Raw genomic sequence first — 129,935 nt, 5'->3', positions numbered from 1 at the left:
GGGTCCAATTCTGTGAGCTCCCAAAGAAGGTGCCCCTATCCAATCCTTCGTTATTTCCAATCGAGGGAAGGCGTTTAAAAGCTGTGCAGTCCCTTTAAATGTGATGGCCAGAATTGCCTTTGGAGTGCAGTTATGCTTGTCGCAACCTTGTTCCTGACTCCACCCCAATGTCTTCTGGCTCCATCCCCAAAGTCCCCAGCTATTTCTCGAATTGGACCTGGATGGGGGGCAGAACATAACTGTGAGACGGAACAATTGCAAAGGTTGGAAGGGGAAACTAAAGAATTACTGGCTTGATCACTTAAACAGAGTTTGTGCTTTTGCGCTCCTTGTTTCAGGCCTAGCCGTCATTCCCAGCTGCAGTCAAATTACCCTTTTGTGGATCAACCACCAATTCCATGCAACTTGGGTCTTTGCAGACGGAGTTGATAGGTGACCAGGGCCGGCGTGTGGGAGAAGACGGGGTAGGTGGCTGCCTAGGGCGCTACCCCGCCTGGGGGCACCACCAGGCAGCCCCTTACTCCCCTTGCCCCTTACCAGGCTGGAAGGCTCTGCTTGGCCGCCACACTCTTTAGAGGCTTCCTTAGAAGCCTTCCAAGAGCACGGTATTTTAGCGCCGCCCGGTCGCTTTCAAGCCGAAAGTGGTCGCTGTGCTCTTTGGAGGCTTCCTTGGAAGCATCCGAATAGTGCTGTGTTTTAGCGGCACCTGGACAGGTTGAAAGCAGGCAGGCAGCACCTTCCCATGAAACCCGAAAGCAGCCAGGTGCCGCTAAAGCACCGCGCTATTCGGAGGCTTCCAAGGAAGGCCTAACCGGCTTTCAGCTTGAAAGTGGCCAGGCAGCGCAGGGGAAAAGCGACGGCACGGGAGCACTCTTGTGCGTCGCCCGTCGCTCTCTCCCCCCCACGCTGCCCTGCACGATGACATCACTAGTGACGTCATTGCACTATGTGTGCCCCCCCCCCCAAAAATGAAAGGGAACATGGGGAGGGGGCAGAACCTCTAGCGCCGGGCCTGTAGGCGACTCAGGTTTGTGCTGGCCTCTCCTCTTGCTTTCTTATCCCTTTGTGCTTTTCCTCTCATTCCCTACTAGATGGAGCAGTTTACCAGTTTCCAAGTGGGGGAAGAAAAAACATTGTGCCATTCTGCCCGTGCGACAATCTTCTCCACTCCTCCCGTTCTTAATATCTGCAAATCTAATTAATCTGCCATTTCCTCCCTCTTCCAGAACATTAATGAAGCTACTAAATAGCATCAGAAGTAATACCATTTTCCCCTGCGCCGCGTTAAGTGCTTCTTCCACCCGCCCCAAAAGCTGTTGTTCATCATCGCCCTTCATTTTGGACGGGGGGGGGGGGGGATGTTCAATTTGGTGAGAACACCTTGATTGGCGTTTTCGTAAGAGCTGGCAGCATCGCGATGCTTAAAGAAGAAGATGGTGATATCGGATTTATATCCCATCCTAAACTCTAAATCTCAGAGTGTCAGAGCGGTCACAATCTCTTTTACCTCCCTCCACAACAGACACCCTGTGTGGTAGGTGGGACTGAGAGAGCTCTGACAGCCAGGGCCGGCTCACCCACTAGGCAAACTAGAAGAAGAAGAAGAAGAAGATATTGGATTTATATCCCGCCCTCCACTCCGAAGAGTTTCAGAGCGGCTCACAATCTCCTTTCCCTTCCTCCCCCACAACAGACACCCTGTGAGGTGGATGGGGCTGGAGAGGGCTCTCACAGCAGCTGCCCTTTCAAGGACAACCTCTGCCAGAGCTATGGCTGACCCAAGGCCATTCCAGCAGCTGCAAGTGGAGGAGTGGGGAATCAAACCCGGTTCTCCCAGATAAGAGTCTGCACACTTAACCACTACAGCAAACTGGCTCTCCAGTTGCCTAGGGCGTCAGAAGGGCAGGGGCACCGAATTTGGCCTTCCCCCCTTCCCCCTAGGCAAACGCCTAATTTGCCATCTCCTCAGCTTCCTCCTCCCTCCCTTCCCCACCCGAGGTGTATTTCAAAGCCCGGAAGGGCTTTGAAATACACCTAGGGTGGGGAAGGGAGGGAAGAGGAGGCGTGCCAGGGAGGGGGCAGGCACGGGGGGGGGTGCGGTTCCACGGGGGGCGAGGTGGAGGGCACTATGGAGGGGGGCAGCGGACTGGCAGTCTGCCTAGGCCCCCTGGGTGCTCAAGCCGGTACTGCTGACAGCAGCTGCCCTTTCGAGGACAACTCCTACGAGAGCTGTGGCTGACCCAAGGCCATTCCAGCAGCCGCAAGTGGAGGAGTGGGGAATCAAACCCGGTTCTCCCAGTTAAGACTCCACTCAATTACCCACTACACCAAACTGGCTCTCACTAGGGCGCTACTGTTCTCTACCAGTCTTGATGATTTTTCTTGTATGGCAGTCCCTAGCGTTTTGTCCGCAGGCCCTGTGGCACAAGCCAAGTGTTTTTAAACAGTGGACTCCACAGGGCTTCTGTTTGGCTACTGGGGAAGCAACTGGCTGTGGTGTGCAGACTAACCTAACATTGTGTTTTGGGGCAGCTGCCACTACAATGTGGTGTTTTAGTCATTTTCTCTCTCCTCTTTAGGGTTGCCAGGTCCAATTCAAGAAACGTCTGGGGACTTTGGGGGTGGAGCCAGGAGACACTGGGGGTGGAGCCAGGTTGTGACAAGCATAATTGAACTCCAAAGGGAGTTCTGGCCATCACATTTAAAGGGACAGCACACCTGTTAAATGCCTTCCCTCCATAGGAAATAATGAAGGATAGGGGCACCTTATTTTGGGGTTGATAGAACTGGACCCCCCGGTCCAATCTTTTTGAAACTTGGGAGGGGGGTGTTTTGAGGAGAGGCACCGGATGCTAAGAAGAAGAAGAAGACCGCAGATTTATACCCTGCCCTTCTCTCTGAATCAGTGTCTCAGAGTAGATTACAATCTCCGTTATCTTCTCCCCCTACAACAGACCCCCTGTGAGGTGGGTGGGACTGAAAGGGCTCTCACAGCAGCTGCCCTTTCAAGGACAACTCTTACGAGAGCTACGGCTGACCCAAGGCCATTCCAGTAGCTGCAAGTGGAGGAGTGAGGGATCAAACCCAGTTCTCCCGGATAAGAGTCCACGACACCAAGCTGCAAATTTGGTGCCTCTACCTCAAAAAATAGCCCCCCCCCAAGAGCCCCAGATACCCATGGATCAATTCTCCGTTATACCCTATGAGAATCGGTCTCCAGAGGGAATAATGGAGTGCCCAGAAGACATCCCCCCCGTTTTCTTATGACCCTGAAGTGGGGGGAGGGCCTCCAAACCGGGGGATCCCTGCCCCCACTTGGGGCTGGCAACCCTACTCCTCTTTTCTGGAGTATTTTTAAAAATTACTCGTCCTGTCCCCTACTTGTGGGTGTGTGTGTTGCTTTACACTCCACACTGGCCATTTTGTGGGTGTGCTCACCACCCTGTGTCAGAATTCCAGAGGTGCCAACAGGCTCGAAAAGGTTGGAGACCCCTGTTCTAGTATAAGCTGGAGGTTCATTTTATAGGTAGGGACCCATTTTGGAAAATCTCAACCCCTCCCCACCCCTTGCCTCTTGGAACCTATACAGTTTTTTGTTGGCTTAGAATAGGGGTGTCAAACTCATTTGTTATGATCTGACATAAATGAGACCTTGAGGGGCCGGGACGTGTTGTAGGGTTGCCAAGTCCAATTCAAGAAATATCTGGGGACTTTGGGGGTGGAGCCGGGAGACATTGGGGGTGGAGCCAGGAACAAGGGTGTGACAAGCATCATTGAACTCCAATCATCTGGTCATCACATTTAAAGGGACAGCAAACCTTTTTAAATGTCTTCCTTCCATAGGAAATAATGAAGTATAGGGGCATCTTCTTTTGGGGCTCATAGAATGGGACTCCCTGGTCCAATTGTTTTGAAACTTGGGGGGTACTTTGGGGAGAGGCACTAGATACTATACTGAAAATTTGGTGCCTCTACCTCAAAAAACAGCTCCCCCACAGCCCCCGAAACCTCCAGATCAAGTCCCCATTATACCCTATGAGAATCGATCTCCACATAGGGAATAATGAAGTGCTCAGCAGACGTTTCCTTCCCCCACCCCCGTTTCTGGCGACTCTGAAGCGAGGGATTGGCGTCCCTACTCACGAGTTGCTGCCAGCTTCTTCAAAGTAACACAGACACACCATCCCAAGAGGAAGCCTTTCAATCAGAGACTGAAGCCTCCGGAGGTGGAAAGGCACATGGTCCTCTGGGGTGGGGCTTCCCCCCGCCGTTTAGCTGACTGGGGGCAGGAAGGAGTCTGGGAAAGCGGAGGAACCCCCACTGGGACCTGGGAATTGGCAAGCCTACCATGTCGGGTTGGGCTAAACCATGTCAGGTTTGGCCATGTGTGTACCTACTTCAGATTAGGTAGCAGAGATATAAATTTTATAAAGAACACAGACAAACACAAATATATATTTTAAAAATCGTATGCTTAAAATGTTAGCACACATTGGTCTTAAGGATGCTTTCTTTGTATTTCTCCCATGGGATCCAGGGAACTGGGCATAGGAAGCTCTGGCTCTTTCCTTCCTTCCCCAGGGAACCAGGAGGGGGAGGAGCTTCAGCCAATAGAAGGAAGAGAGGCTTGGCTCAGTAGCTCTACTGTGGGATTGAGAGGCCTGGCAAAGCAAACTCTGCCTCCCCTCCCTTCCTCCCCAAGGGAGGAGCCTCAGCCAATGGAGGTTTTGCTCTGTAGCTCCTGAGCGATTGAGCAAGCCTTGCAAAACAAGCTGTTATGCAGAAGGAAGCAAGAGAGAGGGAGAAGGAAGCAGATGACAGCCAGTTGCTCGGGGGCCTGATAGGAATCCTCTGGGGGCCTGATTTGGCCCCCGAACTTCATGTTTGACACCCCTGGCTTAGAACATAAGAGAAGCCATGTGAGATCAGGCCAGTGACCCATCCAGTCCAACACTCTGTGTCACACAGTGACCAAACAAACCCAGGTGCCATCAGGGGGTCTGCCAGTGGGCCAGAACTCCAGAAGCCCACGGTGTTCCTCCCAAGCACCAAGAATCCAGAGCATCACTGTCCCAGACAGAGCGTTCCGTCTATCCCCTGTAGCTAGCAGTCACTGATGGACGTCTGTTCCATATGTTTATCCAGTGCCTTCTTAAGCTGTCTGTGCTTTTAGCCACCAGCACTTTCTGCGGCGGCAGTGAATTCCATGTGTTAATTGCTCTTTGGCTTGCGGACAGCCCTTCCTTCCCCTCTCTTTAAAACTCTCAAATCCCGTGCCTCTCAGAATGCAGTGATTTGTCATCAGATCATCCCCCGGCCTGGAGACTTCTCCAAGCATGTAGGAAACTGTTGTGTTTCTTTAATTATTCCAACAAGTTTCCAACTATTGTATTCCTAGAACAGGGGTGGCCAAACTTGCTTCACATAAGAGCCACATAGGAAAAATGTCAGATGTTTGAGAGCTGCGAGACATGAACATCAGATGTTTGATTGCCATAAGATATGAATGTCAGATGCTGGAGGGAGGGAGGGAGGGAGGGGTGGAAAGAAAGCAACTTTAACTCTAAATGCATTCGCCAAGCTACCAGCTGGCTTGGCTTGGAAAACAGATTTAAAGAGAGGAACGCCTTCTCCAAGTTGGCCAGACAGGGTGGCAGGGGCTTCGAGAGCCGCACAAGATGCGTGAAAGAGCCTCATGAGGCTTCCGAGCCACAGTTCGTCCACCCCGGTCCTAGAAGAAGTAATCCAGAAGCTAATCTTATGCTCAAGCCAGTTATGAAAACAGAGAGGCATGTCAGGATGAGCAAGAATCTTCTTCCTTTTTTCCCCCACTGGTGGAAAAAAAAAAGCCAACGAGGAAACAAGAGAACTTATTTCTTTTTTTCTAAAACTAAACTCTGATTTTGCCAGCTGAACTAAGCCTCCACAGACCGCTGTCGTCCTGGGTTGGCCAGTGTGGTTGGAGTCTACAACTCTGACCAGAGGCCTGGATTCAAATTCTAGTTTGCCTATGGCATTCAAGAGGGTGACCTTGGGGGCTGTTTGCTGTCTTCAAGTGTAACTTTCTTGCTGTTTTTGGGGGGGGGGGGGCGGGGGGAGAGCATATATATCACTAAAGTAATAAACAACTATTCAACAATGCAGATAGTTCAGTAACTGTGTATGTGGATTCCTAAAATCCAGAAGTTACTCAAGGCTAGCCTTTTTTGAAATGGTTTAGTTAAAAAAAAAATGTAGATGTGCCCATAGGCAGTAATGCCATTTCACCCCCAGGACGGTCAGCTGGGAGAAGAGGTTAAATCTGGCCTGTGATCTGCTTCCTTCTCCCTCTCTCTTGCTTCCTTGTGTGTCACAGCTTGCTTTGCAAAGCTTGGTCAATTGCACAGGAGCTACGGAGCAAAGCCTCTATTTTCTCCGTTGGCTGAGGCTCCTCCCTTGGGGAGGAAGGGGGGGGAGGAATAGCTCGCTTTGCCAGGCTCTCTCAATCGCACAGCAGAGCTACTGAGCCAAACCTCTCTTCCTTCTATTGACTGAGGCTCCTCCCCCTCCTGGTCCCCTGGGGAAGGAAGAAAAGAGCCAGAGCTTCCTTTGCCCAGTTCCCTGCCTCCCGTGGGAGAAATACAAAGAAAGCACCTTTAAAACCAAGTGCTAGTGTTTTAAGCATGTTATAAGTGTTTTTTTTTTAAAAAGAATCTTTAATTGTGTTTGTCTGTGCCTTTATAAAGTTTGTATCTCTTCTGCCTAATCTTAAATAGGTACACACATGGCCCAGCCCGACATGGCCTGGCCTGCCAAAGTCTCATTTATATCAGATCCGGCCCTCATGTCAAATGAGTTTGACACCCCTGGGTTCAAGTGTTAGCCCAGGATCTGGGAAATCTTAGACTGGCATCTCTACTCCGCCATGGAAGCTCGCTGGGGGACCCTGGGCCAGTCACACAGTCTCAGCCTAACCTACCTCACAGGCAGGGCTTTTCTTGCAGAAAAAGCCCAGCAGGAACTCATTTGCATATTAGGCCACACCCCTGATGTGTTCCTGCTCAAAAGAAGCCCTGCATAGTGGGATTCGACTTACAGTAAGCTATGCACAGCAATGTGCCCCGTGGCGCAGAGTGGTAAAGCTGCAGTATTGCAGTCCAAGCTCTGCTCACGACCTGAATTCGATCCTGGCAGAAGCTGAGTCCAGGTAGCCGGCTCCAAGTTGACTCAGCCTTCCATCCTTCCGAGGCTGGTAAAATGAGTTCCCAGCTTGCTGGTGGGGGGGAATGCAGATGACTGGGGAAGGCAATGGGAAACCACCCCGTAAAAAAGTCTGCCGTGAAAACGTCGTGATGCGACTTCACCCCAGAGTCGGAAACGACTGGTGCTTGCACAGGGGACTACCTTAACCTTTTTAGGGGAGGGACGGTGGCTCAGTGGTAGAGCATCTGCTTGGGAAGCAGAAGGTCCCAGGTTCAATCCCTGGCATCTCCAAAAAAGGGTCCAGGCAAAATAGGTGTGAAAAACCTCAGCTTGAGACCCTGGAGAGCCGCTGCCAGTCTGAGAAGACAATACTGACTTTGATGGACCGACGGTCTGATTCAGTATAAGGCAGCTTCATATGTTCATATGTTTTTTTACCCCTAAGAATCTCGTGCCAGAGTTCTCCAAGCCAGAACTTCTGTGAGATTGAAAGCGACATGGCATAAGTCAGCAATTCAATTAACAGAACGTGGCCTTTTACGTATTTCTTTCTGGAGGTGCACCTTGCTTGTGGCTCCATAAATCCAAATAACGACCTCGGCGCAATTTCGTAGGCGTGTGTGATAATACCGTCCTGAACAATATAGTTGCATTGGCGCCATCTAGTGTGACATTGTAAAATAAATTTTTCGCCACCAGAGGCCTTTTGAGTTTCCTTGTGGACCAGGGATGTATCTCTCTGGTGTGCTGACCTGGATGGCCCAGGCTACCCTGATCTCATCAGATCTCGGAACACTCCTGGTTGGTATTTGGTTGGGAGAAACCAAGGAGGTCGATGCTTGCTTTGCAGAGCCGTGGCAGGTAATGGCAACTCACCTCCTTGAAAACCTAACAGGATAGCCATACTTTGATTGCATGGCTCAGAAGAGAGCATGGGGGGGGGGGGGGACAGTAGCTTCGTTGGTGGTCTCTCTTGATGGATGGACAGGTGTTCCTGACCTTGGGTCTGGGAATAAGAACGTAAGTCTGGGCGCAGTGATGCTAGGGGAAGGTTGCCTACTCCAGGTTAGGGAATTCCTGCAGATTTGTGGGCGGAGCCTGGGAATGGTGGACTTCGGGGAGGGGAAGGAGCTTGACAGGGATGTGACGGCATAGAGAAGGGGTGGGCAGACTTGCTGAAATGTCAGATGTTTGAGAGCCGGAAGGAAGGAAGGAAGGAAGGAAGGAAGGAAGGAAGGAAGGAAGGAAGGAAGGAAGGAAGGAAAAAAATAGATGGGGGAGGGAGACGGGAGAGATGGAAAGAAAGTAACTTTAACTTTAAATGCATTCTCCAAGCTGCCTGATGGCTTGGCTTGGAGAAGTGATTTAAAGAGAGGAATGCCTTCTCCAATCCGGCCGATGGGGTGTTGGGGGCTTCGAGAGCCACACAAGATGTGTGAAAGAGCCACATGTGGTTCCCGAGCCACAGTATGGCCACCCCTGTTATAGAGTCCATCCTCAGCAGCTATGGTTTTCTCCAGAGAAACTAAGCTCCGTGAGTCTGCAGATCGGCTGTAATACTGGGAGATCTCCAGGCTTCACCTGAAGGCCTTGAGCCTTTTGGAGGTTAGTGCCATTTTGAAATCTTACTGGAGCCTTTCCGTCCCATTTGCCCATTGGGAATTCTGTGTGCAGTCTTTGTGGGTTTTGCAGCTTTTTGCAACTTATTGATGCATCGGAAAGACTGATATTTTTTCTGAGCTGTTGCCTTTGGTTGACCGATGTGGTTGGAGCCCCCTGTGCTAGAAGAGGTTTCGAAGCAGGAATAATCAAGTCGACCTCCTGTTCATTGGGACTCCTTTGATGGCACTGCGAAACTTTTGGGGAATTGTTATTGCTATTTAGTCTTCTATTGAACATATCTGTATGACTTTGTTTCAATACATTCTTCGTTATTTGGTCACTATAACTTCGGTTGTGCTGTCTCACCTGAAGGTCGGCAACCCTAGGCTAGGCACTTGCACGGGCCCGGATTAGAGTAACGTCAGGCCTTTTGCAGTGTAAACATGGCAGCAGGAGAGGCTGATAACGCTGGGAGATCGATCTCCAAACAGCTTCCCTTCCCAGACTGAGCTGCTGCAGATGTAAAGCTCTGGTTTTTTAAAAAAATTCCAGCTCCTGCCAACTCCGGATCTCTTAGATGTGTGAAAAGGCCTTTTGTAGATCAAGTGCCACCTGTCTGCTCTGTAATTTTATTTTATTTTTAAAAAATATAGCCTTACAAAGAACCATGCATTTTTTCTTCCATCCTTCCTCCTTTCTCCCCCTCGCTTTCTCCCAGTTCCTAGTACCCCCATCGTCTTAGAAACCAACTTTACTCTCCCATCTGTCTGCTTTCATATCTCACCCCAGTACTTAGTAAAAGAAATCGATGCTCCCAAATGATAGACCCTGCCTGGACAAAAAAAAAATACAAGGGAATCCCATTTTCCTCCTCTTGTTGCCACTTCTGCGCCCCCCCTCCCTCTGTCCAGCTCCCCCTTGGAGCCGTTTGGAGATCGATCTCCCAGCGTTATCAGCCAGGTTTGATTCCCCACTCCTCCACTTGCACCTGCTGGAATGGCCTTGGGTTAGCCACAGCTCTAGCAGAGGTTGTCCTTGAAAGGGAGGCTGCTTTGAGAGCCCTATCAGCCCCACCCACCTCACAGGGTGTCTGTTGTGGGGGAAGAAGATATGAGAGATTGTAAGCCGCTCTGAGTCTCTGATTCAGAGAGAAGGGCGGGGTATAAATCTGCAGTTCTTCTTACAATAGGCCCTGTACTAAGAGCCCTGTACTAAGAAATACCTGGGGACTTTTGGGGTGGAGCCAGGAGACTTTGGGGGTGGAGCCAGGAGCAAGGTTTGTGACAAGCATGACTGAACTCCAAAGGGAGTTCTGGCCACCACATTTAAAGGGACCGCACATCTTTTAAATGCCTTCCTTCCATTGGAAATGATGAAGGATAGGGGCACCTGATTTGGGGGCTAATAGAATTGGACCCCGTGGCCCAATCTTTTTGAAACTTGGCAGGTATTTTGGGGAGAGGCACCAGATGCTAAGCTGAAAACTTGGTGCCTCTATCTCAAAAGACAGTGTTTCCAGAGCTCCAGATACCCGCAAATCAATTCTCCATTATACCCTATGGGAATCAGTCTCCATAAGGAATAATGCCCAGCAGACATTTCCCTCTCCCCTCCTCCCACCTGCTTTCCGATGACCCTGAAGCGGTGGGGGGGGGGAGGGCCCCCAAACTGGGGGATCCCCCGCCCCAACCTGGGGATTCGCAGCCCTACTTGGAGGATTGGCTACGTCAGGGGTGTGTGCAAAGGAGTCCCTGCTCCAAAAAAAAAAAAGCCCCCTGCTCCACAACTGTTTTGCTGTTCTGGCTTGCATCCTTCTCCCCTCTTCTTCCTCCCCCCCTTTCCACTGCACTGGCCTTTCTCCTTCTCCCTGGTTACTTCTCGCCCCCCACCCCCTTTCGGGGCAGTGAAGTCCAAGTAACGTCCACCTTCCCCTCCTCACCTGCTCTGGTTTTTGTATCACAAAAGTAGGCTAGGTTTTCAACAAAGATCTTTGCTGGATCTCGGCATTTAAATTAAAGGGGGGGGGGGGACTCCAATGCAAAGAAAGGGATTTTGAATCTAACCGAGAAAGATCCTTATAAGGGGCCATAGAAGGTGATTGCTAAGAATGGATTCCAATCGGCAGGCCTTTTTTTTTTGTAACAGGAACTCCTTTGCATATTAGGCCACACACCCCTGATGTTGCCAATCCTCCTGGAGCTTACAGTAGGCCCCGTACGAAGAGCCCTGTAAACTCTTGGAGGACTGGCTGCATCAGGGGTGTGTGGCCTAATATGCAAAGGAGTTCCTGATGCAAGAAAAGCCCTATCCAATGGTTAGGAGTCGATGAAAAAGACAGGGACATCATAAAACAAAGCCCTCAGTGCTGAATCTGGATAGAATGAATAGAATGAGACCGATTTTGCACTCAGCTTACCCTGCGGTCACGTTCCTCTTCTCTGCGCAGCGTCCGTCGGATTTCCCATTATCTGCGCCGGAATTACAGGAAGTATCGCGGCTTTCACGCACCAAACGGAAACTGCTAAAAACCAATTTCCGTTTGGTGCGTGATAGCTGCGATACTTCCTGTAACTCCGGCGCAGATAATGGGAAATCTGACGGGCGCTGCGCAGAGAAGAGGAACGTGACCATGGGGTAAGCTGAGTGCGAAATCGGTCTGAATGAGAGCCAGTTTGAACATATGAACATATGAAGCTGCCTTATACTGAATCAGACCTTTGGTCCATCAAAGTCAGTATTGTCTTCTCAGACTGGCAGCGGCTCTCCAGGGTCTCAAGCAGAGGTTTTTCACACCTATTTGCCTGGATCCTTTTTTGGAGATGCCAGGGATTGAACCTGGGACCTTCTGCTTACCAAGCAGATACTCTACCACTGAGCCACCGTCCCTCCCCAGTTTGGTGTAGTGTTTAAGTGCATGGACTCTTATCTGGAAGGACCGGGTTTGATTCCCCACTCCTCCACTTGCAGCTGCTGGAATGACCTTGGGTCAGCCATAGATATCACAGGAGCTGTCCTTGAAAGGGCAGCTTCTGAGAGAGCTCTCTCAGCCCCACCCACCTCACAAGGTGACTGTTGTGGGGGGAGAAGATATAGGAGATTGTAAACCCCTCTGAGTCTCTGATTCAGGGAGAAGGGATGGGTATAAATCTGCAATTCCTCTTCTTTTTCCTTGGAATACCAGCAGTTGGAAGGCAGGGGCAGGCTTCTCTGAATACTCTCCAGGCCCTCAGTAGAGGTCAGTCGCCAGTGGTCACCATGGCTTTCAGGTGTAGGCACATACACACACAAAATACACACACACACACAGACCAAATGATCCTTGTGTGTGTGTGTATGCTTGCACACCCACCCACTCCATGAAGCTGTTTTGCTCACAGGTTCCTCTGGGACTGTTTGTGTGGTGTTCCTTTTGAAAGCGGGATGTGCCCAAATGGAGAAACCTCTTGTGATTTTTGTGGAGGGCATTAAAACATGCTCTTCGAAGAGGGGATGCTGACAGAGCCTGGAAAACTGCAGATTATTTCCCCGGGGGAAAATGTGCTTACAAAGGCAGTTCGATCTCTGTTCTCCTCCGTCTTCTCTGGGAGCGGAGAAGGTTAACCGTTGCCCTCTGTACCTGGGGCACTTGGGCTGCGCACCAAACAAGATTTAGTCCTCAGGTTCGTGTTTCACAGCTTCTTTCTTCTCTGACAGACGCAGAGTTTGCTCTGGTCAAGTGGAAGGCAGTGAAAGGAAGTTCTCGCTGGCTTGAGAAGAGCGGCAGATCTTTCCGGCGCCATGGCCTCAACCCCCTCCACCACTCCTGCGACCCCTGCTTACTGCAACTGGAATCCGGAAGACGCTTCTTTTCCGGAACAATTTGCATGGGGCGCCTCAACCTCAGCCTATCAGATTGAAGGTATCTGTTTTTAACTGAGGTTAGGTTTTTCTTTTGTTTTGTTCTGTTTTTGCAGCTGGAGTCCTCTGGTCAGCTAGAATCCGTAAGGCTTATCTTCAGGGGTCATTTTGTAGAAAAAAAGGTGCCGGAGCTCATTAACACAACTTATTTGCATAGCTCATTTGCATATGCCACACACACCCTGACATCACCGGAAGGTGCACTAAATTGGATCAGCTCAGCATCTGCCTTAAAATGCTTCTCAAATTATAATTGTCATAATAAAACCTTACTCCCATCATACTTTTTAAATGACTTTTTCCTATGTGGCCACAGTGGCATGATGAAGACGTCTGCTTTACATGTTTGAGTTATTATTTTTTTGTGTGTGTGGCATGATGAAGATGTCTGCTTTATATGTTTTGGTTATTTTCCCTTTTTTGTGGGGAAAAACCTTAGAAAGCTTGTCAAATCTTAGTGTTCGAGAATTTCTCCATGGTGCGGTGCTATGCGCAAGCTGTTGGCTGTAAGGTCATAATAGTGGGGTTTTCTCGGAAACAGACGTAAAGGCGCGTTTCTGTCAGCGGCTTTTGCTGTACCCACTTCAAGTTGTGAGAAAAAGTTCTCTTTTGAAATTTGCGTTTGGGCATTTAAGAAGAATGTTGAAGTTATGAACTTTTTTGTATTGCCACATTTGGAGCACCAGCACTCCGATTCAAACAGTTGGAGCGAGTGAATTGTTGTGAATTTTAACAGTCAGAATCAGACGTCTGTGTACGAAGATTTTGGATTTATATCCTGCCATATACTCTGAATCTCAGAGCGGTCACAATCTCCTCTACCTCCCACCCCCCCACAACAAACACCCTGTGAGGTAGGTGGGGCTGAGAGTGCTTTTACAGCAGCTGCCCTTTCAAGGACAGCTTCTATGAAAGCTATGACTGACCAAAGGCCATCTCAGCAGCTGTAAGTGGAGGAGTGGGGAATCAAACCTGGTTCTCCCAGATAAGAGTCCGCACACTTAACCACTACGCCAAACTGGCTCTCTATATGGACTAAAATAATAATATGGACTTTATATGGACTAAAACAACAAAATTTGGAATACTACTGTGGACATTCAGGATTGTAACAATAGGGTTGTAGTTATGTTTGTAATATAAATATTGTAATGCTGTAAGTGTTTGTTATTGGAGAAGTAAGTTTTTTGGATAATATTTTTTTCGTTATTTTTCACAGTTTCCTGTTTTGTTTAGAGTTCAGCAGAATTCTCACAGGGACACTGGAGCCCGGGAAAAAGTCTTTTTTTGGGGGAGGGGCAAGAAAGAAAGAACACAGTAAAATTTCGAGGTTCCGGATCTCTGCTCCTGTGAGCTGCTGCCCAAAACGAAGCCTGCTTATCTTGCTCCGTGAGAGTTTCTTCCCTTACTGGGTTTTCTGGTTTCTCTGGCAGCAGCAGAGCTTAAGAACATCCCTGCAAACACTTGACAGAAGGGAGTAATAAGAAAGGGTTTCCTCCAGGAATCCCTAGTTGTTGTTCAGCCGCACAGTTGAGTCTGTCTCTTTGCGGCCCCATGGACAAAGTCATGCCAGGCCCTCCTGTCTTCCACCATCCTCCGAATTCGTGTTAGTTACATCAGGAACGATGTCCAGCCATCTCATCTTTTGCCGTCCCCCTTCTTCTTTTGCCTTCTGTCTTTCTCAGCATCTGGGTCTTCTCCAGTGAGCGCTCCCTTCTCATTGGGTGGCCAAAGTATTTGAGCTTCAGCTTCAGCATCTGACCTTCCAGGGAACAGTCTGGGTTCATTTCCCTTAGGACTGAATTGATCTTCTTGCAGTCCAAGGGACTCTCAAGGTTCTTCTCCAGCACCACAGCTCGAAAGCATCTATTCTTTTGCACTCATCTTTTGCCATCCCCTTCTACTTTTGCCCTCTGCCTTTCCCAGCATCAGGGTCTTTTCCAGTGAGTGCTCCTTTCTCATTGGGTGGCCAAAGTATTTGAGCTTCAGCATCTGACCTTCCAGGGAACAGTCTGGGTTGATTTCCCTTAGGACTGAATTGATCTTCTTGCAGTCCAAGGGACTCTCAAGGTTCTTCTCCAGCACCACAGCTCGAAAGCATCTATTCTTTTGCACTCATCTTTTGCCATCCCCTTCTACTTTTGCCCTCTGCCTTTCCCAGCATTAGGGTCTTCTCCAGCGAGTGCTCCCTTCTCATTGGGTGGCCAAAGTATTTGAGCTTCAGCATCTGACCTTCCAGGGAACAGTCTGGGTTGATTTCCCTTAGGACTAACTGATTGAATCTTCTTGCAGTCCAAGGGGCTCTCAAGATTCTTCTCCAGCACCGCAGCTCGAAAGCATCTATTGCTTCGCCGACAGCCTTAGCGCAAGAATGAGCACCAGAATCGTCATTTCTTGTTCAGATGTGCTGCAGATGCAGATTTGCCATGATTTGAATAGCTCTCTGTTCCACGGGACCCTCTGGGCTAAATCCTGAACCTCAGCTACTGTGTTACTGTGTGCTCTAAGAAAGAGGTTTCCAACCTTTTTGAGCCCATTTGGAATTCGAATACAGCATGGTTGGTGTAGCAACAAAATGGGTACCTCAGAATAGAAGAAGAAGAAGTAGAGGAGAAGGAGGAGGAGGGGGTTGGATTTATATCCTGCCTTTCATTACCCAAAGGAGTTTCAGAGTGGCTTACAGTCTCCTTTCACTTCCCCTCCCCACAACAGACGCCCTGTGAGCAATGTTCCCTCTAAGCTGTGGAGTCTTGTGAGCAAAAATTCTACTTTGCATTAAAGTTGTGAGCTACTGCATAGATTAGCGTCCTCTAGGACCATTTTTCCTGAGCTGAGACAAAAATGTGTGAGCCAGAGGCTAAAAAATTGTGGGCTAGCTCCCACTGAGGCAGCCTAGAGGGAACCCTGTCTGCGAGGTAGGCGGGGCTGAGGGAGCTCTGACAGAAACTGCTCTTGAGCAGAACAGCTCTGCGAGAGTTATGACTGAGCCAAGGTCCCCCCAGCAGCTGCAAGGGGAGGAGTGGGGAATCAAACCTGGTTCTCCCAGACAAGAGTCCATCCGCTTAACCACTGCACCTATTTCATTTGCACCTTTCCAGTGACCAAGACGGCTTACAAAATTTGTACACAAATGAAAAACATGGCTTCAGGCGCAGAAATCAAAAGACAGCTAGCTAAAATGTTGTCATTGCCAGAAGCACTGACCAGTTTTTCCAGAACAAAGTTGGATTCCAGTGGCACCTTTCAGACCAACTAAATTTTATTCTGGGTATAAGGTTTTCTGAACATGCAATTATACCTGCTGGGAAAAACTTGTGATTTGGGGTGCTAACAAAAGGTAGCTTCTGATCCGTCATGTTTATCATATACCTGTGATACAATCCCAATCTGGATGGCTGATTTACGGCGCGTTTTTGCTGACCTAGCTGGGCATGAGCTATCTTTTATCTTGAAATGGGATGAAGGGTCACGTAGCTGTAAGCTCGAAGTGTAGTTTCAAGACTCTTACAGCTTAGGTGCAGCCGCATGAACTTTCAACCGTGCTTTGGGGAGCGGTTCCTCTTACCAAAGGCCACCTCCGTTGCAGGTCATTTCAGCATTCTAGGCTGATCGAGCTGTTGGCTTGTTTCTGCTTTCTAAAGAAGTCCGTCAATGTGCTTTGATGTTTTTTTTCTGACTTTAAAATCACATTCTGCGTGGAGAAGCACAAAATAAAAATTATAAATCAGGAGTGGCCAAACTCGCTTAACGTAAGAGACCCACAGAATAAACTTTGGCCGCTTGAGAGCTGCAAAAGAGATGGAGAGAGGTGGAAAGAAAGCAACTTTAAGTGCCTTCTCCAAGCGCTGATTGGCTTGGTTGGGGGAAGTGATTCAAAGAGAAATGATGATGATATTGGGTTTATATCCTGCCCTATACTCTGAATCTCAGAGTCTCAGAGCGGTCACGATCTTCTCTAACTTCTCCCCTCACAACGAACACTCTGTGAGGTAGGTAGGGCTGAGAGAGCTCTCACAGCAGTTGCTCTTTCAAGGACAACCTCTGCCAGAGCTATGGCTGACCCAAGGTCATTCCAGCAGCTGCGAGTGGAGGAGTGGGGAATCAAACCCGGTTCTCCCAGATCAGAGTCCGCACACTTCACTACACCAAACTGGCTGACAGGGTGATGGGGGCTTTGAGAGCCATGCAGTATGTGTGAAAGAGCCACACGTGGCTCCTGAGCCACAGTTTGGCCACCTTCGTTATAAATGAATAAATACCAATGATAACCATGAACACTTGCTGGCTGATTTTACACTGGGCAAAAGATCCAGTTATGCTGCACTTTCAGAAGTGATCATCTACATTACAATGTGCCTTGACTTCTGTCTTGCGCCGATGTTTTGACTGTCATTTACATTTAAATTCCTGAATTGGCTCTGACACCGTTTTCATTATGGAGTTGCCCCTGACTTTCCAAGACTACTTTTGAACGAGGGTTTCCCAGGAAGCGCATTCCACAGGACCATAAAGATGATATCTTTTTTGGGAAACAGGGCAATAAACTCGTTTCTCAAGAAAGAACAAAGGAACTCTTAAACCTGCCCCCCCTCCAGTAAAGCAAGCAAATGTGGAGGGGAACTCCAGGAGCAAAATTTTGAGTGTAGATGAAAAAATATACTCTGGATTTCTAGAAGGCAATTTCGGTGCTCAGAAAATCAGACCCAAACAGACCCAAACATGAATCAGCCGCTGGTTGTGGGGCTGGTTTGTGCGCTTTAGCAGCAGCTGTGCTCGTGCAGACTTACTGCTTGTGTGAACTGGGGCCTCAGTGTTTGTGCTGGGTGAGTGTGTGTGTATGTGAATTCTCCTCTGTTTCCCTGGAGCAGGGGTGTCAAACGTCTGGGGCAGGGGTGTCAAATGTCAGGCCCCCAGAGGGCTTCTATCAGGCCAACAAGCAAGTCTGTTTCCTTCTCCCTCTTTCTTGCTTTCCTTCTCCCTCTTTCTTGCTTTCCTTCTCCCTCTTTCTTGCTTCCTTTAGTTATCAGAGACTGCTACATAAAATATTGCAAGAGTGCTAATCTTTTAAGCATGTTTTATGTAGGCTTTTTTAAAAAAATCTTTAATTGTGTTTGTCTGTGAGAGCCAGTTTGGTATAGTGGTTAAGTGTGTGGACTCTTATCTGGGAGAAACGGGTTTGATTCCCCACTCCTCCACTTGCAGCTGCTGGAATGGCCTTGGGTCAGCCATAGCTCTGGCAGAGGTTGTCCTTGAAAGGGCAGCTGCTGTGAGAGCTCTCTCCAGCCCCACCCACCTCACAGGGTGTCTGTTGTGGGGGGGGGGGGCGGGAAGGTAAAGGAGATTGTGACCGCTCTGAGACTCTGAGTTTCATAGTATAGGGCTGGATATAAATCCAATATCATCGTCTTCTTCTTTATAAAGTTTGTCTCCGCTACCTGGCATTACATTTTATGACACACACGGCCTGGCCCGACAAGGTCTCGTTTATGTCAGATCTGGCCCTCATAACAAATGAGTTCGACACCCCTGCCTTGGAGGATATGTGGATTTTGACTCAGACATCAAAGCTTATGAAAATTCATTTCACTGTAGCTTCATTGTTACAGTGACTTACCTTGTTTTTCTTTTTATGTCCCAAGAGCAAGCTTGTGAGGTAGATTAGGCTGAGAGACAATGATTGGCTCAAGATTACCCATGAGCCTCCATGGCACAGTGGAGATTCGAACCTGGGTCTCTCTCCCTCATCCAGGCTGACACTCTAATCACTACACCAAGCTGACACTTTGGGTTGTGTGAGCAATCCTCTTCTCAGCCCATTCTCTCTCCCTGCTTTCCTTCCTCTCTCACCCTCTCCTGACCTGCTTTCTCATTCCCAGGAACTCATGGGCCTATTAACAATGTCACCATTGTTTCCCTCAGGGATTTTTTGTGGAAAAAGCCCAGCAGGAACTCATTTGCCTATTAGGCCACACACAGAAGTGCAGAATGCTGCAGTGCGGTTGTTAATGGGGCTCCCTCGGTGGGACCACATTCAACCGGTGCTGAAAGAGCTGCACTGGCTGCCTATTGTGTACCGAATCCGCTTCAAAGTGTTGTTATTGACCTTTAAAGCCCTATATGGTCAAGGACCTGTCTGTCTAAGGAACCACCTTTCCCTATATATACCCCAGAGAGCACAGCGTTCTGGAAGCCAACATCTGTTATCCATCCCTAGACCAAGGGAGGCCAGATTATGCTCTACATGGGCGAGGGCCTTCTCTGTGGCAGCCCCTAATTTATGGAACGCACTTCTAGAGGCCACGAGAGCCCTGCGGGATCTCCCCCAATTCCGCAGGGCCTGCAAAACCGACCTTTTCCGGCAGACCTACGGTAACTAATGCCTGAGGAGCTGCCACTAGTATGTCTCTGAGTACTATCATCCATCTCTAAGACACCTGATAGACCACTACAGAGAATTAAGAACTATAATGAAGCTGGACTGCCTATGTAAGAAATTTTATAGCACCGTTTTAAATTTTTAAATTATTAATAGTTATTTGTTTTTGATTTCATAACCATGAGGCATTGTTATTATGGTATTGTGACTGTGAGCCACCCAGAGTCCGTATGGAGTGGGCGGCATACAAATGTAAGATGGTTAAAATAAATAAATGAAATAAATAAACACACCCCTGATACCACCATTGTTTCATACAGGGCTTTTTGGTGGAAAAAAAAATCTAAAAATTATATTAAATTAAATTAAAAACCCAGCAGGAACTCATTTGCCTATTAGGCCACACCCCTGATGTCACCATAGTTTCACACACGGCTTTTGTGTGGAAAAAAGCCCATCAGGAACTCATTTGCATATTAGGCCACACCCCCTGATGCCAAGCCTCCTAGAACTGTGTTCCTGTGCATTCCTGCTCAAAAAAAGCCCTGCTCACTCCTGTAGTTCTTGTGGATCGTTATTTAGTACCTTGACTGTCTCCTTTTTGGCCCGTTGTCTTCTCAGTATTTCTTCTCCTGAACCTGTTTTTGGCTGTCTTGACTTTCCCTGTCAATAGCAGACAGACTTAACTGCAAGCTCCACCCCTCTGTGATGTCACAGCAGCTCAGCCAATCGCTGCCAGAGGCATCCATCAGCAGTATAGATTCTCCCAGCCTTTGAGTGCCGTCTGTGTAATGCAAGAGATCCACGGGACATTTAGAATCCAGGCCTAGTGTTTTCAGAAGTGTCCTGGCTGCCTCGAACCACCCTATTACAGTCTTTTTTTTTTTTTTAATAAAAAAAAGATGTTCTCACAGAATAGCTAAAGCCCGAAGAGTTAAATCTTTTCCAAGGGAAGAAATTGAATCTTTAATTGATGTCAAAGTTGATGTGTTGGAAAACGTTCGGCGCTCTGAGGAGCTGACGAAAATACGATTGCCTTGAGTCACCGAACCACGGGAAAAAAACGTGAACCTGGAGAGACACTCAAAGCACTTTGATCTAATAATTGACCTACTTTGAAGGTTGTCCCACATTAAAGTTCAATTTGCCGAATAACCCTGCATAGATATATTGGTGCACTCAAGCTATGATAAAATTCTGCAAAGAGCCGGAGACGTGACAGAAAGTCTATCAGGACCCCAGCGGTGGAAGGGATATTACATATTCTGGGAATGCTTAAAGTGTCTGCAATATGCTTAACCTTGCATTAAACTTAGATTTAATAAGACAGATGTGTATTAAGGCCCTGAATATACTTCAGGGAGCAATTTGGCATTGGCAAGGGATAGGCTGGATGACCTCCTAATAGGTCTCTTCCATCTTTAATTTCTATTATACTAATTGATTATTAAAACTCTTTTTATTGAGGGCTGGTATATAACTATTACATAGACATTAATCTTGCGGACTGGCTGATATTTAATTTATAGACAGTGCTAAGCTATAATGTCCTTTTAATTTTGGAGACCGGGAACTCTGGAACAGGAAACTCTGAAAAATGTTACTTATAATAAAGGCTGGAAGATTTTGGCCCTTTGTCATTTCTGTGACCACGGTGTGGTGCTGGAGATCAGTGGAGTTTAAATGCATTTTTTTGCTCACATTCAAGTGCACACGCTCAGTTACGCCTAGGGCAGCGACTATTCCATCTGCCACCAGTTTACACTGAAGTAATCCCACTGGAGTTGGTGGGATTGCTGCAGCAGTCAGTGGTCGGAGGAACGGGGGTCGCCAACGTGAAGACCGCCAATACTGTTCCGGGCTCCCAGTGAGTGGAGAGCCAGTTTGGTGTAGTAGTTAAGTGCGCAGACTCGTATCTGGGAGAACCGGGTTTGATTCCCCACTCCTCCACTCGCAGCTGCTGGAATGACCTTGGGTCAGTCGTAGCTCTCGCAGGAGTTGTCCTTGAAAGGGCAACTGCTGTGAGAGCCCTCTCAGCCCCACCCACCTCACAGGGTGTCTGTTGTGGCGGGGAGAAGATAAAAGGAGATTGTAAGCCGCTCTGAGTCTCTGATTCAGAGAGAAGAGCGTGGTATAAATCTGCAGTCCTCTTCTTCCTCTTTTAGAAAAGGGGTGGGGTCAGGTGGAGCTTTTGTCCAGCAGGGCTTCTAATTGGCCGCTGGAGATTTGATTGGCTGTACAATGGTGTTGCCAGGTCTTGCCTGGCTGCCTGCATGGGGACTTGCATCACCATGACATCACCTGGAAGTGATGTAATCATACTGGGCATGTCGTGCAGGGACTCTCTAGCATTTGAGTAAAAAAAATCTCCATGGTACCATAGAGGTTTTTTTTTTTACCCAAATGCTAGAGCATCCCAGCGCAACATGCCTGGTGTGATTGCATCACTCCAGGGTGATGTCATTTTGCTGGGCACATCAGGTGCTGATGGAGCTCTTCGGGGGCATGGTTTCTGCTGCCAGCCAGTTCTGCGCTGGCAGTTGGAGCCCCCAAAATTGGAGGAAACCTCTCCCTCCAGTGGGAGGCTGGGAACCCTATTGTGCAAGTTTTTAAAGAGCTGCTTTTGCAGTAGCTGCCACCCCCAACGTGAGAATTTTCACTGTGCTGCTGAGGGTGAGCTGTGCTTACGTAGAAAACATATTCAAAAAACATGTTCACGTTAAATAGCGCCCTGCTAAACTCTTCTAGAGAGACTCTTCTATGCCCGTCTGCCCACGGAGGGCTAGTGGGAGCACTTTTAAAAAAAATGATGATGTGGCTGTGATCCGTGTTCCCTCTAAGCTGAGTTAGCGTGAGTCAGCTCACAGATTTTTAGCCTCCAGCACATACATTTTTGTCTCAGCTCAGGAAAAATGGCCCCAGAGCACACTGATTGATGTAGCAGCTCACAACTTTAATGCCAGGAACTCACAAAGTACAATTTTGGCTCACAAGACTCTGCAGCTTAGAGGGAATGTTGGCTGTGATACAACATCACTTCCAACAGATGCCCAGAAGTGACATCATGTCACTGCAATGCCGTTGATGTAATGCTCTAGGATTTGGGGGGAGACTCTGTGGTTATACTGTGATGCCGTTCCCCCATATCCCTTGCTAGATGCCAGTCAATAGTTGGGAACCCTAAACTCAAATGTTGAAGAGTTACTATAAAGTTATGCATGACCTCCCTTCGCAGCATTTTATGGTTGGCTCGACCTCTTGCAGGCAGCCATTTTGGGACTGGTCTCGCCAACGTTCGCTCTAAGCTGGAGAGTCTTGTGAGCAAAAATTTTGCTTTGTGAGGTCCTGGCATCAAAGTTGTGAGCTCTTGCATGAATTAGTGCACTCTGAGGCCGTTTTTCCTGAGAACAGGCTTTCTCGGGAGGTGGTGGGCTCTCCTTCCTTGGAGGTTTTTAAAGAGAGGCTAGGTGGCCATCTGACAGCAATGAAGATCCTGTGAATTTAGGGGGAGGTGTTTGTGAGTTTCCTGCATGGTGCAGGGGGTTGGACTAGATGACCCTAGAGGTCCCTTCCAACTCTATGATTCTAGGATTCTATGTTGCTTCGGACCAACATGGCTGCCCACCTGGATCTGCCAGAAACGTTAGTCTTGAAGGTGCTTCTGGACTCTTGCTTTTCTCTGCTGCTGCAGACGGACGAACACGGCAGCACATCTTAGCTAAAGAGAGTCCGTCTCCCAACCTTCACTGTACATGGATGTTTTGACTCCACATAAATCTTTTTATGGCCGTCACCTCCCCTGTCTAAGGGATCATTTAGCACACTTCCCTCCTCCTAACACTTCAATGAGTCCGCCAAGACGTACGCTGAGACCAAATCGATTTTAACCGCCATCAGCCTTAATTTTCATTTCCTCCTCCCAAAAGAAGGCCTCTGAAGCTCCGTCCCGCTTGGTGACCCCCCCTGAGCTTTTTTTGAGCAGAAACGCACAGGAACGCAGTTCTCGCTGGCTTGGCATTGGGGTGTGTGGCCTAATATGCAAATGAGTTCCTGCTGGGCTTTCCCCACAAAAAACTCCTATGTGAAACAATGGTGGCATCGGGGGGTGTAACCTAATATGCAAATGAGTTCCTGCTAGACTTTCCCCACAAAAAAGCCCTATGTGAAACAATGGTGACATCAGGGTGTGTGGCCTAATATGCAAATGAGTTCCTGCTAGACTTTTTCCACAAAAAACCTATGTGAAACAATGGTGACATCAGGGGGTGTGACCTAATATGCAAATGAGTTCCTGCTAGACTTTTCCCACAAAAAAGCCCTATGTGAAACAATGGTGACATCAGGGGATGTGGCCTAATATGCAAATGAGTTTCTGCTAGACTTTTCCCACAAAAAACCCCTATGTGAAACAATGGTGACATCAGGGTGTGTGGCCTAATATGCAAATGAGTTCTGGCTAGACTTTTTCCACAAAAAAGCCCTATGCGAAACAATGGTGATATCAGGGGGTGTGGCCTAATTTGCAAATGAGTTCCTGCTAGACTTTTTCCACAAAAAAAGCCCTATGTGAAACAATGGTGACATCAGGGTATGTGGCCTAATATGCAAATGAGTTCATGCCCTGTGTGAAACAATGGCGATGCCAGGGGGAAATAGGTGGCCCCCTTCTGACCACACTCCGCTCCTGAGGCTGGTGGCTCTCCACACTGGGCTGGATGGCCCGCCCATCTGAAGCTAACTGGGGTATTTGGAACGGAGGTAAAATTACCTCACTCCCGACTGGATAGGAGAGGATCTGTTTGAGCTCTGTGTCTGCAGGCCCAGATTAACAATTAGGCCAAGTAGGCACTGGCCTATAGGCCCCCATGCCTTTAGGGACCCTGGGCTGACTCCTCCACCCAGTTTTCCCCCTGCTTGTAGCTCTCCCAGCCTGTATGTGCAGCCAGCAACTGAGCCGCTCTTTGCCTGACTTGCCTGGTGCAGCTGCTGCTGGCGTTGTCGCCAGGTTTGCCTCCCTCTGCCGGAGGCCGCGGGCATCATATCCCAGCTATTATTTCATCAGTTGGCCTCCCTGGTGGCGACATTGTGTCCTACAGCAGTGTTATTGTGTCCTACAGCAGTGGAACTAGAATGATTACAGGCTTGGATCACTTTCCCTATGAAGAAAGGTTAAAACGCTTGGGGCTCTTTAGCTTGGAGAAACGTCGACTGCAGGGTGACATGATAGAGGTTTACAAGATTATGAATGGATGGAGAAGGTAGAGAAAGAAGTACTTTTCTCCCTTTCTCACAATACAAGAACTCGTGGGCATTCAATGAAATTGCTGAGCAGTCGGGTTAGAATGGATAAAAGGAGGTACTTGTTCATCCAAAGGGTGATTAACATGCGGAATTCACTGCCACAGGAGGTGGCAGCTACAGCTACAGGAGGTGGCAGCTACAGGCATAGCCAGCTTCAAGAGGGGGTTAGATAATAATATGGAGCAGAGGTCCATCAGTGGCTATTAGCCACAGTGTGTATATATATGCATATATATATAAATTATTGGCCACTGTGTGACACAGAGTGTTGGACTGGATGGGCCGTTGGCCTGATCCAACATGGCTTCTCTTATATTCTTATGCCTTTCCCCTGCAGTTTTGTCAAAGGGGCTTTTGAGAAGGTGCCTGCAGGCTGCAGAGGGGGCCGCAGGTGGTGGGGCAGGCGCTCCAACTCTGAGATAATTTGCAAGGTGGCCCCTGAGATTTTGACAGCCTAGGGGCCTCCACAGGGTTTAATCCGGCACTGGCTGTCCGAATGGTAATGGTTGGCTGTTTTTCCTCCCAAGTAGAGGAAGAAGAAGAAAAAGAAGACTGCAGATTTATACCCCGTCCTTCTCTCTGAATCAGAGACTCAGAGCGGTTTACAATCTTCTATATCTTCTCCCCCCACAACAGACACCCTGTGAGGTGGGTGGGGTTGAGAGGTCTCTCCCAGAAGCTGCCCTTTCAAGGACAACTCCTGCGATAGCTATGGCTGACCCAAGGTCATTCCAGCAGCCGCAAATGGAGGAGTGAGGGAATCAAACCCGGTTCTCCCAGATAAGAGTCTGCACACTTCACCACTACACAGAACAGATCAGTCTGTATCAAAGGGCGCCCTGAGGAGAAGACCCATCTGTCCAGCAAAGAAGCACTTACGATTGTCTGAGGTGTCCTTTGAAAGCACCGACAGTCTGTTAGAAAGAATGGAAATGCCGTTATAAGCCGTGGCCCTAGGCACGCGAAAGATGAATTAATGTAACAGCGCCTCTGCAAAATGTCTGCCTTTCGCTTAGACAAGCTTCTGCAGAAAGAGGAGGGGGGAAGAAAAAACCTACAAAGGTTTTTCACCAAATTAAATTTTACCCCCGGTTTTTGCAACCTTTGCATAAATTTTTGTGTCCTGATATCTTAAAGATATTTCACAGCGATTTCAAAGTCTTTGATAGAGGTCACTATTGAAAAATGTCATTATAGGGTACGTTGCGGAAACGGGCCTGCAGGCCCTGCTCCACCCTGCCCCCCAAGGTTTTCCCAACACCTGGAGAGGCTTTTCTCTCTCTCTCTCTCTTTGGCAGGGGTGGAATTCTAGCAGGCGCTCCTTTGCATTTTAGGTCATACACCCCTGATGTAGCCAATCCTCCAAGAGCTTACAAGGCTCTTTTTGGTAAGCTCTTAGAGGACTGGCTACATCAGGGGCGTGTGGCCTAATATGCAAAGGAGCTCCTGCTAGAATTCCACCCCTGCTCTCTGGTAACCCGCCACCAACACCTGACCTTTGTAGGAATTGCCTTCTGGGAGGATCCGGACTCCCAGCTTCCCTTCCAGGTTCTGGGGCCTTGCCCCTGTATTTTCTGATGCCCGGTGCCTGGTCACCATGTGTGGGGGGGCACTTACTGGCTTGTGTGCCCCTGGAGAAGTAGACACTTGCCAACTTGCCTGTCTTCCCCCGGCGCTCCTTTTAAAATAGTGTGTCCAGGACGGGGGAGGTCTATGTGGTACAGAGATCCACTAGCAGCACCAGAAGTTATAAAGTACTCATTCAAAAGAAAATGTTCCCAAGCAGGGTGTTTTTTGTAGCAGGAATGCCTTTGCATATTAGGCCACGTATCCCAATGAGGATTGAAGATATTAGGTTTATATCCCGTCCTATACTCTGAATCTCAGCGTCTCAGAGCAGTCACAATCTCCTTTACCTCCCCCCCACAACAGACACCCTGTGAGGTAGGTGGGACTGAGAGAGCTCTTACAACAGCTGCCCTTTCAAGGACAACTCTATCGAGAGCTATGGCTGACCTAAGGCCATTCCAGCAGCTGCAGATGGAGGAGTGGGGAATCAAACCGGGTTCTCCCAGATACTAGTCTGCGCACTTACCCACTACACCAAACTGGCAATCCTTCAAGAGCTTACAGCGCTCTTAGTACAGGGCCTACTGTAAGCTCCAGGAGGACTGGTTACATCAGGGGTGTGTGGTCTAATATGCAAAGGAGTTCCTGCTACAAAAAAAAGTCCTATTCACAAATATGCTTTTAGCAGAGCACCAGACTGAGCAAGGGATTAGAAATAAATGGGTAAAACACAATTCCTCTTTCCCTCTCTCTACACATGCCCTTTCAGATGTTTAATTATAGTACAGGCTCCTTAGCTTATGAAGTCGCAGTTTTCAATACCTTGAAATTCCCTTCAGCTCCTCAGGACAGCACATGGTTAAATGGCTGCCTCCTCCAGTCCTCAGTTAAGAGTTCTGCCTGCTCTGTTGGACTCCGCACCAAAGAGCAAAGATTTTCATGAAGTCGCCAGAATTTTCCTTCCTGAAGACTTGCTGGTATTTAATACCTCCAAATCTCTGTTCCCTGCTTGGAGAGGAGGGGAGCATGACCATCCCATTGTTTAGACCTAGCATTTGTATGAGGGTGAGCTGAGAAAATCTAGAAAGCACTTGAATTGACTTCCCCCATTCCTGCCTGGTCTCTGCCCAGAGAGATAGAGAGAGAAAACTCTTAAAATTCAGAGCAAAATTTTTCAGACCTCCAAAGAAAAATTGCATTTCTTCGCAGACTATGACCATGCATACCCCTCTACATTGGGGACCCCTACTGTATGCACAGTAACCCTCTGCATGCAACACAACGATGTACAGCGCCAGTGCCATCAGAAGGTCCACTAGTGGGGCCAGGACACTAGAAGCCCTCCCACTGTTGCCCCTCCCACCAAACATCAAGAATACAGAGCATCGCTTGCCCCAGACAGAGAGTTCCATCTGTACCTTGTGGCTAATAGCCACTGATGGACCTCTGCTTATAGGTTTATCCAATCCCTTCTTGAAAGCCATCTGTGCTTTTGGATAAGAATGTATTCCTAGGATGTAATCACCTCTACAAGAAAGCCATCTTAGAAATGGATTTCCAGACGGCGGATCATACCTTGAATAAATGCTCAGCAAAATTCCAACAGTTCTTCGGTTTGCGGAACCGCAGGTAAAATTGAAGATGAAAACAAACGTCTGGTTTTTTCCCCGTTGCTTATCTTTGTCCAATTTTTTTTTTTTAAAATGTATTCACTTTGGTATTTGAACCCTGTCACGATGAATAAAATCTCCAGGGCCGCAAGTCCAGATTGTTGGAGCAATTGTAAAACGAAATTTTACAATCATATCGTATCATATGTGGTGGAAATGTCCAGCTTTTGGAATAAAGGGATAGAGCAAATAAAACTTATATTCGATCTAACCATTCCAGTAGATTTTAAACTTCTTTTATTTGATACCTGGCCTGATAAATTGGTGAATAAAGATCAGAAATCTTTAATCTCGACAATGTTGGCGATAGCTGGTATGACGATTGCTAAAATTTGGAACCCCCCACGATTGAAATGTGGTATGATAAGTTATGGGGCCAGTATGTAATGGGTACATATGAACATATGAAGCTGCCTTATACTGAATCAGACCCTTGGTCCATCAAAGTCAGTATTGTCTTCTCAGACTGGCAGCGGCTCTCCAGGGTCTCAAGCTGAGGTTTTCCATGCCTCTTTGCCCGGACCCTTTTTGGAGATGCCAGGGATTGAACCTGGGACCTTCTGCTTACCAAGCAGATGCTCAACCACTGAGCCACCGTCCCTCCCCTTTCTTTGAAAATGATACTGATTTGGCTATAGAATATGATTTGCTTTGGGACCCGGTTTTGGAATTCTTTGTGAATATTTCCTTTGTGCCTAACAGAATGAACGGTAGGCTATATCTTAACTCTTAATACCTAGCATATTAGGTATTGTTTTTGTAAATTGTTTGTTATGTGCATCTAGTGATCTAAACTGGATTCTTGTAGGTTAGATTTATATTTCTGTTACTTATTTTCCCTGTGTTCCCTATGTTCTCTCTGTCCAGTTTGAAATTCAGCATGTGCCTCTCCCATGTCCTGACAAGTTACCGTTGTGTTGTGTTTCCCCAGGAGGCTGGGATGCAGATGGAAAAGGCCCCAGCGTTTGGGACACGTTCGCCCACCAGGCGGGAGAGCGGGTCTTCGAGAACCAGACCGGCGACGTCGCTTGCAGCAGCTACGCTCTGTGGGAGGAAGATTTGAAATGTATCAAACAGCTTGGCTTGACTCATTACCGCTTCTCTCTTTCCTGGTCACGTCTGTTACCTGATGGGACGACAGGTTTCGTCAACCAGAAAGGCAATTGTTCCTTTAAAATAGAAAGTTGTGTGCCTCTTTAATTCAAGGTTACTGCCGCAGTCTGGCATAATTAATCTGGTGTGCTATTCTGCAGTGCAGTTTGGAAATTGCAACTTTGTTCAGGGTAATTATGAGACGATCTCTCTCTCTCTCTCTCTCTCTCTCTCTCTCTCTCTCTCTCTCTCTCTCTCTCTCTCTCTTCAAAACCGATGCTGATTATTCTTGGTTTTTGCTCATACTATTATCTTCTGCAGCAGGACAAGTGATATTGCTGTGTGCTGCTATATTGAGAATTACATATTATTGTTTGTCTTTTTGGGGGGAGGGTATTACTCCCATCGGGGCACTTGGTGCTTTCCATTTTTTTTTTTAAAAAAGGGGTGTCCTGGTAGAGAGAAAAGGGAAGGGTGAAGGTCAAAGGGAAATGGAGGTGGATATGAGCCAATGCAGCCATGTGTTTTGGTTGAATATAAGGACAAAACGCAAATTTGTCTGTGCTGGTTAAAGCCGGTCGACGTGTCAAAACCAGGCAGTTTTACAGGCATTTTTGTGTCATGTTTCAGAGAAATTGGATGGCCATGCTGGGTTCATGAGCACATTTCATGAACACATAATGCTCTCCAGGAAAAAGAGGTGCCAGTCATTAGCACAACTCATTTGCAAATGCCGCACACCCCTGACAACTCCGGAAGGTGTACTAAATTAAATCAGCTCAGCATCTACCTTAAAATGCTTCTTGAATTGTCATAATAAAACCTTACTCCCATCATGCTTTTAAAGTGACTTTCTCTTATGTGGCCACAGTTGCCTGATGAAGATTTCCATCTGTCTTCTTTATATGTTTGGGTTATTTTCCCATTTTTTGTGGGGAAAAATATTAGAAAGTTTGTCAAATCTTAAAGTTCAGCAAAATTCTCCCTGGGGGGGGGGAGGCGGGGGCTGAACAATGGAGCCTGGAAGCAAGCTTTGTTTGAGGTGGGGAGGAAGAAAGAAAGCGCAATAAAATTTAGACATTCTGGAGTTCCGCTCCTGTGAGCTCTTACTCAAAATGAGGCCTGATGCTTTCAATTCCACTTCTTTGGAATTGTTGTATCCCAGAAGTTCCCCAGAGTATGTTAAGCAGTTGACTGTGTCCTCAGAAAGAACTGAGTTGACTAAGGTAATTTTACTGAGGTAATTTTGCCCATTGGGACACAGGCAGAAAAGTGAGCAAATGAGGCTGTCTGTGAGCTTTGGGTGTGCCCTTCCTCCTACCCCACAGGTCTCCTTCAGAGAAATAAGACTTTCATTTGACAAAGACTCTTCAGCTGAACAGTTGCCCCAACCCTTCCCCTCTAACTGGAGGCGAAGAAATCTGGCTTCATTTGGGACAACCGAGGTCTCAATACGCATTGCGAATGAACAAACTGGAATGTACTTCTTTTATGAAATCTTTTCCCCACAAGGAATGAGGGTAGGTTTTTATACTCCACTTTTCTCTGTTTTAAAGAGCCCTGTGGCGCAGAGTGGTCAAGCTGCAGTACTGCAGTCGGAGCCCTCTGCTCACGACTTGAGTTCGATCCCCGGCGGAAGCCGGCTCAAGGTTGACTCAGCCTTCCATCCTTCCGAGGTCAGTAAAATGAGTCCCCAGCTTGCTGGGGGGAAAGTGTAGATGACTGGGGAAGGCAATGGCAAACCACCCCGTAAAAAGTCTGCCATGAAAACGTCGTGAAAGCAACATCATCCCAGAGTCAGAAATGACTGATGCTTACGCAGGGGACCTTTCCTTTTTCCTTTCCTTCTTGCCTTGGAAGGAATCACAGCCCCTTCCCCGCCAGTCGCAGGAGAGGGGAGTCATGCGGGCCTTGACGGGGAGTGACTCGGGGTGGGTGCTCAGCTGCTAGGGATGCTCAGGCAGCCTGCATCTGGCCGTGGTGGACGGCTGGGAAACAGGATTCCCTCTCTTTGCAACACCCTTGCGAGACAGGTGAGGGCGGGGGGGGGGGGATGGTGGCCAAACTTGCTTAATATAAGCAGGGGTTATATTATATTATATAAGCAGAGCCCCATGGCGCAGAGTGTTAAAGCTGCAGTACTGCAGTCCTAAGCTCTGCTCACGGCCTGAGTTCGATCCCTGGTGGAAGCTGGGTTTTCAGGTAGCCGGCTTGAGGTTGACTCAGCCTTCCATCCTTCCGAGGTCGGTCAAATGAGTCCCCAGCTTGCTGGGGGGAAAGTGTAGACGACTGGGGAAGGCAATGGCAAACCACCCCGTAAAAAGTCTGCCTTGTAAACGTTGTGAAAGCAACGTCACCCCAGAGTGGGAAATGACTGGTGCTTGCACAGGGGACTACCTTTACCTTCCCCCCCTCTATCTTAAGGAGTCTCAAAGCGGCTTACAGTTGCAATCTACCTCAACTCAACAGTCCCCTTGCTAGGGGTAGAGTCCTGTGAGAACTGGGACTGTCCCAAGGTCACCTGGCAGACTTCCTGTGGAGGAGGAGGGGGGAGTCAAACCCAGCTCTCCAGATTAGAGTCCGCCGCTCTTAACCGCTAACCCACTCCGGTGGCTTTTTCATTTCCCCATGAAATGTTAGAGCCCTTCAGACCACGGGCACCTTTGCCTTTGCCTGGTTCACTGCATCAGGATGCAGAGATGGTTTCTCTCGTTTTGGAGACGTTTAACAGACAGTCTTATGATGAGACGAGAGACCATGATGTGTTTTTGAAATTCAGCAGCGATTTTTTAGAACCTGCCCCCCCCCACCCCCCACCCGCTGGGTTCTTCTTCTTGTAAACACTTTTCTGATTAATATTATGAACTTTAAATTTAGCAAAAGGGCACGGAAGGTTCCCCAAGTCGGCCGCTTTTCATTAGGCGGCCTCTCGTTTCTGCTGAGCAGTGATCTGTTGAAGAAACTGTATCGGCTCCACATGGAAAAGGCCACCGCCATTCCTTTGGATAAACATTTCTTTCCCTCAAAGAGCAAGGGGAGAATTAGAAACTTCAAAAGAAAGTCCTGTTTGAAAAAAACGGCAGGGACCGATTCTCAACCTATTTCACATCCCAACCGTAAGAACATAAAAGAAGCCATGTTGGATCAGGCCAATGGCCCATCCGGTCCAACACTCTGTGTCACACAGTGGCCAAAAAACTCCAGGGGCCATCAGAAGGTCCATCAGGGAGGCCAGGACACTAGAAGCCGTCCCACTGTTGCCTCTCTCAAGCACCAAGAATACAGAGCATCACCTGCCCTGGACAGAGAGTTCCAACAATACACTGTGGCTAATAGCCACTGATAGACCTCTGCTCCATATGCTTATCCAGTCCCCTCTTGAAGCTGACTGTGCTTGTAGCCGCCACCACCTCCTGTGGAAGTGAATCCCATGTGTTAATCACCCTTTGGGTGAAGAAGTACTTCCTTTTATCAGTTCTAACCCGACTGCTCAGCAATTTGAGTGTCTACGAGTTCTTGCGAGAAAGAGAGAAAAGAACTTCTTTCTCTGTCTTCTCCATCCCATACATAATCTTGTAAACCTCTATCCCTGTCACCCTCAATCGATGTTTCTCCAAGCTAAGGATCCCCAAGCATTTTAACCTTTCTTCATAGGGAAACCATGGAGACCAATCTTTTTAAATTTTAGTTTTAAAAACAATGTAAAAAGAAAACCCCATGACAGAGTGAGCTTCAGGTAAACCAGGTATCGGGGCTGCTCAGAAGTGGCAGACTCGTATTGTTATTTTTACAGCATGATGTAGCGGTTGAGAGCCACACACCCCTGATGTAGCCAATCCTCCAAATCTTACAGCAGTCCCTGTAAAAAAAGCCTTCTAAGCTCTTGGAGGATTGCCAGTTTGGTGTAGTGGTGAAGTGCGCGGACTCGTATCTGGGAGAACCGGGTTCGATTCCGCACTCCTCCATCTGCAGCTGCTGGAATGGCCTTAGGTCAGCCATAGCCCTTGAAGGAGTTGTCCTTGAAAGGGCAGCTGCTGTGAGAGCTCTCTCAGCCCCACCTACCTCACAGGGTGTCTGTTTGTGGTGGGGGGGGCGGGAGGTAAAGGAGATTTCAAATCCTTGCTCCTCTGGTCCAATCACTGGCCCCCTGCTTGTTCAAATGATCCAATGGTGTCCTAGCTTGGGAACCTGGGACTGTATATATTTGGCCTCGATGGCTCAGTTCAGTAGTCTTAGTTGAAGCGTTACCATGCTGTAGCTAAATAAAGAGCTTTGATCACTGCGACCATGTCTCTCTGTGCGTCAAACCCAGTATATTAAAGTCCCCTTGGGCAGTCACAGCCGTCTCCTCGGAACTCTCTCAGCCCGCCTACCTTACAAGGGGCCTGTTGTGGGGAGAAGAGGGGAAGGAGGTTGCAAGCCACCTAGAGGAAAGTGGGGTATAAAAACCCACTCCTTTTCTTTTTCACAGGGAAAGGACCTCTGCATCTCAGGTTTCAGAATACCCGAACTCATCTCTGATGATCGCGTTCCTTTTAAAATGTCCCACAAGCAAGTCTTGGATTCAGCAGAAGCTCACGGGAGCACAGCTCCAGAACCTCCAGCCACGGTCTGCACGGAGTGGGGAGTTCTCTCCCCACCGCACACAGATCCTGGGGCATACTAAGCTCCTGCACCTTTTCCCCTACAAAATGACCCTTGCCCATAAGAATGGTGTTGGCCTGGGACCTCCTCTCTCCAGCTGACTAACAGCTCTGCCTCCCGTTTCTGGTCCAGGAAGTCAGCAGACAGGGAAGTCAGCAAAGAAATGCCTTTTCCTCCACCCAGCACCGGCCTGAGGGGGCGTGGCGCCCCAGGCAGGCTGCTTGCCTGCTGCTCCCACCCCCCTGCCCACCCGCTCTTCGCGGCACTGCAGATCAGTCGCCCCCCCTCCTCCTCAGCCTGGGCTTACCGCCTTTGATGCAGCTGGCACGGCACCTACTCCTTTGAAGAGCCCGCGGAAAGAGGCTTCTCCCCCCTCTTTCCAGGAACCGGGGGAGCAAAGTCTCCTTCCGCGGGCTCTTCAAAGGAGTAGGTGCTGCGCCGGCCGCATCAAAGGCGGTAAGCCCAGGCTGAGGAGGAGGGGGGCGACGGAGCGCGGCGCCGCCTTGCAGCACCGTGAAGGGCAGGCAGCAGCGGTGGGGGGCAGGCTGGCTGGCTCTGCTGCTCTGATCGTGTGCGGGGGGCGGAAGCGCAAGCGAAGGGAGAGGGCAGCGGGGGGAAGGCAGGCAAACGAGGCTTTTGCCGTGGGCACTGAGAGGGGGGGAGCCCAATTTGGCGCACCCCAACTCCCAGCACCCTAGGCAACTGCCTAGCTTGCCTAGTGGGCGAGTCGTCCCTGCCTCCACCTCTGTAGAAGTTCTGTTTCACCAGTTCTACTACCGTTCGGCTAGCGATACAGCACCTTTGGATCTAACCTCTAATGTATCCTGCTCAGGGGTGGAATTCTAGCAGGAGCTCCTTTGCATATTAGGCCCTGATGTAGCTAATCCTCCAGGAGCTTACAAAAAAGAGCCTTGCAAGCTGCTGGGATGGCCTTGGGCCAGCCATAGCTCTGGCAGAGGTTGCTGTGAGAGTCCTTTCAGCCCCACCCACCTCACAAGGTGTCTGTTGTGGGGGAGGAAGGTCAAGGAGATTGTGAGCTGCTCTGAGATTCGGAGTGGAGGGCGGGATAAAAATCCAATACCTTCTTCTTTTCTTAAGTGGAGAACGCATTGGCGTACCTTCCTAGTGAGTTCAGTGTTGAACCAAGGTGAGATCAAACTTCTGGCAGGAGTTGATAGAAACCGACCACCCGTGTCGAATGGTTTTTTTGCAACACGGTTGCAAGTAGGCAGGTTTCCTTGTTCTGAAGAACCACAGACCCAAAGAGTCTGCATTTCCCATCTATTGGTAACCAGGATTCATAGTTTTGATAAGCCAGTGAGATGGCCAATGTGATGGGGGGGGGGGGGGAGACGCTGAATGGTTTTAGCAGGAACACACAGGAACGCGGTTCCGGCTGGCTTGTTGCCAGGAGGTGTGGCCTAATATGCAAATGAGTCCCTGTGGGCCTTTTTTCTACACAAAAGCCCTGCACAAAATGATGGCGATGCCAGGGGGTGTGGCCTAATAGGCAAATGAGTCCCAGCTGGCCTTTTTTGTAAAAAGCCCTGCGCAAAATGATGGTGATGCCAGGGGGTGTGGCCTAATATGCAAATAAGTTCCAGCTGGCCTTTCTCTCTTAAAAAGCCCCGCACAAATGATGGTGATGACAGGGGGTGTGGCCTAATATGCAAATGAGTTCCAACTGGCCTTTTTCCCCTCAAAAAAGCCCTGCGTGAAATGTTGGTGATGCCAGGGTGTGTGGCCTAATATGCAAATGAGTTCCAGCTGGCCCTTTTCTATAAAAAGCCCTGTGCAAAATGATGGTGATGCCAGGGGGTGTGGCCTAATATGCAAATAAGTTCCTGCTGGGTTTGTTTGTGCACCCCCCCGTGCAAGACACTGGTGATGTCAGGGTGTGGCCTAGTATGCAAATAAGTTCCTGTTGGCCTTTTTCTACAAAAAAGCCCCAGTTTTAGCAGCGGCAGTCTTCCTTGCTTCTCATCAACAATATTAAGAGCTTTGAAATCCAGCACAACTCCCTTCCACACTCAGCATGAGGGGGATTTCTGAAATGTTTCGTTTGCCCGGGCACCAAAAGTGCTTAATGGGTTCGGTTGCCGGGTAGGTAAACAGACGGTTTGCTACAAAGGAGGCGATGCGTGCGCGGGCCTTGGCACCGCCACCAAGATCTGTGCAACGTCTGGCGGCGTCTTGCCGCATCAGATGCGGCATCAAAAGCAGGACGGCTGGCACGCTTGAGATAAGGCCGGCCATATGGCGCAGCTGTGGAAGCAGAGTTAAGTTTAATGCCGAATGCTGTCCCTGTAAAGATAATAGAGAGCGAGACAGCTGGACCTGTAAAAAAAAAAAAAAGTCGCAAACCGAAAGCCAAAAGTGAGAAATAAGCTCTTAGTCCCATCTGCATGATGCTTCCTTGTCCTCTCTAAGTTTATTTATTTAATTCCATGTCTATCCCGCCCTCCCTGCCGAGGCGGGGTCGGGGGCGACTTACATGCTCATGCTTATGCGTGAGTATAAAACATATAAAGCCAGTTTGGAGAGCCAGTTTGGTGTAGTGGTTAAGTGTGCGGACTCTTATCTGGGAGAACCGGGTTTGATTCCCCACTCCTCCACTTGCACCTGCTGGCATGGCCTTGGGTCAGCCATAGCTCTGGCAGAGGTTGTCCTTGAAAGGGCAGCTGCTGTGAGAGCCCTCTCCAGCCCCACCCACCTCCCAGGGTGTCTGTTGTGGGGAGGAAGGTAAAGGAGATTGTGAGCCGCTCTGAGACTCTTCGGAGTGGAGGGCGGGATATAAATCCAATATCTTCATCTACCTCACAGGGTGTCTGTTGTGGGGGAGGAAGGTAAAGGAGATTGTGAGCCGCTCTGAGACTCTTCGGAGTGGAGGGCGGGATATAAATCCAATATCTTCATCTACCTCACAGGGTGTCTGTTGTGGGGGAGGAAGGGAAAGGAGATTGTGAGCCGCTCTGAGACTCTTCGGAGTGGAGGGCGGGATATAAATCCAATATCTTCATCTACTTCACAGGGTCTGTTGTGGGGGAGGAAGGGAAAGGAGATTGTGAGCCGCTCTGAGACTCTTCGGAGTGGAGGGCGGGATATAAATCCAATATCTTCTTCTTCTTCATAACGCCATAAAAACGTTTAAAACATAACAGTTAACGTTTCGATGCTATGGTCTTAAATGCAAAGTCATGTTCTCTGTTAACAGATCTTAGATGTTCCTTTCTGCTGCTGCTTCAGGGCGGCTTGCAAGAAACGGTCCAGACGTCCCCTGAAGGCTGTAGTGGCCAGCAGTCTCGTTTGCAGATGCCTGGTGGAAGAGTGCCGTCTTACAGGCCCTGTGGAACTGTATGAGCTCTCGCAGGGCCCCTCACTTCTTCAGGCAACTCGTTCCACTACAGGGGCCACTGCAGAGAAGGCCCTGGCTCTAGTTGTCATGAGCCTGGCCTCCTTAGGGGATTGACAGCAGATTTGTGATCCAGACCGAAGTGCTCTCTGGGGAACATATGGGGAAAGGCGGTCCCTAAGGTATGCAGGTCCCTGGCCATATAGGGCCTTAATAGGGTTGCCAATCCCCAGGTGGGGGCAGGGGATCCCCTGCTTTGGAGGCCCTCCCCCCGCTTCTGGGTCGTCAGAAAGCGGGGGGAGGGGAGGGAAATGTCTGCTGGGAACTCTGTTATTCCCTATGCAGATTTATTCTCATAGAAAATCATGGAGAATTGATCCGTGGGTATCTGGGGCTCTGGGGGGCCCTGTTTTTTGGAGTAGAGGCACCAAATTTTCAGTATAGCATCTAGTGCCTCTCCCCAAAATACCCCCCACGTTTCAAAAAGATTGGACCAGGGGGTCCAATTCTATGAGCCCCAAAAGAAGGTGCCCCTATCCTTCATTATTTCCTATGGAAGGAAGGCATTGAAAAGGTGCCGTCCCTTTAAATGAGATGGCCAGAACTCCCTTTGGAGTTCAATTATGCTTGTCAAAGCCTTGATCTTGGCTCCACCCCTAATGTCTCCTGGCTGCACCCCCAAAGTCTCCTGGCTCCACCCCCAATGTCCCCAGATATTTCTTGAATTGGACTTGGCAACCCTTGGCCTTAAGGGTACATCTTGGTCCACTGAACTCAGAGCTGTCTTCTCTGACTGGTGGCCGCTCATCAGCGTCCCAGGCATAAGTAAGAACCTATGACCATCAGAAGAGCCCTGCTGGACCAGACCTATTGTCCATCTAGTCCGGCAGTTCCTTTGGAAGGCCAGCTGCCCCTTAGCACCCCCTGCGGGCTAGGCTCTCGGTTTCCTGTGTCGTTACACAGCTTGTTGGCTCCCTTTGGTTGCTTCCGCTTTATAGGTAAAACACTTCCCCACCCCAAGTTTTTAAAAAGAGATTTAAAAAGAGGGCCATTTTCAAGTCACGGTTGTCTTCTTTTCTGTTTCAGGAGTTGATTATTATAACAGAGTGATTGACGGCTTGCTAGCCAACAGCGTGGCGCCCATGGTTACACTGTATCACTTTGACTTGCCGCAGTGTTTGGAAGATCGGGGCGGCTGGCGATCGGGTGCGACCGTGGAAGCCTTTGATGCCTATGCCCGCTTCTGCTTCCGAACCTTCGGGGACAGAGTGAAGCTGTGGATCACCATAAACGAACCGTACATTGTTGCAGAGCTCGGCTATGAAAAAGGCACCATGGCCCCAGGTATTCGAGAACCTGGTACCGGGGCGTACCTGTCCGCTCATCACATGATCAGAGCTCATGCTGCAGCCTGGCACACTTACGATAAAGTGTTCCGGAAGCAGCAGGGTGGACTCGTGTCGATAGCGCTCAACTCGGACTGGGCGGAGCCCTTTCACCCGCATTCCCCGGACGACCAGGAAGCAGCTAAGAGGTATATGGGATTTTGCCTGGATTGGTTCGCTACCCCAATCTTTCTGAACGGGGACTATCCGGCCGTCATGAAATCCAAGATCTCTGCTATGAGCAAAAAGCAAGGGTGTCCCTCATCGAGGCTTCCAGAATTTACCCAGGAAGAGAAGATGGCAATCAAAGGCACTGCTGATTTCTTTGCTCTGAATTACTATACTACCCGCAGAATTAAGCACCAGGATTATACCTGTAATCAGCCGAGTAGGACTGGAGACGTAGAAGCAGAGCAAGTGACAGATCCATCGTGGCCCGTCGCAACGGGCAGCTCTTGGCTGGCTGTTGTTCCGTGGGGTTTGCGCCACCTCTTGAAATACATCAAGGTACGGCTTTTGTTTTTTTCTTTTAGCACTGGAATGGAATATAAACTGGTAGCATCTAGATTTGATTACTACAATGTCATCTTTGTGGGGCAATTCTTGAGGTGGAATTCACTGCCACAGAAGGTGGTGGCAGCTACAGGCATAGCCAGCTTCAAGAGGGGATTGGATCGACATATGGAGCAGAGGTCCATCAGTGGCTCTTAGCCACAGTGTGTTGTTGGAACTCTCTGTCTGGGGCAGTGATGCTCGGTATTCTTGGTGCTTGGGAGGGGCAACAGTGGGAGGACTTCTAGTGTCCTGGCCCCACTGATGGACTCCTGATGTTTTTGGTCACTGTGAGACACAGAGTGTTGGACTGGGTGGGCCATTGGCCTGATCCAACATGGCCTCTCTTATGTGGCGACAGAAGCAGTCGCATGCCTCCCCAGCACAGACCAGCTGGTTGGGAGGCTCTTTAAATGGAGGGTGAGGCCAACTGGCTGCTTTTGCCGGCACTCCCTGTGCCAGTGAATGGTCCCACCAATCAGCTGATCAGCGGGGACCTTTCACTGGAGTGGGAGGGCAGTGGCTGCTTCTGGGGCCATCCCAGGCGATTTAAATCACCCAGGAGGGAGGGGGGTGGCTCCAACTCTCCCAGCTTAGGACATCAGGAAGCCTGGCACTGGCCCTGTTTTGTCTGAAGCAGTAGCACAAAGTTTGAGCCTGGTGGCAGCTTGAAGATCTACATAGGGCATAAGAAGAAGAAGATATTGGATTTATATCCCACCCTATACTCTGAATCTCAGAGCGGTCACAATCTCCTCTACCTTCCTCCCCCACAATAGACACCCTGTGATGTAGGTGGGGCTGAGAGAGCTCTCCCAGAAGCTGCCCTTTCAAGGACGACTCCTACGAGAGCTAGGGCTGACCCGAGGCCATTCCAGCAGCAGCCAGTGGAGGGAGTGGGGAATCAAACCCAGTTCTCCTGGATAAGAGTCCGCACACTTAACCACTACACCAAACTGGCTCTCTAGGTTTTGTGTGCATGCCCTTCTGCTTTTAATTTCCTTGCTACTCTCTTGTTACGTGCAATTTAATGGACAATGAAAAATGCATTCCCCTTTTTTATGGCGGACGCTCGGCACAATAAAGAATGTTACCAGCAAGGGGAAAGAGAAATCAAAATAGGGATGTTCTAACACAACGGACAGACTTGAGAAATTGGGTCTGAACCCCGTCTGCTATGCAAAGGCTCTCCCTGTCTCTTCCCCCAGAATTGATGGCCCGTGGGTCAGTCGTATTTCAGTAGCCAAGTCCTCGGTAAAGTGGAAAACATGGACGGAGTTTTGTCCTTTGGGGTTTTTCAGGCAGCTGGGGCTGGAAGCTGAAGGCAGAATTATCTGAACGAACCATTTGAAAGAAAAGGCTTCTTGAAGTGGCAAAAATAGGCAGCACATACGATTTCTAAATATCCCAGTTCTATGAAGAGTACATTGCCTGATAGACATCCCCACTGTGTTCTGTTGCAGGGCTTTTTTTTGTAGCAGGAACTCCTTTGCATATTAGGCCACACACAACCTGATGTTGCCAGTCCTCCTGGAGTTTACAGTAGGCACCGTACTAACAGCCCTGTAAGCTCTTAGAGGATTGGCTACATCAGGGGTGTAGCCTAATATGCAAAGGAACTGCTTTGCATATTAGGCCACACACCCCTGATGTAGGCAATCCTCCAAGAGCTTACAAGGCTCTTCTTACAGGGCCTACTATAAGCTCTTGGAGGACTGGCTACATCAGGGATGTGTGTGGCCTAATATGCAAAGGAGTTCCTGCTACCAAAAAAAGCCCTGATTAGGCCCCACACCCCTGATGTAGTCAGTCCTCCAAGAGCTTACAGTAGGCCCTGTACTAAGAGCCTTCTAAGCTCTTGGAGGATTGGCTACATCAGGGAGGTGTGGTCTAATATGCAAAGGAGTCCCTGCTACAAAAAAAGCCCTGATTAGCTCCATTCCCCGCAGCAGCCATTTTATGGTGGCATCTGCCATGTTTTGTCAGACTCAAAAAAGTTGGAGACCCCTGGCTTAACCCCAGGAGTTGCCTCTTAGATTCCCGTTTCTAGATGCGTGCGCACGTACATTCTGTCCCCACATTCTGATGATTTCTATCTGTGGAGCCAGTTTGGCCAGGACCCAGGGGTTAAAAAGCAAGGGACCAGAAGGCAGATGTGATGCTGGAGAAAAAGGATATTTTAGTATTCTCATTAAAATAAGCAGTTTCTCTGTCTTCATGGGTATTTGCACAGTTTTGCCTTGCTGTTGTTCGAGGTAAAAGGTCGGCTTGTAGAAAATTTAGTTAATAGGGTCACTGCAATGTGATGAAAACCAGTTTTGGGTTGTGGCTGAAATGAGAGAGAGGGTAATGAACCTGATTTTATGGCTTTTTCTTAACATCTGTGCCGAATAAAACTTCTGTTCCTTTGTTCTAGGATACATATAATCATCCTATAATTTACATCACCGAAAATGGGTTTTCCCAAAGTGACCCCGCTCCACTCGATGACTCTCAACGCTGGGAGTATTTTAGGCTGACTCTACAGGAGATTTTAAAAGGTACAATTTAGAGTGATGAAAGATCAATTGTGCAAACTTAATATAATTTTCTTACGTGCCCATTTGCATTTAGCGCTGACTGGCTGAGTCTTGAAGCTAAAGCTCATGAACGTCAGACAAAGGCAATGCCCTGAGAAGGGGGAAATGTGTAACAGACAGGAAAGAAAAACACTTTGGTCCTCTTTTGCTATCTTGAAATACGATCGGATGAGAGAGCTTCAGCCCTGCCCGTGGGCAAACCAGGCGATTGCCTAGGGTGCAAGCCTTCTGGGGGTGCCAAATTGGGTGCCCCCATGTGACTCAGTGATGGTATCAGTGCGAGGTGCACAACAGAAGTTAGTCTTACTTAGTGTTCCAGACAATCTTGGCCAGGGGTCCCCAAACATCACTCTGTGGACCAGTCCCGGTCCGTGTAGGGTTGCCAATCCCCAGGTGGGGGCAGGGGATCCCCCGGTTTGGAGACCCTCCCCCCGCTTCAGGGTCATCAGAAAGCAGGGGGAGGGGAGGGAAATGTCTGCTAGGAACTCTATTATTCCCTATGGAGATTTATTCCCGTAGAAAATCGTGAAGAATTGATCTGGGGCTCTGGGGGGGCTGTTTTTTGGGGTAGAGGCACCAAATTTTCAATATAGCATCTAGTGCCTCTCCCCAAAATATCCCCCAAGTTTCAAAAAGATTGCACCAGGGGGTCCAATTCTATGAGCCCCAAAAGAAGGTGCCCCTATCCTTCATTATTTCCTATGGAAGGAAGGAATTGAAAAGGTGTGCCGTCCCGTGAAATGTGATGGCCAGAACTCCCTTTGGAGTTCAATTATGCTTGTCACAGCCTTGATCTTGGCTCCACCCCTAATGTCTCTTGGCTCCACCCCCAAAGTCTCCTGGCTCCACTCCCAGAGTCCCCAGATATTTCTTGAATTGGACTTGGCAACCCTAGGTAGTAACCGGGCCGCGGAACAAGGCCACACCACCTCTTTCATCTGCTTGGGTCCCGGGCTGGCAGAAGGGGCAGCTCTGCTGTGACCTTAGCCTACCCCTTATTTATAGGCCCCCACTGATCAGCTGATTGGAGGGCGTCTTTAAATGGAAGGGGGGGCAGATTGGCCTTCTGCCACCTGGCTACTTAGCGGGGAGGTGGCTTAAGAGCCCCAGTATTCCCTCCCATTTAAAGATCCCCATGGGGAGGAGGGATGGAGTGCAGGTGAGGAGGCAGCCTGGGGTGGCAAAAAACCCAGTGCTGCCCCCCCCCACTAGTCTGTGGAAAAATCGTCTTCCACAAAACCAGTCCCTGGTACCAAAAAGGTTGGGGACAACTGGTCTAGGCCAGCCCTGTTGCCAGATCTGAATTAGGAGATCCCTAGAGATTTTGGGGGTGGAGCCTGGAGGAAGACCTCAGCAGGGTATAGTGCTAGAGAATCCACCCTCCCAAGCAGCCATTTTCTCCAGGTGAACTGATCTCGGTTGTCTGGAGAACAATTGTAATAGCAGATCTCCAGGTGCCACCTGGATGTTGTCAACCCAGGGTCCAGCACAGGTTGTTTTTTTTTTTTAAAAAGGACTTGCATTCTTTTGATTCTGCTTTTATTTTTATTTTATTTTTTTATTCATTTTTATTTTATTTTATTTCTTTTTCTTTATTGTTTTTACTGTTAATATTAATATGGTGTTTTAACTTTGACACGTAGGTGCTTTATTTTTATTATTATATGTTGTGATCCGCCTTGAGCCCATTTACGGGAAAAGGCGGAATATAAGCCTACTAAATAAATAAATAAATAACACTAACAATGGCAGGCTGTGGTAATTGATACATCTCCTGACAGGGCAGTGGAACTGAGAATTTAAAAAAAGAACAACTAATACTGTCTTTTGGGATTGGCAAGATAGGTGGAGATGATGTAGAAAGATCCCAGGCATATTAGTATCGTATTTCTGTACTGTGCAGGGGATTGGACTAGGTTGCCTTCAAGCTGTCTTCTGCCTCTGTGACACTATAGTTTGGAGCAGGGGTGGACAAACTGCAGCTCAAACCCCATATGTGGCCCTTTCACATGAGAGCCAGCGTAGTGTAGTGGTTAAGTGTGCAGACTCTTATCTGGGAGAACCATAGCTCTGGCAGAGGTTGCCCTTGAAAGGGCAGCTGCTGTGAGAGCCCTCTCAGCCCCACCCACCTCACAGGGTGTCTGTTGTTGGGGAGGAAGATAAAGGAGATTGTGAGCCGCTCTGAGACTCTGAGATTTGGAGTGGAGGGTGGGATATAAATCCAATATTTTCTTCTTCTTCTTCCACGCATATTGTGTGGCTCTCTAAGCCCCCACTGCCTCATCGGCCAGCTTGGAGAAGGCATTTCTCTCTTTAAATGCATTCTCCAAACCAGCCGGCTGCTTGGAGAATGCATTTAAAGGTAAGGTAAGGTAAGGTAAAATTTTATTTATATCCCGCCCTCCCCCGCCGAAGCAGGCTCAGGGCGGCTAAAGTTGCTTTCTTTCCACCTCCCCTATCTATTTTCCTTCCTTCCTTCCCTCCTTCCTTCTTTCCCTCCTTGAGGCTCTCAAACATCTGACACTTATACTATGTGGCTCTTACCTTAAGCAAATTTGACCACCCCTGGTTTGGAGGAATCTGGCTAATCAGGGATGGAGACCAAAGATAACTTGCAGATGAGGGGTGCAGCCAAGGCAGAATCTGGATTTTATTGTGGGTTTTGGAGCCCCAATAATGCGGATATGGCAAATACTATATTTACTGAGGGGACCTCTTAAGCTTCAAAACTCTTAAGCACCTAGGTATGCTACTTTAAAACAAAATATTCACTGGTTGCCCTTTTTTGCAAATAGCTATTCTATGGGTACATATTTTAGTATGTATTCCTTCAGGGATTGTAGCCAAAAGTATCAGACGATCTACACCTTCTCAAATATGTTCCCTGGACAAGACATTTGCAGATGGTTTAGTTCCAACTGCAGTTTTTACGTCAGAACTTTCTTGTCATCTGTGTTGACTTGCAGGAGAGGGACAAAATCTGTTAAGATCCCTTTCATTGACCCCCCCTCCCCCCCGAGTTTCTACTAATTCTAAACCCACCTTAGACCTGTCTGTCCCAGGGATGAGCATGAACCGAGAAACAAATCATGAGTTGAGCACGAACTGGGCCAAGTCGTGCTTCGTTTTGAAATGGTTCATTTAATCACTTCATCTCCACTGCAAAACGAACCCACATTTTTTTCCTGGTGTGTCGTTGGTTCATTTCTGTGATCTGTTTGCCAAGGGGAGGGCCTCCTTTCCAAGCCACGGTTCCAAGCTCTCAAAATCTTCTAAAAATCCCTGGGCCAAGAGAAGTTAGACTGAAGACAACCAGGGAGCAAGCCTTTTCAGCAATGGCCCCTCGATGGTGGAATCAACTTCCAGAGATGATGCCAGCCCTGCGGGACCTGAATCAGTTCCGCAGGGCTTGCAAAACCTTTCTCTTTCAGCTTGCCTTTAAGACAGAACCTGGCTAAATTGAAATTGACCTGTAGCCATCTAGCCATCTCAGGTATGATTGTGACCAATAGCACCTTATAGCACCTGTTTATCTATTTTAATTAATTTATATAATTGAATTGTATTTTAAACTCTTGTTTACATTGTATTTTATTCTAATCATGGTGTTCCATGTCTGTGAGCCGCCCTGAGCCCGCCTTTGGCGGGGGAGGGCGGGATATAAAAATAAATTTACTTTACTTTACTTTATTTACTTCCCCCAGGATTCCTGCAGCCATAGGGTGCCTGCGGGAGCCAAGGGGAGGCAATTTCTACTGACCCCTCCACAGGCCTCTTTTTCTAGCAGGAGCTCCTCTGCATATTAGGCCATGCCCCCCTTATGTAGCCAATCCTCCAAGAGCTTGCAGGGCTGTTAATACAGGGCTGACCGTAAGCTCCAGGAGGACTGGCTTCATCAGGGCATGTGGCCTAATATGCAGAGGAGCTCCTGCTAGAAAAAGAGCCCTGCCCCTCCATGCCTCGGCTTCACTAGGTGCCCGCAGCTGTGGGGCGCTTGGAGAAGCCATCCTGAGAGGTAAGGTAGTTCATAGAATCATAAAGTTGGAAGGGACTTCTAGGGTCATCTAGTCCAACCCCCCCCCCCGCACAATGCAGGAAACTCACAAACACCTCCCCCTAAATTCACAGGATCTTCATTGCTGTCAGATGGCCATCTAGCCTCTCTTTAAAAACCTCCAAGGAAGGAGAGCCCACCACCTCCCGAGGAAACCTGTTCCACTGACGAATCGCTCTAACGGTCAGAAAGTTCAAGCTGCTTCCCTCAGAGTCCCCAATAAGCCCATGGGGAGACCTGGCTGGGATGGCTGGAGAAGGGAAGAGAGAAGGGGAGAGATCTCCCCATTGTACCCCATGGGCCCATAGAGTACAATGGAGAGATCGTGCTTGGGCTGTGGCGCAACTCCAGAGCAGCTACACAATCTCTCCATTGTATCCTCTGACTTCATCTATGACACTGCAGAGGGCCGACTGGATAAAGGAAGGGAAGGGAGAGCTGGTGAGTTTCAATCCATTGAAACTGGCCATGCCCGATGAGAAACTGACCATGCCCCAGGAGAACTCAAAAGGCGTTTGAATGCTTTCAGAGCTCACTGGGAACCCGACAAACCAACCGACCACGAAACGATTTGGGAAATCAAACGAACCACAAACCAACATGAACCACCGGTTTGGGCAAGTAAATGAACCGCAAACCAACCAGACCACCATTTTCCCATTCCGTGCCCGTCCCTAGACTCTGTCCCTGTTCCCATTTCTGCATTGAACAGAACTGCATGTTGGAATGGCCTTTATCGTGTACCACGAAGCGATAATTCCCACAACCACTTAGAAACTTGAGTCCCTCCAAAGAGAGGGTCCCCAATCTGTTCTGCCCCTGACATATGGTCTATACAGGGGCGTCGAACTCACTTGTAAGGAGGGCAGGATCTGACATAAATGAGACCTTGTCGGGCCAAGTTATGTTGGGTTGGAACAAACACAGGCAAACACAAATATATATATTTTAAAAAAACTTAAAACATGCTTAAAATGTTAACACTCATTGGTCTTAAAGATGCTTTCTTTGTATCTCTCCCATGGGATCCAGGGAACTGGGCAAAGGAAGCTCAGGCTCTTTAATTCCTTCCCCAGGGGACTGGTGGGGGGGAGAGAGGAGCCTCAGCCAATAGAAGGAAAAGAGGCTCGGCTTAGTAGCTCCACTGTGCAATTGAGAGAGCCTGGCAAAGCAAGCTATTCCTCCCCCCCCCTCCTCCCCAAGGGAGAAGCCTCAGCCAATGGAGAAAATAGAGGTTTTGCTCTGTAGCTCCTGTGCAATTGAGCAAGCCTTGCAAAGCAAGCTGTTATGCGGAAGGAAGGAAGATATAGGAAGAAGGAGGCAGATGACAGCCAGTTGCTTGGGGGCCTGATAGGAACCCTCCGGGGGCCTAATTCGGCCCCCAAACTGCATGTTTGACACCCCTGGCCTACAGGGTTCCACGAGGCTCCATCTTGTCCCCTGTGCTATCTATCTATCTATCTATCTATCTATCTATCTATCTATCTATCTATCTATCTATCTATCTATCTATCTATCTATCTATCTATCTATCTATCTATCTATCTATCTATCTATCATCTATCATCTATCATCTATCATCTTCAGTCTCTGTCTGTCTGTCCGTCCGACCATCCATCCATCCGTCCGTCTGTCTGTCTGCCATCTATTATCTGTCTATCCGTCCGTCTGTTTCTCCATCTGTCTGTCTGTCTGTCCATCCATCTGTCTCTGTATATATACATCTAGATCAATCTATGTATCTGTATCTGTACATATACATACACATATACACCTGAGCGACAAGTATTAGGGGTAACTCTATTCTGAAGAGGTCGTTTGGGTGAATAAATTGCCACCTTCTTCCTACGGCCCTTCCTTTTCATTACAGTTTTGCATTAAGACTGCTTTGTCCGTTCCTGTAAGGGGGCATCTTGTCATTCTGGTGGTCTTCAGATAATGAGAATGCAGGTGTAAGGGAGAATATGACAATGTCAAAATGAAGCCCTGGCGCTGCACTTCTCTGCGGGTGCCTTTCCAATGTCAGGATTAAATGGAAACGAAAATATTGATCAATAGAACTGAGCATTAGAAGTGACTGGCTAAAATGCACACAATGCATTATGTGTTATGAAGTCCTATTAATATCAAATGCAAATAATTTTGCTGGGTTACAGCTGAGGGTTTGAGCTAGCAAATGCGAGAGCTCTTAAAAGCTGCTGCTGTTGGAACCTGCACGCTTTGGGTTGGTATAACTTATCGTCGCCTGAATGAAGCTGGAGTTGAAGAACCACTGATGGACCTCCTGATGGCACCTGGTTTTTTGGCCACTGTGTGGTACAGAGTGTTGGACTGGATGGGCCATTGGCCTGATCCAACACGGCTTCTCTTATGTTCTTATGTCTGGGGGCAATGATGCTCTGTATTCTTGGTGCTTGGGGGGCACAATGGGAGGGCTTCTAGTGTCCTAGCCCCACTAGTGGACCTCCTGATGGCACCTGGTTTTTTGGCCACTGTGTGGTACAGAGTGTTGGACTGGATGGGCCATTGGCCTGATCCAACATGGCTTCTCTTATGTTCTTATGTCTGGGGGCAATGATGCTCTGTATTCTTGGTGCTTGGGTGGGGGGCACAATGGGAGGGCTTCTAGTGTCCTAGCCCCACTGGTGGACCTCCTGATGGCACTTGGTTTTTTGGCCACTGTGTGATACAGAGTGTTGGAATGGATGGGCCACTGGCCTGATCCAACACGGCTTCTCTTATGTTCTTATGTCTGGGGGCAATGATGCTCTGTATTCTTGGTGCTTGTGGGGCACAATGGGAGGGCTTCTAGTGTCCTAGCCCCACTGGTGCACCTCCTGATGGCACCTGGTTTTTTGGCCACTGTGTGGTACAGAGTGTTGGACTGGATGGGTCATTGGCCTGATCCAACATGGCTTCTCTTATGTTCTTATGTTCTCCCCCAGTGCCTGCATGACTCTCTCCTGTAGAAACAGTGCCCTTATACTCCCATGGACACGATGCTGAACAAACTGGCCATTTGTGATAGGGGAAGTATTATTTAGATTAGGCCTCTCTCTCTCCTTTCCGCTGCAACTTGAATGTGAATTGAATCAACTTGATTAAAGTGTAAGTTTTACTTTTTGCAATATACTTCTTGGGAGATGTGTTTACCGCATTCATTATCATGTTTCTATGACCGGGCAAAACTCTGCTATATGAAATAATTTTTCCAATAAATTTTATTTATTTACTTAAATCGGAGGAGTTGAACTCATTTGTTATGAGGGCCAGATCTGACATAAATGTCACTTTGTTGGGCTAGTGCCATAAAATGTAGCACGAGGTACCAGAGATATAAACTTTATAAAGGTGATTTCCTTTGGAGTTCAATTATGCTTGTCACAACCTTGCTCCTCGCTCCACCCCTCCTGGCTCCACCCCCAGTTTCCCCTGGCTCCACCCCCAAAGTCTCCTAGCTCCTCTCTCAAAGTACCAACACAGAGTGTTGGACTTGATGGGCCGTTGGCCTGATCCAACATGGCTTCTCTTATGTTCTTATGTTCTTACCCAGATATTTCTTGAATTGGACCTGGCAACCCTAGCCTAAGCAGAATATAACTGCTGTGATCTTAAAATGGGCAATGGGCAGTTCAAGACCCTTCATGGCTTCAGGCTGCTTCTGAGAGTAGCTTCCTGTGTTAACGAGTGACCGCTCATGCACACAGCTTAGAGGGGACACCGTGGACATATTTGCCTTCGCATTAGAGCCCGTTCTTGTAGCAGAAGAGTTTTCACTGACCTCGAAAGAACTCCTCTTTAGGAGAAAGAAATGTAAAAAAGCCTGTGGATTTTCAACCTTAAAGGGTAATTTAATTCTTCGGATCTGTGCCTGAAAAGAGCGCTTGTTCCCGCGTATAATTTCTCCACAACAATGTGACAATTAAATATGGTTTTTTGTGATTATTCCCTGCTGAGAGAAACTTTTTTTTTCTTCTTCTTCTCCTGTTGAGCTATTTTATACTACTGTAAAAGTGAAGAGTTTAAAGATTGGTTTTACGGTGATTTTATGGTCGACTCCCAATTTATACCTCCCTGGCTGTTAGCACATACTCACGAAATAAAGAAAAATTAAGTGAACATCAAAGATCCTAATGACGGCCTGTGCTTTATTTTATTTCACAGTTTCTCGCTTGCTCTGTAAAACAGTAGGCTAATGTGTTTGAGAGGCGATACGGAGAACAGGCTTTAGACCTTCAATGAAATCATCACTATATATATAAACTAATGTTAATAATGAAGAAGAGTTGAATAACGAAGAAGAGTTTATACCCCACTTTTCTCTACCTTAAGGAGTCTCAAAGCAACTTACAATAATTGCCTTCCTTCCCTCACAACAGGCCCCTTGTGAGGTGAGTTCTGAGTAGGCTTCCCAACCCTCCCGCCCTGGCGGGGGATCCCAGGATTTCCACCCTCTTCCCCCATTCCCCCAAAAAACGGAAGTGGGGGGAGGGGGGAAACGGCGCTGGGGAGCATGGCAAGCCACCCCATCCCGAAGCGGGCAAGGCCGCTGCGCCGCTGCCGCCCTGTCCCCGCCCACCGCAGCTGCTCCTCCGAGATGGGCCCAGGCTGAGGCCATCTCGGAGGAGCAGCCAAGAGGCGGCAGCAGCGCGGGCAAAACCAGAGAAGGGAGGGCGGAGGCAGGCCAGGAGCATGGTGAGCCGCGAAGCCGGGCCCTTCTAGAACCCGGACTCGCGGCTCGCCATGCCCCTGGCCTGCCTCCACCCCCCCTCCGATTCCACCCCAGAGGTGGAGCGGAGCGGGCGAGGCCACCACGCCGCTGCTGCCCCCCCGCCCCACCGCAGCTGCTCCTCTGAGATGGGCTCAGCCTGAGCCCATCTCAGAGGAGCAGCCACGGCGAGCGGAGAAGAGGCGGCAGCTGCGCAGCGGCGTCGCCTGCTCTGAGACGGGGTGGCTCGCCACGCTCCCCAGCGCCGTTTCCCCCCCTCCCCCTAGCTCCACCCCAGTGTCTCCTGGCTCCACCCCCAAAGTCTCCTGGCTCCACCCCCAAAGTCCCCAGATATTTCTGGGATTGGACTTGGCAACCCTAGTTCTGAGAACTATGACTGGCCCAAGGTCACCCACGTGCAGCACCGGCACCCCAGACAAGGCGCTTCCCCCACCCCACTGCTTGTACCTTCCCTTCCCACAGTGAGCCTGGCAGTGTGGCACATCTCCTGTGTCTCAGAGTGCATGCACCTGCTGCCGGGCCGCTGTCGCTCTGCCTCTTGGCTTCTGGAAGCTTCCAGAAGCTGGGAGATGGAGGAATGGTGACCCGGCGGCAGTGCGCTCTGAGGTGCAGGAACCACACTGTGCCACCAGGCCCAGATATATCCCTCACCATGGAGGGGAGGGTGGTCCGAAACTGGCACCCTCTCCCCGGGCCGCACCCGAGGCTGCTGCCTAAGGCTGCCTAATGGGCACACCAGCTCTGCCTATGTGGAGGAGTGGGGAAGCCAACTCGGTTCTCCCGATTAGATTCCGCCACTCCTAACTGCTCTTAACTACTTAGGGTTGCAAGTCCAATTCAAGAAATATCTGGGGACTTTGGGGGTGGAGCCAGGAGACTGGGTGCCTGTTCTCTTTCAAGCTTGTTCAGGTGGGCAGCCGTGTTGGTCTGAAGCAGTTGAACAAAGCAGGAGTCAAGTGGCACCTTTAAGACCAACCAAGTTTTATTTAGATCATAAGCTTTCATAATAATTACAACTTATTATGAAACTTGGAACAAACACCTACCCAGGACTGAACAGGGATACTGGTTTTTTTTTATCTCATTACATATGCTAAACCCACTCTCGGTGAGTATAGCTATACATCCACAGTATTCCAATGTATTTCTCTTTTAGAATAGTGTATCGGAATAATGTTTCATATTGACATACTCAAATAAGGGATATTGGCTGTTTATCTCATTACATATACTTAACCCATTTTCATTTTATGTATTCTTGTTTTCTAATGGCAGCCTAGAACGATGTTTATAATGTATAAATTGATGTTGATAAGTAGATTCGGTGGATTACAGCTAGGATATACATGTCCTTTTGTGATTTACCTAGATTTGCAGAAACATCATTTGGCAGGGAATTTTATATCCAGACCAAATGGCCAAGCCACACTCTTTTATGTGACCATGTGATCAGTTGGTTTGCCCTCTTAATCAACAAACTGCATGTATTCCAGCCACGACACCTGATCCCCTCGTCTGATGAAGTGTGCTTAGAGAGCACACGAAAGCTGACGTTCTAAATAAAACTTGGTTGGTCTTAAAGGTGCGCTTGACTCCTGCTTTGTTCAATTTCAAGCTTGTCTGAATGCTCGAGCCTAGGCAGCCGAGAGAAGGGGGAAAGGGCTGGAACTTTGTGCCCACAGTTGTCATTTACTCCAAGAAGCCATTTAAAGTTAAAGTTGAGACATCACTGTTTGTACCCCGTCCTGTCTCTGAGAAGATTGGAGCACCCTGCATGGGGGCCGTTACATTTCATTCCCACAACGAACTTGCAAAGTAAGCTAGACTAGGGGAACAAAGAGAGCCAGTTTGGTGTAGTGGTTAAGTGTGTGGACTCTTATCTGGGAGAACCGGGTTTGATTCCCCACTCCTCCACTTGCACCTGTTGGAATGCCCTTGGGTCAGCCAGAGCTCTCGCAGGAGTTGTCCTTGAAAGAGCAGCTGCTGTCGGAGCACTCTGAGCCCCACCCACCTCACAGGGTGTCTGTTGTGGGGGGAGAAGATAATAGGAGATTGTAAGCCACTCCGAGACTCTGATTTAAGGAAGAAGAAGAATTGCAGGTTTATAACCCACCCTTCTCTCTGAATCAGAGACTCAGAGCAGTTTACAATCTCCTATTATCTTCTCCCCTCACAACAACCTGTGAGGTGGGTGGGGCTGAGAGAGCTTTTACAGCAGCTGCCCTTTCAAGGACCACCTCTGCCAGAACTATGGCTAACCCAAGGCCATTCCAGCAGCTGCAAGTGGAGGAGTGGGGAAACAAACCCGGTTCTCCCAGATAAGAGTCTGCGTACTTAACCACTACACCAAACTGGAGAAGAGTGGGGTATAAATCTACGGTCTTCGTCTTCAAATGACTCACAAGGCCTCTCCCAGTACGATCCAAGATAGAGTTACACCTTCTACGTCTATTGACTCTAGTGGATTTAGGTTACTCTGGTGCAGAGTGTTAAAGCTGCAGTACTGCAGTCCTAAGCTCTCCTCATGACCTGAGTTCGATCCCAGCAGAAGCTGGTTCAGGTAGCCGGCTCCAGGTTGACTCAGCCTTCCATCCTTCCGAGGTTGGTAAAATGAGTCCCCAGCTTGCTGGGGGGAAAGCGTAGATGACTGGGGATGGCAACGGCAAATCACCCCGTAAAAAAACCTGCGGTGAAAACGCTGTGAAAGCAACATCACCCCAGAGTCGGAAACGACTGGTGCTTGCACAGGGGACCTTTCTTTTCCTTACTCTGTTTAGGATTGCACGGTCCTGGAGCTTCTTCACTGAGCAGATCTGAACCCAGAACTCCCTTGCCCCCACGCCCCTCAGTGTCCCCATTCAGTGATCAGTCACTCCGACATTGCAGGTGTCTTCTTTAAATTCGCAACCATCACTCTGAATTAATACTTTTTTTTTAAACTGGGGGAATTACATGAAGCAGAGCAAATATCCGTTGTGTGATGAAAGGAACTCCCTGGAACGTGCTGGCATTCAATTACCCTTTAGACACCTTGCCTTGTCTCCAGAGTCCAGTGGGGCTTTGTTCTGCGTTCAGCGTCTTCCCCATAATGAACAGTGTGTGTGTACGCTGTGCGGGTAGTTGACGGTACTTTTTCCACAACTGGAGGTGGCAGTGTTTTGCTGTATCCGTTTCAGATTCTCTTTCAGCTGGAGGAAAAAAAGAGGTCTACTTTAATTCTTTCATCTCTAATCTATTGATCTTAAATAAGCTTGGGGGATGCACCTGTTGCTGGCTTGTAATGGGAAAGAAAGATTAGCGTGATATGAAAAAAAATGTCTTTCATTTAAACAAAAGCAAAACCCCATACCCTTTCCAGAACTTCGCTTTTATGAATATGTCCTGTATTGATAAATTTATCGTCGGGCCTATTTTTTAAGTTGAAAAAAAAAATAAACCCCCAAGCATGAGATCAGATTTGCGCGCGTGATGACAGCTACTTCAGATCTAATTCTTCTTCGGGCGGAGATGATGAGTGTCAAGAGAAGAAGAAGAAGATATTGGATTTATATCCCGCCCTCCACTCGGAAGACTCTCAGAGTGGCTCACAATCTCCTTTACCTTCCCCCCTCCACAACAGACACCCTGTGAGGTAGATGAAGATATTGGATTTATATCCCGCCCTCCACTCCGAAGAGTCTCAGAGCGGCTCACAATCTCCTTTCCCTTCCTCCCCCACAACAGACACCCTGTGAGGTAGATGAAGATATTGGATTTATATCCCGCCCTCCACTCCGAAGAGTCTCAGAGCGGCTCACAATCTCCTTTACCTTCCTCCCCCACAACAGACGCCCTGTGAGGTAGATGAAGATATTGGATTTATATCCCACCCTCCACTCCAAAGAGTCTCAGAGCGGCTCACAATCTCCTTTCCCTTCCTCCCCCACAACAGACACCCTGTGAGGTAGATGAAGATATTGGATTTATATCCCGCCCTCCACTCTGAAGAGTCTCAAAGTGGCTCACAATCTCCTTTACCTTCCTCCCCCACAACAGACACCCTGTGAGGTGGGTGGGGCTGGAGAGGGCTCTCACAGCAGCTGCCCTTTCAAGGACAACCTCTGCCAGAGCTATGGCTGACCCAAGGCCATCTCAGCAGGTGCAAGTGGAGGAGTGGGGAATCAAACCCGTTTCTCCCAGATAAGAGTCCGCACACTTAACCACTACACCAAACCGGCTCTCCTCTGTCATCTCCTCTATATTCCTCTTGCCATGTTTTGTGCTATAACCAATTTGCTTGAGTGCATTCTTGCTTTGCTCATCCTTCCTGTATGCTTATCTTGGGGACTTATTAGTCAAGCTGTTTCCACCAACTTCAAGATCAGACTCTGGGGAAGTATTGATTAGACACCTGGACTCTAAAACTAGGGATGGACTCTAAAGGAGGGTGGGAAGGGGTCACACCAAAACCTGGTTCCCGCTTTTGCTTTGCCGCGTTTGCACTTGAAAATGTAACGGTTGGGGCGAGGGGTTAAAAGGAGAGCTCCTGGGCTAAGTCTTAGCAAAGATGGTGTACTGCCTTATGATGTTTATGGAATAAACTGCTGAACTATTGGAATGTGTTATTCCTTGACTCAAGGTCTTGACAGTGGGGAGCAGGGCTCACTTTGTAGCAGGAGCTCCTTTGCCTATTAGGCCACACCCCCTCTGATGCAGCCAATCCTTCTGGAGCTTAGAGCTCTAAGTCAGTAGACTTAGAAGATATAACTCTATCTAGGATCATACAAGGATACAAGCTACAAGCATAGCCAGCTTCAAGAGGGGATTGGATAAAAAATATGGAGCAGAGGTCCATCAGCGGCTATTAGCCATAGCATTTTATTGGAATTGTCTGGGGCAGTGATGCTCTGTATTCTTGGTGCTTGGGGGGGGGGCAAAGTGGAAGGGCTTCTAGCCTCACTTGTGAATGTGCTGATGACACTTGGGTGGTTTTTTGGGGGGGGGCCACTGTGTGACACAGAGTGTTGGACTGGATGGGCCATTGGCCTGATCCAACATGGCTTCTCTTATGTTCTTATGTTCATACTGGGGGAGCCCTCGCAAGTCATTTGAAGAAGATGACAGCCGTAGATTTATACTCCACCCTTTTCTTTGAATCAGAGTCTCAGAGCGGCTTACAATCTCCTTTATCTTCTTCTCCTGCAACAGACACCCTGTGAGGTGGGTGGGGCTGAGAGAGCTCTCCCAGAAGCTGCCCTTTCAAGGACAACTCCTGCAAGAGCTATGGATAACCCAAGGCTGTTCCAGCAGCTGCAAGTGGAGGAGTGGGGAATCAAACCCAGTTCTCCCAGATAAGAGCTCACGCACTTAACAACTGCACCAAACTGGCTCTCTTAGTCTAGCTTACTATGCAAGATCGTTGTGGGCACGAAATGTAACAGCCCCCATGTAGGGCGCTCCAAACTTCTCAGAGATAGGATGGGGTACAAATGGTGATGTTTCACTTTGAACTTTGCGAGGCTTCTTGGGGTAAAAGTGACAACTGTGAGCACAAAGGGATCTCAGGTTCTTCCAGCCCTTTCCCCTTCTCTCAGCTGATCAAAGCCACCAAGTTTTACACCGTCTTTCAGTTTGCAAAAATATATTATACGGATTGTGTACAACACATAATACACAATACAATAATGATAGAGGCCGGCGGTGCTAAGGCCTTTGAAAGTAACAGAAAACCCCAAGGGGGCAAAAAACCCCGCCCCCAAATGAAAAGATATAAGTCCAAACTTGGAAACAGTCCAACTGAAATTCACAAGGTGGGTGCTCCTGAGGAGTGTAACTTCAACGCAGCCACTTTCTCGAAAAGACGACTCTCTAGATTTCGATGGCGTTTCAATTCTTTCTTCAGTGTGACGGCTTAATTATTTAGAAACTACGATGATAATAATAATTACCAACAAAGGCTTAAACAAAAAAAATATTTAAATTATACTTTAACATATCAGAACAAGAATTATATGCAAAAGCGTACCCCACCTTAGTTTGAAAGGGATATTTGCTGCTGCTTACCCTGAAACTTAGCCAATGAAACTCAGATAAATGCTCAGTATTCTTTCTCCTTGTTAGGACCATATGGTTCATATGTTTCAAGTCAAATATAAATTTTGCCTCCATCTGTGATAAAATCTTTTTCACATCCTCTTTTTCGTATTCTTTGGGCGTTTTCGCACTGACCTTACTCCGGAGCGACATCCCTCTTCACCGCGCAGCGTCTGCGTGGATTTCGCACCAATTGCTCCGCGGAACCCGGAAGAGCCGCAAAGTCCCGCGGCTTTTGCGTCGCAAATGTAAACCACCAAAAACCAGTTTACACTTGCGACGCAAAAGCCGTGGGACTTTGCGGCTCTTCCGGGTTCTGCGGAGCAATTGGTGCGAAATCCGCGCAGACGTTGCGAGGTGAAGAGGGACGTCGCTTCAGAGTAAGGTCAGTGCGAAAACGCCCTTTGTTTTTATACACATAAATGACACAGAATCTCATGTCCTCTGGGCTATGTCCCATGCTGATGCAACGATCTTTCATTGGGGCATTTTCCATGCCCCTTCTCTCAGCTGCCGAGGCTTGAACACTCAGACAAGCTTGAAATTGTTATCCTGTAAAGAGAACAGGCACCTGGTCCCCATACCCATCGCTTTTTTTGTAGCAGGAACTCCTTTGCATATTAGGCCACACCCCTCTTATGCAGCCAACCCTCCAAGAGCTTACAGGACTCTTCTTACAGGGCCTATTGTAAGCTCTTGGAGGACTGGTTAATCGGGTGTGTGGCCTAATAGACAATATTGCTCTTGCTACAAAGCGAGCCCTGGTGGGGAGATAAGGATAGAACGTTTCTGGCTGTTTGTTTTTCCGTTCGCATCTGAGCCGTTGTCGAAGTATCGCTAATAACCTGAGTTCCAGACCCCGAACGACTTTTCTGTCCCTCCTGGAGTAGAGATGTAAAATTTCCGGAAATTTTGAAGCTTGGAAAAAAGATCCAGTTTTTTTTTCATTTTTTTCTGGAAAATGGAAAAAAACTGGATCTTTTTTCCAAGCTTCAAAATTTCCGGAAAAATTAAAATTTCTGGAAATTGAAATTTCCGGAAAAATTGAAAAAAAAAAGCTACATTAGCACCTTTTTTCTTTTCCAGATCGAAAGTCATTCTGTTGCTTTAGGAACATAAAATATAACTATGGACAATTTTACTTGGCATGAAATTATCACAACTAGCATATTAAAAATATAGTGTATCCAAACAATTATTACAAACAGAATTTACTTTTTAAATAATATTTATTTGTAATTGTAACAAATGGAGCAACAATCTCCTAAACTATTTACTAGTTTATGTGGAACAGACAAAAAAACCTCCACAAAACAATTTTTTTTAAAATCCAGAAGTAACACTTATTCATATTTCCTCTCCACAGTATTAAAGAAAAATAAAAAACCTCATTCTCATAAAAAGAATTGAAGAGAGGGGAAGTGTACAGAAGGGAATGTAAGTTTGAATGAATGGGCATGACCTAGGACTGGCTTGTCCTCAGTGCACAGAAATTAGTATGATCTGATACCATACATACTTTTTAGAAATGGTCTGTAAAATATTTGAACCCTGTCTTAAAATATTTTATTCATCATGTTAAAACAAAATGTTCCACAATCAATTTCTTTTCTTTTCTTCAATTTTTCCAATGTTTTGGGAAAAAAACAAAAAAGGCTTCAGGAAAAAAAACGGGAAAAAACACGTTTTTTTGCAAATTTTTCTGTCTTTTTCCCGGGTCTTTACATCTCTATCCTGGAGTGTGAAGTAGTTTGCCAGATGGCATGAGTGAACGGATGCTTCTTGTCTTGCGGAATTCAGCTAATCAGTTGAGATTTTCGTAGCAGCAGTCAGATTGGTCTGAGTTGAGTTCAAAGACTAAATCTGTCTCGTAGTTTTGGTTGGGTTTTGTTAGAGGAGCCGGCATGAAAATGTTTCGGGCAAGACGAATATGTTCACGTTGGAAATGGAAATGCAGTGGGAATACAAAGAAGACCTGTATTTTTCTTGTTGGAGGTTCTGACGCAGAACCAAATGTTTCTACTAGTATGTACTGTTCTAGGGTTGCCAACCTCCAGGCAGTAGCGAAACTATAGGATCTTAGCGTATAGCTATGTAAATAAAAAACCGCTAAGAGACACCATCAATTTTAAACAACCAGACAGTGTAATGTAGAGGTCAGTGGTGTTCTGACCAAGCTTGCACATAGAACTTCAAATAAACGAGAGCATGTAGCAAAAAGATATTCACAAAAGACAGTTCAAAAACAGTCTTCCCAATCACAAAGGAGTAACAATAGCCCAGTATTTAGTTCATAGAACTAAAGGAAGCCCTTCCAAAGATGTCTGTTCTAGATATCAAGACGTTTCATCCATCTTTCTTCAGCTTGGAGGCTTATTTGTCACTGGAACCCAATCTTTACAATACATTCATACAAGACCAACAAAGTTCAAAACTTGTCAGGGATTTTCCAGGGAGAACCTGGAAATCCTTTTGCTATATGCTCTCGTTTATTTGAAGTTCTATGTGCAAGCTTGGTCAGAACACCACTGACCTCTACATTACACTGTTGTGTTGTTTAAAATTGATGGAGTCTCTTAGCGTTTTTTTATTTACACAACCTCCAGGTAGTGGCTGGAGATCTCCTGGGATTACAACTGATCTCCAGGTGACAGAGATCAGTTCCCCTGGAGAAAATGGCCTCTTTGGAAGGGGGGCTGTATCGCCGGGGTGTCGAACTCATTTTTTTAATGAGGGATGGATCTGAAATAAATGAGATCTTGTCAGGCCGGGCCTTGTGTGTACCTATTTAAGATTAGGTAGCAGAGATATAAACTTTATAAAGGAGGGACGGTGGCTCAGTGGTAGAGCATCTTCTTGGGAAGCAGAAGGTCCCAGGTTCAATCCCTGGCATCTCCAAAAAAAGGGTCCAGGCAAATAGGTGTGAAAACCTCAGCTTGAGGACCTGGAGAGCCGCTGCCAGTCTGAGAAGACAATACTGACTTTGATGGACCAAGGGTCTGATTCAGTATAAGGCAGCTTCATATGTTCATATAGTCAGGGGAAGGATGGTGGTTTGCCTTGTGGCAGTGTTATGAGGTCCCCAATTATTCTAAACAATTGTGCCGGGCGTGAGTTTGCAGATGCAATCTTGGTTGCAAAGTAGTTTTTCTTTGCAGCCTTGACTGCCATCTCATAAGACTTCATAAACGTTCTGTAGGATGTTCTCATTGCTTCGTCCCGAGTATGTCTCCACTGCCTCTCTAGTTGTCTGAGCCCTTGTTTCAGCTGGCGCAATTCCAAGGTGTACCATGGGGCCAGCCTCATACGAGGGCGCAGAGGGCGCCGGGGTGCTATTTCGTCAGGTGCTATTTCGATGGGGGTGACATTCCAGTCCTCAGGAACAGAGGAAGATATCAATGAAAGATTACATATTTTTGTCAGAAGATCCACAAGTTCAACTTTGAGTTCTTTCAGAACTCTTGGATGTATGCCATCCGGACCTGGTGACTTATTAGTTTTTAATCCATCTATCAGTTGTAGGACCTCCTCTCTTGTCACCTCAATCTGACTCAGGTCTTTCAACACCCCTTCCAAAATTAGTGGTTCTGGAGCGGGCAAACACTTCTCATCTTCCACAGTGAAGACGGAGGCAAAAAATGCATTCAGCTTCTCAGCTATTTCCCTATCCTCCTTCAGTAATCCTTTTACCCCTTGGTCATCCAAGGGCCCCACTGCCTCCCTGGCTGGTTTCCTGCTACTAATATATGTGAATAAATTTTTATTGTTGGTCTTTATGTTTTTTGCAATATGCTCCTCATAGTCCCTTTTTGCCTGCCTGATCACAGTCTTGCATTTGATTTGCCACAGCCTGTGTTCCCTTTTATTAATCTTACTTGGACTAGCTTTCCACCGCTTAAAGGAGTCCTTACCTTTTACAGCTTCCATTACTTTGTTTGTTAACCATGCAGGCCTTTTCTTATATCTGTTTGTGCCTTTCCTAAGTTGTGTTATATATTTTATCTGAGCTTCTAGGATTGTAGTTTTAAATAGCCTCCCAGCTTCCCCAGACTGACACAGGCTGCAAAGCCTGCTTTCCATTTGGCTTCCTTCCTTCCCGTCTCTGTTGTGCAGATAAAAGCTAGCCTTGAAGACTGACACAGGCTGCAAAGTCTGAGCTCCGTTTAGCTTCCTTCCTTCCCTCATCTCTGTATTGTGCAGAGAGGAGCTGGGCTGCCTCTCCTTCCTTCTTCCCCCTCCCAGAGAAAAGCTGGCGTCCATTGGCACTTTAGACCCATGAAGTGAACCTGCTTTGGCGGGGAGGGCGGGATATAAATCAAATCAATAAAAATAAATAAATAAATTCAAGGTATGAGCTTTCCTGTGCCTTGCAGTATGTTCTTTTGGGGAGATTTCCCCGGGAGGCCTGGGAGGCAAAGAAGGGTGTGTGTGTTTTTTTCAGCCAGGAGGGGCAGGGAGTGGGAATTCCAGTAGCTATTTTTTTTACCAAATGACCCCTGGGCAGAATTGTTGCTGGCTGAGGTCATCTGATGGTGAGGAAGACTTTTTTTTCTTTGCCCCCTCCCTTCTTTCTTTCTTTCCCTGCAAGTGATGCTCTGTCTGTATTCTTGGTGCTGGGAGAGGGAGGAAGCAACGGTGGGAGGGCTTCTAGTGCCCTGGCCTCACTGGTGGACATTCTGGAAGTGACATTACAGGAATACCTCTGCTGAGTCATATATCTTCAGATATATTAAATTGAGACTGTGGGAATCGGAGGAAACGAAATTACGGCCAACAGACCCTTATATTTGCTATAAGGTCTTTATGCTTTCTGTGGCAAAATGCCCAATTATCTACCAGACTTAACCATTCCAAGTCACCGCAGGGCATTTATGTTGGCTAGACTAAATGCGTTTCCCTCCAAAGTTTTACAAGGGAGATATCAGCGAGTCCCTTTAGCTGACAGACTTTGCTCCTGTGGAGCGAATACTCCTGACTCAATCCAGCATATATTGCTTGATTGTTCTTTTTACCATAACCTCCGTAAAGATTTATTTGGCAAGCTTTCTTTTCCCCCAGATTCGTCTATTCTGCCACCCTGTTATTATTTATTGAGTGATACTGAGGGGGTGGTTAGTGAGGCTGTGGCAAAATTTCTGGCTGACATCCTAATTTAATTCTGACCATGTTTGAATGCATCTGTAAGCTCGGTTTCATTTTGATTTTATCTCCAATGTTTAAATTTTTATATTCTGTGTATTTTTATTTGAATCTATTATGCCATTAAAGGTTTGGTATGGACATTATAGGAAAAGGTGGAGTTTTGATTCAGTGTGCCCCAGAAGTGACATCACTTGGCTCTTGACACCACAGGAAATGACATAATTCCTGTCTCCTGGCTCCACCCCCAGAGTCTCCTGGCCCCATCCCCAAATTTTAGTGGGTCACGAAGGAGAAGTGCAAAAATAACCAGGTCTCGGGAAAGAAAAGTTTGAGAAAACCTGCCCTATGCTTACTGTACACCTTGCAATAATAAAAGACATGAACTAATGACTCTATGCCATTGTGACGGAACCGGCCCGATTCTGCCTTCAGACCCGGTCCCGTCAACTCCCTTTTGAGTTGCCAACTCCTGAAGGGAGCTAATCTTCTTCCTGCCACTAGGGCACGCTGCCACCACCTGCTCAATTTAGGGGTTCCTGACCAAGAGGAACAGGACTCCCGACCCCCCTAGCCAGTTCTGAGGCCTGGCCTCAAGGTCCTCTGCCAACCCAGCACCTGATTAACACAGAGAGCAAAGTCCTTCTTTGGGAGACTCCTGGAGGATTGGCACCCTTGCCAACTGTATGCCTTCCTCCTCCCTGGACTCCCCTCTTGCAGTAGCATGGTCTAAGGCGGTTGGGGAAACTATGTGTTACAGAGGGACTACCTTTTAAAAAGACAAAACATTTATTTAAAATTTACAACTATATGCAGGCATTTTAAAATAGTGAACAGAAGAAATAAATCAAACTAGGGAAAAAGGCTCCTTCTTTCCCTATTATACAACTTGCCCCCACTGGATGACCACACCTTCAGAACTCACCAGTCTCCAAGACTCAAATCAAACTCCCCCTTTTCTAGGGTTGCCAAGTCCAATTCAAGAAATATCTGGGGAGTTTGGGGGTGGAGCCAGGAGACTTTGGGGGTGGAGCCAGGAGACATTAGGGGTGGAGCCAAGATCAAGGCCGTCACAAGCATAATTGAACTCCAAAGGGAGTTCCGGCCCTCACATTTAAAGGGATGGCACACCTTTTCAATGCCTTCCTTCCATAGGAAAAAATGAAGGATAGGGGCACCTTCTTTTGGGGCTCATAGAATTGGACCCCCTGGTCCAATCTTTTTGAAACTTGGGGGGTATTTTGGGGAGAGGCACTAGATCTTATACTGAAAATTTGGTGCCTCTACCCCAAAAAACAGCCCCCCCCCAGAGCCCCAGATACCTGTGGATGAATTCTCCATGATTATCTTTGGGAATAAATCTCCATAGGGAATAACAGAGTTTCCAGCAGACATTTCCCTCCCCTCCCCCCACTTTCTGACGACCCTAGGCTTCCCAATCCTCCCGCCCTGGCGGGGGACCCCAGGATTTCCAGCCTCTTCCCCCGCTCTCCAAAAAAACGGAAGCTGGGGGAGAGGGGGGAAATGGCGCCAAGGAGCATGGCGAGCCACCCCATCCCAGAGTGGGCGAGGCTGCCGCGCCGCTGCCGCCCCCTCCCCGCCCACCGCAGCTGCTCCTCCGAGATGGGCCCAGATTGAGCCCATCTCGGAGGAGCAGCCAAGATGCGGCAGCAGCGCAGGCAAAACCAGTGAGGCAAAACCAGAGAAGGGGAGGGCGGAGGCAGGTCAGGAGCATGGCGAGCCACGAATCCGGGCCCTTCTAGGACCCAGACTCGCAGCTCGCCACGCCCCCGGCCCGCCTCCACCCCCCTCCAATTCCACCCCAGAGGCGGAGCGGGCGAGGCCGCCGCGCCGCTGCCGCCCCCCCCCCCGCCCCACCGCAGCTGCTCCTCTGAGATGGGCTCAGGCTGAGCCCATCTTGGAGGAGCAGCCACGGTGAGCGGAGAAGAGGCGGTAGCAGCACAGCGGCGTCGCCCGCTCCAAGATGGGGCGGCTCGCCACGCTCCCCGGCGCCGTTTCCCCCCCTCCCCCTAGCTCCACCCCAGTGTCTCCTGGCTCCACCCCCAACGTCTCCTGGCTCCACCCCCAAAGTCTCCAGATATTTCTGGGATTGGACTTGGCAACCCTAGATGACCCTGAAGCGGGGGGAGGGCCTCCAAACCGGGGGATCCCCTGCCCCCACCTGGGGATTGGCAACCCTACCCTTTTCCCACTCAAAATCACTAATATAAAACCCAGTTCCCGCCCAGGAATTGGTTTTCCCTCCTGCAGCCTTCTGAGACACCAGCCTGAAAGACTTCCTGTCTCTCTAGGAGGCCTCAGAATTGCTGCTTCCAGACCGGAGGGGAGGAGGAAGAAACTAGGCTGAAGCCTGACTGCAGTTTGATGGCCTCTTCCTGCCAACTCCCAGATAACCGTAGACTAAAATGGCGTTTCTCCACAGCCATCATTACAGCAAGGGCATATACGAGCTTCATAGGGGATTAGGCTTCCCAACCCTCCCGCTCTGGCGGGGGATGCCAAGATTTCCACCCTCTTCCCCCGCTCCCCCAAAAAATGGAAGCGGGGGGAGGGGGGAAATGGTGCCACGAACACGGCGAGCCGCCCCATCCCGGAGCGGGCGATGTCGCCCCCTCCCCCTGCAGCTGCTCCTCCGTGGCGCTGTTGGGCCAAGGCTGCCAAGGGCGGGCAAGCCGGGCAAGGGGGCTCTGCTCTCAGCCAGCAGGGCATAGCCGGAGGCCAGCACGTTCTTCTTGCCCTGTGTGCACATCCCCCCCTCCACCCTCCCGACCACCTCGCGGTGGCTGGAAACCTGCAAGGGACGGAGGCGGGACACGCGCTCAGTGGCCAGCGGCGGCGGAGGGGTGGGCAGCCCCACGAGGCACTGAGCCAGCAGGCCATGGTAGGCCGGCGCGTTTCCCTCCTGCAGCAGCCCCCGATTCCAACCCAGAGGCGGAGCGGAGCACGCGACGCCGCTGCGCCGCTTCCCCCCCCCCCCACTGCAGCTGCTCCTCCGAGATGGGCCCAGCTTGAGCCCATCTCGGAGGAGCAGCCATGCTCCCCGGTGCCGTTTTCCCCCCTCCCCCTAGCCCCACCCCAGTGTCTCCTGGCTCCACCCCCAAAGTCTCCTGGCTCCACCCCCAAAGTCCCCAGATATTTTTTAAATGAGACTTGGCAACCCTATAGGGGATTTCCCTGTATCTGCCCTCTGTAACTTCAGAAGGGAGGGCATCCCACCTCATAAGGGAGAACATTCTTCTGTATTCATGGTTTTTTAGGTGAAACAAAAATGGCATGGGAGATAACCTCTGAAACGACTCTATAAAGGTGTGCCATTTTTGTGAGTTATTTAAGTCAGTTTGTCCGGCAGTATCTAATAGCCTTTGTGCCACCATCACTCTTGCCGTATCGTATGCCGTGTTGCTAAGGTGTTGACTTGAGAGGCCATAAAGTTAGCGTGGGCTGGCTCACAGTTTTTGAGCCTCTGTCTCACACATTTCCGTCTTAGCTCAGGAAGGAGGGCCCCAGAGCACGTCAATTCATGCAGCAGCCAAATTGCTCGATCACAACTGTAATGCCAGCAAGCCCACAAAGTAGACTTTTTGCCCACGAGGCTCCACAGCTTAGAGCAGGAGTCCCCAACCCCCGGGCCATGGACTGGTACCGGTCCATGGCCTGTTAGCAACTGGGCCATGAGTTGTAGAATTGTTTCATTATATATTACAATGTAGTAGTAATGATAAGAAGACGACATTGGATTTATATCCTGCCCTCCACTCCAATTCTCAGAGCAGCTCACAATCTGCTTTATCTTCTTCCCCCACAACAGACACCTTGTGAGGTGGGTGGGACTGAGAGAGCTCTCCCAGAAGCTGCCCTTTCAAGGACAACTCTGTGAGAGCTATGGCTGACCCAAGGCCATTCCACCAGCTGCAAGTGGAGGAGTGAGGAATCAAACCCAGTTCTCCCAGATAAGAGTCTGCACACTTAACCACCGCACCGAAACAAAGTGCACAATTGCATCATCCTGAAACCATCGACCGTCCCACCCACCCCAGTCCGTGGGAAAATTGCCTTCCACAAAACCGGTCCCTGGTGCCAAAAAGGTAGGGACCACTGGCTTAGAGGGAGCATCGTGGGCAGGAAATTGTACAAAATGAAGCATGGAGAACGTTGTCTTCTGTGCCGCGGAGAGACCATAGCCCGGTGGGACAACATCTGCATGGAATGCAGGCATCTCTTTGCATCAGCGTGCATCACTTATTTTTTTCAATGCATGGTTTTTTACTCTTTGGCTCTTTTTCTCCTTTTGACCGCAAGAGAGGTCCTCTGTGCAATAATGCTGCAGTCCCAAAAGTTCTGGAGAAGACATATTTCATAATTTTCCATTCACAGTATACAAGGAGTCTCATTCTCTGAATCGGTATTGATCTGCAGTTTGCAGAATACGGCAAGCCTGAGAGCATTTCTTATAATTAAAAGCAATAGCCTTGGGGTGGCTTTGGAAAGGCAATGGGAGTGACTTTGGAGACTTTGGCTTTGACAGTTCTGTTTTTGCTCTAGACTGGAGTTGGACAAATGGCACAATCATGATCCACTAGAGCAGGAGTGTCGAACTCAATCGTTATGAGGGCCAGATCTGACATGAATGAGACCTTGTCAGGCCGGACCATGTGGATCATAGAATCATGGAAGGGACCTTCAGGGTCATCTAGTCCAACCCCCTGCACAATGCAGGAAACTCACAAATACCTCCCCCTAAATTCACAGGATCTTCATTGCTGTCAGATGGCCATCTAGCCTTTGTTTAAAGATCTCCAAGGAAGGAGAGCCCACCACCTCCCGAGGAAGCCTGTTCCACTGAGGAACCGCTCTGATGGTCAGGAAGTTCTTCCTAATGTTGAGCCGGAAACTCTTTGGATTTAATTTCAACCCATTGGTTCTGGTCCTACCTTCTGGGGCCACAGAAAACAATTCCACCCCATCCTCTATATGACAGCCCTTCAAATACCTGAAGATGGTGATCATATCACCTCTCAGCTGCCTCCTCTCCAGGCTAAACATCCCCAGCTCTTTCATAGGACTTGGTCTCCAGACCCCTCATCATCTTTGTCGCCCTCCTCTGGACCCGTTCCAGCTTGTCTATATCCTTCTTAAAATGTGGTGCCCAAAATTGAACACAATACTCCAGGTGAGGTCTTACCAGAGCAGAGTAAAGCGATACCATCACATCACGTGATCTGGACACTATACTTCTGTAGATACAGCCCAAAATTGCATTTGCTTTTTAAAGGATATACACTTTATAAAGGACACAGACAAGCACAATTAAAGATTTTTTATAAAACATGATTAATACATTAGCACTTGTTGGTCTTAAAGATGCTTTCTTTGCATCTCCCTCGTGTGATCCAGGGAACTGAGCAAAGGAAACTCTGACTCTCCTTCCTTCCTCAAGGGACCAGGAGGGGGAGGAGCCTCATCCCATAGAAGGAAGAGAGGCTTGGCTCAGTAGCTCAGTAGCTCAGTAGCTCAGCTGTGCGATTGAGAGAGCCTGGGCCACATGTTTGACACTGCTGCACTAGAGTATTACAGAGCAGCATTGGAAAAGCTAACTCTGGGATATTTTTGGATTGGATCCTATGGCTCCCTTCCCTTAAGACTTCCTTCAAAAAAGGAACACTTTCCTCCCCGGGAGAATGATTTTTTTTTCTAATGGAGAAAGGAGGTGGGAGTCTGTTGAAGGAAGCTTTCTGTATTGAAGGGAAACTAGGTGGATCCAGTGTGGTGTTTATCAGCAGTCAAGTTGTCCGGAATAAGGTCTTTGTAATGGGGAGCTCTTAGGCCGAGTTCCACCCCAACCAAGATCTCCTTTAGGATCATGGGTTGCACATGGTGCTGAAGCATTCCCAGATCCCACCCCTCTTCCACCTGCACTCCACTTCAGTCGCGACTGGGACTCCTACAACAGGGCTACTGCCTGGGACTTTGCACGCTGGAGGCCTCAGCACCATTAATCCTTAGGTGTTTGTCCTTTCCTTGCACATCTGGAAGCCTTGAGCATAGCAAAGGGATGTTGGCATCTCTTTCTGAAGTACTGGAAACCTCACCAGTACACACATCTCTTCACACTTTTGTATTGGATGGTGGAATCCATTGCAGCTCCTACAGTCCATTCCTGAGTTTGGGCAAATGGCCGTTCCTGGACTTTTTTTTTTTAGCCAAGCCATGCTTTCCAGCTTATCCCTAGGGCTTTTCTGCATTCTTATTTCCATCACATAAGAGAAGCCATGTTGGATCAGGCCAATGGCCCATCCAGTCCAACACTCTGTGTCACACAGTGGCCAGAAAACCAAGGTGCCATCAGGAGGGGCTAGAAGCCATCAGTGGGGCTAGAAGCCCTCCCACTGTGCCCCCCCCCCAAGCACCAAGAATATAGAGTATCACTGCCCCAGACAGAGAGTTCCAACAATAGGCTGTGGCTAATAGCCACTGATGGATCTCTGTTCCATATGCTTATCCAATCCCCTCTTGTGATTTACAAGGGATTTGTCACTCATAAATTCCTCTTTTTTCGGGGGAGGGGTCCTTTGCTTCTCCCCTCCCTTTTCTGGTTTGCTCCGTCTAGTTGGTTGATTCAGTATTATACCAGTTTATGTCCAGCATGTCTCCCTGAAGATTTAAACTGGAGATTTCTATGCTGGACATACAGCGGTGTAATATTGAATTGACCACTAGAGGCAGCAGAACAGAGCAGGAAAAAAACCCAAAGGAACAGGAAGTTACAAGCGAGGAAAATGAGAATGCAGAAAAGCCTTTTGTCAAGTCCTGATTTTTGAAGTTGGTGGGCTGTGACCTAGAAGCTGGATTCCACAGAACACTTCCGCAAATTGAACAGGATGAACCATTTTCACTGATTTCTCACTTCAGTTGTGGACATCTAGCCTCACTCCTACTGTTTCTAGTAGTCTTCTGCCCATCGGGAAGAGCATTTGGCAAGGAAGTCCTGCAGCAGCAACAGAAAGGAATCTCTGATGTCTCTGACGGATCTAAGCCAGCGTTGGCAACACGGTACATCAAGCCTCCAAGACCAAGGCTTGCTTCGTGGAAATAAATAGGCCTCATTTGAGAGACAGTGTGGCATAATGGGAAAGAATCAGACTGGGACTCTGGTGATCCAAGTTCAAATCCCAAAGAGTCCCACTCTGACAGGGTTGTTGAGAAGATAAATTGGGAGGAAATGACATATATGCTACTTTGAACTCCATAGAAGAAGAAGAGGAGGAGGATGAGGAAGAGGATTATATTGGATTTATATCCCACCCTATACTCTGAATCTCAGAGTCCCAGAGCGGTCCCAATCTCCATTACCTCCCCCCCCGCCCCTGCAACAGATGCCCTGTGAGGTAGGTGGGACTGAGACAACTCTCTTAGAAGCTGCCCTTTCAAGGACAACTTCTGGGAGAGCCCTCTCAGCCCCACCCACCTCACAGGGTGTTTGTTGTGGAGGAGGAAGATAAAGGCGATTGTGAGCCGCTCTGAGACTGAGTGGAGGGCGGGATATAAATCCAATATCTTCATCTACCTCACAGGGTGTCTGTTGTGGGGGAGGAAGATAAAGGAGATTGTGAGCCTCTCTGAGACTGAGTGGAGGGCGGGATATAAATCCAATATCATCTCCTCCTCCTCTTCTTCTTTTTAAATAAGCTATTTTTTTGCTGATGGCTGCTTCCGTAGCCACAAATCTTCCATTTGTCTCCTTCTAGACAGTCGGCGCGATGAAGTTTTCGGTTTGCAAACAGTGTCACTTGCAAAATGCCTGCAAAATGCCATTCATAAGAAATCCCTGGCATTTACCTTTAATCCTTTTTATCGATGCTCACGTCTTTAGTTTCTACCCGCTTTGCGTTGTTGCTGAGATTACTAGCGACGGCGGGGGGGGGGGAACTGGAATGTAAATTGGTCTTGACATGTTGAACATGTCATGTGGCCTGGACAGAGCTGTCATGTGACTCACAATCTGTTCTCGTTTACGTCTCCAGATAATACAAACGCACCCATTGTGGGCTCAGTTCAGATGTTTGGGGCCCACATAATGGCTGGAGGGAGTATGTAGAGGTGGGGGGAGTTGACAGGGGTGCTAGTGACCACAGGTTGGTGAAACTTGTACTAGCTGGTGTTTTCACAGTGTGCGCAGTAGCCGCTGCATCAGTTACGCTGAGATTTTTTTTCCCGAAGGGGAGCTCACACATTCCCTATGCAATCACAGTTTCTCAAGCCAAAGTACTATCCACACTTTTGTATGGCTCGCAGATTTGTTTATATAAAGACATCTTCCCCCAAGAAGAAGAAGAAGAAGTGTCAATTTATACCCCGCACTTCTCTCTGAATTGGAGTGGCTTGCAATCTCCTATATCTTCTCCCCCCACAACAGACACCCTGTGAAGTGGGTGGGGCTGAGAGGACAGCTGCCCTTTCAAGGACAACCTCTGCCAGAGCTATGGCTGACCGAAGGCCATTCCAGCAGCTGCAAGTGGAGAACTGGGGAATCAAACCCGGTTCTCCCAGATAAGAGTCTGCACACTTAACCACTACACTAAACTGGCAAAGACATACAGTCCAGTTTCCTAAGCAGGAGAGGAAGGGAAAGTGATTGCAAGCCTCTCTGAATCTCCTTCAGATAGTGAAAAACAAGGTATAAAAAAACTCCTCCTATCTATGACACAGTTTTCTTCTTTTTTTTATCATGCCTGTGCCTGTTTTCTGTTTGTTTCCAATGAAATAAGAAAACAGCTAACCTTTGTCACTAAAAGAAGAAGAAAAAGACACTGGATTTATATTCTGCCCTGCACTCAAGAGTCTCAAAGCGGCTCACAATCTCCTTTATCTTCCTCCCCCACAACAAACACCCTATAAGCGAGGGAGTTCTCCCAGAAACTAGCCCTTTCAAGGACAGCTCTGTGAGAGCTATGACTAACCCAAGGCCATTCCAGCAGCTGCAAGTGGAGGAGTGGGGAATCAAATCTGGTTCTCCCAGATAAGAGTCTGCACACTTCCCCACTACACCAAACAGATTTATATTGCCTTTTCTGCATTCATACCCTTTAGATGAGGAAGAAGGCAAGATTATTTTTTTAAAAAAATTATTTGCATTGTGAGTGAAATTTCAGTAAACGTTTCTTTGTTGTGTTTGTCCAAACTATGTATAGAACACTAGCAACTCCTGTGTCCCATAAAATCTTCTGAAAGGATGATCTGTGAATGGACAGACATTTGCTTCTTTTTTTAAAAAAAAGAACTTCTATATTTTTTCTTCAATAGGGAGGGACGGTGGCTCAGTGGTAGAGCATCTGCTTGGTAAGCAGACGGTCCCAGGTTCAATCCCCGGCATCTCCAAAAAAGGGTCCAGGCAAGTAGGTGTGAAAAACCTCAGCTTGAGACCTTGGAGAGCCGCTGCCAGTCTGAGCAGACAAGACTGACTTTGATGGACTGAGGGTCTGATTCAGTAGAAGGCAGCTTCATATGTTCATATGGAGAGGAAAAAGAAAAACCAAAGCAGCAAATTCGAGAAGTGTAAAAAACATGTTGGCCAGTGGAAGGGGGTTCTCTGTGTCCACTCCTCCTCCTGATAGCTTTAGAACTGACCAGTAGTTATCACAGCCATGGAAGAGGTACAGTTCAACAGGCATCTGAACTGGGAAGCAAAATTTAAATACATAGGCGAGAGTAGAGAATGTAATAAGGTTGGTACCGAGTAGGGTTGCCAATCCCCAGGTGGGGGCAGGGGATCCCCCGGTTTGGAGTCCCTCCCCCCGCTTCAGGGTCGTCAGAAAGCGGGGGGAGGGAAGGGAAATGTCTGCTGGGAACTCTGTTATTCCCTAGGGAGATTTATTCCCACAGGAAATCATGGAGAATTGATCCGTGGGTATCTGGGGCTCTGGGGGGGGGGCTGTTTTCTGAGGTAGAGGCACCAAATTTTCAGCATAGCATCTAGTGCCTCTCCCCAAAATACCCCCCAAGTTTCAAAAAGACTGGACCAGGGGGTCCAATTCTATGAGCCCCAAAAGAAGGTGCTCCTATCCTTCATTATTTCCTATGGAAGGAAGGCATTGAAAAGGTGTGCGGTCCCTTTAAATGTGAGGGCCGGAACTCCCTTTGGAGTTCAATTATGCTTGTCACAGCCTTGATCTTGGCTCCACCCCTAATGTCTCCTGGCTCCACCCCCAAAGTCCCCAAATATTTCTTGAATGGGACTTGGCAACCCTAGTACCGAGACTACCGTTGCAACCAAGGGTTGTTTTGTAGAAAAAATGGTGGTGGAGCTCATTTGCATAACTCATTAGCATATGCCACCCCACCCCCAGCCAAAAGCAACCCAAAGCAAGACAGGAGAGCCCTGGGTGAGCAAGGCCTGCTTGGGCTGGCTAGATCCAGCCAGCCCAAGCAGGCCTCACTCACCTGGGGCTCTCTTGGGCTGCCGCCCCCCAGTCAAAAGGCCAGCAAGCCACCCGCCAGCCAAAATCACATAAGAAGTGGAGAAAGGGTGGCGTGGGCTTCTCCAGGGGTTAATGAGGGCTGCTGGGGGTGTGACAAAACTCCTGGGGGCCGGCTGGCTGCTCGCTTTCCTAATCCAGGGATTGTTATGCAGCTGCACCTTCTATTCCATGGACAAGGTAGGTGAGGAGGAAGAAGGGAAACCCTCAGAAAGGTTCAGGAGCTGCGCTCCTGTGAGCTCCTGCTGAATCTGAGGCCTGGTTGTAACTCTAAAAAAGAATAAAAGAGATTAATGGTAAAATCCTAGAAAATGTCGCTAGGCTGTGGAAGGGGGGGGGCATGAGATATTTCTATAAAAGAGCTGAAGGAGCTGTCAGCAACGTGAGGAAAGAGTAAAGTGATGTCCTAAAACTCGGAAAAATTAAAAGACCTTGCGGTGCGTGAGGGTCCGGCGGCATCAAAGCTAACACAGAGATCAAAGAAAGGGAAGTATGCCGGAGAGACCCCAACAAGAAAGGGACGGCTAATGGGCTAGACAAGACAAATGATCTCCTCTGCCATACACCTGAAATGGCTCTTTGGGCTATTGTGACCACCCATGGTGGTTAATTAATTAGACGACCTTCACGATACAGTGATTAATGGCAGGATGGGGGTAAATAGATCTATGCTAATTAATAATGCGGCTGTCACGGAGAGGGCCAGATTCCGTAGAAGAGATGGAGAAGGAAGCCTCGTAGACCTGCCACGGTTCTGCTTTGTAGATTTGCGGTCACGTTTGCCGTGGCGAGCGCAGACGGAACGGGGCACGCTCCATGTAGCAAAATGTCCTAAGTTGTACGACCAGCCATGGGCTCTCCTTGCCTGTCTGGGTTTCTCAAAGGCTCTGTTTGCATCAGCAAGTTTTCCCCGTGAGCTTCTTTTGGTTCACGCAGAGAGAGGGTGTATCGTATCACGTAAGGGAACCTTGCTTGGTTTCCTAGTTTTCTTGTGCAAAACCTTAAAGAGCTGTGAGCTGATAGATCCAAGTGGGCAGCCGTGTTGGTCTGAAGCAGTAGAACAAAGTAGAAGTCAAGTTCACCTTGAAGACCAACAAAGTTTTATTCAGAATGTCAGCTTTCGTGTGCTCTAAGCACACTTCATCAGACGAGGAATCAGGTGCAGTGAGGAGAGCTACATATAGCTGGTAGGCAGTGGTTTAGAATGCAAAATGATACCAATTTAAGATCGTAAATGCAAAGGAGTTACGGCTACAATAAAAGCCCTGCTTTCAGTAGTGGGAGGGACGGTGGCTCAGTGGTAGAGCACCTGCTTGGGAAGCAGAAGGTCCCAGGTTCAATCCCTGGCATCTCCAAAAAAGGGTCCAGGCAAATAGGTGTGAAAAACCTCAGCTTGAGACCCTGGAGAGTCTGTGTAGACAAGACTGACTTTGATGGACCAAAGCTCTGATTCAGTATAAGGCAGCTTCATATGTTCATATCACATCTGAGAAAATAGACACCGAGTGCTATCTCTACAGTCCCTTTCGCACAAGATCTTAAATTTGTACCATTTTGCATTCTAAACCACTGCCTACCGGCAATATGTAGCTCAGTTAGTGTCAGTTAACTCAGTTTTTTAGCCTCTGGCTCACACATTTATGCAATAGCTCACAACTCTAATGCCAGTAACTCGCAAAGTAGAATTTTTGCTCACAAGACTCCTTAGCTTAGAGGGAGAATCGGCTGTGAGTACTTTCAGTCAGGGCTTTTTTTTTTTGTAGCAGGTACTTCTTTGCATTTTAGGCCACACCCCCTGATGTAGCCAATCCTCCAGGATCTTACAGGGCTCTTATTCCAGGGCCTACTGTAAGGTCTTGCAGGATTGGCTACATCAAGGGTGTGTGGCCTAATATGCAAAGGAGTTCCTGCTACAAAAAACCCCCCTGCTTTCAGTAGTGGGTGCAAACTGAATATTGCATAGTATCACATCTGAGAAAATAGATACTGAGAAAACAGATATCTCTACGGTCCCTTTCGTACAAGCTCTTTAACCCTCTTTGGCTTTTGAAGGCAAACATGTTTTTTAAAAAAGGTTTCACACACTCCAAGGATGAAACACACTCCTCACGCAGTTAATGAAGCCTTGATTCGGGTTTTTTAAAATGTGTTTTGATCCAGGAAAACACATTGTTGTTGTGATGCTTTATTCTTTAGGTGCATGCATTTTTTTTTTTAAAAAAGACCTTCAAAAATATTCATTTTTTTGCTGCTAGAAGTTAAAGCAGGTTGAAAGAGCCTGCGTGGAAGGGATCTTAGACTAGCCAAGTTCACTCCAGAATAAAATTTTGTGAGTCTTACATCACTTGTTCAGACGCACTCGAAATGGCAGAGCTGGAAAAAGTACAGATTATTTATTTATTTATTACGTTCGACTTATATCCCACCCTCTCCACAAGCGGACTCAGAGCGGCTCACAACATCATGTCAATACAATTAAACCAATAAAACATATAAAACCATAATTTACATTTTCAATTTTTAAAAACCATTCTGTGGTGCTGCATCAGTACAATATAGGCGGCATTGAATTTTCGAACAGCGATCACCAGCGTTCTATATGATGTCCAGTGGCAGCCCTCTTTCAGTTAAGCATCGAAGACCTGCTTAAACAATTCGGGCTTACGGGCCCTGTGGAACGGAGACAGATCCTGCAGGGCCCTTATGGCCTCCGGAAGGGTGTTCCAAAGTTCTGGTGCTGCCACCGAAAAAGCCCTAGATCTTGTCACACATAACCTGGCTTCTTTTGGTCCGGGGGTAGACAGTAAGTTTTTTGCACCTGAACGCAGTGCTCTCTGGGGGATATATGGAGAAAGGCAGTCCCATAGATAGGCAGGTCCCTGACCATAAAGGGCTTTAAAGGTCAATACCAACACCTTGAAGCGAACTCGGAACACAACAGGTAGCCAGTGCAGCTCTTTCAGCACTGGCTGAATGTGCTCCCATCACGGCAGCCTCATTAACAGCCGTGCCGCAGCATTCTGCACTAGCTGTAGTCTCCGGGTTAGCGTCAAGAGTAGCCCCATGTAGAGAGCATTACAGTGATCTATTCTTGAGGTGACCGTAGCATGGATTACCATCGCTAAATCGTTGTGCTCCAGGAAAGGAGCCAGCTGCCGCACCCGCCGAAGATGAAAAAAGGCAGATCTAACAGTGGCTGCTACCTGGGCCTCCATTGTAAGGGAGGACTCAAGGAGCACGCCTAAGCTCTTGACCTTAGGGGCCGGTATTAGTGGCACCCCGTCAAGAGTCGGCAGATGGATCTCTCCCCTTGGACCACCCCGACTCAGATAGAGAACCTCCGTCTTCGTCGGATTCAGTTTCAGCCGACTCAGTCTGAGCCAAGATGCCACAGCTTGTAGAGCCAGGTCTAGATTTTCTGGGGTACAGTCGGACTGGCCGCCCATCAATAGATAGAGCTGGGTGTCATCCGCATATTGATGGCAACCCAGTCCATACCTCCTGACAATCTGGGCAAGGGGGCGCATGTAGATATTAAATAGCATCGGGGATAGGACCGCTCCCTGTGGCACCCCACAGCTGAGAGAGTGCCTCTGGGATGCTTCCTCCCCTATCACCAGAAGGGCAGCCCAGATAACTGGGAGATCTGAAGAAAGACTGAAGAGTCTGGGACTTTTCAGTTCAGAAAATAGACAACTAAGGGGGGACATGATAGATGTTTATAAAATTAGGCATGGTATGGAGCAGTGTTCCCTCTGAGCTGAGTTAGTTTGAGCTAGCTGACAGTTTTTTAGCCTCTGGCTCACACATTTTTGCCTCAGCTCAGGAAAAATGATGGATGCAGTAGCTCCCAACTGTAGTGCCAGTAGCTCATGAAGTAGATTTTTTGCTCACAAGACTCCGCAGCTTAGGGGGTGAACTGGAGGGGACCCTCAGTGCTGTCTACGTATCTGTCACATTTTTTCCCACCCTTCCTCACAAGGAGCTCAGAGTACAGTATGCGGTTCCCTCCTTCCTCCATTTCTTCTTCATACCATGTAAATTAGGCAGAGAGAGAGAGAAGGTGGTTCAAAGTCATCTGTCAAGGGTCATGACCAGTGTTCCCTCTAAGCTGAGTTAGTATGAGCTAGCTGACAGTTTTTTAGCCTCCTGATCACACATTTTTGCCTCAGCTCAGGAAAAATGGCCCCAGAGCAAGCTAACTTGGGCAGTAGCTCACAACTGTAGTGCCAGTAGCTCATGAAGTAGATTTTTTGCTCGCAAGACTCCACAGCTTAGGGGGTGAACTGGAGGGGACCCTCAGTGCTGTCTACGTTATCTGTCACATTTTTCCCCACCCTTCCTCACAAGGAGCTCAGAGTACAGTACGCGGTTCCCTCCTTCCTCCATTTCTTCTTCATACCATGTAAATGAGGCAGAGAGAGAGAGAAGGTGGTTCAAAGTCATCTCTCAAAGGTCATGACCAGTGTTCCCTCTAGGCTGAGTTACTGTGAGCTAGCTCACAGTCTTTAGCCTCCAGCTTACGCATTTTTGCTTCAGCTCAGGAAAAATGGCCCCAGAGCAAGCTAACTTATGCAGTAGCTCACAACTGTAATGCCAGTAGCCCGGGAAGTAGAATTTTTCCTCACAAGGCTCCACAGCTTAGAGGGAACACTGATGTGGAGAGGGTTGACAAAGAGAACTTTTTTCTCACTTCTCCCCAAATTCTAGAACTTGAGGGTATCCAGTGAAGCTGATTTTATCCAGGTTCAGAATGGACAAAAGGACGTACTGCTTTACACAAGAGAGGGTTTCAAATGAGGAATTTGTTGCCATAGGATGTCACGAAGGCCACAGGAATAAACAGATTGAATATTGAAACCTTTGTTTGGCATTTGTTGATAAGAATCCAGATAACAGGAAGCAGGAGGCAATACAATTACGTTATAAAATTTTTATTTATTTATTTATTCGTGATTTATATCCCGCCCTTCCCACGAGTGGCTCAGGGCGGCTTCCAAAAATTGGTCAAACATAAAAATTAAACAATTTAAGTAGATAAACAATTAAATATTTAAAACAGTTAAAACCTTAAAAACCAGTTAACATTTCAATTACATATAAACAGACGTCTGGCCAAGTTACATCGAGTTTTCATCCTAGCTAGGTGCAAGCTAGCCGGAAGAGGGTCGTCTTACAGGCCCTGCGGAACTGAACCAGGTCCCGCAGGGCCCTCACCTCCTCCGGCAGCTGATTCCACCATGTGGGGGCCATAACGGAGAAAGCCCTTTCTCTGGTGGATTTCAAGCGGGCTTCTTTTGGCCCGGGGATAGTGAGGAGATTTAAACATCTAAAATTTAGTATACAATCAAGGATATAGACTTTTTAAAAAGATCTCGTCAAAACTTCATTTCTTCCCAAAGCCGATAAACCCATCCTACTCAGTTTGATTATTGCCCAACAGTGAAAATATGCAGGGGAATAATAATATTCATTGAGACACACATACAGGTGGAGTAAAGGCATATTTGTTTAAAGTTTAAACAGCGCAGATCTTTCCAACTTTCCTGAGAATTCTTGGCCTCCGTTAGTGCCAATTCTGGGGGGGGGGGGGGGGAAGGAAAGGTCCCTTGTGCAAGCAGCAGTCGTTTTCGACTCTGGGGTGACGTTGCTTTCACAACGTTTTCACGGCAGACTTTTTACGGGGTGGTTTGCCATTGCCTTCCCCAGTCATCTACGCTTCCCCCCCAGCAAGCTGGGTACTCATTTTACCGACCTTGGAAGGATGGAAGGCTGAGTCAACGTCGAGCCGGCTACCTGAACCAGCTTCCGCCGGGATCGAACGCAGGTCGTGAGCAGAGCTTAGGACCGCAGTACTGCAGCTTTACCCCTCTGTGCCACGGAGCTCTTGATAATACTGGGGGAGGGGGAGATAAACTGAAACAGATAAGATGGGGATGGATTTGGAAGAGTGAAACTGGAAAGGGAGGAACAGGTAAGGCTAAAAAAAAAAAGTTGCAAGGTAGAGGAGGGAAGGGAGTATTAGGGAGGTGGGGAAGAAACAAAGACTGCCGGGGAAAGAGATGGGAAAGGGGATGAGGTGGTGGAGAGGAGGGGGTGGGGGATGACTGTAAGGACTGCTAGGAAAATATGGTGGGGAGGGGAGGGAGGGGCAGAGATAAACAGATTTAAAGGGGAATCCGATAGATCCATGGCGGATAAATCTCAGCGGCTGCTAGCCATGGTGACTGAGGGGGACCTCCACATTTTGAAGCAATAATCCTCTGAATCCCAAAGCCAGGAGGCAACATCAGAGGATAGCCTCGGCCTCCATGTCGTGTTCGGCAGAATGCCTCTCCCCGGGCCTCGGATTCAGCAGGAGCTCACAGGAGAGCAGCTCCTGGACCTTTCTGATGGTTCTTCCTCTTCCTCCCCACCTACCTTGTCCATTGAATAGGAGGTGCAGCTGCATAACAATCCCTGGATTAGGAGAGCGGGCAGCCAGCTAGCCACCAGGGGCTTTGCCACAGGTGGCCCCCACAGCCCTCGTTAACCCCTGGAGAAGCCCACGCCACCCTTTCTCCACTTCTTATGAGATTTTGGGCGGCGGGTCACTTGCTGGCTTTTTGACTCGGGACAGAATGGCCCAAGAGAGCCCTAGGCAACCCGGCGGCCCAGGAGAGCCCCTCACTTGCCCGGGGCTCTCCTTTCTTGCATGAGGTTGCTTTTGGCTGGTCAAGGCCCGGCATATGCTAATGAGTTATGCTAATGAGCTCCGCCACCTATTTTTGTACAAAACGACCCCTGCCTTTCCCAGTTCTGCTCCAGGAAGCACCCTAGCGCTATATTTGTGGACACTTTTCCTGAATGAACTCCTTTTTGTATACGTTTTCCTTAAAACTGTACAGAAGTATGGGCCTTCCTCAAGGTTGAGGCAGCCTAAATAACCCATCTTAGCCCGAGCCCGTCAGATCTTGGAAACGAAGCAGGGTCAGGCCTTATTAATACTTCGATGGGAGGTCACTAAGGAAGATGGGTTTGGAGATGTTTGGAAATGAATTTGATCAGCAAGGAGCTGAAAAATGAAGTGAAATGTCCCCTGGTTATTGGAGCAGGCTCTGTGTTGGAATCCTTGCAGAATACATGGTGAGGGGTCTGGAGACCAAGTCCTATGAGGAAAGGTTGAAGGAGCTGGGCATGTTTAGCCTGGAGAGGAGGCGGCTGAGAGGTGATCTGATCGCCATCTTCAAGGACTTGAAGGGCTTGAAGAGGATGGTGCGGAATTGTTTTCTGTGGCCCCAGAAGGTAGGACCAGAACCAATGGGTTGAAATTGAATCAAAAGAGTTTCTGGCTCAACATTAGGAAGATTTGTTCCTAGAGCGGTTCCTCAGTGGAACAGGCTTCCTTGAGAGGTGGTGGGCTCTCCTTCCTTGGAGGTTTTTCAACAGAAGCTAGATGGCCATGTGAAAGCAATGAAGATCCTGTGAATTTGGGGGGAGGTATTTGTGAGTTTAGAGCGGTTCCTCAGTGGAACAGGCTTCCTCGAGAGGTGGTGGGCTCTCCTTCCTTGGAGGTTTTGAAACAGAGGCTAGATGGCCATCTGACAGCAATGAGGATCCTGTGAATTTAGGGGGAGGTATTTGTGAGTTTAGAGCGGTTCCTCAGTGGAACAGGCTTCCTCGAGAGGTGGTGGGCTCTCCTTCCTTGGAGGTTTTGAAACAGAGGCTAGATGGCCATGTGAAAGCAATGAAGATCCTGTGAATTTAGGGGGAGGTATTTGTGAGTTTAGAGCGGTTCCTCAGTGGAACAGGCTTCCTCGAGAGGTGGTGGGCTCTCCTTCCTTGGAGGTTTTGAAACAGAGGCTAGATGGCCATCTGACAGCAATGAGGATCCTGTGAATTTAGGGGGAGGTATTTGTGAGTTTAGAGCAGTTCCTCAGTGGAACAGGCTTCCTCGGGAGGTGGTGGGCTCGCCTTCCTTGGAGGCTTTTCAACAGAGGCTAGATGGCCATCTGACAGCAATGAGGATCCTGTGAATTTAGGGGGAGGTGTTTGTGAGTTTAGAGCGGTTCCTCAGTGGAACAGGCTTCCTCGGGAGGTGGTGGGCTCTCCTTCCTTAGAGGTTTTGAAACAGAGGCTAGATGGCCATCTGACAGCAGTGAGGATCCTGTGAATTTAGGGGGAGGTGTTTGTGAGTTTAGAGCGGTTCCTCAGTGGAACAGGCTTCCTCGGGAGGTGGTGGGCTCTCCTTCCTTGGAGGTTTTTCAACAGAGGCTAGATGGCCATCTGACAGCGATGAAGCTCCTGTGAATTCAGGGGGAAGTTTGTGAGTTTCCCGGATTGTGCAGGGGGTTGGACTAGATGACCCTGGAGATCCCTTCCAACTCTATGATTCTATACCCTGTGTAAACCTGCTTTCTAGCTCCTATGATGATATTGCTGATGAAAATGAACTCAGTTAAAGAGGAACACAATACGCTTGGAAGAAAGCAATGGCAAACCCCCTCTGCTCATCTCTTGTCTGCAGTGCCCCAAGGATACGTTCGCCATGAGTTGGTTGCTACTTGACCACACATTCTTTTTCTTAAGAACTGCTGGTCTATACTGGTGTGTTTTGCTCATTATAAGTCGGGTTATTATTGATGCGATTTCTGTTCTGCTTGACGTATCTTTGAATAATTACGCGGCGTTTCAGTTCTTTTTGGTGGTTCCAGACTTCTGAAATCCTAATGCATTGGTCATTGAATGTCCTGTTTTCGTGATTGGCTCACTCTTTGTAATCCGCCTCGAGTCCCCGGAAGAAAAGCGGACGATAAATAAGGCGAATAAATAAAATAATCCATACCTCCTATCGCAGTACTTGGGAGGGAAGGTGGCATGGTTCAGCTCGTCGTGTCTCGGAATCTAAGTGGGGTTAGCCTGGGTTGGTAATTGGAAGGGAGACCACCAGGGGTCGTTCTGTAGAAAAATAGGTGGGAGAGCTCATTAGCATAACTCATTATCATATGCCCCCCCTCCCAGCCAAAAGCAACCCGATGCTAGAAAGGAGAGCCTTGGGCAAGCGAGGCCTGCTTGGGCTGGCTAGAAATCTGTGGGTGGGTCAAAAGGCCAGCAAGCCACCTGCTGCCCAAAATCACATAAGTAGTGGAGAAAGGGTGGTGTGGCCTTCTCCAGGGCTGCTGGGGGCCTGCCCGCTCTCCTAATCCAGGAATTGTTATGCAGCTGCATCTACAATTCATTGGACAAGGCTGATGGGAGGAGGAAAGGGAACCCTCAGAAAGGTTCAGGAGCTGTAAGCTCCAGGAATCTGAAACCTGGAGACCACCAAAGACGACTCTGCAGAAGACGGCCACGGCAACCGCTTGACTTAAAAGTCCCTTCCTGGAGTTGACATACGTTGTCTGTGACTTGATGCACTTCACACACAGACACGTATTACTTGCCATCAAGGCTTTTTTTGTAGCAGGAACTTCTTTGCATATTAGGCCACATACCCCTGATGTAACCAATCCTCCTAGAGCTTACAGGGCTCTTAGTCCAGGGCCTACTGTAAGTTCCAGGAGGATTGGCTTCATCAGGGTTGTGTGGCCTAATATGCAAAGGAGTTCCTGCTACAAAAAAAAAAAAGACCTTCTTACCATTGTTCACTTTTGTGGGAAGAACTTCTGGGTGGATTGATTCAGGTGGGTCGCCGTGTTGGTCTGGAACAACAGATCAAAGCTGGAGTCCAGTGGCATCTTTAAGACCAACAAAGTTGCATTCTGGGGAGAAGCAGCCTGTCGGTCACTTCCGGGTTCCTGTCCTGCATCTCGACCTGTGTTATTAGTGACAGGCTGCTTCGGCGTGCCGCTGCGCCGGCCCCCTGGGTCCCACAACGATGGGACCGATGCCACAGGGACGGGCTCGAAACACTCTATAACCCCTCAAAAGAACAGCAGTCTAGCTCGCTTCCCCCGAGCCCTGCCACCATAAGCCTCAAGGGGGCTCATTTTGCGGCATCTCCCAGCGGGAGGGTGGCACCTGCACGGGACACATATCAAATGAAAGAGGGGGCGCAGGGCTATCAGAAATAGCCGGCGGAGGGAGTCGGGAGACCACCCCACTGGGGGATGCACACCCCGAAAGTGATGAAGGTGGCACAGATAGAGCCAACAGAGCAAACAGGACAAAATAAATAGGCTGCATTATGCAGCACAGTTGAGAAAGTGCCTTATCCCATATACTGATGAAGTATATACAGGATTTGAGAACAAAATTGTTTCCGGCGGTGATATTTGGGGGATTTTTGGGGACGTCACAGGAAGTGCTGTGAAGTCACTTCCTGTTTCCGGCAGTGGCATTTGGGGGAAATGATGTCATTTGGGGGAAGTGACATCACAGGAAGTGATGTCACTTCCCGTTTTCCGGCAGGTGATGTGGGGGAAATGATGTCACAGGAAGTGGCGTCACTTTCTGTTTCCGGCGGCACCCCTACCTTCCCCCCCCCAAGGTGTCCCTGGCTGGCCTTCAGACATTATGGTCACCCTAGTCTGCACACTTCACTACTACACCAAACTGGCTCTCAAATTAGACTTTGTTGGTCTTAAAGGGGCCACGGGACTCAAGCGTTGTTCTGTCTGGGTAGACAGACGTGATTCCGGTCTTGTGCTCTAAACTCTGGATGATATATGTGCTAGCCCCACGCTGTAGAAATCAGAGGCCTTTGTATTTCTAAATTAGCCTGCTTCCAGGCTAAAATTTAGCAACGCTCTACCTCTTGTCCCCCGTCCCCCTTCATAAGGGGGTGGGGAAATTGTTTTGAATGCCGTACGGCATCCGAGTGCAATTTAATGAAGAATGTTGGGGACTTGGTGCCCCGGGCATAGAAATAATGAGCTCCTAACGTGCTTTTCTAATCAAAGTATCGGCATGGAGCCGCCATCTTTAGCGAATGTCCTGTCATCAAGGAAGTGGCGCATCAGAAGTTTAGCCGCGGACATTATTTCGGCGCCTCACCTTTATACGGCACTTGCTCCCGTTTGCGACTCTCCCTCCCTCTTTTATAATAGCTTTAATTTTTTTTCTTTAAAAAAACAGCAAAAGGAGAAGCGCAAGAACGGGTAGTCCCCTTATCGAATTTGTTCCGCCGCCAGCGGACCAGCAGCCATCTCCGTCGTCCTCGGTTATCTTTGTACGCAGTGCTGTTTTGAAGAGAGGTTTAATACACAAAAGATTGTTTCCCCCAAGGTTTAGGGACCTCATAAATCAAGATGACAAGTCACGTGGCCAGATTCCCTCTCCCTGTTTTGTGTACGGTTATGCAGACAGGTGATACAGTGGAGTCCTCCGTGGCTTATTTTCTCAATAATGTCACCGGGCAGCGTTCTTCACAGGCTGTGCTAGACACTACCTCGGCGAGTCAGCACCTAAATAGTATCACTTGGTGACAAACTGTAGAAGCGTGTTCTCTCCCTCTGCTGCTGTTTATTCGGCTGAAGCTTAAAATGCTTGCGTTGGAGGGCTTTTCTTCCTGGTAGAGCCAGGGTTTTCTTTGTCATTTCTTCGTGCAGTGTTCTCCATAGAGCGATTCTCCTCCACGTTGGCATGTTGCTGACCAAATTTGCTTAATGTGAGAGCCGTGTCAGATGTTTGAGAGCCACAAGACGTGAACGTCAGATGTTTGAGAGAAGGAGGGAAGGAAGGATGAGGAGAAGAAGAAGCAGATATTGGATTTATATCCTGCCCTCCACTCCGAATCACAGAGTCTTAGAACGGCTCACAATCTCCTTTATCTTCTTCCCCCACAACAGACACCCTGTGAGGTGGGTGCGGCTGAGAGGGCTCTCACAGCAGGTGCCCTTTCAAGGACAGCTGCTACAAAAGCTATGGCTGACCTAAGGTCATTCCAGCAGCTGCAAGTGGAGGAGTGGGGAACCAAACCCGGTTCTCCCAGATAAAGAGTCCGCACGCTTAACCACTACACCAAACTGGCTCTCCAAATAGGAAGGAAGGAAAGCTGGAAAGAAAGCAACTTTAACTTTAAATGCATTCTCCTAGCCGCTGGCTGGCTAGGCTTGGAGAAGCAATTCCAAGAGAGAAATGCGTTCTCGAAGCCAACCAACTGGGTGGTCAGAGCATCAAGAGCCACACAGTATGTGTGAAAGAGCCACACGTGGCTCCCGAGCCACGCTTTGGCCACTCCTGCTACACTGTTTTTGAGTGTAGAATTAGCATGTAGAATATGGGGGCAGGGGGGATGGATGGCAAGGAGCTCCTGACCTCTTTCTCTTGCCTTATAGACGTAAAATTTTCTAGCTTGCAAACAGGGGAAAGAGCAGAAAGAGAAAATTGGCTCTCTAGCTCAGGGTTGGCCAAACTGCAGATTGGGAGCCACGTGCGGCTCTTTCACACCTATTTTGTGGCTCTTGAAGCCCCCACTGTTCCATCGGCTGGCTTGGAGAAGGCATTTGTCTCTTTAATACCGTACAGTTTCACAAATAATTCATGCAATAGATTATTGGTTTATCATATCCATGCCTTGATAGACAGCAGATATTTTGGAAATCATGATTATGTTTCTGTCCTGTCGATTGCCACAAGTTCTCGCAACCGGTCTGTGATTCGTTTCCTTTTCGATTTCGTTTCAGCCATTTACATCGACGATGTCCGAGTGAGAGGCTATTTTGTGTGGTCCTTGCTAGACAACTTCGAATGGACTTGTGGATACAGAAGTCGATTTGGGCTCTTCCACGTGGATTTTGAAAACGCGGCGCTCCCTCGAGTCCCTTACAAATCTGCTATCGAATACACCAAAGTCATTGCCAACAACGGGCTGATGGATTTGCACGGGTGATCTGAGCAAATGCCTTTTGATGCGGTCCATGGACTTATCGCCGCAAGTCTTTATGGGACAAGATCTTTTAAACCGTCCCTCGGAAATTGCTGCTTGTGTATCTTTTTGGAAAACTTAAAATGGCTTGGAATTTGGCTTGTCACCAGATTTTAACAGAGCATAGTGTCAGTGCCTCTGTAACTTTAGCTGGAACTTTAAGTGCATCTTTACCTGCAGATGGGGTTTTCCATAGTCAACGAACAATACTGTGTCAACTTCAGAGTGTCCCACCGTGGAGAAAGCAGCTTTAGATGTTAAGCAGATCTGTACAGTTACAGGAGTTCTATATAATTCTGAATTCTTAAAACAAAATCTCCTCCCTAAATTTTACAGCTGCGCATATATTTGATCAGCTTTTTGATCTGATACTAAAGAAAAAAATAATTTAAGTAGGGATGTAGATATCATTAATGCGTCAAATGTCCCCAGGGCTATTTTTGTAGCAGGAACTCCTTTGCATATTAGGCCACACCCCTGAATGTAGCCACGTTTGGGGTTGTGGTTAAGTGTGCGGGCTCTTATCTGGGAGAACTGGGTTTGATTCCACACTCCTCCACTTGCACCTGTTGAAATGGCCTTGGGTCAGCCATAGCTATGGCAGGAGTTGTCCTTGAAAGGGCATCAGCTGTAAGAGCCCTCTCAGCTCCACCCACCTCACAGGGTGTCTGTTGTGGAAGATATAGGAGATTGTAAGCCACTCTGAGTCTCTGATTCAGAGAGGAGGGTGGGGTATAAATCTGCAATGTTCTTCTTCTTCAATCCTCCTGGAGCTTACAGGAGGCCCAGTATAAGAGCCCTGTAAGCTCTTGGAGGATTGGCTACATCAGGAGTGTGTGGCCTAATATGGAAAGGAGTTCCTGCTACAAAAAAAAACCCTGAATGTCCCCAAGAAGAATAACATCTGGGGTACCCGTACAAAATCTAATTCCCGTATGCCGAAAAAGAAAAAGTGATTTACGGTGTGTTGATGCTATTTACATATATTATTGACCAGGACACAAGCTGAGATTAATGGAAGCAAAATAGTTTCCGACACCAGGACAGAAGAGAAGCCATGTTGTATCAGACCAATGGCGCATCCAAAAGTAATGGATTCCTAGCAAAAGACTCAGCCAATTGCCCATGCAGCCCTCTTTGATTCTTTCCAGGGCTTTTTTTTTGTAGCAGGAACTGCTTTGCACACCCCTGATGTAGCCAATCCTCCCAGAGTTTACAGTAGACCCAGCACGAAGAGCCCTGCAAGCTCTTGGAGGATTGGCTGCATCAGGGAGGTGTGGCCTAATATGCAAATGAGTTCCTGCTAGAAAAAAAGCCCTGATTCTTTCTAATTTCAGACTGCAGGCTAGCTCCAAACTGTGTCTCTGCTTCCTTGCACTAATGGCATGTCTCTCTGTGTGTCTTCCCAGGTCCTAATTACTATTACATTCCAAAGGCTGGACAGAGATTCTTAATTATCGATGCCATATTAATCCCCAGACCACCTATTAGCTAAATAACCAGTCATTTCTAATAATTAACAAGCAATCAACTGAACAAATGACGGTCAACCAGCACCACTGGAAACGAGTGCAAAATAGCAACTGGTGCGTATTGATTAAATAGGTACGAAACCCAGTGGCCCCGTGGTGCAAAGTGGTAAAGCTGCAGTACTGCAGTGCGAGCTCTCGGCTCACGACCTGAGTTCAATCCTGGCGGAAGCTGGGTTCAGATAGCCGGCTCAAGATTGACTCAGCCTTCCCCCCTTCCGAGGTCAGTCAAATGAGTCCCCAGCTTGCTGGGGGGAAAGGGTCGATGACTGGGGAAGGCAATGGCAAACCACCCCGTAAAAAGTCTGCTGTGAAAATGTCGTGATGCGACATCACCCTAGAGTCGGAAACGACTGGTGCTTGCACAGGGGACTACCTTTACCTTTTTAAACCCAAAGTGGAGTGCTCTGCTAAACAGATTACAGTCCTGTAACCACGCCATCCAATTCCGTTAGGGGAAAAAAGCCTGAAATCTGTGATTTGTATAAGTTGTTCGTATCGAATGCGTTTGCGTAGCAAACCTGACATAATTTTATGCTGCAAATTTAGCTGTTCATTTTGTTTTCAATCGTTCTGCAACGGGGACGTCAGTTCGTTCGGCAAACCCAGTGGGTTCTGATTTTACAGCAAACACGGCTTTTACAGTTTAAGCCAAGAATGGGCAGGCGTTAGGCTTGAAGAATCTACTCTCTTTAGCGAAGCTCCTGGAACTACCACTTGGTGCCAGTTACAAAATGGCTCCCTCCAGAGGCAGCACCGGTCACAATGACTTGCTTCGTGCATGAACCACATGTTGGAAGACCTGCCCCAACAAGTACAAATTCACATCTGAGTAGGGTGGCCAGGTCTGACTCAAGAAATATCTGGGGACTTTGGGGGTGGAGCCCGGAGAAGGGGTGTGACCAGGGCCTTTTTTGTAGCAGAAACTCCTTTGCATATCCGGCCCCACCCTCCTGATGTAGCCAATCCTCTAAAAGCTTACAGTAGGCCCCGTACGAAGAGCCCTGTAAGCTCTTGGAGGATGGGCTACATCAGGGGTGTGTGGCCTAATATGTAAAGGAGTTCCTGCTACAAAAAAAAGACCTGGGTGTGACAAGCATGACTGAACTCTGAAAGGCGTTCTGGCAATCACATTTAAAGGGACCACACACCTTTTAAATGCCTTCCTTCCATTTTGAAATAAGAATAGGGGCGCCTTCTTTTGGGGCTCATAGAATCGGACCCCCTGGTCCAATCTTTTTTGAAACCTGGAGGGGGGGCGTATTTTGAGGAGAGGCACCGGATGCTATGCTGAAAATTTGGTGCCTCTGCCTCAAAAAAACAGCACCCTCAGATACCCACACATCGGTTCTCCGTTACACCCCATGGGAATTGCTCTCTGTAGGGTACAATGGAGTGCCCAGCAGATATTTCCCTCCCCCCCCTGCTTTCTGATAACCCTGAAGTGGGGGAGGGCCTCCAAACTGGGGGATCCCTTGCGCCCAACTGGAGACTGGCAACCCCACATCTGAGTTCCTACATGTGGGGAGTTAAAAGATCAAAATCTGCTGTATGCAAAAGCCTAGTTAGAGGCTACCACCTTAAAGATGAGGATCTCTGTGGCTGAGAGACTAAGCCTGGGTACAGACGGGCAGCTTGGGGTGGCAGCCTAGGCACTCCGGGGCAGTCAGACAGCATGCGCAGAGCTGGCGCATGGGAGTAGGCCAAATAGGCAGCTGCCTAGGGGCGCCACCTGGCCTAGGGGTGCCATGAGGCCCTTAGAAAGCCTTGGCAAGGTTGGGAAGACAGCGGGTGCACTCAGAGCTGGCTCTGAGAGCGCTCGCTGCCACGTTAAAGTCGGGGGGCAAAGTCAGGGGGCGTGGCAGAGAGCATGCTCAGAGCCGGCTCTGAGCACGCCCACTGACTTCCTGACCTCGCCGAGGCTTTCCAAGGGCCTCATGATGCCCTACTTGGCCTACTCCCGTGCACTAGCCCTGGACATGCTGTCTGACTGCCCCGGAGTGCCTCGGACCGTGCTGGCTTTTTTTCTAAGCCAGGAGGCTGCCATCCCAAGCTGCCCATCTGTACCCAAAATCAAAAAGGTGGCAAAGCAGTTTTTAAACTAAATCGTGGGGGAAAGCCGACAGGAGATGAAATGTCTCAGGTTCGGGAAGACTCATCTCAAAGAGATGAAGGGTTAGCTGATACTTTTCTACTGGGTAATGGATCAGAGTTGTCCACTGAGATGGTGACAAACAGAATGGACTGCCTGCCAGAGTCTCGAGGCGGCGGAAGGAAGGTGGCGGGCCTAGCTTGCCTGGGAAATTATAGATGTTTGTACACAAATGCTAGAAGTCTTCAAAGTAAAATTGGTGAGTTGGAATGTTTAGTGTTGGGAGAAAACATAGACATTGTGGGAATTTCAGAAACTTGGTGGAATGAGGAGAATCAGTGGGACACGGTGATTCCTAGATATAAGTTATACCGGAAGGATAGGGAGGGAAGGGTTGGAGGTGGGGTGGCTCTGTATGTCAGAGAGGGCATACGGTCCAGTAAGACTCCCTTCTAGAAATGCTTTGGGTTGAAATAGAGGGCCCAAAAGGAAATTTAACTATGGGAGTTTGTTATCGCCCACCAAATCAAAAGATAGAGGACGAGAGGAAGGCTTAAAGATGGTGGCTAGACGTAAAAACTGTGTCGTCATAGGTGATTTTAACTACCCGCAGATTGATTGGGTCAATATGTGTTCTGGTCGAGAGAAAGAGATTGAGTTTCTTGATGCTCTCAATGACTGTGCTATGGAGCAGATGATCTCTGAACCTACCAGGGGTGGGGCGATCCTGGATTTGGGCCTAAGTAATGCCCAAAATTTGGTGAGAGATGTAAAAGTGATGGCACCGCTTGGGAGCAGTGACCATAACGTTATTGATTTCACCATTTGTATAAATAGAGAGTTGCTCCAAAAGACTGGCACAACCATGTTTAACTTTAAAAGGGGTAAATTCTCTGAGATGAGGAAGCATGTGAAGAGGAAACTGAAAGGAATGGTAAATACAGTCAAAACCATTGGAGAAGCTTGGAGGCTATTTAAAACTACAATCCTAGAAGCTCAGATAAAATATATACCACAAGTTAGGAAAGGCACAAACAGGTATAAGAGAAGGCCTGCATGGTTAACAAACAAAGTAATGGAAGCTGTAAAAGGTAAGAAGGACTCCTTTAAGTGGTGGAAAGCTAGTCCAAGTGAAATTAATAAAAGGGAACACAGGCAGTGGCAAATCAAATGCAAGACTGTGATCAGGCAGGCAAAAAGGGACTATGAGGAGCATATTGCAAAAAACATAAAGACCAACAATAACAATTTCTTCAAATATATTAGAAGCAGGAAACCAGCCAGGGAGGCAGTGGGGCCCTTGGATGACCAAGGGGTCAAAGGATTACTGAAGGAGGATAGGGAAATGGCTGAGAAGCAGAATGCATTTTTTGCCTCCGTCTTCACTGTGGAAGATGAGAAGTGTTTCCCTGCTCCAGAACCACTTATATTGGAAGGGGTGTTGAAAGACCTGAGTCAGATTGAGGTGACAAGAGAGGAGGTCCTACAACTGATAGACTAATTAAAAACTAATAAGTCACCAGGTCCGGATGGCATACATCCAAGAGTTCTGAAAGAACTCAAAGTTGAACTTGTGGATCTTTTGACAAAAATCTGTAATCTTTCATTGAAATCTGCCTCCATTCCTGAGGACTGGAAGGTAGCAAATGTCACCCCCATCTTTAAAAAGGGTTCCAGAGGAGATCCGGGTAACTACAGGCCAGTCAGTCTGACTTCAATACCGGGAAAGTTGGTAGAAACCATTATCAAGGACAGAATGAGTAGGCACATTGATGAACACGAGTTATTGAGGAAGTCTCAGCATGGGTTCTGTAAGGGAAGATCTTGCTTCACTAACATGTTACATTTCTTTGAGGGGGTGAACAAACATGTGGACAAAGGAGACCCGATAGATATCGTTTACCTTGGCTTCCAGAAAGCTTTTGATAAAGTTCCTCATCAAAAGCTCCTTAGTAAGCTCGAGAGTCATGGAGCAAAAGGACAAGTCTTCTTGTGGATCAAAAACTGGCTAATTAATAGGAAGCAGAGAGTGAGTATAAATGGGCAGTCTTCGCAGTGGAGGATGGTAAGCAGTGGAGTGCTGCAGGGCTCAGTATTGGGTCCCATGCTCTTTAACTTGTTCATAAATGATTTGGAGTTGAGAGTAGGCAGTGAAGTGGCCAAGTTTGCAGAGGACACTAAATTGTTCAGGGTGGTAAGAACCAGAGAGGATTGTGAGGCACTCCAAAGAGATCTGTTGAGGCTGGGCGAGTGGGCATCAACATGGCAGATGATGTTCAATGTGGCCAAGTGCAAAGTAATACACATTGGGGCCAAGAATCCCAGCTACAAATACAAGTTGATGGTGTGTGAACTGGCAGAGACTGACCAAGAGAGAGATCTTGGGGTCATGGTAGATAACTCACTGAAAATGTAAAGACAGTGTGTGATTGCAATAAAAAAGGCCAACGCCATGCTGGGAATTATTAGGAACTGAAAACAAATCAGCCAGTATCATAATGCCCCTGTATAAATCGATGGTGCGGTCTCATTTGGAATACTGTGTGCAATTCTGGTCACCGCACCTCAAAAAGGATATTATAGCATTGGAAAAAGTGCAGAAAAGGGCAATTAGAATGATTAAAGGTTTGGAACACTTTCCCTATGAAGAAAGGTTAAAACGCTTGAGGCTTTTTAGCTTGGAGAAACGTCGACTGCGGGATGACATGATAGAGGTTTACAAGATTATGCATGGGATGGAGAAGGTAGAGAAAGAAGTACTTTTCTCCCTTTCTCACAATACAAGAACTCGTGAGCATTCAATGAAATTGCTGACAGTCGGGTGAGAACGGATAAAAGGAGGTACTTCTTCACCCAAAGGGTGATTAACATGTGGAATTCACTGCCACAGGAGGTGGTGGCGGCTACAAGCATAGCCAGCTTCAAGAGTGGGTTAGATAAAAAATATGGAGCAGAGGTCCATCAGTGGCTATTAGCCACAGTGTGTATATATATATATATATAAATTTTTTGGCCACTGTGTGACACAGAGCGTTGGACTGGATGCGCCATTGGCCTGATCCAACATGGCTTCTCTTATGTTCTTATGTACCCAGTCTTAGACTCTCAGCCACAGAGACCCTCATCTTTACAATGGTAGCCTATAACCAGGTTTTTACATACAATAGATTTTGTTCTTTTAACTCGCTGCCACGTTGAAGTCGCTTCCGTGAAGTCAGGGGGCATGGCAGGGAGTGTGCTCAGAGCCAACAGCTCTGAGCATGCCCGCTGTCTTTTTGGCCTCGCCAAGGATTTCCCAGCCTCGGTGAGGTCGGGGGGTGCCTGAACCTCTCCCACTTCAGAGGGAGCTGGGAAGAGGTCTTGCCAGCTCCCTTTGAAGCAGGAGAGGGCCGAGCAAAGGGGTGGGCCAAGTGCACATGAAGATAGAACTTGGAGGGGAGCGGAGGTGAAGGTTTCAACCTGAGGTGCTGGAAGCTGCAACGCCGGGCCTGAGCATGTGCCCTGCTGCTGGAAGATGGATGGGCTGCTTGTGAGCTCCAGAGAAGTGGTTGACTGCTTCAGCTCATGGGTGGCGCTTCCGTGGTGCACCCCAGCCATTCAGACAGCACTTAGGAAGTGGTAGCAAAAGAGCCCCATGCCTCAGAGTGGTAAAGCTGCAGTACTGCAGTCCTAAGCTCTGCTCACAACCTGAGTTCGATCCCGGCGGAAGCTGGGTTCAGGTAGCCGGCTCCAGGTGGACTCAGCCTCCCATTCTTCCGAGGTCGGTAAAATGAGGACCCAGCTTGCTGGGGGCGGGGAGTAATGATGACTGGGGAAGGCAATGGCAAACCACCCCGTAAAAAGTCTGCCGTGAAAACGTCGTGAAAGCAGCGTCACCCCAGAGTCGGAAACAACTGGTGTTTGCACAGGGGACGCCCTTCACCTTTTTAAAGTAAGTTTTAGCTTTTTAAGGCAGCAGAGAGGCACCGGAGGAAGTCATAAGGGCAGGATTGAGGCGGGACCCAGAAGTGCATGTTTGAATGCACAATTTAAATCCAGCTGGTTGATGACGGTTATAATAAAACTCAAACTCAAATCCAGCTGTGGGGAGTCCCTGTGTCAGCCCAAACAGGCGTAAGGGACCTTTCTTACCAACTATTTTAAAGCAGCAATTAATGTCAGCATTCTCCAATATGGCTTCACTGGAGAGCGAGACCTAAGCTGCTTGCCTTAGCAATAGAGACCAGCCATTGCAGAACTGGGAGCTTTGGAAAGACAGGATGGCGGGAGAAGACTAGGGCTATCCTTAGGGCTTTGTGTGGAACTCTGGGTAAAAGGGATCCCCTAGGTCAGGGCTTGGGAGGACAGCTGTGGCGAACCTGGGCAGTGTAATAAAAAGTGGAGACATCACCCTGTCTGTATAGTCAAAGCGATAGTATTCCCAGTAGTAATGTATGGCTGTGAAAGTTGGACCATAAGGAAGGCTAAGTGCAGAAGAATAGATGCTTTTGAGCTGTGGTGCTGGAGAAGAATCTTGAGAGTCCCTTGGACTGCAAGAAGATCCAATACGTCAGTCCTAAGGGAAATCAACCCAGACTGTTCCCTGGAAGGTCAGATGCTGAAGCTGAAGCTCAAATACTTTGGCCACCCAATGAGAAGGGAGCACTCCCTGGAGAAGACCCCGATGCTGGGAAAGACAGAAAGCAAAAGAAGGGGATGGCAAAGGATGAGATTCCTGATGTAACTAACACGAATTTGAACAGACTTCGGAGGATGGTGGAAGACAGGAGGGCCTGGCGTGACTTTGTCCACGGGGTCGCAAAGAGCCAGACTCAACTGTGCGACTGAACAACAACAAGGTCAGGGCTTGAAAAGGTCTACTGTGACCAAGGCCATGGTCCAATACATTGTTCTACCTTGGACCTCCAAACATCTCAGTCATAACGGCTATCAACTTGGTCGGCTTCTTGACAACTGAAGGGTAAGATCCTCAAAGCCTGGCGTGACTTTGTCCACGGGGTCGCAAAGAGTCAGACTCAACTGTGCAACTGAACAACAACAAGGTCAGGGCTTGCAAAGGTCTACTGTGACCAAGGCCGTGGTCCAAGAATAGATTGTTCTACCTTGGACCTCCAAACATCTCAGTCATAACGGCTATCAACTTGGTCGGCTTCTTGACAACTGAAGGGTAAGATCCTCAAGAAGTTGAACTCTGTTCCGAAGGCCATTTGGGGTATTGCTTTTCACATGGTCTCTCTGGGTTGCGTCCGTAACAAACAGCCTTAAAGATACCTTATGCAACTGGACCTTGGTGGTCCACCTTTGGTTGAATAAGCAGCTAACAAATGAGTTGTTTTTCCTGTATCGGCGCTAATGATTTTGTTAAGCACTTCACTGTGAAGGAGAAACAAGGAGAGTGTGAATATCCTGCCCGGGAGCTATTTGAGTCGGTCTAGGGGAAATGTCATTTCGATCCAAATTTGGTTCAGCGCAGCCGAAGAGCGGTACGGCCAGACATTTGCGGCCGCTGCAAGTCTAAGGGAAGAGGAACGAGATTAGTGCAGAAAAGTCAGGGGACGTCGTGCGCCCCGGAAAGGTCAGGTGATGTGCCCCAAGGCTGTGCCTAAAGGGGGAAATCTCACCCCACAGAGAAGGAGAGCCTGGCCAATAGAGAAATAACCTTCCTTCCTCCAAGTGCTTGCAGAGGCAAAGTCAAATGAGAAAAACTCCACCTCAACAAAGGATCTCTTGCGCACAGTCCTGCATAGGTACCTTCCCACTCTTGAGAAAGGAAGAAAAGGGATTTTTTTTTTAAAAAGACCCTGTATACAAAAGAAAGGTTGTTTTACAATAGAAAACCCTATAAAGTGTTAAATCTTTCCTCAATAAAAACACCACAGTGCTGATTGCTTAGATTAAAATGCTTTTTTTAAAAAGAAAAAAAAAAGCATCCTGGTTGCATTCCGCAGCTGTTCACAAAAGATGAGAAGCCTACAGAATGTAGCGCCCGCTTGGCTTTGTTCCTCCCTTTTGTGTAAGCTCTCCCTCGCCTTTACCTGTGCAAATGGCACATCAAGGTGTGCTTCTGGGGGATTAAGGCTGCCTTTTGGTCCATTTGACATTTCACTGGTGGGGGTGGGGAGGGAACCCGAAGAACAAAGGCAGTTCTTTTCTTTACTGTGCGTGTGTTGTCTCTAACTACATCTCTCCATTATGTTTCAGACAACATTGCCATATTAGCGTTCTTATTTTCCAGATGAGGGTATTGATTGCAGGGCTGTCTGTACAGTTTTCCATTCAGAGGTCCTAAATAAAAGCTGGCTTTCTCCTTTCCCATCGCACTGTAGAGTGACCAAAAACTGGAAGCCGAGAAGAAGAGGAATTGCGGATTTATACCCCGCCTTTCTCTCTGAATCAGAGACTCAGAGCGGCTTACAATCTCCTATATCTTCTCCCCCCACAACAGACACCCTGTGAGGTGGGTGGGATTGAGAGAGCTCTCACAGCAGCTGCCCTTTCAAGGACAACCTCTGCTAGAGCTATGGCTGACCCAAGGCCATTCCAGTAGCTGCAAGTGGAGGAGTGGGGAATCAAACCTGGTTCTCCCAGATAAGAGAGCTCTGGCTGACCAAAGGCCATTCCAGCAGCTGCAAGTGGAGGAATGGGGAATCAAACCCGATTCTCCCAGATAAGAGAGCTCTGGCTGACCCAAGGCCATTCCAGCAGCTGCAAGTGGAGGAATGGGGAATCAAACCCGGTTCTCCCAGATAAGAGAGCTCTGGCTGACCCAAGGCCATTCCAGCAGCTGCAAGTGGAGGAATGGGGAATCAAACCCGATTCTCCCAGATAAGAGAGCTCTGGCTGACCCAAGGCCATTCCAGCAGCTGCAAGTGGAGGAGTGGGGAATCAAACCCGGTTCTCCCAGATAAGAGAGCTCTGGCTGACCCAAGACCATTCCAGCAGCTGCAAGTGGAGGAATGGGGAATCAAACCCGGTTCTCCCAGATAAGAGTCCGCGCGCTTAACCACTACACCAAACTGGCTATACAGCCAGGATCACTTGATACTTTGTGGCTGGGACCATCGGGGACAGGGAATGGGGTTAAGTTCCCTGGCCTGGTGCTCTAGAGAGGGTTCTTGTTTAAACAAATGGTTGCCCTTCATTTCCTATGGAAAAAAATAACTGGAGGGGGGGGACAAGGCCAGGGCTTCTTATTGTAGCAGGAACTCCTTTACATATTAGGCCACACCCCCTGAGGTAGCCAGTCCTGGAGCTTACAGTAGGTTAGAGTTGCCAAGTCCAATTTAAGAAATATCTGGGGACTTTGGGGGGGGGGGGGGGGGGGTGTGGAGCCAAGAGACTTCGGGGTTGGAGCCAGGAGACATTAGGGTTGGAGCCAAGATCAAGGCTGTGACAAGCATAATTGAACTCCAAAGGGAGTTCTGGCCATCACATTTAAAGGGACGGCACACCTTTTCAATTCCTTCCTTCCATAGGAAATAATGAAGGATAGGGGCACCTTCTTTTGGGGCTCATAGAATTGGACCCCATGGTCCAATCATTTTGAAACTTGGGAGATATTTTGGGGAGAGGCACTAGATGCTGTACTGAAAATTTGGTGCCTCTACCTCAAAAAACAGCCTCCCCCGCCCGAGCACCAGATTCCCGCGGATCAATTCTCCATTATTTTCTATGGGAATAAATCTCCCTAGGGAATAATAATTGCAGTGCCGGATTAAGCCCTATGGAGGCCCCTAGGCAGTCAAAATCTTGGGGGGCCCCTTGCAAATTATCTCAGAGTCTGAGCACCCGCCCCACCGTCCATAATCCCCACTGCAGCTGCAGCACCTTCTTAAAAGCCCCTTTTACTAAGCTGCAGGGGAGAGGCAGAGAGAGGCAAACTTGACGACAACGGCAGCAGCAGCCGCACCAGGCAAGTCGGGCAAAGAAGGGCTCAGTTGCTGCCTACGCATGCAGGCTGGGAGGGCTGCAGACGGGAACCCCCGGAGGGAGCCTGTCCGGGGCCCGTAACGGTGTGGAGGCCCGTAGTCCAGTGCCTGCTTGGCCTAATTGTTAATCCGGCTCTGCCCACTTGCTCCCCTGTGCTGTTCCTGATGCTCCCGTGACCCCCCAAGAGCAGTGTTTTGGGAGAAGCTCAGTAGGAGGGGGAAGGTGAAGGTCCAGGTGGGCAGCCATGTTGGTCTGAAGCAGTAGTAGAAGAAGATATTGGATTTATATCCCACCCTCCACTCCGAATCTCAGAGCGGCTTACAATCTTGTTTACCTTCTTCCCCCACAGCAGACACCCTGTGAGGTGGGTGGGGCTGAGAGGGCTCTCACAGCAACTGCCGTTTCAAGGACAACTCCTGTGATAGCTATGGCTGACCCAAGGCCATTCCAGCAGGTGCAAGTGGAGGAGTGGGGAATGAAGAAGAAGATATTGGATTTATATCCCGCCCTCCACTCCGAAGAGTCTCAGAGCGGCTCACAATCTCCTTTCCCTTCCTCCCCCACAACAGACACCCTGTGAGGTGGGTGGGGCTGGAGAGGGCTCTCACAGCAGCTGCCCTTCCAAGGACAACTCCTACCAGAACTATGGCTGACCCAAGGCCATGCTAGCAGGTGCAAGTGGAGGAGTGGGGAATCACACCCAGCTCTCTCAGATAAGAGTCCGCACACTTAACCACTACACCAAACTGGCTCTCTAGTAGGAATCCAGTAGCACCTTTAAGACCAAGAAAGTTTTACTCAGAGGCCGATTTTGCACTCACCTTACTCCACCCTCACGTCCGCCTTCTCTGCGCGGCGTCCTCCCAATTGCCCACTATTTGCATCAGGGCTGCAGCAATCATCACGGTTTTCGTGCAGCAAATGGAAACCCGTTTTTAGCGGTTTCCATTGGCTGCTCGGAAACTGATGTTTGCTGCAGCCCCGGCGCAAATAGTGGGCAATTGGGAGGATGCCGCTCGGCGAAGACGGACGTGAGGGTGGAGTAAGGTGAGTGCAAAATCGGCCTCTGAGTAAAACTTTCTTGGTCTTAAAGGTGCTACTGGATTCCTACTAGAGAGCCAGTTTGGTGTAGTGGTTAAGTGTGCGGACTCCTATCTGGGAGAACTGGGTTTCATTCCCCACTCCTCCACTTGCACCTGCTGGAATGGCCTGGGGTCAGCCAGAGCTATCGCAGGAGTTGTCCTTGAAACAGCGCCCTCGGTGAGGGCAGAGTAAGGGTGAGTACGAAATCGGTCAGAATGTAAGCTTTCATATGCATGCATACTTCATCAGACAATAAAACGGGGTACAGTGAGCAGAGCTACTTATAGCTGGTGGGCAGCGGTGACGCATGCAAAGTGGTACAAAGTTAGAATTCAACGGCAGAATAGTGAAATTGAAAGAACGGGGAGGGACAGTGGCTCAGTGGTAGAGCACCTGCTTGGGAAGCAGAAGGTCCCAAGTTCAATCCCTGGCATCTCCAAAAAAGGGTCCAGGCAAATAGGTGTGAAAAACCTCAGCTTGAGACCCTGGAGAGCCATGAATGGGGCTGTGGCTCAGTGGTAGAGCACCTGCTTGGGAAGCAGAAGGTCCCATGTTCAATCCCTGGCATCTTCAAAAAAGGGTCCAGGCAAATAGGTGTGAAAAACCTCAGCTTGAGACCCTGGAGAGCCGCTGCCAGTCTGAGAAGACAATACTGACTTTGATGGACCAAAGGTCTGATTCAGTATAAGGCAGCTTCATATGTTCATATGTTCAGCATTTGGTCTGGATAGCATTTACGTTGGAAACCAATAATCCATCGACCAAATGTTCTTTCAATGTCACTATTTTGCCATCTTTGTACCACTTTGCACGCTTAACCGCTGCCCAGCAGCTATAAGTAGCTCTGCTCACAGTAGCCCATTCCATTGTCTGACGAAGGGTGACGCCTACGGAAGCTTACATTCTGAATGAAACTTGGTGGGTCTTAAAGGTGCTCCTGAAGCCTTGCTTGGTCAGCTTCGCTTTGCTGGCGGTGCTGCGGTTCCAACCCCAAGCGATCGTCGGACTGGTACGAACCGTCCCCCCATGAATAAACAAATGCAAGATGTATGCACTAATTAAAGGTGCCTTTGTTTTAGCATCTGAGAAGGAAAAATAATATCTCTCAGAGCCAAATTCCGTTATCTTCCTGCCTTCCAGAAACTACCAGCTAACCTTTTTAAAGGAAAACCTAAGATTTCTTGTTTGTATAGAGCTCAGAATAATCATTATGCACCCGAGCTCTTCTGCCAAGGGCACCTTCGTTTCTGGATGCCTTTCATGTTTGCTGGCTGGTAAGTTTTTGGCAATGAAAATACAATATAGGTTACTTGAGTGCAAAGAGTAAAATGCCTGAGTTGCATCTCTCTGACACGGCGAGAAAGTTGCTGAAGGAAACGTGTGTTGGGGAAAGGCACAAGTGGGATTTTAACTTTTATTTCGTGGACTTTTGTTTTATTTGCTGTCAGTCTCTAACTGCACCATAAAAAAAATTCTTAAGACACACAACTTTAAAATTAATTTACATGTGCAGTTCATTTGTAAAGCTTAATCAGTTTTTCCCCACCCAAACTTAGATTTCTGCAGTATGCCTTATTTACAGTTTATTCTCCTCCTTTTATATTATTATCCAAGACGGAAGAGTTTAACGTCCTTAAATTAGGAAGTTGCGTAGGATATCATTTACCCTATTGGGCATATTTACACTTTTACAAGGGGAAAAGCGGGCCAATATATTTTTCCCAGCAATACAAGAGTATTAACATTCACATTGTAAATAATATACTCTCGCACATTTGACCCATTAGGTGAAATAAATATTCCGAATGCTGGCACACAAACCCATGGAAAGTACGATGGCCATCTGTAGTTCTCTGCTGGGCTTTAAAGGACACCTCTGTCTTCCAAAGTTTTATCGTACAAAGGGCAATTCGCTAATTAGTACTGTAAATTAGTGTTGCCATGAGGTTAAATTGGAAAAAAAAAGAAGCATCCAGCCCCTGCAGTATTTCAATTAATGTTATTTTTAATTGCTTGTATTAGCATTTGAGAACAAGATTGATTAGCTTTTGACCGTCAAAGAAGCAGAACTTGAAACTGTTAAGTACCAAAATGGAAGTTGTTAATTATACTTAAAATCCATAGATTACTGTACATACCGATCTGGAAGGTCATCAGAGTGCAACAGAGCGGATGTGTGTTTTTGAGTCTGCTTTACTTAATGGGAAACCTGAGAAACAAACATCTCCTTTGTCTCAGCTGACAGCAAAAATTAAGGCCTTCGGAACCCCCCCCAAAAAAATCTTTCATTGAATGGCTTTTTAAAGAAGTTCTTTGGGATTTATTTGTGTTTGATATCTGATGAAAATGGCCAGCTTCCAGGGGTGGAATTCTAGCAGGAGCTCGTTTGCATATTAGACCACACACCCCTGATGCAGCCAATCCCCCAAGAGCTTAGGAAAAAGAGCCTTGTAAGCTCTTGGAGGATTGGCTACATCAGGAGTGTGTGGCCTAATATGCAAAGGAGCTCCTGCTAGAATTCCACCAGCTTTTGCCGGCTTCAAAACTGATGCTTTTCATTGTGGTCAAAAGCCATGTGCCCTCTAAGCTGTTGAGTCTTGTGAGCAAAAATTCTACTTTGTGAATTTAGAGATGTAAAATTTCTGAAAATTTTGAAGCTCGAACCCCCCTCCCCCCAGTTTTTTCCATTTTTTTTTCAGAAAAACCCCCAGAAATTTTTGGAAAAATTGAAAAAAATGCTACATTAGCACTTCTTTTTTCTTTTCCAGGTTGAAAGTCATTCTGTTACTCTAGGAACGTAAAATATGACTATGGACAATTTTACTTGGCGTGAAATTATCACGTTAAAAATATAGTGTATCCAAACAATTATTACAAACAGAATTAACTTTTTAAATAATATTCATTTGTAACTGTAACAGATGGAGCAACCATCTCCTGAACTGTTCCCTAGCTTATGTGGAACAGACAAACAAAAAAAACCCCTCTACAAAACAATTTTCAGAAATCCAGAAGTAACAATTATTCGTATTTCCTCTCCATGGTATTAAATAAAAATTTAAAAAAAACCCTCATTCTCATAAAAAGAATTGAAGAGGTGGCTGTTGGCATTTTCTCTTACTCATCTTTCCTCAGCCTGTTTGACTATGTCTGGCAGGATCTTCTTCCCTAGAGTTGCCAAGTCTGGGTCAAGAAATGCCTGGATATTTGGGGAGGGGGTCATAGCTTGAGAAGCATGAGGTTTAGGGAGGGACTTCGGCAGTGTCTAATACCATGGAGCTCACCCTCCAAGAAGTCATTCTCCCCAGAGGAACTGATCACTGTAGTCTGGAAATCGGTTGTAATAGTGGGAGGTCTTCAGGTGTTACCTGGAGGTTGGCAACCGATGCCCCCTCTAAGCTGCGGAGTCTTGTGAGCAAAAATTCTATTTTGTGAGCTGCTGGCATGAAAGTGGTGAGCTCCTGCATCAATTAGTCAGCTCAGGGGCCATTCTTCCTGAGCAGACAAAAATGTGTGAGCTGGAGACTAAAAAACTGTGAGCTAACTCACATGAACTCAGTTTAGAGGGAACCCCAGTCAGAAGCGGTTGGTTCTCATAAGGACAAGCGGCTTTTCCTCATGCTCTATTTCCTCACTTGTTCCTGTTTCTTCAGGGTGGGGTGGGAATCTGTTCCCCACATGTTTTGTTCCCTCTAATGAGCAACTTGATAATTCCCTGACCCTTGAAAGTGGCTACGGGCCTGGGGGGGGGGCTAACCCTGGAGAGCATGTGCGCGCTAAAAACTAATATAAGAACAGAGCTCTATGTTGTTGATGTCTGATCTTCCAGGGAGGTTTTTGGGAACGGCAGCGTTAAGAAAGTAGTTGTTTCCCATCATTCAGACATTTTCCCCCACTTCATATAAACCTCGCCTTTTCCCCTAATGGAGTCCAAAGTGGCTTATATGGTTCTTCTCCATATTATCGTCACAACAACCTGGTGAGGTAGGTTAGGCTGAGCGTGTCTAACTAGCCCAAGGTTACCCAACAAGCCAAGTGGGAATTTGAACCTGGGTTTATCGTCCTATAACATCCCAGAGACGGTTGTCTAGCAACACATTTAAAGGGCCATGTCCATTGATCAGTTTTGTGGGGTTGCCAGCCCCCAGGTGGGATCCAGTAATCTCCTTGAAATACAACTGATATCTAGACTTCAGAGATCAGTTTTTCTCAAGGAAATGGCGGTTTCTGAGGTTGGACTCAGACATCACATCCCTGCTGAGTTCTGCCCCCCCCCCCCAGGCCCGTAGCCACTTTCAAGGGTCAGGGAACATAAATAATAGTCGGGGGCACTTAGTGGCCCCCTGCCACTGGGACTCAGGGAGCGCAATTCAGAGTACCTGTTCTTCCCTTCCTGCCTACTCCTTCCCACCTTTAAATTGTGCAGGAGGCCAGCAGCCCTCCGTCCCCCCCCCACTGCTACCTCCTAAGGGGCCATGGGGGTGAAAGCTGAGGGCCATTCCCTCCTTTCCATGTGACAGCAGGGGCAAAGTTGGAAGGTCAGAGGTCCTGAGTAGGGACACCCTGACAGGAAGTTTGGGGCAGGGCCTCCAAAGCCCCCCCCCCCATGGCTATGGGCCTGCCTCCCTCACAAATCCTATGTGAGGTGGCCATGATAGCTTCCATATATCTAGAGATCTGGAGTAACTGCTTTTATGACGGAGTTATGACTAGAGGTGTGCATTCAGTAAAGATAGAGGCCGTTTTCCCACTGAGCTTACCTTGGAGCGACGTCCCTCTTCACCGCGCAGCGTCTGTGCGGATTTCCCACCAACTGCTCCGAGTAACCAAGTAGAGTCGCGGCTTTTGCATCGCTAATGTAAACTGGTTTTTAGCGGTTTTCATTTGCGACACAAAAGGTCGGGAACTTCCTGGTTCCTCGGAGCAGTTGGTGGGAAATCCACGCAGACGCTGCGCCGTGAATAGGGATGTTGCTCCGAGGTAAGCTCAGTGGGAAAACGGCCAAAATGTAGAAAACCCCCCCGAAAAATGTCCTTTTTGGTAATTTTAGATTTTCATAAAGCCGAGTCAGATTCTCTGATCTGACCTGGAAGCCGAATGAAGCAGACCAGAGAAAAAGTAAAAAAAAAAAAAAATGGCTCTTTTCCCTTCGGGAATCAGGACAATGGCGGGGGGGAGGGGAGAAGAATACTCCTTCCCTACATTCTTCAGGGGAATCTTTCATCTTCTTTTGTCTCTACAATTAGAACCATTAAGAGGTGAAGATTCTTCTCAATCACTCAGCCATCAAGTTAGCAACTGTTTTATCAGTGTGAACTCAGTCAGGGCAATGAGGGGAGGGGAGGGATTTGTTGCAGCAAGTTATTTTACTGCAAATAAGAATAAAGGCTCTAGAATGGTTAATATTTATAATTTCACACATACTCAGGAATGGACTAGCAAAGGAACGGACTTCTGAAATAAACCAATAGCTAAAAACAAGGCTAGTATGTAATTTGTCTAATTTATCATGCCTTTGTATTTCCTTTAATTACACAGTGCGGTTAAATTGCTTTCCTTTGTAAGGCCTAGCAGCCAGCTTGGAGAAACGTCGACTGCGGGGTGACATGATAAGAGGTTTACAAGATTATGCATGAGATGGAGAAGGTAGCAAAAGAAGTCCTTTTCTCCCTTTCTCACAATACAAGAACTCGTGGGCATTCAATGAAATTGCTGAGCAGTCAGGTTAGAATGGATAAAAGGAGGTACTTCTTCACCCAAAGGGTGATTAACATGTGGAATTCACTGCCACAGGAGTTGGTGGCAGCTACAAGCATAGCCAGCTTCAAGGGGGGGTTAGATAAAAATATGGAGCAGAGGTCCATCAGTGGCTATTAGCCACAGTGTGTGCGTGTGTGTGTGTATAGGGGAGGGAGAGATGGACAATCTGGCCAATTAGGGCCAAAGAAGTGCATGCCAGTCACAGGGGATTTTTCACATTTTGAAAATCTTCTGTGCATGGCCAGAGAGTATTACCCTGCTGCTGAATCCCTTGAACATTTCTGAAGGAATACCCCTGACTGCTGTCCTGTCCCTGGCTGCAGGAAGAAGACATCTCCTGGTTTGCCCGGCAACGCTTAAAAATATTTTCCTGTTAGGTCTTTTTAAATTTGCCTTGTGGGTTAAAGGGAGGGCTGTGAAGGGGGGGGGGCTAGTTTGGGTTGGGGGGAGGGCTGCCCTTTGCTAGGGGTTTTAAAAAAAGTTGAATTGCTTTGTTGGGGGGGGGCATAGTTTTGACTTCCAGAAGGTTGTTTTTCAGGGGCAAGCCGTTTGGGCTGAGAGTTGTTCAGTGGGCGCTTCTGTATTTTTACAACTCAGTAAGGGCTGTTAGTAGACTTTTAAAAATAATTAGGGTCTGAGACAGGAAATTCTTTGAGTGACATTGTTGGCATAGAGCTTTAGCACTTCCCCTGTAAGGAGGCCAGTTAAGATCTTAAACGCAAAAGATCTCCAGGCCCCACCTGGAGGCTGGCAACCCTAATCTAAGCAGCTGTTTTCTCCAGGGGAGCTGATCTCTGCCATCTGGAGATAGGAACAAAGGTTCCCCAGGAAATCTCTCCTACCCAATTTGATTTTTGTCCTGTTGGTTTCCCCACCCCCCACCCCCTTTTTTTTTGCAATGCCATAGTAGTATTGCTTCTGCTGGGCACATGCGCTGGTTCTGCTGCTGACTGAAAAACCACTGTTTTTTAGGAAAGAGATTCTCTTATTTGACCTTAAATCATTTTTTCCCCCCACAATTGAAACCAATGGAGTTTTTGCAGCCATTGATTTCAATTGGGATAGGGGCACCTTCTTTGGGTGCCCATAGGATTGGACTCCCTGGTCCAATCTTTTTGAAACTTGAGGATTCTTTTGGAGAGAGGCTCCAGCAGGTACCCAGAAAATTTGGTGCTTCTCGCTCTGAATGTACCGAGACTGGAGACGATGATAGGGCAACATGCTTTATTGGAGGCACATCACAAGAGAGCAAACACACGGGCCGGGTCCCGCTTATATACATAACCCGGAACAACCTCCCAGGCTGGCCAGCCCAATCCTGGCCAGTCAAACTTCCCGCCACTGATGGTCATAGGCGGAGCCTTTCGCGCGCTGCGCAGAGTCGCCTGGGGACTGCCCCCCCCAGTCGCCTCCCCTGCATGGCTGCGCGGTGCTTGTATTATGACATGGCGTAATAACGCAATAATGTGATAGTGTACTAACGCAATACACTACACGCTCAAACTCCTCCCCCCCCCCCAGCCCATGGAATGTACTCTGAGGAATTTTGCCATTGACTAAAATGGCCCATAGAGTATAACGGAGCCCCAAAAAATTGGGAATACCGATTTTTTTCAGGTTTTTCCCCTTTACCTAATATGAGATTCGGCTTTCCGGAGAATAACAATTTTTTTTGTTGTTTAATCAACCCAAAACTGATTTTTAATGATTTTCTTTTCCATACACACCTCTAGTTATGACTTCAGAAACCTACAGGAATTCTAACTTAAAAAAAAACCAACAAAAAAGAATCCCTTTCACTGTAAATAAGGTTTTAAAAGAATGAATATCACCCGAAATTCTAGTTGTCCACACTTGATATATTGATGTGGTGTTGCGAGAGAGGGAGGTCCTGGGCTTTGGATCTGCTTTTACAGTTAAAGAGTCCAATTAAAGTGAAAATGGCAAATGAACCAATAATAATTTGCCTTTTGTCAACTAAACAGATATTGTTTATTTTTCATTAATTATTGTAGTGCTTTCTTCAGCAATTATTGGAAACAAATTAAATTATGTCTGTTTAGATAACAAAAAGGCAAATTCCAGGTTACTTTTGAACATAGCAAATTTTCATGTATACATCTGTTTTGAATATGCCTTTGAGTAGTAAGAGGTAGACGCTATGCCAGGAGAACTACTGTTCTTAAGTTGAGAGTATATTTAAACAAGTTGGGAGCATATTTAAACAAAATATTTGCTGTGTAAAAAAAATGCTCCCACTTAAACCAGCATATATTTTGTCTGTGTTTTGTTTAAGATTGAAAGGCGGGGTGAGAAGGGAAGTTGATGCCGAAGAAGAAGACTGCAGATTTATACCCCACCCTTCTCTCTGAATCAGAGAGTGGCTTATAATCTCCTATATCTTCTCCCCCCACAACAGACACCCTGTGAGGTGGGTGGGGCTGAGAGAACTCTCACAGCAGCTGCCCTTTCAAGGACAGAGTCTCAGAGCGACCTTTCCCTTCTTCCCCCACAACAGACACCCCATGAGGTGGGTGGGGCTGAGAGGGCTCTCACAGCAGCTGCCCTTTCAAGGACAACCTCTGCCAGAGCTATGGCTGACCCAAGGCCATTCCAGCAGGTGCAAGTGGGGGAGTGGGGAATGCAACCCGGTTCTCCCAGATAAGAGTCCGCACACTTAACCATTACACCAAACTGGCTCTCAGAAGACCAGAAGAAAGTTTAGAAAAGATGGAAGAGAAAGACTAGATACAAAAATAATGTGGAGAAAAGCACCTTTGAGATAATTTTACCAGAGGATCATATATTGGTCTGCTCTGGAGCCATTTTCCCTGAGCTCAGACAAAAATGTTTGAGCTGGAGGCTAAAAAACTGTGAGCTAGCTCACATTAATTCAGCTTAGAGAGAACACTGATGTCCACCCCTCCCCACTTCACACACACAGCTACTGTGTAGCCACAAAGCTTTTGGGCAGCTGCTTAAACTGGATGCTGGTGAGATGAAGAGACCCTGGGGGTTCCTCATGTGATTGCTACTGTGAAATGGTGTGCTCACCAGGCAAAAATTATGAGTTCTTCAAACCTTCAGAGAACCTTTGGAATGTCTTGATTTTGTTATTGTTCAGTCGCACAGTTAAGTCTGACTCTTTGCGACCCCATGGACAAAGTCACGCCAGGCCCTCCTGTCTTCCACCATCCTCCGAAGTCTGCTCAAATTCGTGTTCGTCACATCAGTAACGCTGTCCATCAATCTCATCTTTTGCCGTCCCCTTCTTCTTTTGCCTTCTGCCTTTCCCAGCGTCAGGATCTTCTCCAGGGAGTGCTCCCTTCTCATTTGGTGGCCAAAGGATTTGAGCTTCAGCTTCAGCATCCGACCTTCCAGGGAACAGTCTGGGTTAATTTCTATTAGGCCTGACTAACTGAATCTTCTTTCAGTCCAAGGGACTCTCAAGAGTCTTCTCCAGCCCCACAGCTCAAAAGCATCTATTCTGCGCTCGGCCTTGATAGCCTAAGTTAATTCTTGGGGCAGGGGTCTCTTCATTGATGGTATTAATTATTTATTTATTCGACTTATATCCCACCCTCCCTGCCCGAAGCAGGCTCAGAGCGGCTCGCATTCAAAGGTCATAAAAAAACCAATATTAATAAACCATAGCATAAAAAAAATATAAAGTACATCATAGATAAAAGCAATACCATAAAACAATGTCAGGTGCTATTTTGATCTAAGAGTGGAATATATTGATGTATTAGTAATGGTAGCTGCCAATTCAGTCGATGTTAAGTTTTATTATGTAGTTGTTACGGCTGGATGTCCTATTAAGAGAAAGGTCCCGGTCACAGTAGAGTGTTCAAGGTGGGCCAAATAGAGTCTGTTTTTGTGGGCCAGATGGTTTAATATCTGGGTTTTCTTAATCTGTTGTCGTGGATTTTAATTCAGAAATGCCTGGCAGAAGAGCACCATTTTGCAGAAGAAGAAGATGAAGATATTGGATTTATATCCCGCCCTCCACTCCAAAGAGTCTCAGAGGGGCTCACAATCTCCTTTACCTTCCTCCCCCACAACAGACACCCTGTGAGGTAGATGAAGATATTGGTTTATATCCCGCCCTCCACTCCGAAGAGTCTCAGAGCGGCTCACAATCTCCTTTCCCTTCCTCCCCCACAACAGACACCCTGTGAGGTAGATGAAGATGTTGGATTTATATCCCGCCCTCCACTCCGAAGAGTCTCAGAGCGGCTCACAATCTCCTTTACCTTCCTCCCCCACAACAGACACCCTGTGAGGTAGATGAAGATGTTGGATTTATATCCCGCCCTCCACTCCGAAGAGTCTCAGAGCGGCTCACAATTTCCTTTACCTTCCTCCCCCACAACAGACACCCCGTGAGGTAGATAAAGATATTGGATTTATATCCCGCCCTCCGCTCTGAAGAGCCTCAGAGCGGCTGACAATCTCCTTTACCTTCCTCCTCCACAACAGACACCCTGTGAGGTGGGTGGGGCTGGAGAGGGCTCTCCCTGCAGCTGTCCTTTCAAGGACAACCTCTGCCAGAGCTATGGCTGACCCAAGGCCATTCCAGCAGGTGCAAGCGGAGGAGTGGGGAATCCAACCCGGTTCTCCCAGATAAGAGTCCGCACACTTCACCGCTACACCAAACTGGCTCTCACAGTTTTGCAGGCCCTTGCAGAACTGTGAAAGCTCTCACAGGGCCCTAACCTCCTCTGGAAGCTCATTCCACTAGCAGGGAGCCACAACAGAGAAGACCCTGGCTCCGGTCAAGTTGAGGTTTTTCACACCTATTTGCCTGGACCCTTTTTTGGAGATGCCGGGGATTGAAGCTGGGACCTTCTGCTTACCAAGCAGATGCTCCACTGAGCCACCGTCCCTTGTGATGTCTCTGCTGGCTATTCTAACAGTTTGATATTTTATATGCTTTTGGGTTCTGTTATGTTCTCCAGCTTCACTTCTAGTCACTTGAGATAGTCTTGTAAAATTTTAAATAAATGAAGTATAACATCTATGAAGAAGCCAAAAGTGAAGGTAATATGGTTGCTTAACATTTGTAAAACAAGTACATCTTGGCATTTTCTTTAAAATGACTCTAAGAGGAAGGTAGCAATCAGCTGCTGCGAGAGCCTTCTCAGGGTGTCTGTTGTGTGTGTTTGTGGGGGGAGAAGATATAGGAGATTGTAAGCCACTCTGAGACTCTGATTCAGAGAGATGGGGGGATTATTCTACAGTCTTCTTCTTCCTTGTGCAATTTCAGCTCCTAAATTAAATTCCAGTCGCCATCTTCCCTTGTTCTGGCTGCCTTTTGATGTTAGCAATGAAGTCAGACTCTCCCCTGGCTGTTCTGGATACTGAAGACAATAACACTAGTTCTGAACTCAATGATTTCCTCCTTTTTGGGCCAGTTCTCCAAAGATGTTGGAATTAGGATATCGAGGCCCTGCATGAGTAAGACTCTGCTGCTTTCTCAGTTAAGGAAAGGCTGCGTCTCTGTGGCAGATCATCGGTTTGGCATGCAGAAAGTCCCTGGCATTCTCCAGCAAAATGAAGGAGATAGGAGGTGATGTGAAAGGTCCACCTGAGGCCCTGGAGAACCATTGCCAGTCTCAGTAGGCAATACTGACATTTGTGGACTAAAGGTCAGATTCATGGTGAGAGCCAGTTTGGTGTAGTGGTTAAGTGTGTGGTCTCTTATCTGGGAGAACTGGGTTTGATTCCCCACTTCACATACACCCCCCAATGTGGTCTTGGGTCAGCCCCAAGTTCTCTCAAGACTGATCAAAGCCACCAAGTAATACACCGTCTTACAGTTTGCAAAAATATATTGCAAGGACTGTGTACAACACATCATAAACAATACGACATTGATAAGAGTCCAGAGGTGCTAAGGGCTTTTAAAATAACAGAAACCTCAAGGGGGCCAAAAAAACCCTGTCCCCAAATGAATAGATATAAGTCCAAACTTGGAAATAGTCCAACTGAAATTCACAAGGTGGGTGCTCCTAAGGAACGTAGCTTCAACGCAGCCACTTTCTTAAAAAGACGTCTCTCTAGATTTTGATGACGTTTCAATTCCTTCTTCAGTTTTAACGGCTCAATTATTTAGGAACCCCGTTCTGCATTCTCTAATCACAGCATTAAGCTTCTCATTTTCAGTGTGAACACTGGGCTCTTTCCAGCTGCTCTGAGCTGCTCTGAGACTCTTTTGACTAGCAAAGAATGGGGAATAAATCCAATCTCTCTCCTTCTCCTTCTCTTTCTCCTTCTCCTTCTCCTTCTCCTTCTCTTTCTCCTTCTTCTTCTTCTTCTTCTTCTTCTTCTTCTTCTTCTTCTTCTTCTTCTTCTTCTTCTTCTTCTTCTTCCAGAGGGCAGGCTTTTTGTCTTCATCCCTCTCTTCCGCTATTGTCCTCTTCAGTTGTTTTTATTACAACAACCAGCTGTTACTAACCAGCTGCCTGAAACTAGACTGTGTCTGGCCTTTGAGATGGCCAAACTCCATCAGCCTGTTAATGATGAGAACAACTCAGGCCTTTGGCTCACTGGTTCACAGTTAGAGACCAATGACTATAGTTGGACTGTCTAACTAACCAAACATATGATCCATCTGGAGTCCTCCATCTTATTCTAAATATGATTTGAGCTCATGTAAGCTCTGCAGTGAATCATTCCCTTGATGGCCGATGCCCCCCCCCCAGTAACCTTGAGAATTATGTCCGAAAGTACAATCACTCCATTTTTACCTCAAAACTCCTCCAGTTCTTAGATATCACCCCTTCCATTCTGAACCATTAAGTACACGTTACATCTATATTTGGTAAGCTTTAAAAAGGTAAAGGTAGTCCCCTGTGCAAGAACCAGTCGTTTCTGACTCTGGGATGACGTTGCATCATGACATTTTTCACGGCAGACTTTTTACAGGGTGGTTTGCCGTTGCCTTTCCCAGTCATCTACACTTTACTCTCAGCAAACTGGGTACTCAGCAAGCTGAGAGCCAATTTGGTGCAGTGGTTAAGTGTGCGGACTCTTATCTGGGAGAACCGGGTTTGATTCCCCACTCCTCTACTTGCAGCTGCTGGAATGGCCTTGGGTCAGCCATAGCTCTGGCAGAGGTTGTCCTTGAAAGGGCAACTGCTGTGAGTGCCCTCTCAGCCCCACCCACCTCACAGGGTGTCTGTTGTGGGGGGAGAAGATAAGGGAGATTGTAAGCCGCTCTGAGTCTCTGATTCTGAGAGAAGGGCGGGTTATAAATCTGCAATTCTTCTTCTTCATTTTACCCACCTCGGAAGGATGGAAGGCTGAGTCAACCTCGAGCCGGCTATCTGAACCAGCTTCCGCCAGGATCGAACTCAGGTCATGAGCAGAGCTTGGACTGCGGTACTGAAGCTTTACCACTCTGTGCCACGGGGCTCCTACTTGGTAAACTTTATACAGTTTAATTTGTTTCTCCTCGGGTTATAGATTTGAATAACACTAGCAAGCCCAAAAAGCTATGTCCCCCCCCCCGAAGTAAATTAGCAATTTCCCTCCATTAACTTTATTTTTAACTATAAAGCAGCAAACACATTGTGTAAGCCTAATTAATCCATTATTCAAACTAAATTCTGACATACTGGCCAGTAAATAAAACAGAGGCCTGTTTTCCAAAAGCTGTTGTCGAAAGCCATGTGTTAAAAGCATGAGGTAAATAGAAATCTGTGCTTCGTTACCGCAGCCCCGGATGATAAATCGAACACACCAGAATTAATAGTCTCTAATTATCAAAGATATACTTCACCTGGAGTACCAGATTCAGCCACAATTGTCAATACATTAGCATGTAATTGCCCTTGGAGTGCTAACGGTGATAAACTTCCTTGGAAAACAAAAGTGTGAGGGAATAATACTAAAGATAATGAAGCTGAGATTTAATTATTTCAGAAGCTGGGATGTGATAATCTTGGAAGACTTCAAATGAGACTTTGCGGTTACAGCTTGAGAAAACAAAACGGTACTTCTTGATGCCGATGATGAAGATACTACAAGCAAACAGAAAGATTTCGATCAGAAGGGGGTGGGGAAAAAAAATAATCTGGAGAGGATCCTGAGTCTCCCACGTGAAATGTGATGTTTGGAAAATGGAGCCGCTGCTATCTTCTGTTGCACAGGAACGTATCTGAATTTCGCAACGTCGGCTGGAAACAAAGCTCTTTCTCATGTGCAACAGTGTTTGCACATTCCACATCTTCTTCAAATTTTAAGCACGATACGGTGCAGAAATTCCCTGTAAAGCTGTAAGTAGTAGCACTGGTCATTTTAACATCTGTTGTTGAGAGCCAGTCTGGTGTAGTGGTTAAGTGTGCAGACTCTTATCTGGGAGAACCACTCCTCCACTTGCAGCTGCTGGAATGGCCTTGGGTCAGCCCTAGTTCGCACCGAGTTGTCCTTGAAAGGGCAACTTCTGTGAGAACTCTCTCAGCCCCACCCACCTCACAGGGTGTCTGGTGTGGGGGAGGAAGGAGATTGCGAGGCACTATGAGATACGGAGTGGAGGGTGGCATATAAACCCAATATCCTCTTTCTTCTCCTTCTTCGAAATATCCCAGCTATGCCTGCACATATTTATATCCTACTTTCTCAATTTATATCTCATTTTTCTCTCCAGTGAGGGCTCAAAGAAGTTTACAACACCATTCTCCTCTCTCAGTTTTATCTTAACCACTACACCAGTTTGGTGTAGTGATTAAGGGTGCAGACTCTTATCTGGGGGGAGAAACTGTTTGACATACTTAAGCATATGAGAGCCAGTTTGGTGCAGTGGTTAAGTGCGTAGACTCTTACCTGGGAGAACCAGGTTTGATTCCCCACACCTCCACTTGCACCTGCTGGAATGGCCTTGGGCCAGCCATAGCTCTCACAGAGCTGTCCTTGAAAGGGTAGCTTCTGGGAGAGCTCTCTCAGCCCCATCCATGTTACAGGGCGTCTATTGTGCGGGAGGAAGGTAAAGGGGATTGTGAACTGCTCTGAGACTCTGAGATTCAAAGTAGAGGGCGGAATATAAATCCAATATCATCCAATATTATCATATGTAATGAGATAAGAATCCCATGTTCCTATTCAGATCTGGTATGTGTGTATTCCATTGTTCTGATTTGTGAATGAACTCCAGTTCAGCAGTCTCACACTGCAATCTCCCCTTGAAGCTTCTCTGTTTGAGGCCTGCCACTCTTAAGCCATTAAGCATTCTGTAATTTTATGTTGCTTGCTACCTCATACCTCTCTTGCTTCTAGATGAGTAGCAGGGTTGTCAGCCCAGAACTAGCTCCTGGAGGAAGCTTTCGGGGCTGGGAACATGCAAATAGGCATCACATCAACACCACAAAATGGCTTCTGGCACAAAACCAGAAGTGACGTCATTATGTCTGTGTGACCCTCTAGGATTCTAGGTTTTATGTCAAGAGTTTTACCATAGAGTTTCAGGGGGATCCTGGAGTAGCAGTCTTGGGATTGGGAAACTGGAATAGAGAAAGTACTGTCTGCTGACCAAGTGAGGACCAAATATGGAGAACCGAATACATTTATACTGGGCAGTTATGTTGTCGCGGCCATTTTCATCTTGGTTTTCTGTCAAGCTGTTCCCATCTGGTTTGGTTTGCTCACTGATGGTTCCTTTGAGACTTTTACAAAATTTACACTGTACAGCTGAGGTAAAAAGAAAATGAAAATGTGTTAATGGTAAAAAAAAATAAGTCCTTTCGAAGAGGAACTGAGGTGAAAATGAAGTTTCCTGGGCTTGTTTCTCACAAGGGATAGTCTGATAGCTGCTGCAATCTTAAGCATTAAAAAAAAAAAATTAAAAATACAAAACCAAGCACATTCCAAATTATAAAAATAAAAGAACAGTAAAAGTTGACTTTCCTTTCTATAAAACCAACTACAATAAGTTTGTGCAATTTACTGCATAGTCTGACAGAGCTTTTGGCCTGAGTTTTCTTAATCATCAACGCATAAAAGGAAACCATATGAGTTACACGGAGACTATGTCAGATAATCAGTACATTATTTTGTCTGCATCTGTTCTTTCTCTCAGAGGAGAAAACGGAAATGGGAATATTCAAGTGGAACTAGACAGCTATTCTACCTCAGCCCTAATACTAAACCTTATATACAACTCCCAGACTAGAATTGTTCACGTGTTTATTCTGCTCTGTGCCCGATACAATACAATACAAGAACTCACAATACGAGAACTCGTGGGCATTCAATGAAATTGCTGAGCCGTCGGGTTAAAACAGATAAAAGGAAGTACCTCTTCACCCAGAGGGTGATTAACATGTGGAATTCACTGCCACAGGAGGTGGTGGTGGCTACAAGCATAGCCAGCTTCAAGAGGGGACTGCATAAAAAAAATGGAGCAGAGGTCCATCAGTGGCTATTAGCCACGGTATATTACTGGAACTGTCTGGGGCAGCGATGCTCTGTATTCTTGGTGCTTGCGGGGAGGCAAAATGGAAGGGATTCTTGCCCCACGTGAACCTCCTGATGGCACTTGGTTTTTTGTGGTTTTTTGGCCACTGTGTGACACAGAGTGCTGGACTGGATGGGCCACTGGCCTGATCCAACATGGCTTCTCTTATGTTCTATGTTGGACTGGATGGGCCATTGGCCTGATCCAACATGGCTTCTCTTATGTTCTATGTTGGACTGGATGGGCCATTGGCCTGATCCAACATGGCTTCTCTTATGTTCTATGTTGGACTGGATGGGCCATTGGCCTGATCCAACATGGCTTCTCTTATGTTCTATGTTGGACTGGATGGGCCATTGGCCTGATCCAACATGGCTTCTCTTATGTTCTATGTTGGACTGGATGGGCCATTGGCCTGATCCAACATGGCTTCTCTTATGTTCTAATGTGACACAGAGTGCTGGACTGGATGGGCCACTGGCCTGATCCAACATGGCTTCTCTTATGTTCTATGTTGGACTGGATGGGCCATTGGCCTGATCCAACATGGCTTCTCTTATGTTCTAATGTGACACAGAGTGCTGGACTGGATGGGCCACTGGCCTGATCCAACATGGCTTCTCTTATGTTCTATGTTGGACTGGATGGGCCATTGGCCTGATCCAACATGGCTTCTCTTATGTTCTAATATGACACAGAGTGCTGGACTGGATGGGCCACTGGCCTGATCCAACAGGGCTTCTCTTCTGTTCTCACGTTCTTATGTTCAGATGAAGGGTATAATATAGTGGGTTCAACGCATGGAAGAGACGAAGTAGTTGTGATCATAGCTCCTTTATTAAGTACAGCATGCTAAAGGCTAGACTCTGAGACTGGAAAACTGGGCCAATGGGGCCAACTATATACAGGGTTCTCACGCAAGCATGCCATTGGGTCATTCAAAGCAGCAGGAGGCCTGTGATTGGAGCAGGGCAGCAGGGATCAGGATCCTCCTGCCCATTGTTCCCGAGTCCCCAAGCTCAGTCCTACAGGCTCCAATGAGCCAGGTAGGGACACTTCAGTTCACATTTATTTTATTTTTATTTATCAGATTTATATCTCGCCCTCCCCCGACAGGCTCAGGGTGGCTCACAACAGTTTAAAAACATTAGCAATTTACAAACATATTAAAATTAGATAGATAATTAGATCGATAAATACATACACAAGAAAGGGCTTTTCCACATTTTTTAAAAATATCTTGACCCAACTGCCTCTGGTTTCTGTACACATTTTTGTGCCTTTAATTTTCACTTCCCCCATTTTTTTCCCCAAGCTCTTTTGAGACCACTTTGACACCAATGTTCGTTTGGAAGCCCAGCCCCGGCTCAAGATAGGATTGCCAGCTCCAGGTGAGGAAATTCCTGGAAATTTGGGGGTGAAGCCTTGGGAGGGCTGGGTTTCGGGAGGGGAGGTGTGGTATTTCGATAACTCTGTTACGTTAGTCTGAGCTAGTGTTTCAGACTGCCCAAGTCCACTCCAGGACTTCATGGGGGCAGGAACAGAGAGAACAACTCCAGACAGAAAAAGAACTGGACTTCTAATGGTGCCGTTTTCTTCAGGGAACTGAAGTTTGGTGTAGTGGTTAAGTGAACGGACTCTTATCTGGGAGAACCGGGTTTGATTCCGCACTCCTCCACTTGCACCTGCTGGAATGGCCTTGGGTCAACCATAGCTCTTGTAGGAGTTGGCCTTGAAAGTGCAGCTTCTGTCAGAGCTTTCCCAGCCCCACCTACCTCACAGGGTGTCTGTTGTGGGGGAAGAAGATAAAGGAGATTGTAAACCGTTCTGAGACTCTGATTCAGAGTGGAGGGCAGAATATAAATCAGCTGTCTTCTTCTTCTTCTCTGTAGTCTGGAAATCTGTTGTAATTCCAGGTGATCTCCTGATTCCTGGTTCAAAAACCCTTAACCCTTGACAGCAATTGTCAAGGATAAAAAGGTAAAGGTAGTTCCCTGTGCAAGCACCAGTCGTTTCGGACTCTGGGGTGATGTTGCTTTCACAACTTTTTCACAGCAGACTTTTTACGGGGTGGTTTGCCATTGCCTTCCGCGGTCATCTACATTTTCCCCCCAGCAAGCTGGGTACTCATTTTACCGACCTCAGAAGGATGGAAGGCTGAGTCAACCTGGGTCCAGCTACCTGAACCAGCTTCCACTGGGATCGAACTCAGGTCGTGAGCAGAGGGCTCCGACTGCAGTACTGCAGCTTTACCACTCTGCGCCACTGGGCTCATATTGTCAAGGATACCGGCATGCAAAATCATGTTTCTTCTCTTGTACCTGCAACAGGGGCCCATGCTCGGAAGGATTTTTCTAATGTCTCTATCCTGCATTGTTCCCAGTAGCTTCATATTTCTCTGCACAGAAGCCATTGCTTCAATTGTTTGCCTCACCGGTGGGAAGGAAACTTCTATAAAAGATGACCTTTTCACGACAGGTCCCTTCTATGGCGAGAGACAGTCCTGAGGAACTCATGTGCTGGTTGTTAGCGCCTGGGAGAACTGTGATTTAGGAGCTATTGTTCTGGGGATCCACCCTCAAGCCTTTCCCCGAGGGCAGTTTTGCACATTTTGGCATATTAAAGCCAGAGTGCAAGTAGAAAACACATTTTATCTACTACTCGAATGGCAGTATGTGTCTGGGGAAGGGAACTCCACCCTGCACTCTTCGGTTTTCTTTTGCATGTATATTTACTCATAAAATTTAATATGCAGTGCTTATTATTTAAATGGGCCTTGAACTTATTTGTTTTGCTGTGTAAGTACAGGGAAGCTGGCACTGAGAAATGTTTTCTCCTGACAATTCCATTTTTAAAAATGACTCCATGGGTCTCTGAAAAGCTCCCGACCCCTACATGTTTTTGATAAAATATTCTCTTCCAACGAAGCCTGTTATTAGGTTTATTTGTTCGGTGTAGTGGTTAAGAGCAAAGGACTCTAATCTGGAGAACTGGGTTTGATTCCCCCCTTGGAATGTAGCTGCTTGGTGACCTTGGGACAGTCACAATTCTCTCAGAGCTGGTCTTCTGGGTTTCGGCGCTTCAAGCTTGGTGGGGGTCTGCGGAGCTCATCTCTAGTGACCACCCCAAACCGGGTGGTTGGAGAGGTGCCGCAGCTGTGGCATCTCTAGGGAGATCCTGGAGGAGTTTCCTTTCAGCAAGGGGCTCCACAGGGAGCCAGGGAAATAGCGGCAGCTCTTTCCTGCCCTTCTTGTTTGTTCTGGTGCTCCACCGCCACGGTCGCCATTTTGGCAAAAAGAGGTGAACACCCAACCGCTTGCTTTCTTCTTCTAACAGGCTTCTGATGCATCGCTTCTCTACCTTAGGCGTTGAAATTCTGCTTCGCAAGTAAGTTTGCCTTTCAATACCATCGGCTAATGGGTCGTTTTACATAACAACAAATGGGGCAGTTCAAAGGAAGGGAAAGAGGTGGAAGCAGTGAAGTGGCCAAGTTTGCAGATGACATTAAATTGTTTAGGGTGGTAAGAACCAGAGAGGATTGTGAGGCATTCCAAAGGGATCTGTTGAGGCTGGGTGAGTGGGTGTCAACGTGGCAGATGAGGTTCAATGTGGCCAAGTGCAAAGTAATGCACATTGGGGTAAAAAATCCCAGCTACAAATACAAGTTGATGGGTTGTGAACTGGCAGAGACTGACCAAGAGAGAGATCTTGAGGTCGTGGTAGATAACTCACTGAAAATGTCAAGACAGTGTGGGATTGCAATAAAAAAGGCCAACACCATGCTGGGAATTATTAGGAAGGGAATTGAAAACAAATCAGCCAGTATCATAATGCCCCTGTATAAATCGATAGTGCGGTCTCATTTGGAATACTGTGTACAATTCTGGTCACCGCACCTCAAAAAGGATATTATAGCATTGGAAAAAGTCCAGAAAAAGGAACTAGAATGATTAAAGGTTTGAAGCACTTTCCCTATGAAGAAAGTTTAAAATGCTTGGGGTTCTTTAGCTTGGAGAAATGTCGACTGCGGGGTGACATGATAGAGGTTTACAAGATTATGCATGGGATGGAAAAAGTAGAGAAAGAAGTCCTTTTCTCCCTTTCTCACAATACAAGAACTCGCGGGCATTCAATGAAATTGCTGAACAGTCAGATTAGAATGGATAAAAGGAAGCACTTCTTCACCCAAAGGGTGATTAATATGTGGCATTCACTGCCACAGGAGGTGGTGGCGGCTACAAGCATAGCCAGCTTCAAGAGGGGTTTGGATAAAAATATGGAGCAGAGGTCCATCAGTGGCTATTAGCCACAGCATATTATTGAAACTGTCTGGGGCAGTGATGCTCTATATTCTTGGTGCTTGGGGGGGGGGGCAAAGTGGAAGGGTTTCTAGCCCCACTTGTGAACCTCCTTTTTTTTGGCCACTGTGTGACAGAGTGTTGGTCTGGATGGGCTATTTGCCTGACCCAACATGGCTTCCCTTATGTTCTTATGTGACACAGAGTGTTGGACTGGATGGGCCATTGGCCTGATCCAACATGGCTTCTCTTATGTTCTTATGTGACACAGAGTGTTGGACTGAATGAGCCATTGGCCTGATCTAACATGGCTTCTCTTATGTTCTTATGTGACACAGAGTGTTGGACTGGATGGGCCACTGGCCTGATCCAACAGGGCTTCTCTTATGTTCTTATGTGACACAGAGTGTTGGTCTGGATGGGCCATTTGCCTGACCCAACATGGCTTCCCTTATGTTCTTATGTGACACAGAGTGTTGGACTGGATGGGCCATTGGCCTGATCCAACATGGCTTCTCTTATGTTCTTATGTGACACAGAGTGTTGGACTGAATGAGCCATTGGCCTGATCTAACATGGCTTCTCTTATGTTCTTATGTGACACAGAGTGTTGGACTGGATGGGCCACTGGCCTGATCCAACAGGGCTTCTCTTATGTTCTTATGTGACACAGAGTGTTGGTCTGGATGGGCCATTTGCCTGACCCAACATGGCTTCTCTTATGTTCTTATGTGACGCAGAGTGTTGGACTGGATGGGCCACTGGCCTGACCCAACATGGCTTCTCTTATGTTCTTATTTGACACAGAGTGTTGGACTGAATGGGCCACTGGCCTGACCCAACATGGCTTCTCTTATGTTCCTAAGAGAGGTTCAGAGGTGGTTTGCCATTACCTGCCTCTGCATAGCAACCCCGGACTTCCCCAGCTTCATCCTGATTATGATTTTTCTTCTACTTTATTTCCATCATATTGCTTTGGTCTTCTTTCTTCTTATTTAATGGAACTTCTAGGGAAGAACCCAGCAAGCAAAAAGAGAGCAAACTCCCCATTGCCACTGAAACTACAGACTCAAGAATTCTTTCTTTAAAAGCACCATAGGTGCCTCATGTCCATGACACTGGGGAAAGCACACCCATTTGTAGGAAGGGACTAAAGGTAAAAGGTAAAGGTAGTCCCCCTGTGCAAGCACCAGTCGTTTCCGACTCTGGGGTGACGTTGCTTTCACAACGTTTTCACAGCAGATTTTTTACGGGGTGGTTTGCCACTGCCTTCCCCAGTCATCTACGCTTTCCCCCCAGCAAGCTGGGGACTCGTTTTACCGACCTCGGAAGGATGGAAGGCTGAGTCAACCTGGAGCCGGCTGCCTGAACCCAGCTTCCGCTGGGATCACTCAGGTTGTGAGCAAAGCTTGGACTGAAGTACTGCAGCCTTACCACTCTGTGCCATGGGGCTTCTGAGATAAAATTAAGATAAGGCAATAGAAAGATCCATGTTGTTTTGGATCTCGCCAGCTTTTCCACTCAGCTTCATCCCTTCCTCGTTGCATCCTTCATCCTGTATAGCATTTGTCCAGTTGGTCTTGGATCCCTGGCATAAGAAGATATTGGATTTATATCCCGCCGATACTCTGAAACTCACAACGTTTTCACGGCAGACTTTTTTACGGGGTGGTTTGCCTTTGCCTTCCCCAGTCGTCTACACTCCCCCCCCCCCCAGCAAGCTGGGGACTCATTTGACCAACCTCGGAAGGATGGAAGGCTGAGTCAACCTGGAGTCGGCTACCTGAACCCAGCTTCCACCAGGATCGAACTCAGATCGTGAGCAGAGAGCTCGGACTGCGGTACTGCAACTTTACCACTCTGCACCATGGGGCTGCAGCAAGGGACTAGCAAAAGACAAAGAAGAAACCCCTTCATAAGTATCCCTTTCTGTGTCCCAAGACTTTTTCCCCAAAATGCTTTTTGGCACATCAGACGTCTCATTTCAAAGCAGTTTCCTTTTCTTGTTTGCTTGTTTGTTCCTCTATGCAAAAGAATGCTATTGTACTTTTCTGGAATGCAGAAATGACAATAATAGAAACACCTTCAAAACTAGCTCTTTGAGTGCCAAAAAATGCACAAAAATACTCATTTTGGCACTAAAAATTCCAGTTTTGAAGCCGTTTCTTCCAATTAAAAAGGTAAAAGTAGTCCCCTGTGCAAGCACCAGTTGTTTCCGACTCTGGGGTGATATTGCTTTCACAACGTTTTCACAGCAGTCTTTTTACGGGGTGGTTTGCCATTGCCTTCCCCAGTCATCTACAACTTTCCCCCCAGCAAGCTGGGTACTCATTTTACTGACCTCGGAAGGATGGAAGGCTGAGTCAACCTGGAGCCAGCTACCTGAACCCAGCTTCCACCGGGATCGAACTCAGGTCATGAGCAGAGATCTCGGACTGTGGTACTGCAGCTTTACCACTCTGCGCCGCGGGGCTCTTTTCTTCCAATTAACTTTTTAATTAACTTATTGCAAAATATAGGCACGCTTTTCCTGGGATCATTGTAAATCATGTCCAACACTGGGAAGGAAAATCCCTTCAATATGCAACAACTCCTCCCCACCCCCACCCCCCGATGGTCTGTATATGATCTTCCACAGATCAAGTTTTGATCCAAAGAGACATCTGACTGGGGCGAGGGGAGACCAAGACTCACCCAGGAATGGTGTCGGCAGGCACTGTGGTGCTTCAGAGCACCGCATTCAGGGCCGGCGCTGGGTTTTCTGCTGCTGGAGGCTGATCCCAGCTCATAAGAACACAAGAACATAAGAGAAGCCATGTTGGATCAGGCCAACGGCCCATCCAGTCCAACACTCTGTGTCACACAGTGGCCAAAAAATTTTATATATACACACACACTGTGGCTAATAGCCACTGATGGACCTGTGCTCCATATTTTTATCTAAACCCCTCTTGAAGGTGGCTATACTTGTGGCCGCCACCACCTCCTGTGGCAGTGAATTCCACATGTTAATCACCCTTTGGGTGAAGAAGTACTTCCTTTTATCTGTTTTAACCTGTCTGCTCAGCAATTTCATTGAATGCCCACGAGTTTTTGTATTGTGAGAAAGGGAGAAAAGTACTTCTTTCTCTACTTTCTCCATCCCATGCATCTTGTAAACCTCTATCATGTCACCCCGCAGTCGACGTTTCTCCAAGCTAAAGAGTCCCAAGCTCAGCGCCCCCCACTCCCCATCTTCCTAAAAAAAAAACATTTGTACACGTGCAAAGCGCGTGCGCTGTACGATGACATCACAAAAAAACATTTGTACACGTGCAAAGCGCGTGCGCTGTATGATGACATCATCAAGCAGCCCCCTCCCCCCTCCAGCTTCCTGATCGGGGTGGGGGGGTTAGGGGAGCTGACGGTCACCTCCCGCGTGCCTCTCAAGGCACATGGGACACAAGTCCCTTCCCCCGCTCAGCCTTCCTGCCTTGCAGGAAGCCAGTGGGTTAAAAAGGTAAAGGAAAAGGTAAAGGTAGTCCCCTGTGCAAGCACTGAGTCGTTACCAAGCCATGGGGTGACGTCACATCCTGACATTTTCTTGGCAGACTTTTTACGAGGTGGTTTGCCCTTGCCTTCCCCAGTCACCTACCCCAAACAAGGTGGGTACTCATTTTACTGATCTTAGAAGGATGGAAGGCTACCTGAACCCAGCTTCTGCCAGGATCGAACTCAGGTCACGAGCAGAGAAGATGATGAAGAAGAAGATATTGAATTTGTATCCCGCCCTCCACGCCGAAAAGTCTCAGAGTGGCTCACAATCTCCTTTACCTTCCTCCCCCACAACAAACACCCTGTGAGGTGGGTGGGGCTGGAGAGGGCTTTCACAGCAGATGCCCTTTCAAGGACAACCTCTGCCAGAGCTATGGCTTACCCAAGGCCATTCCAGCAGGTGCAAGTGGAGGAGTGGGGAATCAAACCTGGTTCTCCCAGATAAGTGTCCGTTCACTTAACCACTACACCAAACTGGCTCTCCAGAGCTTAGGACTGCAGTACTGTAGCTTTACCACTCTGCGCCACGGGGCTAGCTTTATATTGACTGTTGCATATCACGTACAAATTTCACTGTGATATAAAATCCATTCAATTCAGTTCAATTCTAGTTCTTTCCCACAAGAAACAGAAGAAGAAGAAGAAGACTGCAGATTTATACCCCGCTCTTCTCTCTGAAGCAGAGACTCAGAGCGGCTTACTATCTCCTATATCTTCTCCCCCCCCCCCCCACAACAGACATCCTGTTAGGTGAGTGAGGCTGAGAGTGCTCTTACAACAGCTGCCCTTTCAAGGACAACTCCTGCGAGAGCTACGACTGACCCAAGGCCATTCCAGCAGCTGCAAGTGGAGGAGTGGAGAATCAAGCCCGAAGAGTCTCAGAGTGGCTCACAATCTCCTTTACCTTCCTCCCCCACAACAAACACCCTGTGAGGTGGGTGGGGCTGGAGAGGGCTTTCACAGCAGATGCCCTTTCAAGGACAACCTCTGCCAGAGCTATGGCTGACCCAAGGCCATTCCAGCAGGTGCAAGTGGAGGAGTGGGGAATCAAACCTGGTTCTCCCAGATAAGTGTCCGTTCACTTAACCACTACACCAAACTGGCTCTCCAGAGCTTAGGACTGCAGTACTGTAGCTTTACCACTCTGCGCCACGGGGCTAGCTTTATATTGACTGTTGCATATCACGTACAAATTTCACTGTGATATAAAATCCATTCAATTCAGTTCAATTCTAGTTCTTTCCCACAAGAAACAGAAGAAGAAGAAGAAGACTGCAGATTTATACCCCGCTCTTCTCTCTGAAGCAGAGACTCAGAGCGGCTTACTATCTCCTATATCTTCTCCCCCCCCCCCCAACAGACATCCTGTTAGGTGAGTGATGCTGAGAGTGCTCTTACAACAGCTGCCCTTTCAAGGACAACTGCTGCGAGAGCTACGACTGACCCAAGGCCATTCCAGCAGCTGCAAGTGGAGGAGTGGAGAATCAAGCCCGGTTCTCCCAGATAAGAGTCCGCGCACTTAACCACTACACCAAACTGGCTTTCAGAAGTGCATCCCAGCCTCACCTCTCTAACACTGTTAGTGAGCATACAAATGCATCTGTCCACCTTCGGCACTGGCACATATGCTAAATAACGCCGCTTCAGTCCACTTTAGCGGCCATTTGCAAGTGAATTTAGCCATTTCACATGGTGAAGCCCAGTCGCAAAGTGCATTGAAAGTGGATTGAAGGTACGTTATTTAGTCGGTATGAAAGTGTTTTTTGTCTTCCTATATGGCTGCACGAGTTGTCAAAAACCAATCAGACCACACTGTTATGTACTGAATTTAATGTTTCACAGGAAGCTTTGCGCACGCCCGGGAACGCTAGAGACTCTTGATTGATTTGAACTGGAAGCAGCAACCGATGAGCGGTCTTGGTGCGAAACTTGACTGCCTTGATTTGGTATGGGAAGGTGTGTGTGTGTGTGGTGTTTGCACGTATACAAGTGGGGTCTCGGCCCCCCCATGTTGCCTTAGTGTAGGGGTGGCCAGACTTGCTTAACCTAAGAGCCACATGTAGGGTTGCCAAGTCCAACCCCAGAAATATATGGGGACTTTGGGGGTGGAGCCAGGAGACACTGGGGTGGAGCTAGGGGGGAGGGGGGAAACGGCGAGCCGCCCCGTCTCGGAGCGGGCGACGCCGCTGCGCAGCTGACGCCTCTTCTCCGCTCGCCGTGGCTGCTCCTCTGAGATGGGCTCAGCCTGAGCCCATCTCGGAGGAGCAGCCACGGCGAGCGGAGAAGAGGCGGCAGCGGCGCGGCGGCCTTGCCCGCGCCGCTCTGCCTCTGGGGTGGAATCGAAGGGGGGGGTGGAGGCGGGCTGGGGGCGTGGTGAGCCGCGAGCCCGGGTCCTAGAAGGGCCCGGATTCGTGGCTTGCCATGCTCCTGGCCTGCCTCGCCCTCCCCTGCGCTGCTGCCGCCTCTTGGCTGCTCCTCTGAGATGGGCACAGCCTGGGCCCATCTCGGAGGAGCAGCTGCGGTGGGCGGGGAGGGGGCGGCAGCAGCGCGGCGGCCTTGCCCGCTCCAGGATCGGGTGGCTCCCCATGCTCCTCAGCGCCGTTTCCCCCTCCCCCCGCTCCCATTTTTTTGGGGAGCGGGAGAAGAGGGTGGAAATCCTGGGGTCCCCCGCCAGGGCGGGAGCGTTGGGAAGCCTAGCCACATGGAATAAATGCCAGATGTTTGAGAGCTGCAAGGCAGGAAGGGAGGGAGGGAGGAAGGAAAGCAAGTAGATGGGGGAAGGAGGAGAGGGAGGGAGAGCTGGAAAGGAAGCAACTTTAACTTCAAATGCATTCTCCAAGTTGCTGGCTGGCTTGGCTTGGAGAAGTGATTCTAAAAATGCCTTCTCCAAGCTGGTCAATGGGGGCAGTGGGGTCTTCAAGAGCCACACAATATGTGTGAAAGAGCCACACGTGGCTCCCGAGCCACAGTTTGACCACCCCTTCCTTAGTGTATAGTTGCTAACAAAGCATGTTCCTGGTTAAACTCCTATGTGTTGAATCCAGTATTTAACACACACACGATGAGTTCGAGCTATTCCACCATCTTGTGCTTACCCTCTCAATGTGTGATATGCCTAACAAGCAGCCGGCCAGCCTTCTTCTTGGGAGACGGTGCTATTTTATTAATGGAGTCATCTGGCAGGAAGGGGGGGAAATTTCATTGCTTCAGCCAGCCCGCAAATTAAACAATATGGCTGAAGGAAAAATAGCTATAGAGAGGAGAATACATAATCATCGTCTTGTCATACGGGGCATCTAGGGATCCGGGGATATAGGAGTCTTTTATTACAGTTTACAGGCCCTGCTTTCCTAAGCTATCACATGAGCAATAAATTCTGGTTTTGGATACTAATTTGATGCATTTGAAAAGCACGCCAAGGCTCACGTTTTGTTCCTGTCATGGAAATATGGAGAAGTAAGTCCACATATCTTTCCTTTGGCATGTTGACATCTCCCCAGATTTATTGTCTTTGAAAACCCCTTTTCTCGCTAAATGTACCGCATATGTAAGTCCCCTGTAATTTACTCAGAACTTTGCTGTCACAAATAATGTTAATATGACTGTTTTGATACAGCGCATAAAATTTATTTAATCGGCTCCTTCGTTTTGAAATATATTCATTAGAAGCGCTGAATCAAGAGCCGGGGATGTTGGTCAAAGGGAGACGAAAACACGTGCCGCGTCACTGCGGAAGGCCACGTTCATTTAGAGGGTGACGGCATTTGCAAAGTCGCGAGGAATGAACCAGCTGAATAGATTTCGGTCAAATATCATGGCATTATTCGGATGGGAGGATCTTCTTATTGATTGGGCACCGGTTGAAAATTTAAAGCTTAACGCTACATTTCACTAATGCCGTGACAATGAAAACCATGAGCAATGGTCTGTCAAATGCGAGAAAATTGCACTCTCCGTGTAAATAAAGGCGCTGTTCATAATTCTATAAAAAGAGGGACGGCAACATTTATCCTGGAATTAAGCAGTAATGAAGTGGAGACCACATCCTGTGCTCAGGAAGAATGGGCCGGGGGTTATGGTGTGAAATCCTTGCGTTCGTTACCAGTCTTCTGCAAGAGGTAACATGATTTGAATCCGCCCGAGGAAGGGGTGAATGTGGCAGAAGGGACTCGCACCCATGTTCTCTTCTGCTTTTTGTGCTCTTGCATATGGAAAGCGGGACGCGTGAAAATTTTCAGGACTGAGGCAGGATTTCTTCTTTTAAAAGCGAGTGATTCAAATGTGGAATTCACTGCCAGAGAATGCAGAACTGGTCATGAGCACAGACAACTTTAAAAGGAGGTTAGATGGATTCCAATCAAATCACTGTTCCTTCAGCCATTGTCAAGAATAACAGCACATAATCAGGTAAAACAAACCGCACGGGTGCCTCTTTAAACACACTGTGAAGAAGAACAAGAAGACTGCAGATTTATACCCGCCCTTCTCTCTGAACTCAGAGACTCAGAGTGGCTCACAATCTCCTATATCTTCTCCCCCCACAACAGACACCCTGTGAGGTGGGTGGGGCTGAGAGGGCTCTCACAGCAGCTGCCCTTTCAAGGACAACTCTTGCAAGAGCTCTGGCTGACCCAAGACCATTCCAGCAGCTGCAAGTGGAGGAGTGGGGAATCAAACCCGGTTCTCCCAGATAAGAGTCTGCACACTTAACCACCACACCAAACTGGCTCAGCTTTCATAAGCTATAGCATGAACAATAAATTCTATAACCCAGGAGTGGCCAAACTGTGGCTCTTTCACACATGTTGTGTGGCTCTCAAAGACTCCACTGCCCTGTCAAACAACTTGGAGAAAGCATTTGAAGTTGCTTTCTTTACACCTCTCTCCCCTCCCTCCCCATCTATTTTCCTCCCTCCCTCCCATCTTTCATGTCTTGTACTCCAACATCTGATGTTCATGTATTGAGGCTCTCAAACATCTGACATTTATTCCATGTGGCTCTTCAGTTTGGCCACCCCTGCTATAACCACTGCTAAATATTTGGCCACCTGCACAGTGACTTGGTTTTCTCCATGTCTTCATAACCTAGACATTTTGTCATCTGGGGAATCAAAATCAGCTCCAAGTAATGAGAGAATTAAGTTTGACCTTAAATTTGAAAATATACAGTCAGCTAATTCTACATAGTCTATTCAATCTGAACCGTAGAAGATGGTCAAATTTTGAAACCAGTGGCACCTTTAAAGCCAACAAAGTTTAATTCTGAGTATAAGCTTTCGTGGGCATGCGCACACATACCCAGCATCACACTTTGCCAACCTTAAGGGTGCCACAGGGCTCAAACTTTGCTCTATGGCAGGGATGGCCAAACTTGCTTAATGTAAGAGCCACATAGAATAAACGTCAGATGTTTGAGAGCTGCGAGGAAGGGAGGGAGGGAGGGAGGGAGGAAGGAAGGAAGGAAGGAAGGAAGGAAGGAAGGAAGGAAGGAAGGAAGGAAGGAAGGAAGGAAGGGAGGGAGGGAGGGAGGAAGGAAGGAAGGGAGGAAGGGAGGGTGGGAGGGAGGGAGGGAGGGAGGGAGGCCATGGTTTGGCCACCCCTGCTCTGTGGCTTCAGACCATCATGGCTATTGACTTGAATCGATTGGAAAATGGTATCCCTTGGTATCTTCCCATTGAAACTGCAACTGTGCTAACATAACTGCCCTTCTATGCCTTGCTATCATCTGCAGAAGAAGATATTTTGGCACACTCTCTCTGGGCTCTGGTGGTTGTGCTTCTGCAGCCCAGATCTTTCCAATGGTCAGTTCCTGTTTTCCCATAGCTAGGTTAGGTGGATGGATTCATAGAAGGTAAGTTCATCCATGACTACTGGACACTCTGACCGATTCCCCACTAGCCTTGCCCTGCTCTCACCTTCCTCTTCTCCACGGGGCTTCCGTCAGATTTCACACTGTCTGCCCCGGGGCTGCAACTGGCTTTGCCTCTTTCGCGTGACAAACAGAAACTGGTTTTAGAGGATCTTGCTTGCTGCGTGAAAGAGATGGAGCGAGTTGCAGTCCCCGGGCAGCTTCCGTGGAATCTGACAGAAGCCCCGCGGAGAAGAGGAGAGTGAGAGCAGGGTAAGGCTAGTGGGGAATCGGTCTGTGACTTAAGGGAACATTCAGAAGCAGTCTGAATCCCAGAGCTAAGAGGCCACATCAGGGGAAGGCCTCGGCCTCTATGCCCTGTTGTTCGCCCTTCAGAGGAACTGGTTGCTAAGGTGCAAGATGGGATGTTCAACTAGATAGACAATGGTCTGATCATAGAATCATAGAATTGGAAGGGACCTCTAGGGTCATCTAGTCCAACCCCCTGAACAATGCAGGAAACCCACAAATACTTCCCCCCTAATTCACAGGATCCTCATTGCTGTCAGATGGCCATCTAGCCTCTGTTTAAAAACCTCCAAGGAAGGAGAGCCCACCACCTCCCGAGGAAGCCTGTTCCACTGAGGATCCGCTCTAACGGTCAGGAAGTTCTTCCTAATGTTGAACCAGAAACTCTTTTGATTTAATTTTGACCCATTGGTTCTGGTCTGACCTCTTGGGGCCACAGAAAACAATTCCACACCATCCTCTAGATGACGGCCCTTCAAGTACTAGAAAATGGTGATCACATCACCTCTCAGCTGCCTCCTCTCCAGGCTAAACATGCCCAGCTCCTTCAACCTTTCTTCATAGGACTTGGTCTCCAGACCTCTCACCATCTTCGTCACCCTCCTCAGGACCCGTTCCAGCTTGTCTATATCCTTCTTAAATTGTGGTGCCCAAAACTGAACACAAGACTCCGGGTGAGGTTTTACCAGAGCCAGAGTAAAACGATACCATCACTTCACGTGATCTGGACACTATAGTTCTAATTGATATAGCCCCAAACCGCATTTGCCTTTTTAGCCGCCGCATCACACTGTTGACTCATGTTCAGTGTACGAGCCACTAAGACCCCCGCAGGACTCATGTAATGAAAACCTAAGAAGAGTCCTAAGGATTCCTAAGGGTCCTAATGAAAACCTAAGGATTAAACCTTAGAGTCCTAATGAAAACCTCAGGATTAATATGCCAAGAGCCCCAAAGTCTTGTGGAGGTGGGCCAAAGCCCAGCAAGACCTTAACCATGTGTACTCTTATGACAAAATACATCTGATCAGGGATTTTTTTTTTTTGGAGCAGGAATGCGAAGGAACACAGTTCCGGCTGCCTTAGTGTCAGGGTGTGTGGCCTAATATGTAAAAATGTTTTAAGTTAGTGCAGAATGCTGCGGCCCGGTTGTTATTGGGGCTCCCAAGATGGGAGCACATTCGGCCAGGGCTCCGGACTCTGCACTGGCTGCCAATAATATACCGAGTCCGGTACAAGGTGCTGGTTATTACCTTTAAAGCCCTATATGGCCTAGGACCTGCCTACCTTAGGGACCGTTTCTCCCCACATGTTCCCCAGAGAGTACTGAGATCAGGATCTCAAAATCTGCTTGTTATCCCTGGGCCAAAGGAGGCCCGCCTGCAATCCACCAGGGACAGAGCCTTTTCTATAACGGCTCCCTTCTGGTGGAACCAACTGCCGGAAGAGGTGAGGGCCCTGCAAGACCTTGGCCAGTTCCGCAGGGCCTGTAAGACAGCCGTCTTCCGGCTGGCTTATAATTAACTGGCATTGGAAGCTGAGTGTAGTTCTGATAGACTGTCGTTATATGTTTTATATGTTTTATTATTCTACTCTTTTAACTGTGTAAGATGTTTTAAATTCAAATTATGTTAGATTTTTATGTGTTGTGAGCCACCCTGAGCCACTTCGGTGGGAAGGGCGGGATATAAATAAACTTGAACTTAAAAATCTACAAAGAAGCCCTGCAAGAACTCACAGGAACGGAGTTCCAGAACCTCTAAATTTTATTGAGCTCTTTCTTTCTTTCTTACCCTTTCCATCCCCCCCATATTTGCTTCTGGGCTCCGTTGTCCAACCGCACTGTGAGAATTTTGCTGAACTCTAAGATCTGACAAACTTTCTAACGTTTTTTCCTAACAAAAAAATGGGAAAATAACCAAAACATATCAAGCAGACTGATAGAAATCTTCATCATGCCACTGTGGCCACATAGGAGGAAAGGAAAGGTCCCCTGTGCAAGCACCAGTCGTCTCCGACTCTGGGGTGATGTTGCTTTCACAATGTTTTCATGGCAGACTTTTTATGGGGTGCTTTGCCATTGCCTTTCCCAGTCATCTACACTTCCCCCCAGCAAGCTGGGTACTCATTTTACCAACCTCGGAAGGATGGAAGGCTGAGTCAACCTCGAGCCAGCTACCTGAAAACTCAGCTTCCGCCCGGGATCAAACACAGGTTGTGAGCAGAGCTTAGGACTGCAGTACTGCAGCTTTAACACTCTGCACCACAGGGCTGTAGGAGAAATAGGAGAAAGTCATTTAAAAAGTATGATGGGAATAAGTTTGCAGTTTACAGATACACTCTTGGACAACACCTGAACAGCATACTCAAGATTGCTGTAGAACAGACATTGTCTCCAGATTTTGATGCAATAATTCAGAGCAAGAGGTGTCAATTAACAGAGACTGTTAAATAAACAAAATATTGCAAGAGTGCTAATGTTTTAAGCATGCTTTATTTTAAGTTTTTGAAAAGATCTTTGTGTTTGTGTCCTTTATAAAGTTACATCTCCTCCACCTGGCAT

The 129,935-nt window shown here is 47.8% G+C and overlaps 1 protein-coding gene across 1 annotated transcript; it reads left to right on the top strand.

Moving 5' to 3' along the window:
- The first annotated feature begins 12,445 nt into the window (after positions 1-12,445).
- Positions 12,446-84,656, top strand: LOC132576927 (cytosolic beta-glucosidase-like). Its single transcript, XM_060246226.1, has 5 exons — positions 12,446-12,682; positions 28,529-28,756; positions 37,772-38,577; positions 41,039-41,162; positions 84,294-84,656. Exons 1-5 carry the CDS (start codon positions 12,562-12,564, stop codon positions 84,497-84,499), a joined length of 1,485 nt encoding a protein of 494 aa, XP_060102209.1. The 5' UTR covers positions 12,446-12,561; the 3' UTR covers positions 84,500-84,656.
- The last annotated feature ends 45,279 nt before the right edge of the window (positions 84,657-129,935 follow it).

The sequence above is a fragment of the Heteronotia binoei genome, chromosome 9 (genome assembly GCF_032191835.1).
Source record: "Heteronotia binoei isolate CCM8104 ecotype False Entrance Well chromosome 9, APGP_CSIRO_Hbin_v1, whole genome shotgun sequence".
NCBI classification, from domain to species: domain Eukaryota; kingdom Metazoa; phylum Chordata; class Lepidosauria; order Squamata; family Gekkonidae; genus Heteronotia; species Heteronotia binoei.
This window is presented reverse-complemented; position numbering and strand designations above follow the sequence as displayed.

Excerpts from the sequence above, each read along its gene's own strand:
- LOC132576927 (XM_060246226.1), top strand. The coding sequence starts at position 12,562 with ATGGCCTCAACCCCCTCCACCACTCCTGCGACCCCTGCTTACTGCAAC. Across the intron at positions 12,683-28,528 it reads CTCAGCCTATCAGATTGAAG|GAGGCTGGGATGCAGATGGA; the intron begins GTATCTGTTTTT and ends GTGTTTCCCCAG. Across the intron at positions 28,757-37,771 it reads AGGTTTCGTCAACCAGAAAG|GAGTTGATTATTATAACAGA; the intron begins GCAATTGTTCCT and ends TTTCTGTTTCAG.